Source organism: Musa acuminata, chromosome BXJ1-1 (genome assembly GCF_036884655.1).
Source record: "Musa acuminata AAA Group cultivar baxijiao chromosome BXJ1-1, Cavendish_Baxijiao_AAA, whole genome shotgun sequence".
Taxonomy (NCBI): Eukaryota; Viridiplantae; Streptophyta; class Magnoliopsida; order Zingiberales; family Musaceae; genus Musa; species Musa acuminata.
Genome location: NC_088327.1, coordinates 39184967 through 39329145, shown reverse-complemented (window position 1 = coordinate 39329145; position 144179 = coordinate 39184967). Strand labels below are relative to the sequence as shown.

The following is a 144179-nucleotide window of genomic DNA, read 5'->3' as shown; positions in this document are numbered from 1 at the left end:
TTAGATTTTTACATAAAGTATATGCATTATGTTAAAAGATGACATTATTTCTATAAAATATTTATTAATAAATATAACAAGCATAGTGTATAAAGTCATAATTCTTTATTTAATTTATATACATTTCCCTTGTACCATTTGATATGTTATTGCATGCAAAGAAAGTTACAATATACAATGAAGATTTCAGTTTCTAGACGACCATGGTCAGTTTCAAAAAACTAAAACCTCATGCATAACGTTTAATTAATCCTAATTTTTAAAGCAACTCACTCTTGCGATAAAACAATTCATCCATCAAGATATATTACTTCAGTATTGTAATTTCATTTACAAATATTCAATTGTTGGCCCATCATGTTTCTAAGACAACTTCTCATTAGCCTGATGGTCTTCCTCCTCTTAACGACAATGCAATTTTTCTCGGTAGCGTCTGATAAGCTTCCTCCAACATCATCTTCAGCATTAGAAGAGTTGGCAAAAATCTTAGGTCAGTAGTAATTATTATTTATTTACTTATAGTATTTGAAATAGCGTATGATCCAGCATTATTGTAGTTTTGATATTAAAACAATGATAAATAACACCAAGTTCTTCTCAATGCTGACCATATAGGAAATATGTTAAGTGAAGAGTTATCTTCAATTCTTTTGATGCAAATCTAAAAGCTTGTTTCTTTTACTAATTTTGTTATATTCGATAATAGTTTTTATTGCTTCGTATGCTTGTTAAAATTTAGAGTTTGTTTCAAAATATTTTACTAATTGAATTACTTTTGTTCTTTAGCCATTGCTATCAAAGAGGCTATAGCTGGAGATGACATCAAATCATTCGATATAAAACCTTTTATCATTCCTCCTCTACATAATCCTATAGTCCCCGCTGTACACGATTAGGTTCATTGTCTTAATATCATAAACAATAAATTGTAATGCATTATGCGTTGTCATTATTTTACTTCGAAATGATCTAAAAATTATTAAAATATATGTCTCTCAAATTTTATCGATAAAATTGAAATAGTTAAATGTGAGCTTGTAGAAAAGATAACCCAAACGAAATTTTAAATATTAACTTTCATCCGTGAAAAGCATTATTATAACTATCGATTCTATGTTTTCTTGAAAAGAAGGTTGGATATAACTATTACCACATAAAATATAGTTATGTCATTATATTACATAATTATTCCAATATAATATATTGTTTCTCAATATTATTTAATTATATAGTCTATTGCCATAAATTGATAATTCGTGAGAGCGAGTTAGAGTTCCAATTTCCACTACAAAAGTAGACCAACACACAATATCCTCACTCCATTATATTATAACAATATTCTAAGCTCTTATATTTTAATGATTAATAACTTACATGATAGTTAAATGAAAAAAATTTAATTTCAAGTCACTAGTTGGTAATGAGTTGAAACATTGCTATAAAAAGAAAGTATAAATGCCTTATTAGTTGCCCAAGATAAACTAGCATTGGACCATTAAAATACACTCATCCTGAACTTTAAGTGGTTATAATCTTAGAGTAGGCAAAACTAAAGTTTTTTTAAATTTTTATATAATTGTGACATTTTAGATTTTTAATATGTTTGACTTTTTGTTCACTCCTTTTAACAATACATTATTAAATTTTATCTTTTTTAGGATTTGAGTAAAAGAATTAACATAAAAGCAAAGATAAATAATTACAAATATTTTTAGGTTTATTATCGACAAATACAATATTGATAACAACATATCTCGATTTAAATTATCATGAGATAATAGATATTTATTATAAAATATTATACTTCTGATATAAAATAATTAACAAATGACTCGAACAAGTCAAGTTGACAATCAATACATCCGTATTTTAATATTTTTAACTTGTTGGAAGAGGATCATCAACTATATTCCTGAATAAGGTGAACAAGAAATTATTCAAATATAAAATTGTACTAGTGAGAATTTTCAATCCACATTTAGATTTTTTCATATTACAAGAATACTAAATTGACAACATAAAAAATTAAATTGGGCCTCATTTTAAATAAGAATTCTATGCGTCGAGAGTTTTACACCATGCTTTATATACTTCATCTCAAAAAGAGCATAACATACTAAACTACTGAGGTATTAATTAGTAATTCACAAAGTAAACTTTAAATCCTCTCTTAGTAGCTTTTATGCGCTTGAAAGATATGAAATAATTTTTTTAAATTTAAATCTTAATAGTGTTATATAAACTATAAGTATCTTGTCAAAATATGATAATATTCTTATAAAATATTTACCTTATGGATATAACAAGCATAGTTTATAAATTGTATGATGTCATGATTTTTTATTCAACTTTTATACATTTCAATTCTTCCATTTTATACATTATTAGATACTACGGAAGTTACTATATACAATAAAGATTTCAGTTACATTAAAAGTATTAAAATAATATAACATTATGCATAAAATTTAATTGACCCTAATCTTTATATTACCTCACTCTTGTGATTAATAATTCAACCATCTACACATTACTTCAATAATGCAAAATTTATTTTTTTTTACGTATAATGTAATGTTAGTCTATCACGTTCGAAGACAACTTCTTATTGGCCTAACGATCTTCCTTCTTTAAACGACAATGTAATTTTTTGCACTATCATATAAAGAGATTGCTCCTCCATCATCTTGAGAATTAGAATAGTTGGCTAAAATATTATTTTAGTAATAATATAGTTTCACTTGCTTAAGATATTCGGAATAATATACGATGACGCATTATGTATGTTTCGATGTTAAAACTTATGATTAATAACACCAAGTTCACCACAATATGGACCTTAAAAATAAGTAGTTTGTGAAAATTTGTGTAGTTTTTTTAAAGCCATCAAGATTGCTTTTTTTTTTTAACTAATTATGCTATATTATTCAACATTTTAGATAATATCATATAATTATTAAAATTTAGATCTTCTTTCAAAATATTTTAGTAACATGAATTACGTTTATTTTTTAGCCATTGCTATAAAAGAGGCGATAGTTGGGGATGAGATCAGATCAATTGATATTAATCCTATAATCATACCTCCCCTTTAAAATCTAGTACACCTTACATCTCCTTGAGCTAAGTTTTTCTAATATCATAAAAAATAAATTTTAATGCATTATGTATTATCATTATCATAATATGTGATGAATAAAAAATGATAAAAAAAAAGTCTTTAATATTATCGATAAAATTGATATGGTTAGATGTCAACTTGAGGAAAAAATGACCCAAACAATATTATAAATATCAATTTTAAATATTTATAGATTGCCAACAATCATGACAAGTATTATTATATCAAAGAATGCTCTCTTTCTATTTCTAGAAATAGAAACATCCAAGTTTATAAGAAAGAAATTTTGACATGACTATTACCACATGAAATCAAGTTATATCATTATTTTGTAGAAATTTTCCAGTAAGATGAATAATTTTTTTCGATATTATTTAATTATATAGTTTATTATTTTAAATGTGTAATTCTTGTAATAGGGGTGGATTTTCAATTTCCTCTACAAATGCAAATCAATGTCCATAAAACTAACTTTATTAAAGTATAATTATATTATTAGCTACTAGGTTTTGATAATGAATAACGTAGTCGATAGTTAAATGAACAAATTCTCAATTTAGGTCACTAGCATTTACTAAGTCAAAATATTTCTATAAAAAGAAACTCTCATTATAAGTTACCTATAATAAAATAATCTTAGAGCATTAGAATTTGCTCATCTTGAAAATTAAGTGATTGCAAAGTCAATGTTGGCAAAACAAATATTTAAGGCATTTTAACAAAATATCAAATTTGTCTTCATAAATTTTGATTATGTTTAACTTTTTAATTCACATATTTATACAATTGATTATTAAAATTCATCTTTGTTATTTAGCATGGGGGAAACAAATTAACATAAAATGCAAGACTTTTTTACAAATATTTCTAACTTTGCCATGCTCGTTTAAAATCATGATAACATCATATTATGACTCAAATTATCATGATAATCTTGATGTTTATTGAAATAGTTTGCTCTTTTGATATAAAATAATAAACAAACATCTTGAATATGTCAAATTGACAATAATTTCATCCACATTTTGAAAATTTTAAATTTTATGAAAAAGATCATCGACTAGGTTCATTAATAAAGGTGAACTAGATATTATTCAAATTATTATTTCTAAGAGTAAGAATTTTTGTTTTTTATATTTTCAAAAATTACAAGAAAATTGATCTAAAAAAATTTAAGTTAGTTCTATTTTTAAAAAAGATTTCTATGTGTGGAGTTTAGAACCATGCCTCATGTAATTGATCACAAAAAAGCATAAAGTATTGGATGACTAAAGGATTACTAGCCAATTTACAAAAGAGATGCTTATTCCTCTCTCAATTATATTTATGCACTTGAAGGATATGGAATATATTTTTTTCAACATACCATACAATAATCTTAGATTTTTACATAAAGTATATGCATTATGTTAAAAGATGACATTATTTCTATAAAATATTTATTAATAAATATAACAAGCATAGTGTATAAAGTCATAATTCTTTATTTAATTTATATACATTTCCCTTGTACCATTTGATATGTTATTGCATGCAAAGAAAGTTACAATATACAATGAAGATTTCAGTTTCTAGACGACCATGGTCAGTTTCAAAAAACTAAAACCTCATGCATAACGTTTAATTAATCCTAATTTTTAAAGCAACTCACTCTTGCGATAAAACAATTCATCCATCAAGATATATTACTTCAGTATTGTAATTTCATTTACAAATATTCAAGTGTTGGCCCATCATGTTTCTAAGACAACTTCTCATTAGCCTGATGGTCTTCCTCCTCTTAACGACAATGCAATTTTTCTCGGTAGCGTCTGATAAGCTTCCTCCAACATCATCTTCAGCATTAGAAGAGTTGGCAAAAATCTTAGGTCAGTAGTAATTATTATTTATTTACTTATAGTATTTGAAATAGCGTATGATCCAGCATTATTGTAGTTTTGATATTAAAACAATGATAAATAACACCAAGTTCTTCTCAATGCTGACCATATAGGAAATATGTTAAGTGAAGAGTTATCTTCAATTCTTTTGATGCAAATCTAAAAGCTTGTTTCTTTTACTAATTTTGTTATATTCGATAATAGTTTTTATTGCTTCGTATGCTTGTTAAAATTTAGAGTTTGTTTCAAAATATTTTACTAATTGAATTACTTTTGTTCTTTAGCCATTGCTATCAAAGAGGCTATAGCTGGAGATGACATCAAATCATTCGATATAAAACCTTTTATCATTCCTCCTCTACATAATCCTATAGTCCCCGCTGTACACGATTAGGTTCATTGTCTTAATATCATAAACAATAAATTGTAATGCATTATGCGTTGTCATTATTTTACTTCGAAATGATCTAAAAATTATTAAAATATATGTCTCTCAAATTTTATCGATAAAATTGAAATAGTTAAATGTGAGCTTGTAGAAAAGATAACCCAAACGAAATTTTAAATATTAACTTTCATCCGTGAAAAGCATTATTATAACTATCGATTCTATGTTTTCTTGAAAAGAAGGTTGGATATAACTATTACCACATAAAATATAGTTATGTCATTATATTACATAATTATTCCAATATAATATATTGTTTCTCAATATTATTTAATTATATAGTCTATTGCCATAAATTGATAATTCGTGAGAGCGAGTTAGAGTTCCAATTTCCACTACAAAAGTAGACCAACACACAATATCCTCACTCCATTATATTATAACAATATTCTAAGCTCTTATATTTTAATGATTAATAACTTACATGATAGTTAAATGAAAAAAATTTAATTTCAAGTCACTAGTTGGTAATGAGTTGAAACATTGCTATAAAAAGAAAGTATAAATGCCTTATTAGTTGCCCAAGATAAACTAGCATTGGACCATTAAAATACACTCATCCTGAACTTTAAGTGGTTATAATCTTAGAGTAGGCAAAACTAAAGTTTTTTTAAATTTTTATATAATTGTGACATTTTAGATTTTTAATATGTTTGACTTTTTGTTCACTCCTTTTAACAATACATTATTAAATTTTATCTTTTTTAGGATTTGAGTAAAAGAATTAACATAAAAGCAAAGATAAATAATTACAAATATTTTTAGGTTTATTATCGACAAATACAATATTGATAACAACATATCTCGATTTAAATTATCATGAGATAATAGATATTTATTATAAAATATTATACTTCTGATATAAAATAATTAACAAATGACTCGAACAAGTCAAGTTGACAATCAATACATCCGTATTTTAATATTTTTAACTTGTTGGAAGAGGATCATCAACTATATTCCTGAATAAGGTGAACAAGAAATTATTCAAATATAAAATTGTACTAGTGAGAATTTTCAATCCACATTTAGATTTTTTCATATTACAAGAATACTAAATTGACAACATAAAAAATTAAATTGGGCCTCATTTTAAATAAGAATTCTATGCGTCGAGAGTTTTACACCATGCTTTATATACTTCATCTCAAAAAGAGCATAACATACTAAACTACTGAGGTATTAATTAGTAATTCACAAAGTAAACTTTAAATCCTCTCTTAGTAGCTTTTATGCACTTGAAAGATATGAAATAATTTTTTTAAATTTAAATCTTAATAGTGTTATATAAACTATAAGTATCTTGTCAAAAGATGATAATATTCTTATAAAATATTTACCTTATGGATATAACAAGCATAGTTTATAAATTGTATGATGTCATGATTTTTTATTCAACTTTTATACATTTCAATTCTTCCATTTTATACATTATTAGATACTACGGAAGTTACTATATACAATAAAGATTTCAGTTACATTAAAAGTATTAAAATAATATAACATTATGCATAAAATTTAATTGACCCTAATCTTTATATTACCTCACTCTTGTGATTAATAATTCAACCATCTACACATTACTTCAATAATGCAAAATTTATTTTTTTTACGTATAATGTAATGTTAGTCTATCACGTTCGAAGACAACTTCTTATTGGCCTAACGATCTTCCTTCTTTAAACGACAATGTAATTTTTTGCACTATCATATAAAGAGATTGCTCCTCCATCATCTTGAGAATTAGAATAGTTGGCTAAAATATTATTTTAGTAATAATATAGTTTCACTTACTTAAGATATTCGGAATAATATACGATGACGCATTATGTATGTTTCGATGTTAAAACTTATGATTAATAACACCAAGTTCACCACAATATGGACCTTAAAAATAAGTAGTTTGTGAAAATTTGTGTAGTTTTTTTAATGCCATCAAGATTGCTTTTTTTTTTTTAACTAATTATGCTATATTATTCAACATTTTAGATAATATCATATAATTATTAAAATTTAGATCTTCTTTCAAAATATTTTAGTAACATGAATTACGTTTATTTTTTAGCCATTGCTATAAAAGAGGCGATAGTTGGGGATGAGATCAGATCAATTGATATTAATCCTATAATCATACCTCCCCTTTAAAATCTAGTACACCTTACATCTCCTTGAGCTAAGTTTTTCTAATATCATAAAAAATAAATTTTAATGCATTATGTATTATCATTATCATAATATGTGATGAATAAAAAATGATAAAAAAAAAGTCTTTAATATTATCGATAAAATTGATATGGTTAGATGTCAACTTGAGGAAAAAATGACCCAAACAATATTATAAATATCAATTTTAAATATTTATAGATTGCCAACAATCATGACAAGTATTATTATATCAAAGAATGCTCTCTTTCTATTTCTAGAAATAGAAACATCCAAGTTTATAAGAAAGAAATTTTGACATGACTATTACCACATGAAATCAAGTTATATCATTATTTTGTAGAAATTTTCCAGTAAGATGAATAATTTTTTTCGATATTATTTAATTATATAGTTTATTATTTTAAATGTGTAATTCTTGTAATAGGGGTAGATTTTCAATTTCCTCTACAAATGCAAATCAATGTCCATAAAACTAACTTTATTAAAGTATAATTATATTATTAGCTACTAGGTTTTGATAATGAATAACGTAGTCGATAGTTAAATGAACAAATTCTCAATTTAGGTCACTAGCATTTACTAAGTCAAAATATTTCTATAAAAAGAAACTCTCATTATAAGTTACCTATAATAAAATAATCTTAGAGCATTAGAATTTGCTCATCTTGAAAATTAAGTGATTGCAAAGTCAATGTTGGCAAAACAAATATTTAAGGCATTTTAACAAAATATCAAATTTGTCTTCATAAATTTTGATTATGTTTAACTTTTTAATTCACATATTTATACAATTGATTATTAAAATTCATCTTTGTTATTTAGCATGGGGGAAACAAATTAACATAAAATGCAAGACTTTTTTACAAATATTTCTAACTTTGCCATGCTCGTTTAAAATCATGATAACATCATATTATGACTCAAATTATCATGATAATCTTGATGTTTATTGAAATAGTTTGCTCTTTTGATATAAAATAATGAACAAACATCTTGAATATGTCAAATTGACAATAATTTCATCCACATTTTGAAAATTTTAAATTTTATGAAAAAGATCATCGACTAGGTTCATTAATAAAGGTGAACTAGATATTATTCAAATTATTATTTCTAAGAGTAAGAATTTTTGTTTTTTATATTTTCAAAAATTACAAGAAAATTGATCTAAAAAAATTTAAGTTAGTTCTATTTTTAAAAAAGATTTCTATGTGTGGAGTTTAGAACCATGCCTCATGTAATTGATCACAAAAAAGCATAAAGTATTGGATGACTAAAGGATTACTAGCCAATTTACAAAAGAGATGCTTATTCCTCTCTCAATTATATTTATGCACTTGAAGGATATGGAATATATTTTTTTCAACATACCATACAATAATCTTAGATTTTTACATAAAGTATATGCATTATGTTAAAAGATGACATTATTTCTATAAAATATTTATTAATAAATATAACAAGCATAGTGTATAAAGTCATAATTCTTTATTTAATTTATATACATTTCCCTTGTACCATTTGATATGTTATTGCATGCAAAGAAAGTTACAATATACAATGAAGATTTCAGTTTCTAGACGACCATGGTCAGTTTCAAAAAACTAAAACCTCATGCATAACGTTTAATTAATCCTAATTTTTAAAGCAACTCACTCTTGCGATAAAACAATTCATCCATCAAGATATATTACTTCAGTATTGTAATTTCATTTACAAATATTCAAGTGTTGGCCCATCATGTTTCTAAGACAACTTCTCATTAGCCTGATGGTCTTCCTCCTCTTAACGACAATGCAATTTTTCTCGGTAGCGTCTGATAAGCTTCCTCCAACATCATCTTCAGCATTAGAAGAGTTGGCAAAAATCTTAGGTCAGTAGTAATTATTATTTATTTACTTATAGTATTTGAAATAGCGTATGATCCAGCATTATTGTAGTTTTGATATTAAAACAATGATAAATAACACCAAGTTCTTCTCAATGCTGACCATATAGGAAATATGTTAAGTGAAGAGTTATCTTCAATTCTTTTGATGCAAATCTAAAAGCTTGTTTCTTTTACTAATTTTGTTATATTCGATAATAGTTTTTATTGCTTCGTATGCTTGTTAAAATTTAGAGTTTGTTTCAAAATATTTTACTAATTGAATTACTTTTGTTCTTTAGCCATTGCTATCAAAGAGGCTATAGCTGGAGATGACATCAAATCATTCGATATAAAACCTTTTATCATTCCTCCTCTACATAATCCTATAGTCCCCGCTGTACACGATTAGGTTCATTGTCTTAATATCATAAACAATAAATTGTAATGCATTATGCGTTGTCATTATTTTACTTCGAAATGATCTAAAAATTATTAAAATATATGTCTCTCAAATTTTATCGATAAAATTGAAATAGTTAAATGTGAGCTTGTAGAAAAGATAACCCAAACGAAATTTTAAATATTAACTTTCATCCGTGAAAAGCATTATTATAACTATCGATTCTATGTTTTCTTGAAAAGAAGGTTGGATATAACTATTACCACATAAAATATAGTTATGTCATTATATTACATAATTATTCCAATATAATATATTGTTTCTCAATATTATTTAATTATATAGTCTATTGCCATAAATTGATAATTCGTGAGAGCGAGTTAGAGTTCCAATTTCCACTACAAAAGTAGACCAACACACAATATCCTCACTCCATTATATTATAACAATATTCTAAGCTCTTATATTTTAATGATTAATAACTTACATGATAGTTAAATGAAAAAAATTTAATTTCAAGTCACTAGTTGGTAATGAGTTGAAACATTGCTATAAAAAGAAAGTATAAATGCCTTATTAGTTGCCCAAGATAAACTAGCATTGGACCATTAAAATACACTCATCCTGAACTTTAAGTGGTTATAATCTTAGAGTAGGCAAAACTAAAGTTTTTTTAAATTTTTATATAATTGTGACATTTTAGATTTTTAATATGTTTGACTTTTTGTTCACTCCTTTTAACAATACATTATTAAATTTTATCTTTTTTAGGATTTGAGTAAAAGAATTAACATAAAAGCAAAGATAAATAATTACAAATATTTTTAGGTTTATTATCGACAAATACAATATTGATAACAACATATCTCGATTTAAATTATCATGAGATAATAGATATTTATTATAAAATATTATACTTCTGATATAAAATAATTAACAAATGACTCGAACAAGTCAAGTTGACAATCAATACATCCGTATTTTAATATTTTTAACTTGTTGGAAGAGGATCATCAACTATATTCCTGAATAAGGTGAACAAGAAATTATTCAAATATAAAATTGTACTAGTGAGAATTTTCAATCCACATTTAGATTTTTTCATATTACAAGAATACTAAATTGACAACATAAAAAATTAAATTGGGCCTCATTTTAAATAAGAATTCTATGCGTCGAGAGTTTTACACCATGCTTTATATACTTCATCTCAAAAAGAGCATAACATACTAAACTACTGAGGTATTAATTAGTAATTCACAAAGTAAACTTTAAATCCTCTCTTAGTAGCTTTTATGCGCTTGAAAGATATGAAATAATTTTTTTAAATTTAAATCTTAATAGTGTTATATAAACTATAAGTATCTTGTCAAAATATGATAATATTCTTATAAAATATTTACCTTATGGATATAACAAGCATAGTTTATAAATTGTATGATGTCATGATTTTTTATTCAACTTTTATACATTTCAATTCTTCCATTTTATACATTATTAGATACTACGGAAGTTACTATATACAATAAAGATTTCAGTTACATTAAAAGTATTAAAATAATATAACATTATGCATAAAATTTAATTGACCCTAATCTTTATATTACCTCACTCTTGTGATTAATAATTCAACCATCTACACATTACTTCAATAATGCAAAATTTATTTTTTTTACGTATAATGTAATGTTAGTCTATCACGTTCGAAGACAACTTCTTATTGGCCTAACGATCTTCCTTCTTTAAACGACAATGTAATTTTTTGCACTATCATATATAGAGATTGCTCCTCCATCATCTTGAGAATTAGAATAGTTGGCTAAAATATTATTTTAGTAATAATATAGTTTCACTTGCTTAAGATATTCGGAATAATATACGATGACGCATTATGTATGTTTCGATGTTAAAACTTATGATTAATAACACCAAGTTCACCACAATATGGACCTTAAAAATAAGTAGTTTGTGAAAATTTGTGTAGTTTTTTTAATGCCATCAAGATTGCTTTTTTTTTTTAACTAATTATGCTATATTATTCAACATTTTAGATAATATCATATAATTATTAAAATTTAGATCTTCTTTCAAAATATTTTAGTAACATGAATTACGTTTATTTTTTAGCCATTGCTATAAAAGAGGCGATAGTTGGGGATGAGATCAGATCAATTGATATTAATCCTATAATCATACCTCCCCTTTAAAATCTAGTACACCTTACATCTCCTTGAGCTAAGTTTTTCTAATATCATAAAAAATAAATTTTAATGCATTATGTATTATCATTATCATAATATGTGATGAATAAAAAATGATAAAAAAAAAGTCTTTAATATTATCGATAAAATTGATATGGTTAGATGTCAACTTGAGGAAAAAATGACCCAAACAATATTATAAATATCAATTTTAAATATTTATAGATTGCCAACAATCATGACAAGTATTATTATATCAAAGAATGCTCTCTTTCTATTTCTAGAAATAGAAACATCCAAGTTTATAAGAAAGAAATTTTGACATGACTATTACCACATGAAATCAAGTTATATCATTATTTTGTAGAAATTTTCCAGTAAGATGAATAATTTTTTTCGATATTATTTAATTATATAGTTTATTATTTTAAATGTGTAATTCTTGTAATAGGGGTGGATTTTCAATTTCCTCTACAAATGCAAATCAATGTCCATAAAACTAACTTTATTAAAGTATAATTATATTATTAGCTACTAGGTTTTGATAATGAATAACGTAGTCGATAGTTAAATGAACAAATTCTCAATTTAGGTCACTAGCATTTACTAAGTCAAAATATTTCTATAAAAAGAAACTCTCATTATAAGTTACCTATAATAAAATAATCTTAGAGCATTAGAATTTGCTCATCTTGAAAATTAAGTGATTGCAAAGTCAATGTTGGCAAAACAAATATTTAAGGCATTTTAACAAAATATCAAATTTGTCTTCATAAATTTTGATTATGTTTAACTTTTTAATTCACATATTTATACAATTGATTATTAAAATTCATCTTTGTTATTTAGCATGGGGGAAACAAATTAACATAAAATGCAAGACTTTTTTACAAATATTTCTAACTTTGCCATGCTCGTTTAAAATCATGATAACATCATATTATGACTCAAATTATCATGATAATCTTGATGTTTATTGAAATAGTTTGCTCTTTTGATATAAAATAATGAACAAACATCTTGAATATGTCAAATTGACAATAATTTCATCCACATTTTGAAAATTTTAAATTTTATGAAAAAGATCATCGACTAGGTTCATTAATAAAGGTGAACTAGATATTATTCAAATTATTATTTCTAAGAGTAAGAATTTTTGTTTTTTATATTTTCAAAAATTACAAGAAAATTGATCTAAAAAAATTTAAGTTAGTTCTATTTTTAAAAAAGATTTCTATGTGTGGAGTTTAGAACCATGCCTCATGTAATTGATCACAAAAAAGCATAAAGTATTGGATGACTAAAGGATTACTAGCCAATTTACAAAAGAGATGCTTATTCCTCTCTCAATTATATTTATGCACTTGAAGGATATGGAATATATTTTTTTCAACATACCATACAATAATCTTAGATTTTTACATAAAGTATATGCATTATGTTAAAAGATGACATTATTTCTATAAAATATTTATTAATAAATATAACAAGCATAGTGTATAAAGTCATAATTCTTTATTTAATTTATATACATTTCCCTTGTACCATTTGATATGTTATTGCATGCAAAGAAAGTTACAATATACAATGAAGATTTCAGTTTCTAGACGACCATGGTCAGTTTCAAAAAACTAAAACCTCATGCATAACGTTTAATTAATCCTAATTTTTAAAGCAACTCACTCTTGCGATAAAACAATTCATCCATCAAGATATATTACTTCAGTATTGTAATTTCATTTACAAATATTCAAGTGTTGGCCCATCATGTTTCTAAGACAACTTCTCATTAGCCTGATGGTCTTCCTCCTCTTAACGACAATGCAATTTTTCTCGGTAGCGTCTGATAAGCTTCCTCCAACATCATCTTCAGCATTAGAAGAGTTGGCAAAAATCTTAGGTCAGTAGTAATTATTATTTATTTACTTATAGTATTTGAAATAGCGTATGATCCAGCATTATTGTAGTTTTGATATTAAAACAATGATAAATAACACCAAGTTCTTCTCAATGCTGACCATATAGGAAATATGTTAAGTGAAGAGTTATCTTCAATTCTTTTGATGCAAATCTAAAAGCTTGTTTCTTTTACTAATTTTGTTATATTCGATAATAGTTTTTATTGCTTCGTATGCTTGTTAAAATTTAGAGTTTGTTTCAAAATATTTTACTAATTGAATTACTTTTGTTCTTTAGCCATTGCTATCAAAGAGGCTATAGCTGGAGATGACATCAAATCATTCGATATAAAACCTTTTATCATTCCTCCTCTACATAATCCTATAGTCCCCGCTGTACACGATTAGGTTCATTGTCTTAATATCATAAACAATAAATTGTAATGCATTATGCGTTGTCATTATTTTACTTCGAAATGATCTAAAAATTATTAAAATATATGTCTCTCAAATTTTATCGATAAAATTGAAATAGTTAAATGTGAGCTTGTAGAAAAGATAACCCAAACGAAATTTTAAATATTAACTTTCATCCGTGAAAAGCATTATTATAACTATCGATTCTATGTTTTCTTGAAAAGAAGGTTGGATATAACTATTACCACATAAAATATAGTTATGTTATTATATTACATAATTATTCCAATATAATATATTGTTTCTCAATATTATTTAATTATATAGTCTATTGCCATAAATTGATAATTCGTGAGAGCGAGTTAGAGTTCCAATTTCCACTACAAAAGTAGACCAACACACAATATCCTCACTCCATTATATTATAACAATATTCTAAGCTCTTATATTTTAATGATTAATAACTTACATGATAGTTAAATGAAAAAAATTTAATTTCAAGTCACTAGTTGGTAATGAGTTGAAACATTGCTATAAAAAGAAAGTATAAATGCCTTATTAGTTGCCCAAGATAAACTAGCATTGGACCATTAAAATACACTCATCCTGAACTTTAAGTGGTTATAATCTTAGAGTAGGCAAAACTAAAGTTTTTTTAAATTTTTATATAATTGTGACATTTTAGATTTTTAATATGTTTGACTTTTTGTTCACTCCTTTTAACAATACATTATTAAATTTTATCTTTTTTAGGATTTGAGTAAAAGAATTAACATAAAAGCAAAGATAAATAATTACAAATATTTTTAGGTTTATTATCGACAAATACAATATTGATAACAACATATCTCGATTTAAATTATCATGAGATAATAGATATTTATTATAAAATATTATACTTCTGATATAAAATAATTAACAAATGACTCGAACAAGTCAAGTTGACAATCAATACATCCGTATTTTAATATTTTTAACTTGTTGGAAGAGGATCATCAACTATATTCCTGAATAAGGTGAACAAGAAATTATTCAAATATAAAATTGTACTAGTGAGAATTTTCAATCCACATTTAGATTTTTTCATATTACAAGAATACTAAATTGACAACATAAAAAATTAAATTGGGCCTCATTTTAAATAAGAATTCTATGCGTCGAGAGTTTTACACCATGCTTTATATACTTCATCTCAAAAAGAGCATAACATACTAAACTACTGAGGTATTAATTAGTAATTCACAAAGTAAACTTTAAATCCTCTCTTAGTAGCTTTTATGCACTTGAAAGATATGAAATAATTTTTTTAAATTTAAATCTTAATAGTGTTATATAAACTATAAGTATCTTGTCAAAAGATGATAATATTCTTATAAAATATTTACCTTATGGATATAACAAGCATAGTTTATAAATTGTATGATGTCATGATTTTTTATTCAACTTTTATACATTTCAATTCTTCCATTTTATACATTATTAGATACTACGGAAGTTACTATATACAATAAAGATTTCAGTTACATTAAAAGTATTAAAATAATATAACATTATGCATAAAATTTAATTGACCCTAATCTTTATATTACCTCACTCTTGTGATTAATAATTCAACCATCTACACATTACTTCAATAATGCAAAATTTATTTTTTTTACGTATAATGTAATGTTAGTCTATCACGTTCGAAGACAACTTCTTATTGGCCTAACGATCTTCCTTCTTTAAACGACAATGTAATTTTTTGCACTATCATATAAAGAGATTGCTCCTCCATCATCTTGAGAATTAGAATAGTTGGCTAAAATATTATTTTAGTAATAATATAGTTTCACTTACTTAAGATATTCGGAATAATATACGATGACGCATTATGTATGTTTCGATGTTAAAACTTATGATTAATAACACCAAGTTCACCACAATATGGACCTTAAAAATAAGTAGTTTGTGAAAATTTGTGTAGTTTTTTTAATGCCATCAAGATTGCTTTTTTTTTTTTAACTAATTATGCTATATTATTCAACATTTTAGATAATATCATATAATTATTAAAATTTAGATCTTCTTTCAAAATATTTTAGTAACATGAATTACGTTTATTTTTTAGCCATTGCTATAAAAGAGGCGATAGTTGGGGATGAGATCAGATCAATTGATATTAATCCTATAATCATACCTCCCCTTTAAAATCTAGTACACCTTACATCTCCTTGAGCTAAGTTTTTCTAATATCATAAAAAATAAATTTTAATGCATTATGTATTATCATTATCATAATATGTGATGAATAAAAAATGATAAAAAAAAAGTCTTTAATATTATCGATAAAATTGATATGGTTAGATGTCAACTTGAGGAAAAAATGACCCAAACAATATTATAAATATCAATTTTAAATATTTATAGATTGCCAACAATCATGACAAGTATTATTATATCAAAGAATGCTCTCTTTCTATTTCTAGAAATAGAAACATCCAAGTTTATAAGAAAGAAATTTTGACATGACTATTACCACATGAAATCAAGTTATATCATTATTTTGTAGAAATTTTCCAGTAAGATGAATAATTTTTTTCGATATTATTTAATTATATAGTTTATTATTTTAAATGTGTAATTCTTGTAATAGGGGTAGATTTTCAATTTCCTCTACAAATGCAAATCAATGTCCATAAAACTAACTTTATTAAAGTATAATTATATTATTAGCTACTAGGTTTTGATAATGAATAACGTAGTCGATAGTTAAATGAACAAATTCTCAATTTAGGTCACTAGCATTTACTAAGTCAAAATATTTCTATAAAAAGAAACTCTCATTATAAGTTACCTATAATAAAATAATCTTAGAGCATTAGAATTTGCTCATCTTGAAAATTAAGTGATTGCAAAGTCAATGTTGGCAAAACAAATATTTAAGGCATTTTAACAAAATATCAAATTTGTCTTCATAAATTTTGATTATGTTTAACTTTTTAATTCACATATTTATACAATTGATTATTAAAATTCATCTTTGTTATTTAGCATGGGGGAAACAAATTAACATAAAATGCAAGACTTTTTTACAAATATTTCTAACTTTGCCATGCTCGTTTAAAATCATGATAACATCATATTATGACTCAAATTATCATGATAATCTTGATGTTTATTGAAATAGTTTGCTCTTTTGATATAAAATAATGAACAAACATCTTGAATATGTCAAATTGACAATAATTTCATCCACATTTTGAAAATTTTAAATTTTATGAAAAAGATCATCGACTAGGTTCATTAATAAAGGTGAACTAGATATTATTCAAATTATTATTTCTAAGAGTAAGAATTTTTGTTTTTTATATTTTCAAAAATTACAAGAAAATTGATCTAAAAAAATTTAAGTTAGTTCTATTTTTAAAAAAGATTTCTATGTGTGGAGTTTAGAACCATGCCTCATGTAATTGATCACAAAAAAGCATAAAGTATTGGATGACTAAAGGATTACTAGCCAATTTACAAAAGAGATGCTTATTCCTCTCTCAATTATATTTATGCACTTGAAGGATATGGAATATATTTTTTTCAACATACCATACAATAATCTTAGATTTTTACATAAAGTATATGCATTATGTTAAAAGATGACATTATTTCTATAAAATATTTATTAATAAATATAACAAGCATAGTGTATAAAGTCATAATTCTTTATTTAATTTATATACATTTCCCTTGTACCATTTGATATGTTATTGCATGCAAAGAAAGTTACAATATACAATGAAGATTTCAGTTTCTAGACGACCATGGTCAGTTTCAAAAAACTAAAACCTCATGCATAACGTTTAATTAATCCTAATTTTTAAAGCAACTCACTCTTGCGATAAAACAATTCATCCATCAAGATATATTACTTCAGTATTGTAATTTCATTTACAAATATTCAAGTGTTGGCCCATCATGTTTCTAAGACAACTTCTCATTAGCCTGATGGTCTTCCTCCTCTTAACGACAATGCAATTTTTCTCGGTAGCGTCTGATAAGCTTCCTCCAACATCATCTTCAGCATTAGAAGAGTTGGCAAAAATCTTAGGTCAGTAGTAATTATTATTTATTTACTTATAGTATTTGAAATAGCGTATGATCCAGCATTATTGTAGTTTTGATATTAAAACAATGATAAATAACACCAAGTTCTTCTCAATGCTGACCATATAGGAAATATGTTAAGTGAAGAGTTATCTTCAATTCTTTTGATGCAAATCTAAAAGCTTGTTTCTTTTACTAATTTTGTTATATTCGATAATAGTTTTTATTGCTTCGTATGCTTGTTAAAATTTAGAGTTTGTTTCAAAATATTTTACTAATTGAATTACTTTTGTTCTTTAGCCATTGCTATCAAAGAGGCTATAGCTGGAGATGACATCAAATCATTCGATATAAAACCTTTTATCATTCCTCCTCTACATAATCCTATAGTCCCCGCTGTACACGATTAGGTTCATTGTCTTAATATCATAAACAATAAATTGTAATGCATTATGCGTTGTCATTATTTTACTTCGAAATGATCTAAAAATTATTAAAATATATGTCTCTCAAATTTTATCGATAAAATTGAAATAGTTAAATGTGAGCTTGTAGAAAAGATAACCCAAACGAAATTTTAAATATTAACTTTCATCCGTGAAAAGCATTATTATAACTATCGATTCTATGTTTTCTTGAAAAGAAGGTTGGATATAACTATTACCACATAAAATATAGTTATGTCATTATATTACATAATTATTCCAATATAATATATTGTTTCTCAATATTATTTAATTATATAGTCTATTGCCATAAATTGATAATTCGTGAGAGCGAGTTAGAGTTCCAATTTCCACTACAAAAGTAGACCAACACACAATATCCTCACTCCATTATATTATAACAATATTCTAAGCTCTTATATTTTAATGATTAATAACTTACATGATAGTTAAATGAAAAAAATTTAATTTCAAGTCACTAGTTGATAATGAGTTGAAACATTGCTATAAAAAGAAAGTATAAATGCCTTATTAGTTGCCCAAGATAAACTAGCATTGGACCATTAAAATACACTCATCCTGAACTTTAAGTGGTTATAATCTTAGAGTAGGCAAAACTAAAGTTTTTTTAAATTTTTATATAATTGTGACATTTTAGATTTTTAATATGTTTGACTTTTTGTTCACTCCTTTTAACAATACATTATTAAATTTTATCTTTTTTAGGATTTGAGTAAAAGAATTAACATAAAAGCAAAGATAAATAATTACAAATATTTTTAGGTTTATTATCGACAAATACAATATTGATAACAACATATCTCGATTTAAATTATCATGAGATAATAGATATTTATTATAAAATATTATACTTCTGATATAAAATAATTAACAAATGACTCGAACAAGTCAAGTTGACAATCAATACATCCGTATTTTAATATTTTTAACTTGTTGGAAGAGGATCATCAACTATATTCCTGAATAAGGTGAACAAGAAATTATTCAAATATAAAATTGTACTAGTGAGAATTTTCAATCCACATTTAGATTTTTTCATATTACAAGAATACTAAATTGACAACATAAAAAATTAAATTGGGCCTCATTTTAAATAAGAATTCTATGCGTCGAGAGTTTTACACCATGCTTTATATACTTCATCTCAAAAAGAGCATAACATACTAAACTACTGAGGTATTAATTAGTAATTCACAAAGTAAACTTTAAATCCTCTCTTAGTAGCTTTTATGCACTTGAAAGATATGAAATAATTTTTTTAAATTTAAATCTTAATAGTGTTATATAAACTATAAGTATCTTGTCAAAAGATGATAATATTCTTATAAAATATTTACCTTATGGATATAACAAGCATAGTTTATAAATTGTATGATGTCATGATTTTTTATTCAACTTTTATACATTTCAATTCTTCCATTTTATACATTATTAGATACTACGGAAGTTACTATATACAATAAAGATTTCAGTTACATTAAAAGTATTAAAATAATATAACATTATGCATAAAATTTAATTGACCCTAATCTTTATATTACCTCACTCTTGTGATTAATAATTCAACCATCTACACATTACTTCAATAATGCAAAATTTATTTTTTTTACGTATAATGTAATGTTAGTCTATCACGTTCGAAGACAACTTCTTATTGGCCTAACGATCTTCCTTCTTTAAACGACAATGTAATTTTTTGCACTATCATATAAAGAGATTGCTCCTCCATCATCTTGAGAATTAGAATAGTTGGCTAAAATATTATTTTAGTAATAATATAGTTTCACTTGCTTAAGATATTCGGAATAATATACGATGACGCATTATGTATGTTTCGATGTTAAAACTTATGATTAATAACACCAAGTTCACCACAATATGGACCTTAAAAATAAGTAGTTTGTGAAAATTTGTGTAGTTTTTTTAATGCCATCAAGATTGCTTTTTTTTTTTTAACTAATTATGCTATATTATTCAACATTTTAGATAATATCATATAATTATTAAAATTTAGATCTTCTTTCAAAATATTTTAGTAACATGAATTACGTTTATTTTTTAGCCATTGCTATAAAAGAGGCGATAGTTGGGGATGAGATCAGATCAATTGATATTAATCCTATAATCATACCTCCCCTTTAAAATCTAGTACACCTTACATCTCCTTGAGCTAAGTTTTTCTAATATCATAAAAAATAAATTTTAATGCATTATGTATTATCATTATCATAATATGTGATGAATAAAAAATGATAAAAAAAAAGTCTTTAATATTATCGATAAAATTGATATGGTTAGATGTCAACTTGAGGAAAAAATGACCCAAACAATATTATAAATATCAATTTTAAATATTTATAGATTGCCAACAATCATGACAAGTATTATTATATCAAAGAATGCTCTCTTTCTATTTCTAGAAATAGAAACATCCAAGTTTATAAGAAAGAAATTTTGACATGACTATTACCACATGAAATCAAGTTATATCATTATTTTGTAGAAATTTTCCAGTAAGATGAATAATTTTTTTCGATATTATTTAATTATATAGTTTATTATTTTAAATGTGTAATTCTTGTAATAGGGGTAGATTTTCAATTTCCTCTACAAATGCAAATCAATGTCCATAAAACTAACTTTATTAAAGTATAATTATATTATTAGCTACTAGGTTTTGATAATGAATAACGTAGTCGATAGTTAAATGAACAAATTCTCAATTTAGGTCACTAGCATTTACTAAGTCAAAATATTTCTATAAAAAGAAACTCTCATTATAAGTTACCTATAATAAAATAATCTTAGAGCATTAGAATTTGCTCATCTTGAAAATTAAGTGATTGCAAAGTCAATGTTGGCAAAACAAATATTTAAGGCATTTTAACAAAATATCAAATTTGTCTTCATAAATTTTGATTATGTTTAACTTTTTAATTCACATATTTATACAATTGATTATTAAAATTCATCTTTGTTATTTAGCATGGGGGAAACAAATTAACATAAAATGCAAGACTTTTTTACAAATATTTCTAACTTTGCCATGCTCGTTTAAAATCATGATAACATCATATTATGACTCAAATTATCATGATAATCTTGATGTTTATTGAAATAGTTTGCTCTTTTGATATAAAATAATGAACAAACATCTTGAATATGTCAAATTGACAATAATTTCATCCACATTTTGAAAATTTTAAATTTTATGAAAAAGATCATCGACTAGGTTCATTAATAAAGGTGAACTAGATATTATTCAAATTATTATTTCTAAGAGTAAGAATTTTTGTTTTTTATATTTTCAAAAATTACAAGAAAATTGATCTAAAAAAATTTAAGTTAGTTCTATTTTTAAAAAAGATTTCTATGTGTGGAGTTTAGAACCATGCCTCATGTAATTGATCACAAAAAAGCATAAAGTATTGGATGACTAAAGGATTACTAGCCAATTTACAAAAGAGATGCTTATTCCTCTCTCAATTATATTTATGCACTTGAAGGATATGGAATATATTTTTTTCAACATACCATACAATAATCTTAGATTTTTACATAAAGTATATGCATTATGTTAAAAGATGACATTATTTCTATAAAATATTTATTAATAAATATAACAAGCATAGTGTATAAAGTCATAATTCTTTATTTAATTTATATACATTTCCCTTGTACCATTTGATATGTTATTGCATGCAAAGAAAGTTACAATATACAATGAAGATTTCAGTTTCTAGACGACCATGGTCAGTTTCAAAAAACTAAAACCTCATGCATAACGTTTAATTAATCCTAATTTTTAAAGCAACTCACTCTTGCGATAAAACAATTCATCCATCAAGATATATTACTTCAGTATTGTAATTTCATTTACAAATATTCAAGTGTTGGCCCATCATGTTTCTAAGACAACTTCTCATTAGCCTGATGGTCTTCCTCCTCTTAACGACAATGCAATTTTTCTCGGTAGCGTCTGATAAGCTTCCTCCAACATCATCTTCAGCATTAGAAGAGTTGGCAAAAATCTTAGGTCAGTAGTAATTATTATTTATTTACTTATAGTATTTGAAATAGCGTATGATCCAGCATTATTGTAGTTTTGATATTAAAACAATGATAAATAACACCAAGTTCTTCTCAATGCTGACCATATAGGAAATATGTTAAGTGAAGAGTTATCTTCAATTCTTTTGATGCAAATCTAAAAGCTTGTTTCTTTTACTAATTTTGTTATATTCGATAATAGTTTTTATTGCTTCGTATGCTTGTTAAAATTTAGAGTTTGTTTCAAAATATTTTACTAATTGAATTACTTTTGTTCTTTAGCCATTGCTATCAAAGAGGCTATAGCTGGAGATGACATCAAATCATTCGATATAAAACCTTTTATCATTCCTCCTCTACATAATCCTATAGTCCCCGCTGTACACGATTAGGTTCATTGTCTTAATATCATAAACAAAAAATTGTAATGCATTATGCGTTGTCATTATTTTACTTCGAAATGATCTAAAAATTATTAAAATATATGTCTCTCAAATTTTATCGATAAAATTGAAATAGTTAAATGTGAGCTTGTAGAAAAGATAACCCAAACGAAATTTTAAATATTAACTTTCATCCGTGAAAAGCATTATTATAACTATCGATTCTATGTTTTCTTGAAAAGAAGGTTGGATATAACTATTACCACATAAAATATAGTTATGTCATTATATTACATAATTATTCCAATATAATATATTGTTTCTCAATATTATTTAATTATATAGTCTATTGCCATAAATTGATAATTCGTGAGAGCGAGTTAGAGTTCCAATTTCCACTACAAAAGTAGACCAACACACAATATCCTCACTCCATTATATTATAACAATATTCTAAGCTCTTATATTTTAATGATTAATAACTTACATGATAGTTAAATGAAAAAAATTTAATTTCAAGTCACTAGTTGGTAATGAGTTGAAACATTGCTATAAAAAGAAAGTATAAATGCCTTATTAGTTGCCCAAGATAAACTAGCATTGGACCATTAAAATACACTCATCCTGAACTTTAAGTGGTTATAATCTTAGAGTAGGCAAAACTAAAGTTTTTTTAAATTTTTATATAATTGTGACATTTTAGATTTTTAATATGTTTGACTTTTTGTTCACTCCTTTTAACAATACATTATTAAATTTTATCTTTTTTAGGATTTGAGTAAAAGAATTAACATAAAAGCAAAGATAAATAATTACAAATATTTTTAGGTTTATTATCGACAAATACAATATTGATAACAACATATCTCGATTTAAATTATCATGAGATAATAGATATTTATTATAAAATATTATACTTCTGATATAAAATAATTAACAAATGACTCGAACAAGTCAAGTTGACAATCAATACATCCGTATTTTAATATTTTTAACTTGTTGGAAGAGGATCATCAACTATATTCCTGAATAAGGTGAACAAGAAATTATTCAAATATAAAATTGTACTAGTGAGAATTTTCAATCCACATTTAGATTTTTTCATATTACAAGAATACTAAATTGACAACATAAAAAATTAAATTGGGCCTCATTTTAAATAAGAATTCTATGCGTCGAGAGTTTTACACCATGCTTTATATACTTCATCTCAAAAAGAGCATAACATACTAAACTACTGAGGTATTAATTAGTAATTCACAAAGTAAACTTTAAATCCTCTCTTAGTAGCTTTTATGCACTTAAAAGATATGAAATAATTTTTTTAAATTTAAATCTTAATAGTGTTATATAAACTATAAGTATCTTGTCAAAAGATGATAATATTCTTATAAAATATTTACCTTATGGATATAACAAGCATAGTTTATAAATTGTATGATGTCATGATTTTTTATTCAACTTTTATACATTTCAATTCTTCCATTTTATACATTATTAGATACTACGGAAGTTACTATATACAATAAAGATTTCAGTTACATTAAAAGTATTAAAATAATATAACATTATGCATAAAATTTAATTGACCCTAATCTTTATATTACCTCACTCTTGTGATTAATAATTCAACCATCTACACATTACTTCAATAATGCAAAATTTATTTTTTTTACGTATAATGTAATGTTAGTCTATCACGTTCGAAGACAACTTCTTATTGGCCTAACGATCTTCCTTCTTTAAACGACAATGTAATTTTTTGCACTATCATATATAGAGATTGCTCCTCCATCATCTTGAGAATTAGAATAGTTGGCTAAAATATTATTTTAGTAATAATATAGTTTCACTTGCTTAAGATATTCGGAATAATATACGATGACGCATTATGTATGTTTCGATGTTAAAACTTATGATTAATAACACCAAGTTCACCACAATATGGACCTTAAAAATAAGTAGTTTGTGAAAATTTGTGTAGTTTTTTTAATGCCATCAAGATTGCTTTTTTTTTTTAACTAATTATGCTATATTATTCAACATTTTAGATAATATCATATAATTATTAAAATTTAGATCTTCTTTCAAAATATTTTAGTAACATGAATTACGTTTATTTTTTAGCCATTGCTATAAAAGAGGCGATAGTTGGGGATGAGATCAGATCAATTGATATTAATCCTATAATCATACCTCCCCTTTAAAATCTAGTACACCTTACATCTCCTTGAGCTAAGTTTTTCTAATATCATAAAAAATAAATTTTAATGCATTATGTATTATCATTATCATAATATGTGATGAATAAAAAATGATAAAAAAAAAGTCTTTAATATTATCGATAAAATTGATATGGTTAGATGTCAACTTGAGGAAAAAATGACCCAAACAATATTATAAATATCAATTTTAAATATTTATAGATTGCCAACAATCATGACAAGTATTATTATATCAAAGAATGCTCTCTTTCTATTTCTAGAAATAGAAACATCCAAGTTTATAAGAAAGAAATTTTGACATGACTATTACCACATGAAATCAAGTTATATCATTATTTTGTAGAAATTTTCCAGTAAGATGAATAATTTTTTTCGATATTATTTAATTATATAGTTTATTATTTTAAATGTGTAATTCTTGTAATAGGGGTAGATTTTCAATTTCCTCTACAAATGCAAATCAATGTCCATAAAACTAACTTTATTAAAGTATAATTATATTATTAGCTACTAGGTTTTGATAATGAATAACGTAGTCGATAGTTAAATGAACAAATTCTCAATTTAGGTCACTAGCATTTACTAAGTCAAAATATTTCTATAAAAAGAAACTCTCATTATAAGTTACCTATAATAAAATAATCTTAGAGCATTAGAATTTGCTCATCTTGAAAATTAAGTGATTGCAAAGTCAATGTTGGCAAAACAAATATTTAAGGCATTTTAACAAAATATCAAATTTGTCTTCATAAATTTTGATTATGTTTAACTTTTTAATTCACATATTTATACAATTGATTATTAAAATTCATCTTTGTTATTTAGCATGGGGGAAACAAATTAACATAAAATGCAAGACTTTTTTACAAATATTTCTAACTTTGCCATGCTCGTTTAAAATCATGATAACATCATATTATGACTCAAATTATCATGATAATCTTGATGTTTATTGAAATAGTTTGCTCTTTTGATATAAAATAATGAACAAACATCTTGAATATGTCAAATTGACAATAATTTCATCCACATTTTGAAAATTTTAAATTTTATGAAAAAGATCATCGACTAGGTTCATTAATAAAGGTGAACTAGATATTATTCAAATTATTATTTCTAAGAGTAAGAATTTTTGTTTTTTATATTTTCAAAAATTACAAGAAAATTGATCTAAAAAAATTTAAGTTAGTTCTATTTTTAAAAAAGATTTCTATGTGTGGAGTTTAGAACCATGCCTCATGTAATTGATCACAAAAAAGCATAAAGTATTGGATGACTAAAGGATTACTAGCCAATTTACAAAAGAGATGCTTATTCCTCTCTCAATTATATTTATGCACTTGAAGGATATGGAATATATTTTTTTCAACATACCATACAATAATCTTAGATTTTTACATAAAGTATATGCATTATGTTAAAAGATGACATTATTTCTATAAAATATTTATTAATAAATATAACAAGCATAGTGTATAAAGTCATAATTCTTTATTTAATTTATATACATTTCCCTTGTACCATTTGATATGTTATTGCATGCAAAGAAAGTTACAATATACAATGAAGATTTCAGTTTCTAGACGACCATGGTCAGTTTCAAAAAACTAAAACCTCATGCATAACGTTTAATTAATCCTAATTTTTAAAGCAACTCACTCTTGCGATAAAACAATTCATCCATCAAGATATATTACTTCAGTATTGTAATTTCATTTACAAATATTCAAGTGTTGGCCCATCATGTTTCTAAGACAACTTCTCATTAGCCTGATGGTCTTCCTCCTCTTAACGACAATGCAATTTTTCTCGGTAGCGTCTGATAAGCTTCCTCCAACATCATCTTCAGCATTAGAAGAGTTGGCAAAAATCTTAGGTCAGTAGTAATTATTATTTATTTACTTATAGTATTTGAAATAGCGTATGATCCAGCATTATTGTAGTTTTGATATTAAAACAATGATAAATAACACCAAGTTCTTCTCAATGCTGACCATATAGGAAATATGTTAAGTGAAGAGTTATCTTCAATTCTTTTGATGCAAATCTAAAAGCTTGTTTCTTTTACTAATTTTGTTATATTCGATAATAGTTTTTATTGCTTCGTATGCTTGTTAAAATTTAGAGTTTGTTTCAAAATATTTTACTAATTGAATTACTTTTGTTCTTTAGCCATTGCTATCAAAGAGGCTATAGCTGGAGATGACATCAAATCATTCGATATAAAACCTTTTATCATTCCTCCTCTACATAATCCTATAGTCCCCGCTGTACACGATTAGGTTCATTGTCTTAATATCATAAACAAAAAATTGTAATGCATTATGCGTTGTCATTATTTTACTTCGAAATGATCTAAAAATTATTAAAATATATGTCTCTCAAATTTTATCGATAAAATTGAAATAGTTAAATGTGAGCTTGTAGAAAAGATAACCCAAACGAAATTTTAAATATTAACTTTCATCCGTGAAAAGCATTATTATAACTATCGATTCTATGTTTTCTTGAAAAGAAGGTTGGATATAACTATTACCACATAAAATATAGTTATGTCATTATATTACATAATTATTCCAATATAATATATTGTTTCTCAATATTATTTAATTATATAGTCTATTGCCATAAATTGATAATTCGTGAGAGCGAGTTAGAGTTCCAATTTCCACTACAAAAGTAGACCAACACACAATATCCTCACTCCATTATATTATAACAATATTCTAAGCTCTTATATTTTAATGATTAATAACTTACATGATAGTTAAATGAAAAAAATTTAATTTCAAGTCACTAGTTGGTAATGAGTTGAAACATTGCTATAAAAAGAAAGTATAAATGCCTTATTAGTTGCCCAAGATAAACTAGCATTGGACCATTAAAATACACTCATCCTGAACTTTAAGTGGTTATAATCTTAGAGTAGGCAAAACTAAAGTTTTTTTAAATTTTTATATAATTGTGACATTTTAGATTTTTAATATGTTTGACTTTTTGTTCACTCCTTTTAACAATACATTATTAAATTTTATCTTTTTTAGGATTTGAGTAAAAGAATTAACATAAAAGCAAAGATAAATAATTACAAATATTTTTAGGTTTATTATCGACAAATACAATATTGATAACAACATATCTCGATTTAAATTATCATGAGATAATAGATATTTATTATAAAATATTATACTTCTGATATAAAATAATTAACAAATGACTCGAACAAGTCAAGTTGACAATCAATACATCCGTATTTTAATATTTTTAACTTGTTGGAAGAGGATCATCAACTATATTCCTGAATAAGGTGAACAAGAAATTATTCAAATATAAAATTGTACTAGTGAGAATTTTCAATCCACATTTAGATTTTTTCATATTACAAGAATACTAAATTGACAACATAAAAAATTAAATTGGGCCTCATTTTAAATAAGAATTCTATGCGTCGAGAGTTTTACACCATGCTTTATATACTTCATCTCAAAAAGAGCATAACATACTAAACTACTGAGGTATTAATTAGTAATTCACAAAGTAAACTTTAAATCCTCTCTTAGTAGCTTTTATGCACTTAAAAGATATGAAATAATTTTTTTAAATTTAAATCTTAATAGTGTTATATAAACTATAAGTATCTTGTCAAAAGATGATAATATTCTTATAAAATATTTACCTTATGGATATAACAAGCATAGTTTATAAATTGTATGATGTCATGATTTTTTATTCAACTTTTATACATTTCAATTCTTCCATTTTATACATTATTAGATACTACGGAAGTTACTATATACAATAAAGATTTCAGTTACATTAAAAGTATTAAAATAATATAACATTATGCATAAAATTTAATTGACCCTAATCTTTATATTACCTCACTCTTGTGATTAATAATTCAACCATCTACACATTACTTCAATAATGCAAAATTTATTTTTTTTACGTATAATGTAATGTTAGTCTATCACGTTCGAAGACAACTTCTTATTGGCCTAACGATCTTCCTTCTTTAAACGACAATGTAATTTTTTGCACTATCATATATAGAGATTGCTCCTCCATCATCTTGAGAATTAGAATAGTTGGCTAAAATATTATTTTAGTAATAATATAGTTTCACTTGCTTAAGATATTCGGAATAATATACGATGACGCATTATGTATGTTTCGATGTTAAAACTTATGATTAATAACACCAAGTTCACCACAATATGGACCTTAAAAATAAGTAGTTTGTGAAAATTTGTGTAGTTTTTTTAATGCCATCAAGATTGCTTTTTTTTTTTAACTAATTATGCTATATTATTCAACATTTTAGATAATATCATATAATTATTAAAATTTAGATCTTCTTTCAAAATATTTTAGTAACATGAATTACGTTTATTTTTTAGCCATTGCTATAAAAGAGGCGATAGTTGGGGATGAGATCAGATCAATTGATATTAATCCTATAATCATACCTCCCCTTTAAAATCTAGTACACCTTACATCTCCTTGAGCTAAGTTTTTCTAATATCATAAAAAATAAATTTTAATGCATTATGTATTATCATTATCATAATATGTGATGAATAAAAAATGATAAAAAAAAAGTCTTTAATATTATCGATAAAATTGATATGGTTAGATGTCAACTTGAGGAAAAAATGACCCAAACAATATTATAAATATCAATTTTAAATATTTATAGATTGCCAACAATCATGACAAGTATTATTATATCAAAGAATGCTCTCTTTCTATTTCTAGAAATAGAAACATCCAAGTTTATAAGAAAGAAATTTTGACATGACTATTACCACATGAAATCAAGTTATATCATTATTTTGTAGAAATTTTCCAGTAAGATGAATATTTTTTTTCGATATTATTTAATTATATAGTTTATTATTTTAAATGTGTAATTCTTGTAATAGGGGTAGATTTTCAATTTCCTCTACAAATGCAAATCAATGTCCATAAAACTAACTTTATTAAAGTATAATTATATTATTAGCTACTAGGTTTTGATAATGAATAATGTAGTCGATAGTTAAATGAACAAATTCTCAATTTAGGTCACTAGCATTTACTAAGTCAAAATATTTCTATAAAAAGAAACTCTCATTATAAGTTACCTATAATAAAATAATCTTAGAGCATTAGAATTTGCTCATCTTGAAAATTAAGTGATTGCAAAGTCAATGTTGGCAAAACAAATATTTAAGGCATTTTAACAAAATATCAAATTTGTCTTCATAAATTTTGATTATGTTTAACTTTTTAATTCACATATTTATACAATTGATTATTAAAATTCATCTTTGTTATTTAGCATGGGGGAAACAAATTAACATAAAATGCAAGACTTTTTTACAAATATTTCTAACTTTGCCATGCTCGTTTAAAATCATGATAACATCATATTATGACTCAAATTATCATGATAATCTTGATGTTTATTGAAATAGTTTGCTCTTTTGATATAAAATAATGAACAAACATCTTGAATATGTCAAATTGACAATAATTTCATCCACATTTTGAAAATTTTAAATTTTATGAAAAAGATCATCGACTAGGTTCATTAATAAAGGTGAACTAGATATTATTCAAATTATTATTTCTAAGAGTAAGAATTTTTGTTTTTTATATTTTCAAAAATTACAAGAAAATTGATCTAAAAAAATTTAAGTTAGTTCTATTTTTAAAAAAGATTTCTATGTGTGGAGTTTAGAACCATGCCTCATGTAATTGATCACAAAAAAGCATAAAGTATTGGATGACTAAAGGATTACTAGCCAATTTACAAAAGAGATGCTTATTCCTCTCTCAATTATATTTATGCACTTGAAGGATATGGAATATATTTTTTTCAACATACCATACAATAATCTTAGATTTTTACATAAAGTATATGCATTATGTTTAAAGATGACATTATTTCTATAAAATATTTATTAATAAATATAACAAGCATTGTGTATAAAGTCATAATTCTTTATTTAATTTATATACATTTCCCTTGTACCATTTGATATGTTATTGCATGCAAAGAAAGTTACAATATACAATGAAGATTTCAGTTTCTAGACGACCATGGTCAGTTTCAAAAAACTAAAACCTCATGCATAACGTTTAATTAATCCTAATTTTTAAAGCAACTCACTCTTGCGATAAAACAATTCATCCATCAAGATATATTACTTCAGTATTGTAATTTCATTTACAAATATTCAAGTGTTGGCCCATCATGTTTCTAAGACAACTTCTCATTAGCCTGATGGTCTTCCTCCTCTTAACGACAATGCAATTTTTCTCGGTAGCGTCTGATAAGCTTCCTCCAACATCATCTTCAGCATTAGAAGAGTTGGCAAAAATCTTAGGTCAGTAGTAATTATTATTTATTTACTTATAGTATTTGAAATAGCGTATGATCCAGCATTATTGTAGTTTTGATATTAAAACAATGATAAATAACACCAAGTTCTTCTCAATGCTGACCATATAGGAAATATGTTAAGTGAAGAGTTATCTTCAATTCTTTTGATGCAAATCTAAAAGCTTGTTTCTTTTACTAATTTTGTTATATTCGATAATAGTTTTTATTGCTTCGTATGCTTGTTAAAATTTAGAGTTTGTTTCAAAATATTTTACTAATTGAATTACTTTTGTTCTTTAGCCATTGCTATCAAAGAGGCTATAGCTGGAGATGACATCAAATCATTCGATATAAAACCTTTTATCATTCCTCCTCTACATAATCCTATAGTCCCCGCTGTACACGATTAGGTTCATTGTCTTAATATCATAAACAATAAATTGTAATGCATTATGCGTTGTCATTATTTTACTTCGAAATGATCTAAAAATTATTAAAATATATGTCTCTCAAATTTTATCGATAAAATTGAAATAGTTAAATGTGAGCTTGTAGAAAAGATAACCCAAACGAAATTTTAAATATTAACTTTCATCCGTGAAAAGCATTATTATAACTATCGATTCTATGTTTTCTTGAAAAGAAGGTTGGATATAACTATTACCACATAAAATATAGTTATGTCATTATATTACATAATTATTCCAATATAATATATTGTTTCTCAATATTATTTAATTATATAGTCTATTGCCATAAATTGATAATTCGTGAGAGCGAGTTAGAGTTCCAATTTCCACTACAAAAGTAGACCAACACACAATATCCTCACTCCATTATATTATAACAATATTCTAAGCTCTTATATTTTAATGATTAATAACTTACATGATAGTTAAATGAAAAAAATTTAATTTCAAGTCACTAGTTGGTAATGAGTTGAAACATTGCTATAAAAAGAAAGTATAAATGCCTTATTAGTTGCCCAAGATAAACTAGCATTGGACCATTAAAATACACTCATCCTGAACTTTAAGTGGTTATAATCTTAGAGTAGGCAAAACTAAAGTTTTTTTAAATTTTTATATAATTGTGACATTTTAGATTTTTAATATGTTTGACTTTTTGTTCACTCCTTTTAACAATACATTATTAAATTTTATCTTTTTTAGGATTTGAGTAAAAGAATTAACATAAAAGCAAAGATAAATAATTACAAATATTTTTAGGTTTATTATCGACAAATACAATATTGATAACAACATATCTCGATTTAAATTATCATGAGATAATAGATATTTATTATAAAATATTATACTTCTGATATAAAATAATTAACAAATGACTCGAACAAGTCAAGTTGACAATCAATACATCCGTATTTTAATATTTTTAACTTGTTGGAAGAGGATCATCAACTATATTCCTGAATAAGGTGAACAAGAAATTATTCAAATATAAAATTGTACTAGTGAGAATTTTCAATCCACATTTAGATTTTTTCATATTACAAGAATACTAAATTGACAACATAAAAAATTAAATTGGGCCTCATTTTAAATAAGAATTCTATGCGTCGAGAGTTTTACACCATACTTTATATACTTCATCTCAAAAAGAGCATAACATACTAAACTACTGAGGTATTAATTAGTAATAAACAAAGTAAACTTTAAATCCTCTCTTAGTAGCTTTTATGCACTTGAAAGATATGAAATAATTTTTTTAAATTTAAATCTTAATAGTGTTATATAAACTATAAGTATCTTGTCAAAAGATGATAATATTCTTATAAAATATTTACCTTATGGATATAACAAGCATAGTTTATAAATTGTATGATGTCATGATTTTTTATTCAACTTTTATACATTTCAATTCTTCCATTTTATACATTATTAGATACTACGGAAGTTACTATATACAATAAAGATTTCAGTTACATTAAAAGTATTAAAATAATATAACATTATGCATAAAATTTAATTGACCCTAATCTTTATATTACCTCACTCTTGTGATTAATAATTCAACCATCTACACATTACTTCAATAATGCAAAATTTATTTTTTTTACGTATAATGTAATGTTAGTCTATCACGTTCGAAGACAACTTCTTATTGGCCTAACGATCTTCCTTCTTTAAACGACAATGTAATTTTTTGCACTATCATATAAAGAGATTGCTCCTCCATCATCTTGAGAATTAGAATAGTTGGCTAAAATATTATTTTAGTAATAATATAGTTTCACTTGCTTAAGATATTCGGAATAATATACGATGACGCATTATGTATGTTTCGATGTTAAAACTTATGATTAATAACACCAAGTTCACCACAATATGGACCTTAAAAATAAGTAGTTTGTGAAAATTTGTGTAGTTTTTTTAATGCCATCAAGATTGCTTTTTTTTTTTTAACTAATTATGCTATATTATTCAACATTTTAGATAATATCATATAATTATTAAAATTTAGATCTTCTTTCAAAATATTTTAGTAACATGAATTACGTTTATTTTTTAGCCATTGCTATAAAAGAGGCGATAGTTGGGGATGAGATCAGATCAATTGATATTAATCCTATAATCATACCTCCCCTTTAAAATCTAGTACACCTTACATCTCCTTGAGCTAAGTTTTTCTAATATCATAAAAAATAAATTTTAATGCATTATGTATTATCATTATCATAATATGTGATGAATAAAAAATGATAAAAAAAAAGTCTTTAATATTATCGATAAAATTGATATGGTTAGATGTCAACTTGAGGAAAAAATGACCCAAACAATATTATAAATATCAATTTTAAATATTTATAGATTGCCAACAATCATGACAAGTATTATTATATCAAAGAATGCTCTCTTTCTATTTCTAGAAATAGAAACATCCAAGTTTATAAGAAAGAAATTTTGACATGACTATTACCACATGAAATCAAGTTATATCATTATTTTGTAGAAATTTTCCAGTAAGATGAATAATTTTTTTCGATATTATTTAATTATATAGTTTATTATTTTAAATGTGTAATTCTTGTAATAGGGGTAGATTTTCAATTTCCTCTACAAATGCAAATCAATGTCCATAAAACTAACTTTATTAAAGTATAATTATATTATTAGCTACTAGGTTTTGATAATGAATAACGTAGTCGATAGTTAAATGAACAAATTCTCAATTTAGGTCACTAGCATTTACTAAGTCAAAATATTTCTATAAAAAGAAACTCTCATTATAAGTTACCTATAATAAAATAATCTTAGAGCATTAGAATTTGCTCATCTTGAAAATTAAGTGATTGCAAAGTCAATGTTGGCAAAACAAATATTTAAGGCATTTTAACAAAATATCAAATTTGTCTTCATAAATTTTGATTATGTTTAACTTTTTAATTCACATATTTATACAATTGATTATTAAAATTCATCTTTGTTATTTAGCATGGGGGAAACAAATTAACATAAAATGCAAGACTTTTTTACAAATATTTCTAACTTTGCCATGCTCGTTTAAAATCATGATAACATCATATTATGACTCAAATTATCATGATAATCTTGATGTTTATTGAAATAGTTTGCTCTTTTGATATAAAATAATGAACAAACATCTTGAATATGTCAAATTGACAATAATTTCATCCACATTTTGAAAATTTTAAATTTTATGAAAAAGATCATCGACTAGGTTCATTAATAAAGGTGAACTAGATATTATTCAAATTATTATTTCTAAGAGTAAGAATTTTTGTTTTTTATATTTTCAAAAATTACAAGAAAATTGATCTAAAAAAATTTAAGTTAGTTCTATTTTTAAAAAAGATTTCTATGTGTGGAGTTTAGAACCATGCCTCATGTAATTGATCACAAAAAAGCATAAAGTATTGGATGACTAAAGGATTACTAGCCAATTTACAAAAGAGATGCTTATTCCTCTCTCAATTATATTTATGCACTTGAAGGATATGGAATATATTTTTTTCAACATACCATACAATAATCTTAGATTTTTACATAAAGTATATGCATTATGTTAAAAGATGACATTATTTCTATAAAATATTTATTAATAAATATAACAAGCATTGTGTATAAAGTCATAATTCTTTATTTAATTTATATACATTTCCCTTGTACCATTTGATATGTTATTGCATGCAAAGAAAGTTACAATATACAATGAAGATTTCAGTTTCTAGACGACCATGGTCAGTTTCAAAAAACTAAAACCTCATGCATAACGTTTAATTAATCCTAATTTTTAAAGCAACTCACTCTTGCGATAAAACAATTCATCCATCAAGATATATTACTTCAGTATTGTAATTTCATTTACAAATATTCAAGTGTTGGCCCATCATGTTTCTAAGACAACTTCTCATTAGCCTGATGGTCTTCCTCCTCTTAACGACAATGCAATTTTTCTCGGTAGCGTCTGATAAGCTTCCTCCAACATCATCTTCAGCATTAGAAGAGTTGGCAAAAATCTTAGGTCAGTAGTAATTATTATTTATTTACTTATAGTATTTGAAATAGCGTATGATCCAGCATTATTGTAGTTTTGATATTAAAACAATGATAAATAACACCAAGTTCTTCTCAATGCTGACCATATAGGAAATATGTTAAGTGAAGAGTTATCTTCAATTCTTTTGATGCAAATCTAAAAGCTTGTTTCTTTTACTAATTTTGTTATATTCGATAATAGTTTTTATTGCTTCGTATGCTTGTTAAAATTTAGAGTTTGTTTCAAAATATTTTACTAATTGAATTACTTTTGTTCTTTAGCCATTGCTATCAAAGAGGCTATAGCTGGAGATGACATCAAATCATTCGATATAAAACCTTTTATCATTCCTCCTCTACATAATCCTATAGTCCCCGCTGTACACGATTAGGTTCATTGTCTTAATATCATAAACAATAAATTGTAATGCATTATGCGTTGTCATTATTTTACTTCGAAATGATCTAAAAATTATTAAAATATATGTCTCTCAAATTTTATCGATAAAATTGAAATAGTTAAATGTGAGCTTGTAGAAAAGATAACCCAAACGAAATTTTAAATATTAACTTTCATCCGTGAAAAGCATTATTATAACTATCGATTCTATGTTTTCTTGAAAAGAAGGTTGGATATAACTATTACCACATAAAATATAGTTATGTCATTATATTACATAATTATTCCAATATAATATATTGTTTCTCAATATTATTTAATTATATAGTCTATTGCCATAAATTGATAATTCGTGAGAGCGAGTTAGAGTTCCAATTTCCACTACAAAAGTAGACCAACACACAATATCCTCACTCCATTATATTATAACAATATTCTAAGCTCTTATATTTTAATGATTAATAACTTACATGATAGTTAAATGAAAAAAATTTAATTTCAAGTCACTAGTTGGTAATGAGTTGAAACATTGCTATAAAAAGAAAGTATAAATGCCTTATTAGTTGCCCAAGATAAACTAGCATTGGACCATTAAAATACACTCATCCTGAACTTTAAGTGGTTATAATCTTAGAGTAGGCAAAACTAAAGTTTTTTTAAATTTTTATATAATTGTGACATTTTAGATTTTTAATATGTTTGACTTTTTGTTCACTCCTTTTAACAATACATTATTAAATTTTATCTTTTTTAGGATTTGAGTAAAAGAATTAACATAAAAGCAAAGATAAATAATTACAAATATTTTTAGGTTTATTATCGACAAATACAATATTGATAACAACATATCTCGATTTAAATTATCATGAGATAATAGATATTTATTATAAAATATTATACTTCTGATATAAAATAATTAACAAATGACTCGAACAAGTCAAGTTGACAATCAATACATCCGTATTTTAATATTTTTAACTTGTTGGAAGAGGATCATCAACTATATTCCTGAATAAGGTGAACAAGAAATTATTCAAATATAAAATTGTACTAGTGAGAATTTTCAATCCACATTTAGATTTTTTCATATTACAAGAATACTAAATTGACAACATAAAAAATTAAATTGGGCCTCATTTTAAATAAGAATTCTATGCGTCGAGAGTTTTACACCATGCTTTATATACTTCATCTCAAAAAGAGCATAACATACTAAACTACTGAGGTATTAATTAGTAATTCACAAAGTAAACTTTAAATCCTCTCTTAGTAGCTTTTATGCACTTAAAAGATATGAAATAATTTTTTTAAATTTAAATCTTAATAGTGTTATATAAACTATAAGTATCTTGTCAAAAGATGATAATATTCTTATAAAATATTTACCTTATGGATATAACAAGCATAGTTTATAAATTGTATGATGTCATGATTTTTTATTCAACTTTTATACATTTCAATTCTTCCATTTTATACATTATTAGATACTACGGAAGTTACTATATACAATAAAGATTTCAGTTACATTAAAAGTATTAAAATAATATAACATTATGCATAAAATTTAATTGACCCTAATCTTTATATTACCTCACTCTTGTGATTAATAATTCAACCATCTACACATTACTTCAATAATGCAAAATTTATTTTTTTTACGTATAAAGTAATGTTAGTCTATCACGTTCGAAGACAACTTCTTATTGGCCTAACGATCTTCCTTCTTTAAACGACAATGTAATTTTTTGCACTATCATATAAAGAGATTGCTCCTCCATCATCTTGAGAATTAGAATAGTTGGCTAAAATATTATTTTAGTAATAATATAGTTTCACTTGCTTAAGATATTCGGAATAATATACGATGACGCATTATGTATGTTTCGATGTTAAAACTTATGATTAATAACACCAAGTTCACCACAATATGGACCTTAAAAATAAGTAGTTTGTGAAAATTTGTGTAGTTTTTTTAATGCCATCAAGATTGCTTTTTTTTTTTAACTAATTATGCTATATTATTCAACATTTTAGATAATATCATATAATTATTAAAATTTAGATCTTCTTTCAAAATATTTTAGTAACATGAATTACATTTATTTTTTAGTCATTGCTATAAAGAGACGATAGTTGGGGATGAGATTAGATCAATTAATATTAATCCTATAATCATACCTCCCCTTTAAAATCTAGTACACCTTACATCTCCTTGAGCTAAGTTTTTCTAATATCATAAAAAATAAATTTTAATGCATTATGTATTATCATTATCATAATATGTGATGAATAAAAAATGATAAAATAAAAGTCTTTAATATTATCGATAAAATTGATATGGTTAGATGTCAACTTGAGGAAAAAATGACCCAAACAATATTATAAATATCAATTTTAAATATTTATAGATTGCCAACAATCATGACAAGTATTATTATATCAAAGAATGCTCTCTTTCTATTTCTAGAAATAAAAACATCCAAGTTTATAAGAAAGAAATTTTGACATGACTATTACCACATGAAATCAAGTTATATCATTATTTTGTAGAAATTTTCCAGTAAGATGAATAATTTTTTTCGATATTATTTAATTATATAGTTTATTATTTTAAATGTGTAATTCTTGTAATAGGGGAAGATTTTCAATTTCCTCTACAAATGCAAATCAATGTCCATAAAACTAACTTTATTAAAGTATAATTATATTATTAGCTACTAGGTTTTGATAATGAATAACGTAGTCGATAGTTAAATGAACAAATTCTCAATTTATGTCACTAGCATTTACTAAGTCAAAATATTTCTATAAAAAGAAACTCTCATTATAAGTTACCTATAATAAAATAATCTTAGAGCATTAGAATTTGCTCATCTTGAAAATTAAGTGATTGCAAAGTCAATGTTGGCAAAACAAATATTTAAGGCATTTTAACAAAATATCAAATTTGTCTTCATAAATTTTGATTATGTTTAACTTTTTAGTTCACAAATTTATACAATTGATTATTAAAATTCTTCTTTGTCATTTAGCATGAAGGAAACAAATTAACACAAAATGAAAGACTTTTTTACAAATATTTCTAACTTTGCCATGCTCGTTTAAAATCATGATAACATCATATTATGACTCAAATTATCATGATAATCTTGATGTTTATTGAAATATATTGCTCTTTTGATATAAAATAACGAACAAACATCTTGAATATGTCAAATTGACAATAATTTCATCCACGTTTTGATATTTTTAAATTTTATGAAAAAGATCATCGACTAGGTTCATTAATAAAGGTGAGAATTTTTGCTTTTTATTCAAATCATTATTTCTAAGAGTGAGAATTTTTGCTTTTTATATTTTCAAAAATTACAAGAAAATTGATCTAAAAAAAATTAAGTTAGTTTTATTTTTTAAAAAGATTTCTATGTGTGGAGTTAAGGACCATGCCTCATGTAATTGATCACAAAAAGAGCATAAAGTATTGGATGACTAAAGGATTACTAGCCAATTTACAAAAGAGATGCTTATTCCTCTCTCAATAATATTTATGCACTTGAAGGATATGGAATATATTTTTTTCAACTTACCATACAATAATCTTAGATTTTTACATAAAGTATATGCATTATGTTAAAAGATGATATTATTTCTATAAAATATTTATTAATAAATATAACAAGCATAGTGTATAAAGTCACAATTCTTTATTTAATTTATATACATTTCCCTTGTACCATGAGATATGTTATTGCATGCAAAGAAAGTTACAATATACAATGAAGATTTCAGTTTCTAGACGACCATGGTCAGTTTCAAAAAACTAAAACCTCATGCATAATGTTTAATTAATCCTAATCTTTAAAGCAACTCACTCTTGCGATAAACAATTCATCAATCAAGATATATTACTTCAGTATTGTAATTTCATTTACAAATATTCAAGTGTTGGCCCATCATGTTTCTAAGACAACTTCTCATTAGCCTGATGGTCTTCCTCCTCTTAACGACATTGCAATTTTTCCCGGTAGCATCTGATAAGCTTGCTCCAACATCATCTTCAGCATTAGAAGAGTTGGCAAAAATCTTAGGTCAGTAGTAATTATTATTTATTTATTTATAGTATTTGAAATAGTGTATGATCCAGCATTATTGTAGTTTTGATATTAAAACAATGATAAATAACACCAAGTTCTTCTAAATGCGGACCATATAGGAAATATGTTAAGTGAAGAGTTATCTTCAATTCTTTTGATGCAAATCTTAAAGCTTGTTTCTTTTACTAATTTTGCTATATTCGATAATAGTTTTTATTGCTTCGTATGCTTGTTAAAATTTAGATCTTGTTTCAAAATATTTTACTAATTGAATTACTTTTGTTCTTTAGCCATTGCTATCAAAGAGGATATAGCTGGAGATGACATTAAATCATTCGATATAAAACCTTTTATCATTCCTCCTCTACATAATCCTATAGTCCCCACTGTACACGATTAGGTTCATTGTCTTAATATCATAAACAATAAATTGTAATGCATTATGCGTTGTCATTATTTTACTTCGAAATGATCTAAAAATTATTAAAATATATGTCTCTCAAATTTTATCGATAAAATTGAAATAGTTAAATGTGAGCTTGTAGAAAAGATAACCCAAACGAAATTTTAAATATTAACTTTCATCCGTGAAAAGCATTATTATAACTATCGATTCTATGTTTTCTTGAAAAGAAGGTTGGATATAACTATTACCACATAAAATATAGTTATGTCATTATATTACATAATTATTCCAATATAATATATTGTTTCTCAATATTATTTAATTATATAGTCTATTGCCATAAATTGATAATTCGTGAGAGCGAGTTAGAGTTCCAATTTCCACTACAAAAGTAGACCAACACACAATATCCTCACTCCATTATATTATAACAATATTCTAAGCTCTTATATTTTAATGATAAATAACTTACATGATAGTTAAATGAAAAAATTTTAATTTCAAGTCACTAGTTGGTAATGAGTTGAAACATTGCTATAAAAAGAAAGTATAAATGCCTTATTAGTTGCCCAAGATAAACCAGCATTGGACCATTAAAATACACTCATCCTGAACTTTAAGTGGTTATAATCTTAGAGTAAGCAAAACTAAAGTTTTCTAAAATTTTTATATCATTATGACATTTTAGATTTTTAATATGTTTGACTTTTTGTTCACTCGTTTTAACAATACATTATTAAAATTTATCTTTTTTAGGATTTGAGTAAAAGAATTAACATAAAAGTAAAGATAAATAATTACAAATATTTTTAGGTTTATTATCGACAAATACAATATTGATAACATCATATCTCGATTTAAATTATCATGAGATAATAGATATTTATTATAAAATATTATACTTCTGATATAAAATAATTAACAAATGACTCGAACAAGTCAAGTTGACAATCAATACATCCGTATTTTAATATTTTTAACTTGTACGAAGAGGATCATCAATTATATTCCTGAATAAGGTGAACAAGAAATTATTCAAATATAAAATTGTACTAGTGAGAATTTTCAATCCACATTTATATTTTTTCATATTACAAGAATACTAAATTGACAACATAAAAAATTAAATTGGGCCTCTTTTTAAATAAGAATTCTATGCGTGGAGAGTTTTACACCATGCTTTATATACTTCATCTCAAAAAGAGAATAACATACTAAACTACTGAGGTATTAATTAGTAATTCACAAAGTAAACTTTAAATCCTCTCTTAGTAGCTTTTATACACTTGAAAGATATGAAATAATTTTTTAAAAATTTAAATCTTAATAGTGTTATATAAACTATAAGTATCTTGTCAAAAGATGATAATATTCTTATAAAATATTTATCTTATGGATATAACAAGCATAGTTTATAAATTGTATGATGTCATGATTTTTTATTCAACTTTTATACATTTCAATTCTTCCATTTTATACATTATTAGATACTACGGAAGTTGCTATATACAATGAAGATTTCAGTTACATAAAAAGTATTAAAATAATATAACATTATGCATAAAATTGAAGTGACCCTAATCTTTATATTACCTCACTCTTGTGATTAATAATTCAACCATCTACACATTACTTCAATAATGCAAAATTTATTTTTTTTACGTATAATGTAATGTTAGTCTATCACGTTTCGAAGACAACTTCTTATTGGCCTAACGTTTCGAAGACAACTTCTTATTGGGTGAATTAGTCCAGCGGATTAAAACTTCGATTTCAACAAAATCTTTCGTACGATAAGAACGGAACTTGAAAAGTTTAACTTGAAAGCGTATTCTTAAAGTTGCGCAGCAAGGGTAATAAGGAACTAAAGCAGTAAGAAGATTTGCAGTAATGTAAATGACAATAATAAAATGCAAACCAGAGATTACGCCGATTTTTAGAGTGGTTCGGTCAAATGACCTACTCCACTTGTGATGCCCCTCTTCGATGAGGCTCCCACCTTCCACTAGCAAATCTCGTGAAATGGAAGGGTAAACACCCCTCTTACAACCTTTTACAAGCAGCTCAACCTCTTACAAATTTTCAATAAGAAAGGAGGAGGAGAACTCTCTAGCAAATTGAAAACAAGACTTGCTAAGACTTTCTAAGACTTTTCTCTCAATCAAAATGCTTCTCAAAAGTTGTTATCTCAGCTAAGATTTGAGGGGTATTTATAGGCCTCAAGAGGATTCAAATTTGGGCTCCAAAATTTGAATTCTCTTAGGGTTCCCGGTGCTGGAGGTGCCACCGCCCAGCCAGGCGGTGCCACCGCCCAGCCAAGGAGGTGTCACCGCCCAGCCAGGCGGTGCCACCGCCTGGCACTCCGATTTTACTGGTTTGGCTTAATTTAAGCCCAAACCATATCTGACTTTGGGCCCAGTTGGCCCCTAACCAGGATATAGGATTATCTCTTAATCCTAATCCTAATTACAAGTAAACTACATAACAAAAACACATCCTAAGCAAGCTTTCAACCGCGAACGTCGAGTCTTGTTTCGGCGAGCTTTCCGACGAGCTTCTTCCGACGGACTCCCATCAAGCTCTCGATCTTGTGATGACTTTAACAAGTAGCCGAGCCTTCTCGGTGATCTCCGTGAACCTCCGACGATCTCTTCGGCGAACTTCCGAAAATTCCAATAGGTTCCCGATTTCTTCTCGGTTGGTTCCGGTAGCATCTCCGACGATTCTTCGGACTCTTAAACGTCCATCGATCTTGACTCCGGTATTCTTGCTTTGTGTTTTCTGGTTATCGTAGTTAATCCTGCACACTTAACTCAATAATATGGATTAGATCAATTAACCAATCAATTGATTTCATCATCAAAATCCGAGATTCAATAGTTTCGATGTTTAAACTTATGATTAATAACACCAAGTTCACCACAATATGGACCGTAAAAATAAGTAGTTTGTGAAAATTTGTGTAGTTTTTTTAATGCCATCAAGATTGCTTTTTTTTTAAAACTAATTATGCTATATTATTCAACATTTTAGATAATATCATATAATTATTAAAATTTAGATCTTCTTTCAAAATATTTTACTAACATGAATTACTTTTATTTTTTAGTCATTGCTATAAAAGATGCGATAGATGGGGATGAGATCAGATCAATTGATATTAATCCTATAATCATACCTCCCCTTTAAAATCTAGTACACCTTACATCTCCTTGAGCTAATTTTTTCTAATATCATAAAAAATAAATTTTAATGCATTATGTATTATCATTATCATAATATGTGATGAATAAAAAATGATAAAATAAAAGTCTTTAATACTATCGATAAAATTGATATGGTTAGATGTCAACTTGAGGAAAAAATGACCCAAACGAAATTATAAATATCAATTTTGAACATTTATAGATTGCCAACAATCATGACAAGTATTATTATATCAAAGAATACTCTCTTTCTATTTCTAGAAATAGAAACATCCAAGTTTATAAGAAAAGAAGTTTTGACATGACTATTACCACATGAAATCAAGTTATATGATTATTTTGCAGAAATTTTCCAGTAAGATGAATAATTTTTTTCGATATTATTTAATTATATAGTTTATTATTTTAAATGTGCAATTCTTGTAATAGGGGTAGATTTTCAATTTCCTCTACAAATGCAAATCGATGTCCATAAAACTAACTTTATTAAAGTACAATTATATTATTAGTTACTAGGTTTTGATAATGAATAACGTAGTCGATAGTTAAATGAACAAATTCTCAATTCAGGTCACTAGCATTTATTAAGACAAAATATTTCTATAAAAAGAAACTCTCATTATAAGTTACATATAATAAAATAATCTTAGAGCATTAGAATTTGCTCATCTTGAAATTTAAGTGATTGCAAAGTCAATGTTGGCAAAACAAATATTTAAGGTATTTTAACAAAATATCAAATTTGTCTTCATAAATTTTGATTATGTTTAACTTTTTAGTTCACAAATTTATACAATTGATTATTAAAATTCTTCTTTGTTATTTAGCATGAGGGAAACAAATTAACACAAAATGAAAGACTTTTTTACAAATATTTCTAACTTTGCCATGCTCGTTTAAAATCATGATAACATCATATTATGACTCAAATTATCATGATAATCTTGATGTTTATTGAAATATTTTGCTCTTTTGATATAAAATAACGAACAAACATCTTGAATATGTCAAATTGACAATAATTTCATCCACGTTTTGATATTTTTAAATTTTATGAAAAAGATCATCGACTAGGTTCATTAATAAAGGTGAACTAGATATTATTCAAATCATTATTTCTAAGAGTGAGAATTTTTGCTTTTTATATTTTTAAAAATTATAATAAAATTGATCGTCAAAAAAATTAAGTTAGTTTTATTTTTAAAAAAGATTTCTATGTGTGGAGTTAAGGACCATGCCTCATGTAATTGATCACAAAAAGAGCATAAAATATTGGATGACTAAAGGATTACTAGCCAATTTACAAAAGAGATGCTTATTCCTCTCTCAATTATATTTATGCACTTGAAGGATATGGAATATATTTTTTTCAACTTACCATACAATAATCTTAGATTTTTACATAAAGTATATGCATTATGTTAAAAGATGACATTATTTCTATAAAATATTTATTAATAAATATAACAAGCATAGGGTATAAAGTCATAATTCTTTATTTAATTTATATACATTTCCCTTGTACCATGAGATATGTTATTGCATGCAAAGAAAGTTACAATATACAATGAAGATTTTAGTTTCTAGACGACCATGGTCAGTTTCAAAAAACTAAAACCTCATGCATAATGTTTAATTAATCCTAATCTTTAAAGCAACTCACTCTTGCGATAAACAATTCATCCATCAAGATATATTACTTCAGTATTGTAATTTCATTTACAAATATTCAAGTGTTGGCCCATCATGTTTCTAAGACAACTTCTCATTAGCTTGCTCCAACATCATCTTCGGCATTAGAAGAGTTGACAAAAATCTTAAGTCAATAGTAATTAGTATTTATTTATAGTATTTGTAATAGCGTATGATCCAGCATTATTGTAGTTTTGATATTAAAACAAGGATAAATAACACACCAAGTTCTTCTAAATGCGGACCATAAAGGAAATATGTTAAGTGAAGAGTTATCTTCAATTCTTTTGATGCAAATCTTAAAGCTTGTTTCTTTTACTAATTTTGCTATATTCGATAATAGTTTTTATTGCTTCGTATGCTTGTTAAAATTTAGATCTTGTTTCAAAATATTTTACTAATTGAATTACTTTTGTTCTTTAGCCATTGCTATCAAAGAGGCTATAGTTGGAGATGACATCAAATCATTCGATATAAAACCTTTTATCATTCCTCCTCTACATAATCCTATAGTCCCCGCTCCTCTACATAATCCTATAGTCCCCGCTGTACACGATTAGGTTCATTGTCTTAATATCATAAACAATAAACTGTAATGCATTATGCGTTGTCATTATTTTACTTCGAAATGAACTAAAAATTATTAAAATGCATGTCTCTCAAATTTTATCAATAAAATTGAAATAGTTAAATGTGAGCTTGTAGAAAAGATAACCCAAATGAAATTTTAAATATTAACTTTCATCCGTGAAAAGCATTATTATAACTATCGGTTCTATGTTTTCTTGAAAAGAATGTTGGATATAACTATTACCACATAAAATATAGTTATGTCATTATATTACATAATTGTTCCAATATAATATATTGTTTCTCAATATTATTTAATTATATAGTCTATTGCAATAAATTGATAATTCGTGAGAGCGAGTTAGAGTTCCAATTTCCACTACAAAAGTAGACCAACACACAATATCCTCACTCCATTATATTATAACAATATTCTAAGCTCTTATATTTTAATGATAAATAACTTACATGATAGTTAAATGAAAAAAATTTAATTTCAAGTCACTAGTTGGTAATGAGTTGAAACATTGCTATAAAAAGAAAGTATAAATGTCTTATTAGTTGCCCAAGATAAACTAGCATTGGACCATTAAAATACACTCATCCTGAACTTTAAGTGGTTATAATCTTAGAGTAGGCAAAACTAAAGTTTTCTAAAATTTTTATATAATTTTGACATTTTAGATTTTTAATATGTTTGACTTTTTGTTCGCTCCTTTTAACAATACATTATTAAAATTTATCATTTTTAGGATTTGAGTAAAAGAATTAACATAAAAGCAAAGATAAATAATTACAAATATTTTTAGGTTTATTATCGACAAATACAATATTGATAACATCATATCTCGATTTAAATTATCATGAGATAATAGATATTTATTATAAAATATTATACTTCTGATATAAAATAATTAACAAATGACTCGAATAAGTCAAGTTGACAATCAATACATCCGTATTTTAATATTTTTAACTTGTACGAAGAGGATTGGGGTAGAGAGCTCGCAAGAGGAAGTAAAGTCCAAGATCGACAAAGTTGAGGCCCTAGTCGATCGATTGTCAGATGACACCAAGGACTCCGTGCAACACCTGCAGGAAGTTGTGGCGGAACTCACTTCGAGGGTGACCATGCTGACAAGGGCACTAAATGCGGGAGGAAGCAACACCCGCGTTGCACCACCACAAAACTTGAGGGCACCTGAGCCTCACAGTTATGGAGGGGCCAGAGATGCCAAGGAGTTCGAGAACTTTCTGTTCGACATGGAACAATACTTTCGAGCTACAAGGCCCGATTCTGAGGAGACCAAAGTTTCGATAGCGACCATGTATCTTAATGGAGATGCAAAACTTTGGTGGCGAACCCGTTGGGAGGAGATCCAATAAGGTCGGTGTCGAGTCGACACATAGGAGGACTTGAAGCGGGAGTTGAGAACTTAGTTCCTACCGGAGAACACCGAGTTCGTCGCAAGAAGGAAGTTGAGACAACTCCGCCAAAATACTTCCATTCGAGACTATGTGAAGCAATTTTCTGCACTAATGCTGGACATCCAGGATATGTCCGAGAAGGATAAATTGTTCAGCTTCCTCGATGGTTTAAAGTCATGGGCGCAACAAAAACTACATCGAAGGAATATCGCCGATTTAGTCGAGGTAATTGCTGCTGCAGAAAGGCTCACCGACTTCGTTTCCTCTGAAGACCCAGGGAGAAGGAAATAGTCTTCAAACAATCGCCCTCCAAAATATTCTCGTGGGAAGGAGCTTGGTGGCGAACAAAAGAAGAAGAGTTCCTACAAAGGGCCAAGCCCGAAGGGCAAGGCCTCGAAACCTAGTGGATGCTTCTTGTGCGGAGGACCGCATATGGTGAGGGAGTGCCCACAAAAATAGGCACTCAATGCTTTAACAGCTTTCATCCACCCCCCCCCCCTCTCAATCAAACAAGGGCAAAGCTGTTGCTCTTAGTTCAAGCAGTTCTGAATCCAACAGCGACGACGAGGAGTCAAGTGGGGGAGAATTCGAAGACAAGGCTACATAAAGCAGGAAATGGTGAGCTAATGTACGTCGACATCAAGCTCAATGGCCAAACAACCCGTGCGATGGTAGACACGAGCGCTACCCACAATTTTATTGCCGATCTAGAAGCAAAGCAACTTGGACTGATCTTAAAGAAGAGCCCAAGTCGAATAAAGGCGGTGAACTCGAAGGCCAAGCGAATCTCTGGGTTGGCAAAGGGAGTCCCCATCAAGATCGGAACATGGAGCGGGAGCACGAACATGATGGCGGTGCCGTTGGACGACTTCCAAGTGATCCTTGGAATAGAATTTATGAACACGACGAAGTTGGTGCCGATGCCGTTCCTTAACACCTTATGCATGATGGGGGGTGACGACCTCTATGTGGTTCCCGTCTCTCGGAGAGGAACCAAGGACCCCCAACAGATATCGGTATTACAATTAAAGAATGGGGTACGAAAAGGCGAACTAACATTTGTGGCTGCTATGAAGCTAAAGCCACTCGACAAGGAGGCCAATCATGAACCTGCTGTGGTGGCGAACGTCCTGAAAGAGTTTACTGACGTTATGCCACCCGAATTGCCGAAGACTCTTCTCCCACGCAGGGGCGTGGATCATAAAATCGAGCTGGAGCCAGGAGTGAAGCCTCTAGCGAGACCACCCTACCACATGGCCTCGCCAGAGTTGGCAGAACTCAGAAAGCAGTTAGGTAAACTGCTAAGCGGTGGTCTCATCCGCAGTTCGAAAGCACCATTCGGAGCTCCAGTTCTCTTTCAAACGAAACAAGATGGGAGCCTCTGACTCTGTGTCGATTACCGAACCCTCAACAAAGTGACGGTGAAGAACAAGTATCCCATCCCGCTCATTGCGGACTTGTTCGACCAACTAGGCAAAGCCAAGTATTTCTCAAAACTCGACCTTCGGTCGGGGTATTGGCAGGTGCGCATCGCTGAAGGCGACGAAACGAAGACTACCTGTGTAACCATGGAGCGTTTGAGTTCTTGGTGATGCCTTTCGGCTTAACCAATGCCCCGACCACGTTCTACACTCTCATGAACTAGCTATTCAAGGAGTATTTGGATAAGTTCGTGGTCGTTTACTTGGACGATTTCGTCGTCGACAGCCAAACGCTTGAGGAGCACATCAAGCACCTTCGGAAGAATTTTCAAGGTTCTCAAGGAGAACACTTTGTTCGTAAAAAGGGAGAAATGCTACTTTGCCATTCGGATGGATAAGTCAAAGGTGCAAGCGGTTATGGAATGGCGAACTCCAAAGAAGGTGCCAGAGTTGAGATCCTTCCTTGGTTTTGTCAACTACTATCAACGCTTCATTGTGGGATATTCGAAGCGTGCAACTCCACTAACGGAGTTGCTGAAGAAGGAACAGCCTTGGAAGTGGTCTGACAAATGTGAAATAGCATTCCAAGATCTGAATGCTGCTGTTCTGGAAGAACCGGTGCTCAAATTGCCAAACTACGGAGAGCCTTTCGAAGTCCATATAGATGGTTTAGACTTCGCAATTGGGAGAGTGCTCATGCAGGAGGGTCATCCGGTAGCCTACGAGAGCCGCAAGCTCAACGAGACCGAGCGTCGATATCCAGTGCACGAGAAGGATATGACAGCGGTGATCCACTGTCTACGAGTTTGGAGACACTACCTTCTCGGATCGCGATTTGTGTTGAGGACGGACAACATCGCTCTGAGTTATTTCCATACAGAAGAAACTTTCCCCAAAGCAAGCACGATGGCAGGACTTCCTAGCTGAATTTGATATGGTAATGGAATACAAGCCTGGAAAGGCAAATGTCGTGGCCGATGCATTGAGTCGGAAAGTGGAGCGCGTGAATGCCGTACAATTGGAGGGCGGAGGCCAAGCAAGTCAGTTGCACTCCAAATTCCTTTCCAGGATCAGGGATGGACTGTATAGTGACCCCCAGGCAGTTATCCTGATGCAGCTCATCAAAGAAGGCAAGGCACGACGATTTTGGGTCTAGGAGGGACTCGTGTACACAAAAGGGAATAGGGTTTATGTTCCTCGAGTGGACAATTTGAGGCGTGAACTCCTAAAAGAGTGTCACGATTCCCTTTAGGCTGGACACCCAGGTATTCACTGAACGTTGGCTCTCGTGGAGAGGGCCTTAAGCCTTGGTTCTAAAGGTATAAATATGATTTTGTATATGGTAGATTGATACTAATGTTTCGGCTTATATTACCAATAATAAAGATTTATTTTAATATAAAAATTAAAATAATATAAAAAATATTCATCCATGAAATCATCTCAAAAGTAATGTAATAGTAGTCGGTAGTTATCACGAATACTTAGAGACGATGTTCCTATAATTCTAAAAATTTAAGCTATTTATCTATAATTGTCAAGTTCTTGGTAGAGGTAAACTCATAATTCAGTAAATGTTAACTTTTAAATTTTACGTGATAGTTTATATATCAAAGTCAATATTTGACTTATAACGAATCTGATGTATATTAATGCTGATCAATCTGATTTGGATTTCGCCGATGACAAACTTCAAGTCACATCCCACTGAAGCAGTCCCCATCGATGACAGAGTCAAATATTCTCATGTTTAACATAAATAAAATTACCCCACCAAATTATGTTGTAACATAAATATATATATATATATAATATTTTCAAAGATAAATCTGGGAGTGATAAAAATACAAAAGACAGGTGCTGCCAAACACCATCGATTGAGACATCCGGGTCTACATCGGGCCCCACTGTCACTTTCCAGATTGACTGAGGTCATAAATAAATAAATAAATAAATAATAGGTTGCTTGCCTTGCCATAGTTATTTGATGAAACGTGGAAGCAAAACCCACAAATGAGACCCAAAATAATGGCAAGGATTTCTTGACTTTACGTACTTCAATCTTTATTATTATTTTTTAAATAAAAATAACTATACGAATTAAATCTGCTAGGAAAAAAAATATTTAAAAGAGAGAGTAAGAAACTGAAGACATAAGCTCTCTCAAAAGTAATCTGTATCCTTGATACTTAGGGCGAATTATAAATTATTCTTATAATTAATTATATTTAATATTTTGATTTTAATATTTTAAATTTTAAATAAAGATTTTTATACTTTTAAAAGTAAAATATTGAGATCACTATATAGGATTAAAAAAATAATATTAAAATAATGAGATTAAATAGTTTACTCTCACAAATATAAATATCTTAATATAATATTTAAAAATATAGAAACTAAAATATTAAAGATAACTAATGAAAACGAATAACTTACGGAAATGAATACGAGATGGACATCATCGTTCAAAACACCATCTAACTTTGGAAAACTTACTACTGTCGGCTTCCCCAATGCGTATAAGAATTGTTAGCTTTTTCCTCGTGTAGACTCTGACTGCGGCTTAGTTTATAATTATGTCTAAGTAGGCTAAAAATAAGAAGTGAATTTATTATATATGATGATTTATAACTTGTGAAAGAGTTGAAAATCTAACGGTAGATTAAATCTATTACATGTTAAATTAATTTATTTAAATATAATGAAACGGTGTCGAAATTTTTAGTCCCCATCAAACCGAACATAATATGCAAAATGACTCTAATGTGCGTATGTAAGTTGTGTATGCTCCCGCAATCACGGGAAGGTGCACCAGCCAGAATTCCTTTCTTAAAGTGGGTAGATACACAACACATACTCAACGAATAGATCCGGAAACATGGCAATGTTTCCTATTCAATATTCTTTTGAAGAATTTGTTCCAAGCAGGTTGGGTTGGCGGCATTCATCCGGCAATGCAGGAGACCAGAAACTCATCTAGATACATCCAATCTGTCCAACATGTGGATATCTATAAAAATTGCATATGTATTCCATCAGTGATTTCTGTATTTTAGTGTATTAACAAAACTCATAAACTTGCAATTTTTTTCTTATATACTTAAACCCCATGTTTGACTATTAATAGAAACTTTCACTGGCTAATATATATATATATATATATATATATATATATATATATATATATATATATATATATATATATATATATGTGTATATAGTTGATACATTAAATTTACATATAGCTATTAATTTTCACTATTTGCAAATAAAAAAACTTACTATTTTGGCAAACAATTTAACAATCTGGTCAATTTTCACTGAGTAGAGTAGGTCTTTGGATATGAAAGATTAGGTATGAATGATGTAAGAGTCAAACTTCTCTAGCATCATACTCAAAGTTCCAGTTTTCAAGTAAAAGAAATGTGAAAGTAGATGTCCATATTCACTTTTTTCTTTTCAAAATTTCAGACTTTAAGGTCACTCAGAATCTATGGTCCTGATATACATGTTTTTATTTCCATCTATATCATGAAAATGATCAATTGACCAAGTCCTTGATCTGTAACTTGAACTTTGTCAAACCACCAAAAAAAAAAAACAAAAAGGATATCTTTGTGTTCACTGCATATGAAATCTCTCCTGGACCCCATGGACAGATTTCTTTTCTTTCCACTCTCTCTGTCTCTCTCACTTTTAATTTCAAGGGTAGAAAACCACATGAATGAACAAAATACAACACTTTTCTACATGACAAAGAACATGAAAATAGTTGGGAATTTGTCAAATACATAATGATAATAGATGCTTTATATAAAAGAAATACAATTAAGGAAAAGAAGAAATAGGACAACTGTAAATGCATCTGACACAAGAAAAGGTCTCTATGGTGAATTTGCTCAAGATAGTGATGATCTGGGCTCCACCAGAATATTCAGGATTAATTTGCTATTTGTATATATAGAGGCAGTTGGATCTCTGAATCTTTCAACCTACAGGAGGAGGGCATCACTTCCCAATTAGCCAACCATGCCAGAGTTGAGGATCTCCAAGAAGCACCACAAGCACATCAACAATCCCTTTCCTTCCACCCTAAAGTGCCTGCCTTTCATCCATGGAGGACTCTCCTTCAGTCCACACAAGATTTCACAAGACCAGAGTTATCAGATTGGGGAGGATTTCCAGCTTGCTTGGAGCTGCAGAAATGGTGGCTGCCTTTCGATCTCGCACCGATCTCAGCCTAACAGGAGCATATGGTCTACGATCCCAGGAGAGGCCTTCATATCTGCTGCAGCTGTCCAGACTCAGGTGGAGGAGAGCAGAGGCTCTTTCGCTATTAAGGATGGTGATGTTCTTTTCATCTGCAAGCACCAGTCTGTGGAAGAAATAAGGGTCCTTTATGAGACGGACATTGAAGAGAATGCTGAAGATGATAATCTCTTATCTGGGTTTTCAAACTCAAACAATAAAGGAACTCCTGAATCATTCAATAAGTCTTACTCCCCGATTCTGATGATCACAGGAAGGCTCTTCAGTAAGAAGACTAACATACTTCCTAAGAAAAGCTTGTACCTGGGGAAGAAAAAAATCAGATTTGGATGGGCTAGGAAACCTTCATTTGTTGCTAGATACTGGTTTTTGCTTGAACAGAGGAGCAGCAATCAAATTGGTTTTTCTGTAAAGTTTGGTGAATATGATAAGAAATTGAGCCCAAGTGTAACAAAAAGAAGAATTCTACAGGGCTCAAGCTGGAAACTAATCCGAATGCAGCGTCAATGCATTGCATACATCTCAAGGCAAAGAGGTTTTGTTGCACTCTCATCACAGGATGAGCAAGGAGAAGAGCAAGTGGTTACAGAATTCAATAAAGTTTTCATCACATATGCGAGTGACAAAGATGAAAAGTTCTATGGTTTTGGGGAGCAGTTCTCCCATATGGAGTTCAAAGGAAAGAGGGTGCCTATAATTGTCCAAGAGCAAGGTATTGGAAGAGGAGATCAACCCATCACCTTCGCAGCCAATCTGATTAGTTACAGGTAATCATTATTTATTAGGGTTCTTTTAGAATCAAAATTGTAAATTCTCCTGCTTCGCAATTGACAGATCAGGAGGTGATTGGAGTACGACATATGCCCCTTCACCATTCTACATGACCTCCAAAATGAGATCCCTTTATCTTGAAGGATACAATTATTCAGCTTTTGATCTCACAAAGCCTGATAGAGTACAGATTCAGGTACTTGAATCTGACAAAAGCTATGATTTATTTGATTTGTAGTTGAATTTTCGAAAGTGACATTTGAGTTCTACAATTTTTGCTAATGGGATTAGAGTGGACTCTTTGTGGAACACATTGCCTTTTCACTTCTTAACATGGAAGAGTATCAAAGATTTATGAGATCTTCCAACTCTGAATCTTACTTACCATGACAGAGTGAAATAGTTTTATCTTCATCAGAAAACAAAATAAAGTTGCGGGAAAATGAAATACTATACATTAGCTCACTTAAATGGCTATTTTCTGTATATCCATAATTGCATAGTTAGGAAAAAAGAGACAAACCTTATACTAAGACAATCGACAACCTCATGTCTTGTGACGCTGTTGTCTTCGACTGCACAGTTTTGAGTCGCTTCAACTCTTAATCTTTTCTTCTTCATGTTGTAACTTGTATTTCTGAAAGGGTACATATCAAACTTCTAGCCGCATGACAAACAACTAATGCAAATTCTTCTTACAGATATATGGAAATTATGCTCAAGGAAGAATACTGAACGGATATTCACCTGTTGAACTAATTGAAACCTATACAGAAACCATAGGGAGACCTCCAGTGCTTCCAAACTGGATTATTTCTGGTGCTGTTGTCGGGATGCAGGGAGGCACAGAAGCTGTCCACAGAGTGTGGGATCAATTACAGGATCATGATGTTCCTATTTCAGCATTTTGGTTGCAGGTGATTGAAACTGATGCTAATATCATGATATGAACAATATTTCAAAGAAGAAAAATTATGATAAATACAAGATAAGCTCGGTAAGTCACATCAAATAATTATATGAAATGAAGTTACCACTACCAACAAGTTCAATCATGTCATTTGCCACCAGTGTTTGTTCAAGTGTGCGTGGCCTTATAATAAATAGCAAATGGCTAACCACAGATCTAAGATCTTCAAAACTAGAAGGGAAGTCAGAAGAAATAGAAGCCACCACTTTGCAAAATTAGTGGTGTGAATTCATGACAACCTGTAACGACATCCTGCAACACATGCATGCATGTTTTCTGTAATCTTTATTAAAATCTAGGTGATAACCTTGCAGGACTGGGTTGGCAAGAGGGAAACAGTAATTGGGTCACAATTATGGTGGAACTGGGAAGTTGATACCTGCCATTATGCTGGATGGAGAGAGCTAGTCAACGATCTTCGTACTCATGATATTAGAGTCATGACCTACTGCAACCCCTGCCTTGTTCCAGTAAATAACTTTCCCTCATTGGAGCCCTTTTCAATTTAATTAGATGGGTCAATTTCATTCAGTCATCAGTTTAACTGAAAAAGAGATCATTGTCAATTGCAGACTGATGACAAGCCAAACAAATACAAGAATCTGTTTGAAGAAGCTAAGAGTTTAGGCATCTTAGTAAAAGATAAAACACAAGGAACATACATGATACCGAACACGGCTTTTGATGTGGGAATGTTGGATTTTACACATCCTGCAACAAGTAGTTGGTTCAAGAAAATTCTACGCGAAATGGTGGATACTGGAGTAAGAGGTTGGATGGCCGATTTTGGTGAAGGATTACCTTTAGATGCTCACCTCTATTCAGGTACTCAATAAAATTCTCTATTGTAATATTAGTATGATGTTTAAACACTAACATAGTATTTATATTTTCACATAGATGAAGACCCCTTTGAAGCTCATAACAGATACCCTGAACTTTGGGCTAAGGTCAACAGGGAATTTGTAGATGATTGGGCAGCAACCTGTCATGGAAAGGAGAAGGAAGATCCAGAAGAAAACTTAGTCTTTTTCATGAGGGCTGGCTTCAGAGGTAGCCCTAAGTGGTCTATGTTGTTTTGGGAGGGTGATCAAATGGTAAGTTGGCAGGCTAATGATGGAATAAAGAGTAGCGTAACAGGTTTGCTGAGCAGTGGCCTCTCAGGTTTTGCCTTCAACCATAGTGATATTGGAGGCTACTGTACAGTAGACATGCCTATCATCAGGTACCGTCGAAGCGAAGAACTTCTCATGCGCTGGATGGAATTAAATGCATTCAATGTAGTATTCCGGACACATGAAGTAAGCACCAAAAAAATTCAGCTAGTAGCAAAGTTTGATTTCCATACTTCCCTAAGTGGAAGCATCACTAACATTTGTAGCATCTACAGGGAAACAAGCCATCGTCCAATTGCCAGTTTTACTCTAACAGAAACACATTAGCTCATTTTGCACGCTGTGCCAAGATATACAAAGCTTGGAAATTCTACCGAATCCAACTTGTAAAGGTACATTCTCATAAATGTATGTCGATATTAGATTTTGTTTCAAAAAAATTAATATCTATATGCAAGAAATCCTCTTTTCATTTTTCTGATGTGCTTCTTTTGTTGATTTATTTTTCTCAGGAGGCAGCTCAGAGAGGCTTGCCTGTTGCTAGGCATCTATTCCTCCACTATCCAGATGACAAGCATGTACATAGCTTGACATACCAGCAGTTCTTAGTTGGGACAGATATACTGGTAGTTCCTGTCCTTGACAAAGCCAAAAAGGAAGTCAAGGCCTATTTCCCTATGGCAGGTGGGTGTTCCTGGCAACACATTTGGACAGGAAAGATCTTCACCAGGCCTTTCAATCACCCAGGGCATAATCAAGGGTTTGAAGCCTGGGTTGATGCTCCCATTGGCTACCCAGCTGTGTTTGTAAAGTGCGGTTCCCACATAGGAGAAGCATTTTTAAGAAACTTAAAAGCTCTTAACATACTATAGCTTGTGTTTATGATAAATGTTTCATTTATGTACTCAAAATATCATTTTTTAAACTTATTTTAATACTCACTAATTTTAGAATTCATGATTGATTTGTTTTGGCAAGTAGCATGTTTATGATAAATTCAAATGATAACCTTTATTCTCAGAGAAATTGTGAAAATTATAGATGCTATCACTTCATTGATTGAGCAAAATTATATCAAAGTCCAATAGTTTTAAATTTCAAACAGCTACACAAAATCATATGGATGTCAGATAACAATTGTGAAGTAATATACTATTTTCCCGTTTATATATGCTGTCACTTCATGGATTGTGCAAAAGATATTTTAATTTCAATGCTTCTGAATTCCAAACAATTTAGATAACAACTGGTATTGTAATTATTAATAGGCGAAGTTACACTTACAATGAATTAGAACCGTGTCGAGCGGAGGTAAATCTTCTGCTCACTTCACCAATGACCAATAACCTCTACTTTTACAGCTTTAACTATGCATGTCTTCCATCTTAACCAATGATCAACAGAAGAGCTTGCTTCACCATTGAAATTTATGAATAGATTTCAGCCTCCTGTTACTGTTGCTTTCTTTGTGAGTTCTCAATGACCTCGAATTTCTTTCATTGAATCTGAAGTGCTTCAAAGGACATCCTTCATCTTAACCAATGAAACTGGGCAAAACTTTCTCTTGAATACTCTCCTGGTGACAAATTCATTATTATAGATGTTATTCTGGCAAATGCTTTTGTTCTTCTTCTGGAGTTGAGCTCTGCGAAACAAATTTAACAGCTATGATCTTCAGATTCCAGTTTCAATGTATCCGTCAACTTTGTATCCTAAACTGAACAGAGTAGCGAAATTTAAATGAACACCTTTTGTTTGTCGTCATATGAAATATTTCAATCAAACACTCTAAAGGACAAAAAGAAAAAAATAACATGCAAAGGAAACACTTCTTACAGGCATTTCATCGAACAGATTCTGTGCATCCACCACATGAATTCATCAAGTTGGCTACCATTTCCAATGCAGATCAAGTGTGGGTTAAGAAGCCCAATGTCTAACTATTTAATCCTCAACAGTCCCAAAGAGCATAATGCTGGATGGGTCTCTGCAACTCAAACCCACGGGATCGAAATGTAGGCATATTGGAGTGTCTCTTGCCATTGAACACACACAAAACAAGCAGTTGGGACACCAGGTGGTTGCTTGTCAAGCAATTATGGAAGGTTGACTCTGTGTGATATACACAATCTGGAGAGAGAGAGAGAGAGAGAGAGAGAGAGAGCTTCAGAAGTTGAAGAAAAGAGATGATATCTTCAAAATTGATCTCGTTGTGGTGCATTTAAATTTACATAATGATATAACTTGTAATTTCATGCAAAATTAAGAAATATGATAACAGTATCAAAATATAAAAAAATTTGAGCAATTAATTGTCAGGTAAAAATGTTCCTATCTTCATAATGTCTTTGCTGGAAATATTCATGTGTAAGAGATTATATTTTCGTATCGACAATGATTGAAATAATCGGATTACATATAATAGCCTTGACCCATAATTTAAAAGATTAACCCTTTGACTCAAGTTTGTGTTTGACTTCTATGTTCTAATCAGAAGAATTGAGTTATATTGACTAGGTTTGACTTATAACTTAGAAGCTCAAGTGTTTTTTGATGGAATTGATATTAGTTAGATTCAAACACAATGATGATTGATTTATGTAGGCAAATTTTGCATGCACTAAAATTTTAAATTATCCAATTTCTCAATTGATCCCAGCGGTATTTATTTTTTTGACGAGGATGGAGGAGCAGCCGAGGAGGTGAAGTAGTAGAGTTGGTGAGACAAGCCATTCCTTGGGAAAACGGTGTCCTCGAGGCGTCTATCAAAGGAATCCATCAGAGGCTGGTTCGAGGAGAGGGCATATCATGGAGCTAGGCAGAACTGCACGTCCGTCACTGCGACTGGTTGTTCTCGTCGGAGCAATCCAACTTCTGGAAAAGCCTCGCCTCCCTCCATGATGAGCTGTCGCAGATTGCCCTGCATCCCTCGAAAGACTTCTTCTCTCAAAACTCCCCATGTTTAATATCGTTAATGGAATGCATTACTCAGCTCGTATCTCTCCAAAGTTCATCCATTAGTTGTTGTCCAAACATATCATCTTCGCCTTCAGATAAGGAATTCGAGAGATTCCATAAGCTAAAATCGACGCCGATGGTGGTTTATGGTGATATTTCACCAGCCTTGAAGCTTCGACAACCTCGGGATGCCCAAAACTAGAGAGACGGTGTAAGCGAGGAGGGAAATTGATATTAGCAGAGAGCTATAGAAGTAGAGCAAAAATGGTTGCCGTCTTTTGCTCGAGCTACCAAAACATCTCATTTTTGTGTGGGAAAAAGGAAGGTATGCTGATCCTGTGTAATGGAGAAGAGGGCAGGTTTCCCCTGGACTCACAGAACGAGAGGTTCTTTGCTTCTTGGTTGGGTGTACGTAATGATTTGCTTCATGTTCTTGCTTTGCCTTGTGCCGAAAAGATGAACTTGCCGAGGCTGGAACGGTGGATTATTGTCGAAAAAGCAGAAGATTGATGGTGCATTTTTCGCTTTAATTAGAGCATTTTATCAGATTCCTGATGCTGTCTGTCTCCATTGGATGTGAAGTAATATGTCTGCACTCCATTGACACCAAGTCAATATGCATAAGCAGTTTCTTCCGATGAATAGAAAGTTTATGAGACAGCAGGAGATAGCAACTCCTCTCGGGTTGCATAGTTAAAGAAAACCGCTATGTAAGAAGAAGAAAGGAATTGTATCGTATGCTGCGTGCGATCCAGGGAAGCAGAAACTTTTTCGTTAACCGCTTTGTAAGAAGAGGAAGAAGAAGAAAGGAATAGTATCGTATGCTGCGTGCAATCCACGGAAGCAGAAACTTTTTCGTTAGTAGCTTGCATCCGCAGCTAACAAATTCCATCCCATCCAAGCGAGAAAGAAAAATAAGGTCGGAGAGGTGCAAAAGACTCGTATGCAACCTGAGATACATCGTCCATTGAACCTCCAGCACCACCATATTCTGACAACAATAATCATGGTTGTCGAGGCACTTCTCTCGTCCTTCTTGGAAATTCTGATCGGCTCAACGAAGAATAGCGTAGTCCGGCAGATAGGTGGTGTCTGGGGTCTGGAGGAGGACCTGGAAAAGCTTGAGAGGACGTTGTTGCGGATTCAATCCATCGTTGGAGATGCAGAGGAGCAGCAGATTAAGGACACTGCCGTCAAAAATTGGTTGACGGCACTCAGGGATGCGGCCTACGCTGCAGAGGACGTTCTCGACGAATTTAATCTCGAAACCCTCAGGAAGAGTAACAGAGCAATCGAGAACAAGATGATGGGCAAGGTCAGTGACTTCTTTTCATCCCATAATCCACTTTATTTTCGATTCAAAATGGCAAGGAAATTGAACGAAGTAGTAAAGAGTATAGATGAGATTGCAGCAGAGAGTCGTAAGTTCAATTTTGCAGTTCGCACACAAGAGCAAACCCCCCCAACTGTACGACAAACACACTCTTATGTCGTGGAATCGGATGTTATTGGTAGAGGCGAGGAGAAGGATGAGATAGTAAAGCTGCTAATAGAACAGCAGGATGAGAATGAGAAGATTGCAGTCCTCCCTATAGTTGGCATGGGAGGATTAGGAAAGACTACCTTAGCTAAACTGATCTACCAAGACAAGCGGGTGGAGAGGCATTTCCAATTGCGTATTTGGGTTTGTGTGGGCTCTGTTTTTGATCTGGGAGAGATTCTTAAAGCGATCATCAGTTCCGCCACTGGGAGACAGAGCGACCTGAAATTTATGGACATGTTACAATGCAGTGTTCGAGATGTATTGGCCGGGAAAAGATATCTGCTTGTGTTAGACGACGTATGGAATGAAGACTCATCGAAGTGGGACGACTTAAAAGCGCTGTTAGCTTGCGGAGGAGACGGAAGCAGAGTTGTTGTGACCACGCGTAGTGATGGAGTGTCGTCCATGATGGGTACGCTCACCACTCACAAGCTGCCATTCCTATCTGAAGAAGATTCATGGGATTTGTTCAGGAGAAGAGCATTTCCAAGCGGACAAGATGATGATAAGCAGCAGCATCAAAATCTGGTGGAGATTGGAAAAGCCATTGTAACAAAGTGTGGGGGATTGCCTCTCGCAGTGAAGGCCCTGGGCAGCATGATGAGCTACCAGAATGATGAAAGGGAGTGGTCTGCTATAAAGGAAAGTAGCATCTGGGCTACCAAAGTCGGTAGTGATATCCTACCTGCACTGCTTCTGAGTTATAATGACTTGCCTTCGCACCTGAAGCGATGCTTCGCCTTCTGTGCCATATTCCCCAAAGATTACGAGATAGAAGTTGACATGTTGATTCGACTGTGGATGGCTCAGGGGTTTATTCCATCGGAAGGAACAGCAGAACCGGAGGTTAAAGGCCACCGAATTTTCATGGAGCTACACAAGAGATGCTTCTTTCAAGATGTACGCCGAGTTAAAGAACGTAGATACGTAGACTTCTTGGGTAATATCATGCATGATTATTTTCGTTGGAGAGATTATGAGTTAGAAGTCAAAGGATATTGCAGTTTGAGAACATGCAAGATGCACGACCTCATTCATGACCTTGCACAACATATATCGGGAGAAGAAGGTGTCGCGTTGCTAGCGCCATACACTGCCACAGAACCAAGGAAGGATGTGCATCACTTGTCCTTACCAGGAACCTACTCGTCTTCCAAAATCCACGAGACGCTGGGGAAATTTCCTGCCCTGCGGACGCTACTGGTACGAGATGCATATTTTGGAAAAGCTGTGGACAACATTTCAAGACCGGCCAAATTAAGAGTGTTAGGATTCCATAATTTAAATGCTACGATGTTGCTAATGTTAGAATATGTGGCCTTTTTATTGAATAAGATATATAATAGAATTGGGTTCCGTTGCGATATTTTAGCCAAGACTAAGTCCATTACGGAACGATTCCTCGGAGTGATCCTGTGAAAGGATAGGAAGAGAGGAGAAAGGGTCTACTCTTCGCACTCCCTGCAGATTCCGCAGCGCGATCGGATTAAAGACGGAGCCTGCAGCAATCTTGGATCACGGTGCTGAGCAGATCAAACAAGATCTCTGAACGGATGGCTTCAAAAGGTACGCATCGTATAATTTGATCTATGTATTGATTTCAAATTCTGGCATATAGGTTAATTCCGCATTATTGACTTAGCATAATTACAGATTTTTATGCTTACAATTGGTATCAGAGCCCGGTTTACCTTTGTTTTCCAAGAACTGCTAAGCAGTAATGGTCACCATCGACCTCGCTGCAAATCTGCGGTTACGCCGAGTAGCGTGACGACATTACAGAACTCCGTCCGTGCGACGGTATCACAGAACTCCGTCCGTGCGACGGCATCACAGAACCCCGGTCGCACACGGCCAGAATCCGTCCATGCGACGGTCGGCCGCACGCAGGCAGATAGCCCAGGCGGCGGCCATGCGTGAGTTGGCCGTGCACAGGCGGCGGCCGCGTGCTGGCAACAGCCACCCGCGGGCAGGAACCGCCGCAGCGGCAGCGGCCGCGCGTGAGCAGTAGCAGCCCCGCGGCGGTAGTGCCGTGGCGGTAGTGGCCGCGCACAGGCGGTCGCTGGCAGCCGCGCACAGGCGGCAGCCCGCAGCCGCGTACTGGCGGCCAAGCCCGCAGCCGCGTACTGGCGGCCAAGCCGCAGGCAGCAGCGGCAGCGGCGATGGCAGATTAGGGTTTTGGCATATTTACGTTTTTGTCCTCGAGGATAGGGTTTTTGAAAATTTACAGTTTTACCCTTTGCAAATATCATAATTACAGTTTATGTTCTGTCAACATATTTACGGTTTTGCCCTCGGGTCTAATTTCTGTCAAATTACAGTTCTGCCATTCGCATATTTTCGATTTATATATCCTATCAAATATTTTCGGTTTTTTATCATTATGAAATTGAGAAATTTAGGTTATATTCTCAATTATAAAATTGATAAATATCATTTATTATAATTATGATTAATTTTAATCATGATTATATTTTTTGATTATTTGATTGGATTTAATTTTGATTAAAAAAAAAACTATAAATTATGGTTTATTTTATGGTTTTCTCATATGAATTATTCATTATATATGTGTTAAATAAAATTAAAATCCAATTATTGTTTTTGGAATTTTTTTATTTTCACATGTATATGTTTGAAATTATCATATGAGTTTTATTAAAGTTCAATAATTATTATGGTTATTTTATTATTGAACTGCTTTACATAAATGTTCAATAATTATTATGGTTATTTATTATTGAACTTCTTAGCATTAAATTTCAATAATTATTATTGTTATTTATTATTGAATTACTTTTTATTAAAGTTCAATAATTATTATGGTTATTTTATTATTGAACTGCTTTACATAAATGTTCAATAATTATTATGGTTATTTATTATTGAACTTCTTAGCATTAAATTTCAATAATTATTATTGTTATTTATTATTGAATTGCTTTGTATTAAAGTTCAATAATTATTATGGTAATTGATTATTGAACTGCTTTATATAAATGTTCAATAATTATTGTTGTTATTTTATTATTGAATTGTTTTACATTATTGTTCAATAATTATTATGGTTATTTATTATTGAATTGTTTTGTATTAATATTCAATAATTATTATTGTTCTTTATTATTGAACTGTTTTGCATTAGTTTTCAATAATTATTATGGTCATTTTATTATTGAATTGCTTAGCAAAAATTAAATAAATTGATGAATATTATTTGTAATTCATTTCCCTAAGTTCTATCTGACTAGTAGTTGCCAAAGTGGCCTAGGATGATAGATTTTTGTGATATGAATTACAATAAAAGCTTTATCATTTATAGGACATTTTTATTTTATATCATGGCATTAGTCTTGAAGCCACCAAAGTGACCTGGACTAATGACTTATAAAATAATATTAAAGAATTAGTCCTAAATGATATTAAAGAAATAATATTCATAATGGCACATATAATTATGAGATTTAGATAATCCCAAAGGAGAATCTAATTCAAATAATTATGTGATGGGGTAGGATGATACTCTTTTAGATATCCTTGCAGTTTAGGGTTGTATACCCAAAGGTAACAATACCTATTCCTCAAGGATGGTATCAGTCCTCCAAAATATTCTTGAGTGAACACTAGATATGTCAATATTTCACCCAAAGGTGTAATATAGATGATATCAATAGTTCATCAATTTTTGACAAACTCAAAGCATTAATGTTGTTATATATCTTTTGCAGTGGTACTTCCGCATATATACTCATATGCTTCAAGTGTCCCTGTACTTTCTGGATCAAATTATTCAGAATGGTTAGAGCATGTGCAATTCACACTGGGTGTATTAGATCTTGATCTAGCATTACTTATTAAAAAGCATGCAGACTTGACTGATGAAAGTACTGTTGGGAAATCATAGGGGGGGCGACATCATATGCGCAGCGGAAGAACAAGAAAACAAAAATCCCCAATTCCCAAAAAGATGTTCATCGTCGTGCGAAGATTGGTGCGCAAAATCCGCAAAAACACAAAACTGCGTATAGAGATTGTGTTACCTAGGGAGATCGTATATCCCTGTTTCCTTGCAGATCCTTAGGAGAGGGTGAAGGAGGTCAAGCGTCCTCCTCTCTAGCGGTGATCCACACAGCAGGGTTGCGACGACGCTCCTCAAAACTCCAGGCCTACTCTGAGGGGGAGAGGGAGAGGAGAATAGGAAGGGCAAGCAAAGACTCTAGCCTATGAGGCTGTGAATCCCTCCTATTTATAGAGATCCCGTGTCAAAACCCTAATGGGTCCTTTCCCTAGTGGGTATTGGATCTACATCCAATAAGACAAGGGCTCCGTCGGATATCTCATATCCGAACCTCTACTCATCGCAATGCCTACCATATGTGTGTGACCCTCTAGGCCCAATATCGAGCTGGCCGTGAGTCATACCTGTCAGAACTCCTTCTAACTCAGTGAATTATTATCTCTGTAATAATTCACTCGACTCATCGACTACGGAAGTACTAGGCCACTACGCCGTAGTCCCCAAACGATACAGGGGAATCCAATCCATTGGACCTGTCTGTCCTCAGTTACCATGTACCTATAGTCCCTCATCCATCTAATATCCCAGAGACCGTATATCGAGCATGGTGCTGTCAGACCCATACGGTTTCTACTCGAGTCTCGCTCTAATCGGATTCTCCCGGAGAACTCTTTCTCTCTCAACCCGAATGACCCTGGCCAGGGATTTGTCTGAGCAAGAACACATGGGATATTCCTCTCATGATACCGAGAGTGGATGATCCTCTATCGACACTCAATAGCCCTCGTAAGGTCGACTACCACTCCCAATGACCAGCTGTACTAGATCTGGGAACAGCCAAACCTATAAGTCTGGTATCAAAGAGTGGAGCACTCATACAGGACATCCTTGGTGTCTCAAGTCTAAGAACCAGATACACCACTAGGACTACGGAATCGTTGTCTGACAATAAGGCATCATCAACCATCCAGCATTCCGTAAGCGGATCAATCAATGAACTCATTCTCCAATGAGCACCTGTACTGTATCCCTAGTGTCCCTACACGAGTAGCTATGAGACCAGCTGCATCCATCATATGGACGGGTATACAGCACACCAGTCTATCCGGTTATCACGATGTCCCTCTCGAGTAACCTATGACCGGGATTATTTAGGATATGTGTTTAAAGGTGAATCGATCTCATTATCGTGATCTCATCACGATCCGATTCCCATTGCACAAATCCAAGGACATCACAATATATATGCATTTATGCAATAGTTATAAAGTGATATACGCCAAAATATAATAAGCAAAAAGATTATATATCAAGTCACACGTGCCATCACTCACGTGATTGGCTTGCTGGGCACCTATGACTAGCAATCTCCCACTTGACCTAAAGCCAATCACCTATGTGTCTGATCCCCATCAGACCCCTGTGACGCTCAAAGACAATCTGAGACAATGGCTTTGTTAGTGGATCTGCAATGTTATCTTCGGATGGAACTCTTTCCACTGCTACATCTCCTCGGGTTACGATCTCTCTTATAAGCTGGAACCTCCTCAGAACACTTCTGATAAGACCCGGGTTCCCTTATTTGAGTAATCACCCCATAGTTGTCGCAATATAAGGAAGTCGACTTGTCGCTATCTGTATCGACTCCCAAATCTGTGATGAACTTCTTCACCCAGACTCCCTCCTTTGCTGCATCTGATGCAGCAATGTACTCCGCCTCTGTGGTCGAGTCAGCAGTGGTATCTTGCTTGGAACTCTTCCAGCACACTGCTCCTCTATTCAAGGTGTACACATACCCTGAATTCGACTTGCTATCATCGACATCAGACTAAAAACTTGAGTCAGTGTAGCCTTCAACCTTAAGGCTATTACCTCCATATACTAGTAAAAGATCCTTAGTCCTTCTCAAGTACTTAAGGATACACTTTACTGCTTTCCAGTGCTCCAAGCCTGGATCCGCCTGATACCTGCTCGTGACACTCAGAGCATGCGCTATATCAGGCCTAGTACATAGCATGGCATACATGATAGACCCTATTGCTGAGGCATAAGGTATCATATCCATGTTCGCCCTTTCTTCTGGAGTCTTTGGGGACATACTCGTAGAAAGCGATATCCCATGTCTCATCGGTATGAGACCTCTTTTGGAAATTTCCATGTCAAACCTTTTGACAATAGTTTCTATGTACCTGGACTGGGACAAGCCAAGCATCCTTTTGGATCTATCTCTATAGATTCTAATCCCCAAGATATAAGATGCTTCTCCTAAGTCCTTCATAGAGAAGTGTCTAGATAACCAAGCCTTTATTGTGGATAGCATTCCTATGTCATTCCCAATGATGAGGATGTCATCCACATATAACACCAAAAAGCTAATAGCGCTCCCACTTACCTTTCTGTATACACAAGGCTCATCTTCGTTCTTAACGAAGTCATAAGATCTGATTGCCTCATCAAATCTTATGTTCCAACTTCAGGAAGCTTGCTTTAGTCCATAAATGGATCTAAGCAACCTACACACCTTATCTGGGCAGTTCTTGGACACGAATCCCTCAGGTTGCATCATATACACCTCCTCCTCTAGGTTCCCGTTGAGGAATGCGGTTTTCACATCCATCTGCCAGATCTCATAATCATAGTGTGCTGCAATAGCCAATAGAATTCTGATGGATTTTAGTATTGCTACGGGTGAGAAAGTTTCGTCGTAGTCAACACCTTGCCTTTGACGATACCCCTTAGCCACTAGCCTTGCTTTATAGGTCTCTACCTTTCCATCTACTCCGATCTTTTTCTTAAAGATCCACTTGCAACCGATGGGTACAATACCTTCGGGTGCATCAACTAGGTTCCAAACCTTATTGGAGTACATAGAATCCATCTCAGAATTCATGGCTTCTTTCCACTTCCCGGAGTCTATACTCATAATAGCCTCCTCGTAGGTCTGAGGATCAATATCCTCTACATCCTCTGCTCTAATATGTCCCACATATCTCTCAGGAGGATGGGATACTCTATCAGACCTGCGTAAAGTTGAAACTTGTGTATTAGATACCTGAACAGACTCGGGCTGTAGAGTGGTGCTTGAGCTTGGTTCCCTAACTTCGCTCAACTCTATCATTCTCCCACTGTCTCCGCCAAGAATGTGTTCCTTCTCAAGGAACACTGCTCTCTTAGCTACAAAGACCTTTTGGTCCTCGAGATGATAGAAGTAATACCCACAAGTTTCCTTGGGGTATCCCACAAATTTACATCGCCCTGTCCTTGATTCTAACTTATCGAGGTTGTGTCTTTTAACATGGGCAGAGCAGCCCCAAATCTTAACTACTTTAAGATCAGGCTTCTTCCCTTTTCATATCTCATATGGTGTAGACACCACCGACTTAGTTGGAACTCTGTTCAGAAGGTAAGCTGCGGTTTCTAGGGCATATCCCCAGAATGAGATGGGTAGGTCAGCGAAACTCATCATGGACCGTACCATATCTAATAATGTACGATTTCTCCTTTCAGAGACACCATTGAGCTGAGGTGTATAAGGAGGTGTCCATTGGGATAATATCCCATGGTCCTTGAGGAAGTGAGTAAACTCTGTACTTAAGTACTCACCTCCTCGATCTGATCGAAGAGTTTTGATACTCTTTCCAGTTTGGTTCTCCACCTCATTCTTATACTCTCTGAATTTCTCAAAGGCCTCGGACTTGTACTTCATTAAGTACACATATCCATACCTTGAGAAATCATCAGTAAATGTAATGAAGTAGGAGTAACCTCCAATGGCATGAGTTGACATGGGTCCACATACATCACTATGTATGAGTTCCAACAACTCAGTGGCTCTCTCTCCAGTTCCACTAAATGGAGAGTTGGTCAGTTTTCCACGAATGCAAGGCTCACAAGTTGCATATGACACATGGTCGAATGGATCTAGATATCCATCATTTAGCAACTTTTGAATCCTTCTTTCATGGATGTGACCTAGCCTACTATGCCACAGGTATGCACTGTTCAACTCATCTCGTTTCCTTTTGGACACATTTATATTCATGATATGTGGAGTGGTGTCTAACATAAATAAACCATTATGCAATGTTCCTTTCGTGATGATCTTATCATCTAATAATATCGAACAACCATTGTTCTCAAAAACAAATTTATATCCACTAACTGTTAAACATGAAATGGAGATAATGTTTTTGATAATAGAAGGAACAAAATAACATGCATCTAATGCAATAAAAGCTCCACTAGGCAGATGTAGGGCGACCTCGCCAACAGCTAATACAACAACTTTTGCTCCATTACCCATCTTGAGGTCCATCTCGCCTCTCTCTAGTCTCCTAGGCCTTGCCAGAACCTGCAACGAATTGCATATATGATAAGCACTACCGGTATCTAATACCCATGTGTTATCATAAGAGTCTGACAAATGGAGACTGATCATGAATGTACCTGAAGCTTCATCAAGCTTTTGTTTCGCCCTTTCTGCAAGGTACTCTTTGCAGTTTCTCTTCCAGTGCCCATCTTTATCACAGTGGAAGCACTGGCCTTTGTCCTTTGTTGGGTCTTTCTTAGCAACCTTTGCTTTACCTTGTTTGCCCTTGCCCTTTCCCTTCTTAAGGGACCTTTCTGCTTTCCTTTTCTTTCTGGTCTCACCAGTGTAGAGAACTGGCTTCTCTTTCTTAATAGTACTCTCTGCCTCCCTCAACATATTGAGGAGCTCTGGGAGAGTCACCTCAAGCTTGTTCATATTAAAGTTCATTATGAACTGTGAAAAGGAATCTGGTAGGGACTGAAGCACAATGTCCACACACAAGTTATCCTCTAGGACCATTCCTAGACTTGTGAGTTTCTCTATCCACTCAATCATCTTTAGGACATGGTTCTGAACCGGTGTCCCTTCAGTCATCCTAGCGCGGAAAAGGCTCTTGGATATCTCATATCGTTGAGTCCTTCCCTGTTCCTCAAACAATTTACGGACATGTAGGAGAATGGATCTGGCATCCATCTTTTCATGTTGTCTCTGTAACTCTGGAGTCATAGAGCCCAACATATAGCACTGAGCAAGAGTGGAGTCATCAATGTACTTCACGTAGCGAGCGATCTCATCCTCGCTTGCCCCTTCTTCGGGCGTAGGCATCACTGTATCAAGGACGTACACGATTTTCTCCGCTGTGAGAACAATTCTCAAGTTACGGAGCCAATCCGTATAATTTGGACCAGTGAGGCGGTTGACATCAAGTATGCCACGTAAGGGATTTGAAAGCGACATTTTTGAAAATAAAGATGTAGCAAAAATGAATAACATGCAGATTTTGCAAGAAATAAACTATCAAGATATGGACTTCTATCTTAATATGCTCCCACTATTTTACTAACGAGTCACGCGATACCCTCAGCACGTGAAACGGAAGTCTCCGGCAGACTTCTAGTGGGGATCAGGATCCAATCAGCGTCTTAGTGTAACCTCGAGGGACTCGACCAATCACACTAAGCCTAAAAGGTAGACAACTCTTGCCGATCACAACTCCTTGTGATTCCCGTCCTGTTCGGCCTCCGAATCACCATGGCCTCGAGGGACTCGACCAACCATGATGCTCGGTTAAGTCAACACCTTCGTTACAAGATGAGTCTGATTTGATGATATACCCTCGAGGGACTCGACCAAGCATATCATGCCCTCAGGTCACCGGTGACATCTCTATGTCGTAAGCAAGATAGCGAATCGCGATATAGGTGAGTCTCGAGGGACTCGACCAACTCAACCTACACCGGGATTCGGTTCCTACTCATAACGATGGAAGGCCACGTGGGTCAATCTAATTGCCTCACGTTTACCGACTTAATTTTATCGAGAGATGTTTCTATGATTTGGTCTCCTAATATGACATGTCACACATATACATATTTAATATATATCTACATCGCATGCAAATATATATACATATCTAGTATGTGTATAAGCAATCACACCAGATGATCATGGACCACAACCTAATATGATTAGGCCCGAGCCAGTAGGCCTAATCACTCACATCAAGATCTATGTGTGCAACGGTGCATCTCCATGCCTTGTGATCGTCCATCTCGTCCTCGTCGGTTCCGTCGACATCTTGATGCATCTCCATGCATCACGATCGTCCGTCTCGTGGGTCCCGCTATGGCTTCCACGCTCCCGCTGCGCCTCCTCATGTGATTACAACTTAATCATAGGCACGCAGGCCCGACAATAAACGAGAAATATAATGGAGGTTCGCAGACCTCAATAATAATAATCACAAGTACACACATCACACGGTCCATGATCATCCGTCCACTCATCATACATCACATGTATAAATAATTATCATCATGTAGGACTACTAGATAATAATAAAAATAATAATCAACTAAACCTTTTAATTAATTAATATTTTCTGAAATCAGGGATATATAGGGAATTTCTCAATTCCTAAGGGTATTTTCATAATTTGGACAAAAGACAGAAACTGGAATTTCTCAAATTCCGAGGGGGCAAAACTGTCTTTTTGCCCAGAAAACCCTAATGCCCTTCTCCCCCTTGCTGCTGCGCCGCCGCCGCCGCCACCCTGCTGGCGGCGGCCTGTGCGGCGAGGGCGAGGGCACTGCCGTCGCCTGCAGGTGGCACGCCCGCTGGGGTCGCTGCCGCTGCAGGTGGGCGCCCCCGCGGGCGTCGCCGCCTTCGCGGGCGGTTCTGCCCGCGAGTCAGCGCCCGCAGGTGGTGCTGTCTCGCTGGCGGCAGCCCCTGCAGGGTTTTTGCCCGTGGGAGCAGCGGCCACAGGCGCCGCTGCCCTGCGGTGCCTCAGCCCGCGCTGCTGCCCCGCGGCGCCTCTGCCCGCGGGCTCAGTGGCCGCAGGCGCTTCTACCGAGCGGGCTGCCAGCCCCGCCGGCCGCAAGCCTGCTGCAAGCAGACCGCCGGCCGGCTGCTGCAGGCACAGCGCTTGCGCATGCGCCGGCGCTGTGCTGCCTGGTTGCGGCTGGCTGCAGGCATGCAGATCGAGGGCAGCAACTGTTGCTGCCCTTCCTTGCTTTTGCGTCAACGATTTTGACGTCAATATTCTTCCTAAACACAACACACGCAGTTCAAAAACCAATCATTCGCACGAACAACCTGGCTCTGATACCACTGTTGGGAAATCATAGGGGGGGCGACATCATATGCGCAGCGGAAGAACAAGAAAACAAAAATCCCCGATTCCCAAAAAGATGTTCATCGTCGTGCGAAGATTGGTGCGCAAAATCCGCAAAAACACAAAACTGCGTATAGAGATTGTGTTACCTAGGGAGATCGTATATCTCTGTTTCCTTGCAGATCCTTAGGAGAGGGTGAAGGAGGTCAAGCGTCCTCCTCTCTAGCGGTGATCCACACAGCAGGGTTGCGACGACGCTCCTCAAAACTCCAGGCCTACTCTGAGGGGGAGAGGGAGAGGAGAATAGGAAGGGCAAGCAAAGACTCTAGCCTATGAGGCTGTGAATCCCTCCTATTTATAGAGATCCCGTGTCAAAACCCTAATGGGTCCTTTCCCTAGTGGGTATTGGATCTGCATCCAATAAGACAAGGGCTCCGTCGGATATCTCATATCCGAACCTCTACTCATCGCAATGCCTACCATATGTGTGTGACCCTCTAGGCCCAATATCGAGCTGGCCGTGAGTCATACCTGTCAGAACTCCTTCTAACTCAGTGAATTATTATCTCTGTAATAATTCACTCGACTCATCGACTACGGAAGTACTAGGCCACTACGCCGTAGTCCCCAGACGATACAGGGGAATCCAATCCATTGGACCTGTCTGTCCTCAGTTACCATGTACCTATAGTCCCTCATCCATCTAATATCCCAGAGACCGTATATCGAGCATGGTGCTGTCAGACCCATACGGTTTCTACTCGAGTCTCGCTCTAATCGGATTCTCCCGGAGAACTCTTTCTCTCTCAACCCGAATGACCCTGGCCAGGGATTTGTCTGAGCAAGAACACATGGGATATTCCTCTTATGATACCGAGAGTGGATGATCCTCTATCGACACTCAATAGCCCTCGTAAGGTCGACTACCACTCCCAATGACCAGCTGTACTAGATCTGGGAACAACCAAACCTATAAGTCTGGTATCAAAGAGTGGAGCACTCATACAGGACATCCTTGGTGTCTCAAGTCTAAGAACCAGATACACCACTAGGACTACGGAATCGTTGTCTGACAATAAGGCATCATCAACCATCCAGCATTCCGTAAGCGGATCAATCAGTGAACTCATTCTCCAATGAGCACCTGTACTGTATCCCTAGTGTCCCTACACGAGCAGCTATGAGACCAGCTGCATCCATCATATGGACGGGTATACAGCACACCAGTCTATCCGGTTATCACGATGTCCCTCTCGAGTAACCTATGACCGGGATTATTTAGGATATGTGTTTAAAGGTGAATCGATCTCATTATCGTGATCTCATCATGATCCGATTCCCATTGCACAAATCCAAGGACATCACAATATATATGCATTTATGCAATAGTTATAAAGTGATATACGCCAAAATATAATAAGCAAAAAGATTATATATCAAGTCACACGTGCCATCACTCACGTGATTGGCTTGCTGGGCACCTATGACTAGCAAGTACTGCAGAACAAGTTAAATGAAATGAAGGCTTGGGAAAGATCTGATAGGCTTAGTTTAATGTTCATAAGAATGACAATTGCAAATAACATAAAGACTTCATTACCGATTGCAACTAGCGCAAAGGAATATTTAAAAGTTATTGAAGACAGATTTAAATCTGCTGATAAGTCATTGGCTGGCACATTGATGAAAGAACTGACTACGGCTCAGTATGATGGTACTCGAGGAATTCAGGATCATATCCTCAATATGGCCGACAAAGCTGCAAAACTTAAAACATTAGGCATGAATGTTGATGAATCTTTCCTCGTGCAATTTATTCTTAATTCTCTTCCTTCTCAGTTTGGCCCATTCAAGATTCACTATAATACAAATAAGGATAAGTGGAACTTGAATGAGTTGACTAGCATGTGTGTTCAGAAAGAATTGAGATTAAGGCAGGAAAATTCATATAATGTTATGACGACTACTTAAGGAGGAGGTAATAAGAAAAGAAAGTTGAAGCATCATCCATCAAAGAGATTTGCTAAGTCTGGAAATGTTAAACAGACTAATGAAAAGAAAGCCTTTACTGTAAAGTGCTTCTTTTGTGGCAAGAAAGGACATGTGAAGAAGGATTGCATTAAACGCAAGACTTGGTTCAAAAAGAAAGGTATTAACTCGACCTTTGTATGTTTCGAATCAAACATTACAGAAGTTCCTTCTAACACTTGGTGGATAGATTCCGGTGCTTCAACTCATGTTACAAATAACATGCAGGGATTCCTTTCAATTCGGAAACCAAAAGAACATGAAAGATTCATTATTATGGGAAATCGTCTTAAAGCGAAAGTGATATCAATGGGAACTTATCGTCTACGCTTAGAGACGGGTCACTTGATGGATCTTGTTGACACATGTTATGTCCCTACAATTTCTAGAAATTTGATTTCTCTTTCTAGAATTGATGAGTTGGGATATTGTATTTCTTTTGGTAGTGGCAAACTCAGCATATTTTACGATTCAATAAAAGTTGGTTCTGGAATTCTGTGTGATGGTTTGTACAGAATTAATTTGGATCTTGAGTTTGCAAAGACACTAATGACCCTGCAATCAAATGTTGGATTAAACATAGTTTCAATAATGAAAGATCTTCCATATTGTAGCATAGACGATTGGGGCATATCTCCAAGGAAAGAATTGAAAGATTAGTGAAGGATAATATTTTGGAACATTTAGACTTCACTGGTTTTGATATTTGTATATATTGCATTAAGGGAAAGCAAACTAAACAAATAAAGAAAAATGCCACAAGAAGTAAAGAACTCCTTGAGATTATTCATACTGATATCTGCGGACCACTCCATATTCCTTGTTTTAGTGGAGAAAAATATTTCATCACATTTATAGATGATCTGTCCAGATATGGCAAAGTTTATCTAATACATGAAAAGTCTCAAGCCGTTGATACTCTTGAAGTATACATAAATGAGGTTGAGAGACAATTAGATAGAAAAGTTAAAATTGTCAGATCTGATAGAGGTGGTGAATTTTATGGCAGATATGATGGATCTAGTCAGAATATTGGTCCTTTTGCTAGATTCCTAGAACAACGGGGTATTTGTGCTCAATATGCATTACCAGGTGTGCCACAGCAGAACGGTGTTGCTGAAAGGCGAAATCGTACTCTGATGGATATGGTTAGGAGCATGATGAGTTACTCCTCTGTACCTGAGTCGATGTGGGGTGAAGCTCTTAGGACAGCTATGTACATCTTGAACAGGGTTCCTAGCAAGTCAGTTTCATCGACTCCTTTTGAGTTATGGACTGGTAGGAAACCCAGTCTGAGACATCTACATATATGGGGGTGTCCTGCAGAGATAAGAGTATTCAATCCACATGAAAAGAAATTGGAGCCAAGAACTATTTCAGGATATTTTATTGGTTATCCAGAAAAATCCAAGGGATACAGATTTTATTGCCCTAATCATAGTATGAGAATAGTAGAATCTGGTAATGCAAAATTCCTAGAAAATGGCGAAATTAATGGGAGTGAAAAATCTCGAAGGATTAATTTTGATATTGAGGAGATTCAGGTTAATTCTCCCATATCATCTCCTGTCCGAGAGATTGTTGTTCCTCAAATCAATGAGAGTATTGATGAGGGTGAACAACAAAATAACATCCAAGAACTCTCACATGATGTTGATGTCGCCGCTGATGATCTTGTAGAACAATCACAATTGGCAGATTTGAGAAGATCTCAAAGGAAAAGGAAACATGCCATTTCTGATGATTATGTTGTATATCTACAAGAATCAGATTATGATATAGGAATAAAAAGAGACCCCTTATCGTTTTCACAAGCCATAGAAAGTAACGATTCTGAAAAATGGTATGATGCAATGAAAGAAGAGTTAAAATCAATGGTACAGAATGATGTCTGGGATCTCGTTGAATTGCCCAATGATTGTAAAAGAGTCGGTTGTAAATGGGTCTTTAAGACAAAACGCGACTCAACGGGCAATATCGAACGATATAAAGCCAGACTTGTGGCCAAAGGTTTTTCTCAGAAGGAATGCATCGACTATAATGAGACTTTTTCTCCTGTTTCTAAAAAGGACTCATTAAGAATCGTTATGGCATTAGTAGCTCATTATGATCTTGAGTTGCATCAGATGGATGTGAAAACGGTATTTCTGAACGGGGATCTGGATGAGGAAATCTATATGGAACAACCTGAAGGATTCATAGAAAAGGGAAAAGAAAGTTGGGCTTGTAAACTTAAGAAATCCATTTATGGCCTTAAACAAGTTTCCAGACAATGGTATATAAAGTTTCATAATACCATTACTTCCTTCGGATTTAAGGAAAACACTGTTGATCAGTGTATATACCTGAAGGTAAGTGGGAGCAAGTTTATTATATTGGTCTTATATGTGGATGATATTTTACTTGCCAGTAGTGATCTTGGTTTATTGCACGAAACCAAGATATTTCTCAACAAGAACTTTAAGATGGTTGATATGAATGAGGCATCCTATGTCATTGGCATTGAGATATTCAGGGATAGATCTCAAGGATTATTAGGATTGTCTCAAAAAGGATATATTGATCGTATCTTGGAGAGATTTAATATGCAGCTTTGCTCAACCAATGATGTGCCTATTACTAAAGGTGAAAAATTCAGTCAAAACCAGTGCCCTAGAAATGACTTAGAAAAGAATCAAATGAAGAATATTCCTTATGGATGCGTAGTTGGAAGTCTACTATATGCTCAAACTTGTACAAGACCAGATATCAGTTTTGCAGTTGCAATGCTGGGTAGATATCAAAGCAACCCAGGAATGGAACATTGGAAAGCTGCAAAGAAAGTAATGAGATATCTACAAGGGACAAAAGATTATATGCTCACATACAGGAGATCTGATCAGCTTGAAGTAACTGGATATTCAGATGCTGATTTTGCAAATTGCCTCGACAGCAGGAAGTTCACTTCAGGATTTGTATTTATGTTAGCTGGTGGGGCAATCTCTTGGAAAAGTGCAAAGCAATCGCTTATTGCATCATCAACAATGGAAGCTGAATTTGTGGCATGCTTTGAGGCCACAAATCAAGCTTTATGGCTGCGAAATTTTATCTCAGGACTTGGTGTGGTCGACTCAATTACCAAGCCGCTGAAGATATTTTGTGATAACACCGTAGCAGTTTTCTTCTCTAAGAATGACAAGTACTCTAGTGGTTCCAAGCACATTGAGTTAAAGTACTTGGTGGTTAGAGAAAGAGTCCAGAAACAGCAAGTGTCAATTGAGAACTTGAGCACCACTATGATGATTGCTGATCCATTGACAAAAGCCTTATAGTGCAAAATATTCAAAGAACATGTTCTTAGAATGGGGCTTGTGAGCAAGTCATAAAGGATATGGTGATGCATGTTTATGTGGATGCTATTATTGACATTTTAACTTAATTAAAGTTATCTGTTTCTGCTATCCTGTTTACATTTATGTTTATGCATATTATGGTTGAATGTAATAACAAGATTGTCTTGACAAGACAAATTACAGGGGTCATTATGGACTATGTTAGGAAAGACTAACAATGTTGTGGTACATAGAAGGGAGTATGACATTGATGAAATACAACCGTTATGACTCGCATTGATAGTTGGACTTAATATAGTATTATTGTGATTATTGGACTTATTGGCTTATTTTTAAAACATGGCCATGTATAAAATGCTTTTCAAAATTTTTTGGAATCCAATTAGATAAAATTGTTTTCAAACAAATTTTGTTTTGTTTGTTTTGATTTTGTATCTCTTTTATATCTTATCAATTAATGGGCCAAGTGGGAGAATGTTAGAATATGTGGCGTTTTTATTGAATAAGATATATAATAGAATTGGGTTCCGTTGCGATATTTTAGCCAAGTCCATTACGGAACGATTCCTCGGAGATATCCTTGATGGGAGGAAATCTTCTGAGAAAGGGTGTTAGAGCGTTATAACGTCGCATCTCTCCGTTGAGGAATTTAGTTATTCTCCTCGACTCTCTCCCCAAAACTCTCTCCCCAAATCCATCAATTTGAGTGATCGGATAGGAAGAGAGGAGAAAGGGTCTACTCTTCGCACTCCCTGCAGATTCCGCAGCGCAATCGGATTAAAGACGGAGCCTGCAGCAATCTTGATCACGGTGCTGAGCAGATCAAAGGATGGCTTCAAAAGGTACGCATCGTATAATTTGATCTATGTATTGATTTCAAATCCTGGCATATAGGTTAATTCCGCATTATTGACTTAGCATAATTACAGATTTTTATGCTTACAGCTAAATCTAGCACAACATCTCAAGCATGTCAGATTCCTGGACATTTCTTACTCTAAAATAGCGGAGTTACCTGAAGCTATCACCACGCTGCTCAACTTGCAGACGTTGAAGCTTTCTGGATGTCGACAGCTACGTAAGTTACCAAGTAAGATGAAGAAAATGAGTAATCTCAGGCATCTCTTTCTCGATGAATGTACGGAGCTGAGGGACATGCCCGAAGGCCATCTCAGGGGAGATTAAGCTGCTTGCACACATTGTCAAAATACATCGTGGGTGTTGGTGCTGGGAGAGGAATAGGACAGCTAAAGGAGTTAAACCTTTCAGGCAAACTAGAGATATATGGCCTGGGAAAAGTGAGAGATGCTGCAAATGCAAGAGAAGCTAATCTCCATTCTAAACGAGACCTACACTCTTTGGCACTATGTTGGGGAGTTGTCGAATGGACCGAGGAAGAATCACTTTCCGAGAATGTTGAGACGAGAGCTGAGAATAGCGAGGCGTTATTGGAAGCACTGGCACCACCCGACGGCATAAAGGTCTTATCGATCTGGGGCTACGGAGGAGTCAGGTTTCCGACGTGGTCATCAGATGAGCAATTGTTGAGTCGGTACCAGCTGCTGGTGGAGATTCATCTCGGTGGATGCAGAAATTGCCATCATCTCCCTTCGTTTTGGCTGCTGCCCTCGCTCGAGGTGCTATGTTTAAAACATATGGATTCCCTGAAGCATATCATCCGTGGTGAAGGTGGAGGTGATTGCAGAGAACAAACATTCCCGGCATTGAAAAGGCTGGTTCTGGAGGGGATGCCAAGCTTGGAGCAATGGTGGGAGGTGGAGGGTGGCGGAGCAGTGGAGGAGGGGAAGTGCTTCCCGCACCTTGTTGAGCTAAGAATCTCAGAGTGCTCGAAGTTGGGATCAATGCCACGGTTGCCTTCCCTCAAATTTCTGGGTATGCCGAGCGGCAACAGGATGTTGTTGGGATCGATTGAGAACCTGAGCACATTAGCCGTCCTCTTGATTTACGCTGATAGTGCAACTGTAGATGGCGAGACACGTTTTACCTTTCCTCGTGATCTACAGTTCCTTGAAGAATTACGTATCGTTGGACGCAACGAGATCGAGATACAGGGAGAGGACACGAAGGCATCATGGAGTATAGGGCTTCGACGATTGAATGCTGTTAACTGCGATTGGTTGTTCTCATGAAGGCGGTCCATGTTTTGGAAAAGCCTCGTCTCCATTCACACTCTGACAATCGATTCTTGTGAAGATCTGAGGACGTTCCCTGAGGAGTTTCAAGGCTTGAAGTCCTTGAAATCATTAGTTGCAATGGATTGTGGCAACCTGATTGATTTCTCGCCTGCACTTCCATCATCATCAACAACAATACCAATTGGACTCCCACCGGAGCTAGAAGATCTTTGCATCATTGAATGTGGGAGATTGAGAAAAATGCCTAGGTGCCCCACGTCCCTCAAAAGACTCAATATTCTTGATTGCATAGGTCTAACTTCATTAACAGAAGACATTGGTCAGCTCACCTCTCTCGAGAGTTTATTAATTGATGATTGTCCAAACCTACTGTCCTTGCCGCTTGAACTACAACAACTCACGATGCTTCATCGGGTGCATATCGAGGTTTGCCCGAAGCTTAAATCATTACCCCAAGATTTGTGGCAGTATCTCTCCGGCCTCCGATCCTTAATGATTCTGAAATGTCCAATCTTGGAGAAACAATTCACAAAAAAAAAAAAGAGGAGGGAAGGCATCTAAGTGTCACGCATTCCAGAATCAACAATTATGGAAGGTAGCAAAGCTTTCTCTTTTAATTAGCATTTAAATTTTAGTGCATGCAAAAGTTGCCTATGAGATTAATCACAATATTGTTATCATAATAACTCTTAAAATATATCAATGCAAATTAAAGTTTCAACTAATAGTTAGTCTGGAGGAGGGGACAAGTTGGTTCAATAAAATCCCAAGTAAACTAGTGAACACTTGGGTAAGAGGCAGAAAGACAGATTTTGAGGATTTGATTTTAATACTTTGCAGTGATTTGACAATATATTTACCAATCAAACTAGCTAGCACATTCATAGATGGTAAAGTTGGATTAAGAAAATAGTTTATCTTCTTTTTTTTTTTATGATAAGCATACATTAATTCTTAGTTTAAATACTGATTATTTACCCGAAAACAGGTTTTAACAATTGTAAAGTAAAAAATCTTTTTAAGGGATTGTAGATGCTATCACTTCATTGGTTGTATGAAATTATTTCAAAATTCAATACTTTTAATTTTTAAATTGGTACATTGTATTCGGTCACATGAATGTCTAGGGACAATCATGAAGTGCCATTCTGTTTTCATGTTCATAGATGATATCACTTTATTGATTGTACAAATTTTTTTGAAGTTTTAATACTTCTATTTTAAAAAATATATATATATTTTTTCAAATTCTAAAAATAACATCAGTATGTTGAGCATGGAGTAGGGTGACATTGCACATACAAATGGTAATAAATCTTCTGAATGTTTGATGCTTCATGTGTCTTTTTGGGTTACGGCTGCTTAATTGTTTCTAGATATCTTTTACTGTGAAACTGTTGATATATTGCAGGAACTACATTCCAGCATTATGCACTGAAGCATGGAAATAGACTCGAAGACTCTGTACAACAGGGTTGAAGAAATCTCATATGCTATGCAGTTAGGAAAATCTCATTCGTTATGCTTATCGGTTTCTACGTAATAGTCTTTGGAATATATATATGTATAGCATGAAGATAATAGGGTGACAATAGTCGCCCTGGTTGTTCGAGAAGAGGTTGACCTTCTCATCTTGATCTTTTGATTCACGTCCATGTTGTCTTGTTGGTGAGTGTTTTAAACAATTGTATCAATAATCATGACAAACCCTAAACATTGGTAGGGACACCGAAGTTCTGATCCTTTTACATGCGCATAATTTTTATATTTGTGATTCAAATAGGTTTCATAACGAGTAGAAATTGGAGTCGTAAATCTTGTAGTGACTACAGCATACAACATCGAACTAACATGTAAAAAGGGTTTATCTTTTTATCTATTTTGACAAAAGCCTCACCACTCTTCTTTTTCTCTCCACAATCGAATAGTTCGGAGGAAGAAGAGCTTTCATCTTCAAAAAGAGGACGTCAATTGCATGAATACAGCGTGATGAGCTAGCAAAACTTTCCATGGACAAGAAAACAAGGCATCGTGGAACACAGAAGCAAGCAGTGATGTCAAGAAAAGATTACATATCTCGGAGGTGTCATTTCGACTTGTCTGCCCTCACTGTCATCTAGCTTTTAGTTTATGCAGTGCAGATACAAACCAAAACTAGGATCCATGCACAAAGCTCCTATATTATGATCAGCACCTGCACCAGATGCAAAATATCATATAGTTCTTCAGTTTTTAGGCTGCTGTTGGAAGTTGCTTCGACTTACCTGAATTCGTGTAACCTAAAGATCTCGCTATGCTGCTTACATCCATAAAGTCAAACTCTCGAGTCTTGACGTAGAAAAGTCTGATCTTGGAAAAGTTGTATGCAAAGTCAGTTGACTATTCAGAGATACAATAGAAATTCAACTCCGTGATGTCCGCAACTAGAAAACCTTGAGACTATTGAGGTAGACGAGCAAAACCGCTGGTGATCGATTGGACTGTCGACAAGAAGCTCTTGAAATTTCTACGGATGATGACACAGCTCCTCTTTATTACGTAACGATGACATAGCATGCAGTCCAAGCCACATCGATTTTTCTAATCCACAGGGAACGTAATGCAATCTCTCTCTACATCACATTGTATATAGAGTGTAAGAAAAGAAAGAACATGTTATGTCAAGTATTACTGATTCTTTTATATATTCATTTACGTTAGATGAACTGTGGGGAACCTTTTGGTGTAAGAATATTGTAGATGTTACAGATGATTACATTTTAATTCCCTATTACATTTTAGAGTTTTCTCAAATATAACAACTGAAACAGTTACTTGATTCTTCTTCCTGCTTCTCTAATATTATCTCCAATCTTGTTTTGATTGCATATTTGGTGCAAATTAACCTCCATTATGTATGGTACAATTTCATATTTACAGCATATTTAGCTCCGCTAAGTATTGATTTGCATCACAACAATAACATCATCATTATAGAGAAGATGACGCATCATACCATGAATATTTCACATTTGATTCTCAAATTATGAGACATGACTCCTCATTCTAGAAGAGTATATTAGAAGAAAACTAAGTGTATATAATGAGCGGAAAGAAAAATAAAAAACAACTGAATCTCTAAAAGTAGAAGAGTATACAAATCATTAAAATTTCTTTTATAAGAATTTCTAATAAAAGTTTAACTTATTTACATTTAGTTTTCCAAGATCAATTAGAATAAATGCATCTACTAGAGTTTTTCAATGTCAATCAATCAATTTCTAAGAGAGCAATGTCCTTTATCCTTTCTAAATCAAGTACAAGTTGTCATGACATCATTGTCGTCCTTTAAGGCAAATATTATTACATTAAAATGCATCTTTAGATTTTAGTTAACTCGCTTCACTAAAAGTAGAATAATTCCATTAAGCGCTTACAGATACTATTCATACATATATTAGAAGAGGTCAGGGAAGACTCTTAATGGTGATAAATCACTTAGCGGTCATTGGGCTTGCGTTGAATTATCCATTTTGGACATATGAGTGTTTCCATACGATTTTACTTTTTAGAGCACATTAACTCTAAAAAGAAATTTTAAGGATAAAGAAGATTCAACGGACTTATGAGCCCCTACTCCTTAATTAATATAAGACTAAATGATCTTATTATATAGCTATAACAAGACTTACTCTTCGCTTTAACTATATTATAATAGCTCGCTCGAGGGCCATCACTTTTGGTTTTGATCAAATTAATAAAGGCCACTGTGAAGTCAGATAGCATGATAGAGCGTTTTGATTCTTTCAATTGGATTCCTGCATATTTGTTTCTCATCTTGGATTATTAGTTCATGGAGCTTTAACCTTATAGCAGCACAAATAATCTCAACAAGAACAATGTAAATACATAAACATCATCAAACGTAAAAATAGTCAAAGAAGTGGTGCTATATATGCGATTGAACTTTTTGGGAATTATCCATTTTGGACATATGAGTGTACCCATACGATTTTACTTTTTAGAGCACATTAACTCTAAAAAGAATTTTTAAGGGTAAAGAAGATTCAATGGATTTATGAGTCCCTACTCCTTAATTAATATAAGACTAAATAATCTTATTATATAGCTATAACAAGACTTACTCTTCGCTAACTATATTATAAGTTAGATAGCATGATAGAGCATTTTGATTCTTTCAATTGGATTAAATTTGTTTCTCATCTTGGATTATTAGTTCATGGAGCCTTAACCTTATAACATCACAGATAATCTCAACAAGAACAGTGTGAATACATAAACATCATCAAACGTAGAAATAGTCAAAGAAGTGGTGCTATACATGCGATTGGACTTTTGGGGAATTATCCATTTTGGACATATGAGTGTACCATACGATTTTACTTTTTAGAGTACATTAACTCTAAAAAGAATTTTTAAGGGTAAAGAAGATTCAATGGATTTATGAGTCCCTACTCCTTAATTAATATAAGACTAAATGATCTTATTATATAGCTATAACAAGACTTACTCTTCGCTAACTATATTATAATAGCTCGCTCGAGGGCTATCACTTTTGGTTTTGATCAAATTATTGAAGGTCACTGTAAAGTCAGATAGTATGATAGAACATTTTGATTCTTACAATTGAATTATATTTGTTTCTCATCTTGGATTATTAGTTCATGGAGCCTTAACCTTATAGCAGCACAAATAATCTCAACAAGAACAGTGTGAATACATAAACATCATCAAACGTAAAAATAGTCAAAGAAGTGGTGCTATACATGCGATTGAACTTTTCGGGACTTCTTTTCGTGGACCTTAACATCCCTATCTGTTTCAACAAATCCCACAGCAATTATGGACCTCAAGAAGTAACACCCGTTTGTTTGATTTGGGTAGTTCATGATTTTTCTGAAGCCTCCTGTATTGGGTGTCGATCAATTCAAACTTGGAAGTTTCATTAAAAAAAAGTGTAGCTTTCAGAGGCAACATAAGAGAGTAGATGAACTGTAGCTTTCAGATGCCACATCTGTTTCATTCCTTATGCCAGCCTGATGTCAGTCAAAGCATTGTTTAGGAGAAGGCTGTGTGGGGAAGTGTTGAGTTGATTCACTCGGGTGTTACAGATCTGGTTGAAACATGGAATCAGCAAGATAACATGGAACAGATGCTAAATGCCAACAAGTCACAGCAATCTGCTCCCGTTCCCACCAAATCTGCCATGTTTGTTGCTGTTCTTCGTCTCTCTTCTGCTTTCCTACAGTTAAATCACAACTGTTGTGCATTCTTAGGGGGTGCCATTCACTAGGTTTGCAAAATGGATTCATTTGATTGTCCAGCAAAAGTTTCAACTTCCTTTATCTACTGCATCTCGTCTTATCCTCCTCCATGTTTTCATCCCATTGAGAGAGAGAGAGAGAGAGAGAGAGAGAGAGAGAGTTTCCATCACAAATTCAGCACAATCATTTTCACCTTTTTCCATTTACTTCCACCATGTTATGTGAAATAAAAAAAAAAAGAGAATGAAAACGACCAAACCTTTTTCTTTTAGACCATTTCTTATGGATGAAGCAAAATTTGTCTTTCATGTTGAACTGAATCATAGAAATAACAATTGATTTTAACTTACATGCTTTTTGATACATTAACACTGGCAATCTGGATCGAGGATTGATTTAGAGAACAGACTGGCACCTCTTCATCCTTTTTATGATTGTTTCGTCCTGCGGTTAACATAAACCTACCAACGAAAACGTGATCGTATTTTGAACAAAGTTTTATAGCTTTCGTTTCATTTCTGTACATTTTATTTCTTGTATAGTTTAATGTTAAAGATTGCTATGAGCGCAGAAAAGTAAAAAATTGATGTTCACATTTTTTTACTCTCTTAGCGGCTATTTGTAGCACTTCCGGGCTTCATCACGAGGAGAAGACTCTCATAGATTGCACCATCGGCAGCGGTATGGCGATCGATCCCTACCTCGTGGCCGCCACCGCGCTCTGCCTCCTCGTCCACCTCCTCCTCCACCGCTTCCTCCGCAAGTCGCCTTCCCGCTTCCCCTACCCGCCGGGCCCCCGGGGGCTCCCCATCCTCGGCTCGCTTCTCCTCGTCGGGGCCAGCGCGCACTCCAGCCTCGCCCGCCTCGCCGAGCGCTACGGCCCCATCATGTTCCTCCGGCTGGGCTCTCATGGCTGCGTCGTGGCCTCCAACGCCGACGCTGCACGCGCCTTCCTCAAGACCGTCGACGCCCAGTTCGCCAACCGCCCCGACCCCATCAGCGCCCGCGACGTCAGCTACCAGCGCCAGAACCTGGTGATGGCCGACTACACCCCGACGTGGAAGCTCCTCCGCAAGATGTGCAGCCTGCACCTCCTCGGCGGCAAGGCCTTCGCCGACTGGGCCCCCGTCCGCCGGGATGAGTTCCGGCGCATGGCCCGCTCCCTGCACGGCCTGGCCGAGGCCGGCGAGCCGGTGGAGCTGATGGACGTGCTGGTGTGCACGCTGGCCAACGTCGTCGGGTTGATCTTGGTGAGCAGGCGGGTGTTCGACGCCCACGGGGAGGAGTCCAACAAGTTCAAGGACATATTGGTGGACATGCTGACCGGCGGCGCGCAGTTCAACATCGGCGACTTCTTCCCGTCGATCGCGTGGATGGACCTGCAGGGGATACAGAAGAAGATGTTGAGCGTGCACTTGAGGTTCGACGCCATGGTGACGAAGCTGTTCGAGGAGCACGAGGCGGCCAAGGGGGAGCGGCAGGGGAGGATGGACTTCATCGACAAGGTCATGGCGAACAAGGTGACGGAGGACGGGGAGACCATCTCGGAAGTCAACGTTAAAGCACTCATCTTCGTAAGTTTTCCGATGGGAATCATATCTTCAAATTACTGCTTTGTTACCTTCAATAACAGTTTCCCAGGGTCAACGGTATTATCCATTGTTTGTCGAGTTCATAACAACATGATCACCACTAGATTCCGGCCTCCTCCTATATCAGCCCACAGCTCACACCCCCTCTTAACCTAACCCTAATTAAGATTAGGGGGGTGTGGTGACTGAGTTTTAGAGGCAGATTAAGGCTATAAAAAGGCAGCAACAAGACAGATCTTTGGAGCCACGAGACAACGCAGAGAGACTGTTCACAATCATCTAGCAGTGTTCTCATCTCAGGTTAGATCAAATCTACAGTAGACTCTTGCTGTGATTACTTGGGGAGGTTTTAGATATTGTGGGCAGTGACGTGATCCTTGTATCCCAGTTATTCTCTTGTGGTTGTTGCTTGGGTTTTGGGCAAGAGATTGAGATTTGTATATTCATTATTCTCATAGTGGATTATCTCTAGTTTGCCCCGTGGTTTTTACCCTTCACATTGAAGGGGTTTTCCACGTATATCTTGGTGTTCTGTTTGATTGTGTTTCCATTTTATTCCGCTGCGTATTTTGGTCTTCTAGTATTTGTTCCTATACAAAGATTATTCCTCTTTTTATCCCCATCAACTAGTATCAGAGCGGGGTTTTGGTGATTTAATTTTTGTATTTGAACATGGAGGCCAGTAATATTTCTCGCATGATTAGTTTGAATGGAAATAATTGGATGATATGGAAACCAAGAATGGAAGATCTCTTGTATTGCAAAGATTTGTATGAACCTTTGCAAGGGGATAGTGCAAAACCTACAACTATGATAGATGATGAGTGGAAGAGGTTAGATCGAAAAACAATTGGGTTTATTAGACAGTGGCTTGATGATAGTGTCTTTCACCATGTTTCTACTGAAATTTCTGCATATTCTCTTTGGAAAAAATTGGAAAGTCTCTATGAGAGAAAAACAGCTGGCAACAAAGCTTTTTTGATCAGAAAACTTGTGAACCTAAAATATAGAGAGGGTGCTTCTATTGCTGAGCATTTGAATGAAATGCAGAGTATTATTAACCAGTTATCCTCTATGAAAATGTCTCTTGATGATGAGTTGCAGGCATTGTTACTTCTCAGTTCATTACCAGAAAGTTGGGAGACACTGGTGGTTTCCCTCAGTAATTCTGCGCCAGATGGTATTGTCACTATGAGTCAAGTAACAAGTAGTTTGTTGAATGAGGAGTTGAGAAGAAAGAGTTCAGCAACATCTCAGAATGATTTACAGTCACTTATCTCAGAGAACAGAGGAAGGTCAAAGTCCAGAAGCAGTTCACGTATGGGTAGGAGCAAGTCAAGATCAAGAAAAGATATTGTTTGCTATAACTGTGGTGAGAAAGGACATTACAAGAATCAATGTAAGCAACCTAAGAAGAACAAGAAAAAGGGAAAAGAAGTGGAGTCTACAGAGTCAAAGGATAATACTACAGCTACAGTGCAGGGTGGTGATTATTTGATTTTGTCTCCTTCTGATGATATTTTTTCTTGTGTGTGTCAGGATCTTGAGTGGGTGATTGACACAGGTGCTTCTTATCATGCTACACCACGGAGGGAGTTTTTTGCTACATACAGGTCTGGAAACTTTGGTGTTGTCAAGATGGGCAACTATGGCACAGCAGACATCATTGGCATGGGTGATATCCATTTAAAGACCAACCTTGGCTGCAAGTTGGTACTTAAGGATGTGAGACATGTGGTTGACTTGAGGCTGAATTTAATTTCAGTTGGAAGACTAGATGATGAAGACTATGAAAGCAGATTTCACAGAGGGCAATGGAAACTCAGTAAGGGTTCTCTTGTTATAGCTAATGGAAAGAAATGTCATACTTTGTACAGGTTGCAGGCTAAAGCTTATGGTGAGCAGTTAAATGCTACAGAGAAAGACTTCAGTATGGAGTTGGGGCATAGGCGATTAGGACACATGAGCGAGAAGGGGCTGCAAACTCTTTCCAAGAGAGAGGTATTACCAGATCTCAGAGGTATACATCTGAACCCTTGTATTGATTGTTTAGCTGGTAAACAACATAGAGTTTCATTTGCTAGTGCTGCTTTGTCTAGAAAAATGCATGCCTTAGACCGTGTTTATACAGATGTATGTGGTCCTTTGAGGACAAAAACTCCTGGTGGATCTGTTGATGTTCTTGGTATAAGTGGTGCACTTTATTTTGTCACTTTTATAGATGATTTTTCTAGGAAAGTTTGGGCCTATGCTTTGAAGACCAAAGATCAGGTTATTAATGTCTTTAAAGAGTTTCATGCCAGGGTTGAAAGGGAGACAGAAAGAAAATTGAAATGCATAAGATCAGATAATGGTGGTGAGTATACAGGATTGTTTAATGACTATTGCAGGTCACATGGAATCCAACATGAGATGACAGTTCCTGGTACACCTCAGCATAATGCAATTGCAGAGAGGATGAACCGCACCATCATGGAAAAGATCAGATGTATGCTTTCACAGGCCAAGCTACCCAAAAGGTTTTGGGATGAGGCTTTGAGGACTGTAGTTGATGTGATCAACTTATCACCATGTACAACCCTAGATGGTGATGTTGCAGAGCATGTATGGTCAGGGAAAGATGTTTCCTACAGGCATTTGAAAGTGTTTGGTTGTCGTGCATTTGCACATGTTCCAGATAATGAGAGGTCCAAGCTGGATGGTAAGTCTAAAGAATGTATTTTTCTTGGTTACTCACATGATTAGTTTGGTTACAGGCTTTGGGATCCAGAAAAGCAGAAGGTGTTCAGGAGTAGAGATGTGATCTTCTTTGAGGATCAAACCTTTGAGGATTTGAAGAAGAAGGCACCAGCCAAGACTTCTGCAGAAGGATTAGCAGATTGTGACCCAGTTACTCCTCCAGTATATCAGGGTGATGGGGGAGATATGCAGGAAGATGGTGTAGAACCTGATATTGATCTACCTGTAGGACATGTTGAGCAAGAAGAAGTAGGAGAGCAAGTTCCCGCAGAACCTCAGTTGAGAAGATCTTCTAGACAACGTCAACCTTCCAGAAGATACTCTATAGATGAGTATGTGATGCTTACTGATGCAGGTGAACCAGAGAGTTACCAGGAAGCAGTTGAGAGTGAGCAGAAAGAGAAGTGGTTAGCTGCTATGCAGGAAGAGATGGATGCTCTTCAGAAGAACCACACTTATGATTTGGTGCTGCTACCAAATGGAATGAAGGCCTTGAAGAACAAGTGGGTTTTTAGGTTGAAGACTCAAGAATATTGTTCTCAACCAAAGTACAAAGCTAGATTGGTTGTGAAAGGCTTTGGTCAAAAGAAAGGTATTGACTTTGAAGAGATTTTTTCTCCTGTTGTTAAAATGTCTTCTATTCGTGTTGCTTTAGGTATTGCTGCTAGCCAGGACTTGGAGGTTGAGCAGTTAGATGTGAAGACAGCTTTCCTTCATGGTGATTTGGAGGAGGAAATTTATATGGAGCAACCAGAAGGCTTCAAAGTCAAAGGTAAAGATAATTTTGTCTGCAAGTTGAAGAAGAGCTTGTATGGGCTAAAACAAGCTCCAAGACAGTGGTACAGAAAGTTTGATTCATTTATGACAGAAAATGGATACAAAAGAATGGCTTCAGATCATTGTGTGTACATCAAATGGTTTGGTGAGGATTTTATTATTCTCTTACTTTATGTTGATGACATGCTTATTCTTGGGAAAGATATGTCTAAAATTGACAGGTTGAAGAAGGAACTGAGTGAGTCTTTTGCAATGAAGGACATGGGGCCAGCAAAGCAAATACTGGGCATGCAGATTTCTCGTGACAGGAAAAACAAGAAGATTTGGTTGTCACAGGAGAAATACATCGAGAAGGTATTGGAAAGATTCAGTATGAGCAATGCTAAGCCAGTTGGTTCTCCTCTTGCAGGTCACTTCAAGTTGTGCTCAGAACAGAGTCCGTCAAGTGATGAGGAGAAGGAGAAAATGCAAAAGGTTCCTTATGCTTCAGCAGTTGGAAGTTTAATGTATGCAATGGTATGTACGAGGCCGGACATCACATATGTAGTGGGTGTTACTAGCAGATTTCTTGCAAATCCAGGCAAAGAGCACTGGGCAGCGGTGAAGTGGATTTTTAGATATCTCAGAGGGAGCTCTAAGGTTTGTTTAAGCTTTGGAGGTGGACCACCTGTGTTGACAGGTTACACAGATGCAGATATGGCCAGAGATATAGATACGAGGAAGTCTACTTCAGGTTATGTACTTACTTTTGCAGGGGGAGCTGTGTCATGGCAATCCAGGTTACAAAGGTGTATTGCTCTCTCCACCACAGAAGCAGAATATATTGCTGCTATAGAGGTATGCAAAGAAATGTTATGGATGAAAGAATTCTTACAAGAATTGGGGCTGAAACAAGAAAATTATGTGGTGCATTGTGACAGCCAAAGTGCCATCCATTTGTGTAAGAACCCAATGTTTCATTCCAAGTCAAAGCATATAGATGTCAGATACCACTGGATTCGAAATGTATTTGAAGAGAAGCAGTTGCAGCTTCAGAAAATTCATACAGATGACAACGGAGCAGACATGTTAACGAAGACCTTACCAAAAGAAAGACAGGAGATATGCCGACAGTTGGTCGGCATGGCTTCACATTGAGGAGTCATGGGATAGCCTCTCTTATGGGCTGAAGGGGGAGGTTGTTGGGCTGATGGCCCATATTCAGCCCATGTGGGCTTTATAAGCCCACAGCCCACACCCTCTCTTAACCTAACCCTAATTAAGATTAGGGGGTGTGGTGGCTGCGTTTTAGAGGCAGATTAAGGCTATAAAAAGGCAGCAACAAGGCAGATCTTTGAGGCCACGGGATTCCAAAGAGAAGAAGGAGATCAAGGCAGAAAAGGAAGAGAAAGAAAGGGAAGAAGACAAGGACAACGCAGAGAGACTGTTCACAATCATCTAGCAGTGTTCTCATCTCAGGTTAGATCAAATCTACAGTAGACTCTTGCTGTGATTACTTGGGGAGGTTTTAGATATTGTGGGCAGTGACGTGATTCTTGTATCCCAGTTATTCTCTTGTGGTTGTTGCTAGGGTTTTGGGCAAGAGATTGAGATTTGTATATTCATTATTCTCATAGTGGATTATCTCTAGTTTGCCCCGTGGTTTTTACCCTTCACATTGAAGGGGTTTTCCACGTATATCTTGGTGTTCTGTTTGATTGTGTTTCCATTTTATTCCGCTGCGTATTTTGGTCTTCTAGTATTTGTTCCTATACAAAAGTTATTCCTCTTTTTATCCTCGTCACCACGCTCGTTCTTTGGGCTTTCTGGGACACTTATCGGCTGTGTCTCGTCGTATACACATCAAGAATGAAGATGGTAGTGGCTTGTCAACGCCGTAATGAAGTGTTTGATACGACTTTTGTCTTGTTCAATACTTAGCCTATTAATGAAGTCAGGCTCTTCTGCGTACACTTGTCCCGGCAAGATTGAGCAAAACGAGCAGAAAGTAAGGGAGTGATTTAGCCAATGACTTAGTTTTCAATACGATGTTGGCGGCAGGGTAGATAGATATGATAAGATTGACAGCTTGGATCATATGGGTGTCTGTTTTGAGGCTCTCTTGATTCCATTCCATGTAATGCATTTCTCTGAGTTGATCTGACTCGAACAGTGTGCATAACAAGCTGTGTTGATGCAGGACCTGTTCACGGCCGGCACCGATACCTCCGCCATCATCGTCGAGTGGGCCATGGCGGAAATGCTCAAGAACCCGGCGATCCTCAGCCGCGCGCAGGCGGAGTTGGACGATGTGGTCGGCCGCGACCGCCTGCTGGAGGAAACCGACCTGCCGAAGCTCGCATACCTGCAGGCGGTATGCAAGGAGGCGATGCGGCTGCACCCGTCCACCCCTCTCAGCCTCCCCCACTTCTCCCACGAGGACTGCGAGGTGAACGGCTACTACATCCCCAAGAACACCCGGCTCCTCGTCAACATCTGGGCCATCGGGCGGGACCCGGAGGTGTGGGAGGAGCCGCTGGTGTTCGACCCCGACCGCTTCATCACAGGCAAGGGCGCGAGGTACGATCCGCAGGGGAACGACTTCGAGTTCATCCCCTTCGGGGCCGGGAGAAGGGTGTGCGCGGGGAAGCTGGTGGGCATGGTGTTCGTCCAGTACCTGTTGGGCATGCTAGTGCACGCTTTCGACTGGAGCCTTCCCGACGGCGAGGAGCTCAACATGGACGAGAAGTTTGGCCTGGCTCTTCCCAAGGCTGTGCCTCTCAAAGTTTTTCTGCGCCCGCGCCTGTCGCCGGCGGCCTACGCCTGATCTCCCTCCCTCTCTATCTATCTATCTATCTATCTCTCGCTCTCTCAGCTCAGAAATTGAAAGGTAGCTAGCTGTACAAGAACGTAGCTTCTCTACCTGTGATACGATTGCCGGCAAAACTATTGTCGATATGTGTAGCTACATCAAAAGACTGAGACTGGGATGGCTTGAAGAACCATAGAATATGAATGAATACACCTGCATCGTTACACGACAGAAGTTGGCAGCTAGACATGCTTTGATGACAATCATCTTGTTGTTGTTGTTATAGATCAAGATGGACTGAGGCCTGAACAGGATTGGCCAGTTTCAGTCCCAGAATTGACCACTGGCTGCATTGGCTTTTGGCATATGCTTGAGAACATTAGGATTACTGGCGACTTGATCATCGTTCTTAAAAAATTAATTGAAAATATCACTTGTGTTACAATATATTAATAAAGATCTCAAAATAGATATTCTAATGTCATCTTAAACATCATAAATCCAACATATGCTTCAGCAATCATTCTTCAAGAAAGAGGGAGAACTTCTTAAACCCAAAAAGGGGGAGGGAGAGAGAGAGAGAGAGTTAGTTGAGTGAATTGGTTTTGATGAACACTAAGTAGGTAGAAATAAAACTAAAATTAAGACCATAATCAATTATTTCGATTCCAATTCAAACTGATAAATTTAAAAATAAATAAATAAATAAATAGTCAACATTAAAATCGATCGATCCTTTGGTCCCAACGTTGATCATCGGATCGAGGGTAACAAATAACCAATTTTCCCGATCAAACATCAATCAAGAGTATTTTGATTATTTTGTAATTTAAATTATGAAGAAAAGATAAATTTATCCTTTCCAATAGCTAAATATCAACTAGTTTAAGGGTATTTAAAAAAATCTCAAAATATCTATAAATCATAATACTCTGAGCTCTCTGATTCATTAATCAATCATAATACTCTGATAAGCTCTCTAATTACAAGAGCATTCTCTCCCTCTCCTAATTAATATCTCACAAGACACAAACGTTGGTAGCTAAACAAGCTTTGGTGATTGTTGCTGTAGATTAAGATGGGCTGAGGCCTGAACACTGCATTCGAGTTGTGACAGTCTCGCCCCAGAGTTGGCCACCGGCTGAATCTTAAATCTGATGCTTTAGGATCACTGGACTTGTTCATCATTTTTAAAGATTGAATTGGGGATCACAAATCCTACAAGTTTAAGGAGTTAGGAAATGACTTAATAAGCAAATCCGTTTAGGCTTGATATGATCGATATAAGATTTGAGAACTCATGACATATTTTAATATTATCTTAAAGATCATAAATGCTTTAACAATCCATAGATAACTTTTTCAACCCCAAAAAAGTTGGGTTTGATGAACACTATGCAAACTGAACACAAGACATGGGATATTAAGATGCAGCATATTACCGCTTGAACAAGGATGCATGCATATAGGAATGACTGGTTCAGTGCTTGAAAGTATAAAAGCAACAGCACTTCAAAATAAAAAGGATCAGAGACTGTCTGTCTCTGATAGAAGTGGATGGTTCCAACAATTAATTGCCTCTCTTTAAACGACAGAAGCAAAACAGTCTCTTCTTCCCCTGCGATTTGATCCAAAAACTAAATACTCTTTTGTTACATATCACAGAAGAAGAAGATGGTGTGAGAGTCAGCTGTGACTTATGCCCTTATTGCAGCGATAGAGGTCAGATGTGACCAAGCCACAATCTGGAGGATTAGCTCGGAGAACAAAGCAGCAAAAAAGAAAGAAAGACGCCATGGTCCACATCCCGTGAGGATAAGATGACGAGTGGGAATTGTAAGGATCAGTGAGGGAATACAATTGGCTCTTTCATCTGCTCGTCATGTATTCCTTTCAGAAATATATTATTGTAGCATTTTCTCGTACACAAGCCTCACCATGAACTGTTGTGGTCGCCATTTGTTTGCTTCTGTTTTTCTTGATTGCTTCGCTGCAAGGGCAAGTCTCCTGTCAGCATATGAACTCTGCTCTCTCAATTCCGTCCTTACTCTCGCTTCGTGCCAAAGCCGTCATCTCTGAGTTCACATCCTTGTTTGGCCTCGAAAGCACTCATGGGACGTCGAGAACACGACAATATCATGCAAGATAGCAACAGTCACCCAAGTTTCTCGATTATTTCTCCCAGGTTGGTGATGGATCATCTTCCTGCATCAACCTGCAACTAAATTGCAAACAAATCGTTGTCTTATTTTTTTTTTTATATATATATATATATATATATATATATATATGTGAAACTCAAATAATAATTTATTACTCTTCTAGATATTTGTTACTGTTAAAATGGACATCAATCCACATCTTGAAATCGATTGATTTGATCACTAATTTGAAACATATTAAGTTAACAAATCAAATGATCTTTCAGAAGTATTTGAGCTGACGACTTCTTCAGAGCTTAGTTTTTTTTTATCACGTATTTTCTTATAAGGATTTGATGGGTGCATTAATTTTAATTTTAATTTAAATATTTTGACTGATGATTTATACCAAATAAAATTATCTCATTAGATCAAATCGTAATATTAGATCTCGACTAAAGCTTAATACATTCATCAAATATAAATATTCTGTTTTAGATATCATGCTTATATAGTATCATATCATCATATGAAATGAAGCCACATAATCATTTGGTTAAGTGGACTATCAATGGCCAATTGGATACCATGTATAAACATAATTGGTTGCTTAGAGTCTTAATTATTAGCCACATGTCGAGTTTTATTAAAAATTACAATCCTTTTTTAATCTTGTTTATATTCATAGAAAAACCACTTTTAATCGAAATTTAGGTCAAAATGTTCGATACAAATGAAAATAATAGAGAGAAAATGTGTAAAACATAAATGAGGATCAAGATTTTACTACATTGTAAGGTTTAAAAGAAAATTCCCCTTTATTTTGTGTTTTTCGACAATCATTTGCAGAAAAAAAATCCCTACTCAATACATCAGAAATGCTTTATGGTCTCCCAACCGCAGGCACAAAGCGCCCACAAGAAAAGCTCAAGTCCATACCAATGAATGAAGTGGGACATGCAATGCATGTAATCTCATTTCATCTATATGACACTGCACAACGAAAAGCTCCCCTATCTTTCATTTAGGTATGCACATGTGATATCTCAATGTAGTTGAAGCCCAACTTTGATTCTTGAATTCACTGCAACTACATGCTTGTCATTGTCGTGCATTGTAGCTCTGTTGATTTTTCTTGCACAACTTCGAGGATAAGGGGAAGAGAATAGTAGATAAAATTAGGAGTTTTTCCAATCCAATCCATAGTATTTTTGGATTGATTCAATAGTATCTATTTATATTGTCTAAAAGATAGGTAAATTATAATATTTTTAAAGCAATTAAAAAATCTACCATATCCCAAATAAATCTTTTTATCCTAATCTATTCATTTAAATCAAAATCTTTATTTTTTTTCTTTATCTAATCTATATTGTTTGAATTAATCTTAATACACTTCCTTAATTCAAATAGTTGTAATTTGAAGTTGTCTATAAAATATTTTTTTTTTACCAAAACTTTTGTAAAGATATCGGCAAACTGGTCTTTAGTGTTGCATATATCATTTTTGCATCTTTAATATTTTTTAAAATATTTAATGGTTGCTTATTTTTATTTTCCTTAGAAGATTTGTTAAAACCATTGTTGGCTTTTGATACTTGAGATTTCTATTGCCATTTTGAATATTCATCATGGAAACTTTCTTCAAAGTTATCATCCTTATCTTCATCAGTATTGGTACTCTCCTTTTTTATAGTCTTTATAATATGTTTACTAGTGGTAGATGAAATACAATCTAAAATTTTTGCTTCTTGTATTGTGGCTCCCCATCGCTCTCATCAAAACTTTCATCAACTTTAGTCTTATTTTGATAAATTTATCATATGAGATAATTTATATAGACCAACAAAAATTCAGATAATCATAGCCTTTGTACCAGCATGTAAAGAGAAATCCGAAAACAATAAAGGAAACATTTTATTTTTTGTCATTCTCACAGTTGCTATTAATTTTTTAATTTTTTTTATCATAAATCAAGTATTTTGTATCATTAGAAATAGTATAATATCCTTTTCTCATAAGTTATCCTATATTGATAAGATTTTATTTTAAATTAAGAATAAATATCACATCATCAATATTTTTTTTTTTATCAAATTTAGTGTTCACAATAATTATTTCTTTTTCTTCTACTTTATTGTCATTTCCGATCTTATTGTCATTTCCGATCTAATTAAGAATAAATATCACATCATCAACCTTATTGTCATTTCCGATCTTGTACTATAGATTTGATTGAATCACCTAGCATTTGGAATAAATTTTTATCCCCTATGATACGATTACTACATCCACTATTTAAAAACCAAATAGATCTAGAATATTCTTTATTAGATACTATAAAAAAAAAATTTTTTATCTCATTTTTCATCATTATTTTTCTTATGATATTTGTTTAATTTTAATTCTAACAATCTTTTTCAAGATGATCATAGTAAGAGCTGAGAGAAACATTTGGATTTTTATTTTTGTACCAACAATTTTTTTTAAAATGTCTAATATTTTTGTAACAAAAATATTGATGAGTTTCTTTATTACCTTCATTTTCGATCATGACCTCTACTATTTTGATCTCTCCCATTCGATTTCTGAATTTTTCTTTTAATCCTTCATCTTACCTATTTTGATTATGTTATGAAGTTTCTTTTGAAGATCTATTTACCTTTTGTTTATGAACTAAAAGGGAGCCCATTAATTTATCAATAGATAATATATTTGTATCTTTAGCTTCTTCGGTAGAAATCATATCAAATTTTGGAGATAAACTCCGTAAAACCTTTTTTACTATAGTTTGATTTGTTAGATTTTCATCGTAAGATCTTATCGGTTCACAAGAAAAGATACTTTGGAAAAGAAATCAATAATAGATTCATAATCTTTCACCATAAGAGCTTCGAATTCAAACTAAAAAATTTGAAGTTTTAAAATTTTTTACTTTATCTGTGCCTCTAAACATATTTTTTAATATTTTTTTAAGCTTCTATTAATATTGATGCCATCATGATTCAAAAAAATACAGAATCATCTATTGCTTGTTGTAGCATATAGAGGGCTCTTATATCTTTTTGTATATTCTCATTCATCTGATTTCTTTGATCTTTAGTAATATTGGGATCTTGTAAATTATACTTAACATTATCATTTTCTATCAAATTTCATAATTCTTATGAAATAAATAGGGTTTTCATCTTAATAATTCAAAATTGATAATTACCTTTAAAGATAGGAAGAAGTAAATTAAGAACAAACTCTGATGCTTGCCATATTCTTTTTTTTTAGATCTATTAGCCTTTCCTTTTCTTTTTAATCGATATACTCCTATTGATCTTCTTTGGCTCTAATATCATACTATTGATCTTATTTGAACCAAGCTCTGATACCATATTGTTAGCTCTGATACTACACTTTTGGCTTTTCTATAAAATTTCAAGGAGAAGAGGAAGAGAATAATAGAGAAAACAAAGAGTACTTCCAATCTATGGTGTTTTTTAATTGATCCAAGGTACCTATTTATATTGACTAAAAGATAAAACATAAGTTTTTTAAAATAATAAAAAAATCTATCATATCTCAAATAAATCTTTTCATCATAATCTATTTATTTAAATCTAAATCTTGATTTTTTAATTTTATTTAATTTTAATTATTTGAATTAATCTTAACATCATATGGGAGGAGGTTTGCCTTCATGTACTGGCATTAAAAAACTGGTGAAATAGTACTATCAAGGAATCGAATCATTGGAGAGACTAACAAATGTGGGATGCAGAGAGAGAAATTGATGGTGACCTCATTGAAGCAGCTTAAACGTAGCACAGTGGATCACATCCAAATGCCATCGGTGTTTGGCTGCAATTCTTGGTCTTGTACCTACTAATTTTTATTCCCTATAATTTCTTGAGTAGGGTTTGGAATGGGGTGGGTTGGTCTGAGTCCAAAACCCTAAAAATTGGGAACTAGAATGGGGTTTATTTTAAGTCTTCATTTAATTGGATTGAGCATGGACCAAGAAAACAACAGATCGGTCCAATCATATTAATCTGATCATTACTCAATATGACCCATGTCCAATTTATGATTGCAACCCATTACAGTTGAACTGATGAGCTTCTCATATGGGAAGACTGATCCATTCAATTGAGTTAATGAAAAATTATTTCATTTTTTTAGCTGAAATCTTAAGCAGTTCTACAAAAAAAGGAATTATCCCTAATCAACTTAACAAGTGGTGGACTGACCCAAGTCAAAGGTTTATTATTATTATTATTATTATTATTATTATTTATTATTATTATTATTTATATATAAATATTATCTAATTATGAACATAAAATATTTATAATAAAATTATATATATATAATTTGTTAACCACTAGTTCTAAGTATCTCCTCAGCAACAATCTAAACCGCGACTAGTATGGATTGACAGTCAAATCGAATAGCACCATAAGTATATATGTTCTATCTATTCCGACTGAATCGAGTTTATAAATAATGATCATAACCCAATTATACTTCCAAATACAAGAATAACTTAAAACAATATGAATAAACTATATCTTCTTCACCTAATGTTGATTATGATAGTTTTAACTTCGTTATCAAATGCAAATATCAAACTCTCAATTTTAAAAAGGTGAAGTTTATCATGTTTACATTTTTTTTAAAAATAAGATAAGTGACGAAAGCAACTCATGACCCTAAAAGAAAAACTATCAAATTTTTTACCAACTAAACTATCTAACACATTGAAAAAATTATTATGTTTAAACTTATTGAATGTTATGATAACATGATTGAATGCAATACAAAATAACAATGGATCAGTGTAGCCCCACCTTTCAGGTTTCATAATCATCAGATTTATTATGATTTAGTCATGGTAGTTGGTGAAAACATAATTTGTACTACTTTAATCATATATCCATGTATAAAGTTCAACTTAGTAGGTCAAATGAAGTGCAAATAGAAGATGATCATGTGATAAATTATGTTCATGTATATATATATATATATATATATATATATATATAACGTGTGTGTTTCTGATACGGATTATTTTGACGCATATATTGAATTCGGATTCACAAAGTATGATTTGTGGTTCCCTTTCTTTCTATTGCCAACTACGCTGCAATCCATGTGAACCACCCGACATAAAATCCAACAATAACTTCCCTTCAGGATCTAATCGTCGTCATCTTCAACCCCAACTACTACGTCATTATGTCCTACCAATATCTTTCTCGAAAGCCGAATACCAGACCATTATTGCCCCATTGATTGCTCCTCTACATCTTGTTGGGCTGATGGCCCATATTCAGCCCATGTGGGCTTTATCAGCCCACAGCCCACACCCTCTCTTAACCTAACCCTAATTAAGATTAGGGGGGTGTGGTGGCTGCGTTTTAGAGGCAGATTAAGGCTATAAAAAGGCAGCAACGAGACAGATCTTGGAGGCCACGGGATTCCAAAGAGAAGAAGGAGATCAAGGCAGAAAAGGAAGAGAAAGAAAGGGAAGAAGACAAGGACAACGCAGAGAGACTGTTCACAATCATCTAGCAGTGTTCTCATCTCAGGTTAGATCAAATCTACAGTAAACTCTTGCTGTGATTACTTGGGGAGGTTTTAGATATTGTGAGCAGTGACGTGATCCTTGTATCCCAGTTATTCTCTTGTGGTTGTTGCTAGGGTTTTGAGCAAGAGATTGAGATTTGTATATTCATTATTCTCATAGTGGATTATCTCTAGTTTGCCCCGTGGTTTTTACCCTTCACATTGAAGGGGTTTTCCACGTATATCTTGGTGTTCTGTTTGATTGTGTTTCCATTTTATTCCGCTGCGTATTTTGGTCTTATAGTATTTGTTCCTATACAAAGGTTATTCCTCTTTTTATCCCCATCAACTGGTATCAGAGCGGGGTTTTGGTGATTTAATTTTTGTATTTGAACATGGAGGCCAGTAATATTTCTCGCATGATTAGTTTAAATTGAAATAATTGGATGATATGGAAACCAAGAATAGAAGATCTCTTGTATTGCAAAGATTTGTATGGACCTTTGCAAGGGGATAGTGCAAAACCTACAACTATGACAGATGATGAGTGGAAGAGGTTAGATCGAAAAACAATTGGGTTTATTAGACAGTGGCTTGATGATAGTGTCTTTCACCATGTTTCTACTGAAATTTCTGCATATTCTCTTTGGAAAAAATTGGAAAGTCTCTATGAGAGAAAAACAGCTGGCAACAAAGCTTTTTTGATCAGAAAACTTGTGAACCTAAAATATAGAGAGGGTGCTTCTATTGCTGAGCATTTGAATGAAATGCAGAGTATTATTAACCAGTTATCCTCTATGAAAATGTCTCTTGATGATGAGTTGCAGGCATTGTTACTTCTCAGTTCATTACCAGAAAGTTGGGAGACACTGGTGGTTTCCCTCAGTAATTCTGCGCCAGATGGTATTGTCACTATGAGTCAAGTAATAAGCAGTTTGTTGAATGAGGAGTTGAGAAGAAAGAGTTCAGCAACATCTCAGAATGATTCACAGTCACTTATCTCAGAGAACAGAGGAAGGTCAAAGTCCAGAAGCAGTTCACGTATGGGTAGGAGCAAGTCAAGATCAAGAAAAGATATTGTTTGCTATAACTGTGGTGAGAAAGGACATTACAAGAACCAATGTAAGCAACCTAAGAAGAACAAGAAAAAGGGAAAAGAAGTGGAGTCTACAGAATCAAAGGATAATACTACAGCTATAGTGCAGGGTGGTGATTATTTGATTTTGTCTCCTTCTGATGATATTTTTTCTTGTGTGTGTCAGGATCTTGAGTGGGTGATTGACACAGGTGCTTCTTATCATGCTACACCTCGGAGGGAGTTTTTTGCTACATACAGGTCTGGAAACTTTGGTGTTGTCAAGATGGGCAACTATGGCACAGCAGACATCATTGGCATGGGTGATATCCATTTAAAGACCAACCTTGGCTGCAAGTTGGTACTTAAGGATGTGAGACATGTGGTTGACTTGAGGCTGAATTTAATTTCAGTTGGAAGACTAGATGATGAAGACTATGAAAGCAGATTTCACAGAGGGCAATGGAAACTCAGTAAGGGTTCTCTTGTTATAGCTAATGGAAAGAAATGTCATACTTTGTACAGGTTGCAGGCTAAAGCTTATGGTGAGCAGTTAAATGCTACAGAGAAAGACTTCAGTATGGAGTTGTGGCATAGGCGATTGGGACACATGAGCGAGAAGGGGCTGCAAACTCTTTCCAAGAGAGAGGTATTACCAGATCTCAGAGGTATACATCTGAACCCTTGTATTGATTGTTTAGCTGGTAAACAACATAGAGTTTCATTTGCTAGTGCTGCTTTGTCTAGAAAAATGCATGCCTTAGACCGTGTTTATACAGATGTATGTGGTCCTTTGAGGATAAAAACTCCTGGTGGATCCGTTGATGTTCTTGGTATAAGTGGTGCACTTTATTTTGTCACTTTTATAGATGATTTTTCTAGGAAAGTTTGGGCCTATGCTTTGAAGACCAAAGATCAGGTTATTAATGTCTTTAAAGAGTTTCATGCCAGGGTTGAAAGGGAGACAGAAAGGAAATTGAAATGCATAAGATCAGATAATGGTGGTGAGTATACAGGATTGTTTAATGACTATTGCAGGTCACATGGAATCCAACATGAGATGACAGTTCCTGGTACACCTCAGCATAATGCAATTGCAGAGAGGATGAACCGCACCATTATGGAAAATATCAGATGTATGCTTTCACAGGCCAAGCTACCCAAAAGGTTTTGGGATGAGGCTTTGAGGACTGCAGTTGATGTGATCAACTTATCACCATGTACAGCCCTAGATGGTGATGTTGCAGAGCATGTATGGTCAGGGAAAGATGTTTCCTACAAGCATTTGAAAGTGTTTGGTTGTCGTGCATTTGCACATGTTCCAGATAATGAGAGGTCCAAGCTGGATGGTAAGTCTAAAGAATGTATTTTTCTTGGTTACTCACATGATCAGTTTGGTTACAGGCTTTGGGATCCAGAAAAGCAGAAGGTGTTCAGGAGCAGAGATGTGATCTTCTTTGAGGATCAAACCTTTGAGGATTTGAAGAAGAAGGCATCAGCCAAGACTTCTGCAGAAGGATTAGCAGATTGTGACCCAATTACTCCTCCAGTATATCAGGGTGATGGGGGAGATATGCAGGAAGATGGTGTAGAACCTGATATTGATCTACCTGTAGGACATGTTGAGCAAGAAGAAGTAGGAGAGCAAGTTCCCGCAGAACCTCAGTTGAGAAGATCTTTTAGACAACGTCAACCTTCCAGAAGATACTCTACAGATGAGTATGTGATGCTTACTGATGCAGGTGAACCAGAGAGTTACCAGGAAGCAATTGAGAGTGAGCAGAAAGAGAAGTGGTTAGCTGCTATGCAGGAAGAGATGGATGCTCTTCAGAAGAACCACACTTATGATTTGGTGCTACTACCAAATGGAATGAAGGCCTTGAAGAACAAGTGGGTTTTTAGGTTGAAGACTCAAGAATATTGTTCTCAACCAAAGTACAAAGCTAGATTGGTTGTGAAAGGCTTTGGTCAAAAGAAATGTATTGACTTTGAAGAGATATTTTCTCCTGTTGTTAAAATGTCTTCTATTCGTGTTGCTCTTGGTATTGCTGCTAGCCAGGACTTGGAGGTTGAGCAGTTAGATGTGAAAACAGCTTTCCTTCATGGTGATTTGGAGGAGGAAATTTATATGGAGCAACCAGAAGGCTTCAAAGTTAAAGGTAAAAATAATTTTGTCTGCAAGTTGAAGAAGAGCTTGTATGGGCTAAAGCAAGCTCCAAGACAGTGGTACAGAAAGTTTGATTCATTTATGACAGAAAATGGATACAAAAGAATGGCTTCAGATCATTGTGTGTACATCAAATGGTTTGGTGAGGATTTTATTATTCTCTTACTTTATGTTGATGACATGCTTATTCTTGGGAAAGATATGTCTAAAATTGACAGGTTGAAGAAGGAACTGAGTGAGTCTTTTGCAATGAAGGACATGGGGCCAGCAAAGCAAATACTAGGCATGCAGATTTCTCGTGACAGGAAAAATAAGAAGATTTGGTTGTCACAGGAGAAATACATCGAGAAGGTATTGGAAAGATTCAGTATGAGCAATGCTAAGCCAGTTGGTTCTCCTCTTGCAGGTCACTTCAAGTTGTGCTCAGAACAGAGTCCGTCAAGTGATGAGGAGAAGGAGAAAATGCAAAAGGTTCCTTATGCTTCAGCAGTTGGAAGTTTAATGTATGCAATGGTATGTACGAGGCCAGACATCGCATATGCAGTGGGTGTTACTAGCAGATTTCTTGCAAATCCAGGCAAAGAACACTGGGCAGCGGTGAAGTGGATTTTTAGATATCTCAGAGGGAGCTCTAAGGTTTGTTTAAGCTTTGGAGGTGGACCACCTGTGTTGACAGGTTACACAGATGCAGATATGGCCAGAGATATAGATACGAGGAAGTCTACTTCAGGTTATGTACTTACTTTTGCAGGGGGAGCTGTGTCATGGCAATCCAGGTTACAAAGGTGTATTGCTCTCTCCACCACAGAAGCAGAATATATTGCTGCTACAGAGGTATGCAAAGAAATATTATGGATGAAAGAATTCTTACAAGAATTGGGGCTGAAACAAAAAAATTATGTGGTGCATTGTGACAGCCAGAGTGCCATCCATTTGTGTAAGAACCCAATGTTTCATTCCAAGTCAAAGCATATAGATGTCAGATACCACTGGATTCGAAATGTATTTGAAGAGAAGCAGTTGCAGCTTCAGAAAATTCATACAGATGACAACGGAGCAGACATGTTAACGAAGACCTTACCAAAAGAAAGACAGGAGATATGCCGACAGTTGGTCGGCATGGCTTCACATTGAGGAGTCATGGGACAGCCTCCCTTATGGGCTGAAGGGGGAGGTTGTTGGGCTGATGGCCCATATTCAGCCCATGTGGGCTTTATCAGCCCACAGCCCACACTCTCTCTTAACCTAACCCTAATTAAGATTAGGGGGGTGTGGTGGCTGCGTTTTAGAGGCAGATTAAGGCTATAAAAAGGCAGCAACGAGGCAGATCTTGGAGGCCACGGGATTCCAAAGAGAAGAAGGAGATCAAGGCAGAAAAGGAAGAGAAAGAAAGGGAAGAAGACAAGGACAACGCAGAGAGACTGTTCACAATCATCTAGCAGTGTTCTCATCTCAGGTTAGATCAAATCTACAGTAGACTCTTGCTGTGATTACTTGGGGAGGTTTTAGATATTGTGAGCAGTGACGTGATCCTTGTATCCCAGTTATTCTCTTGTGGTTGTTGCTAGGGTTTTGAGCAAGAGATTGAGATTTGTATATTCATTATTCTCATAGTGGATTATCTCTAGTTTGCCCCGTGGTTTTTACCCTTCACATTGAAGGGGTTTTCCACGTATATCTTGGTGTTCTGTTTGATTGTGTTTCCATTTTATTCCGCTGCGTATTTTGGTCTTCTAGTATTTGTTCCTATACAAAGGTTATTCCTCTTTTTATCCCCATCACACCTCTCCCTCTCTCTCTCTCTCTCTTTCTTTCTCTCTCTCTGTATATATAGGTGTGTGCACGAATCTTTATTGGATGCACAGTAGCCACGCCATGCTCTGATAACATTTCTTTTTCCTCCCTCCATCATCTCTTCCCAGAAACCGCATACCCTCCTCTCCAAAAACCACGGCTCTGCACCATAAAAATCTCCTCCCCTTCATCCTTAGGAGTTCCTGGCGATGAAGAGACTGGGCGTCCACCCCAAGTGCCTCAAGCGGTCCAAGGCGGCCAAGAAGACCCCGATCAAGGTGGTGTACATCTCGGACCCCATGAGGGTGACCGCCACCGCCGCCACCTTCCGCTCCCTCGTTCAGAGGCTCACCGGCCGGGACTCGGTGCTCGAAACGACGGATGACTCCTCGACAGCGTCTGCATCTCCCTCGGCGGCGAGCTCGACCCCGTCGAATCATGGCGTCAGCTGCAACGTGGAGCAGGAGAACAGCTTGGTGGCTCCGATCGAAGCGTTTGATGAGGCGTTTGTTGCACGAATGCTGGAGAGCTTTTCTGGATTCATGTAGCCGACGCTGTACTAGCTCCAATCCTCAAGTAAGAGGACGTTGGGAGTTTAACAAGTGTGACTCCATCATGGTGGTGTTCTCCCAAGGATTCTGTATATATTCCTCCTTTGGTAGTATTACTGTACTTTCCATTGCACTTGCAAGTAAACTCTTATTTGAGTGTGATCTTCTTATGAAAAGATCAAACATGCTTGGCCATGGGTTATTGGAAGGCATTGGGATGATACAAATATAGGAGATGTATATAAGATTTTATGTGTAGTGGTGAATGAAGTGGAGTAGCATCTCATGGAATTCCTTCATAAACAATTCTTTTACCCATATATTATGCCTCCTGGCCACAAAAATTATATATCTTCCAAATAAAAGTTGGGATTTATGAAAAGGAAGTGATTTTTCTTACAAAAATGAACAACATTTTTGCACAAGACCTCTACTTAATTACCTTCTCACTAGAAAAGGGAAGCAAGAAATGTGTATGATTACATCCCTAGTAACTAAAAATTCCTTTTATACAATAAAATTCTTGTAGGTAACAAAACATATAACACTGGTATTCTCTATCAGTATTTGGGACACCATCTATTAATATATGTTAAGTCTTCTCAATATTGATATTCTCCTTATTTAAGAAAAAATAAAACATCTTTTTTTTTTTTTTTCTAATTTCTTATGTTTCCATTAATCTTCTCCTGATCTATACATGTTTAATTAAAACCAGTGTTATAAGGTTGAGTTAATGCTCATTGATGTTCCGTTCTTTTGCTTTGCTGTCCACTATTCATAAAACACTTATGGTAGTTCACTTGCTTTCATATTTGATAGGTTAGATAGATAAGATGGTGCTATCAACCACGTAGCCAAGTGAGCTATCATAGTTAAGGCAATTGTGTTCTTTTATCAACCAGGTAGCCAAGTCAGCTATCATGAACTTTCTTATGGGTGTCCATACAATTAGTATAGTTTTAGCTAGTTAATTATGTTAATTTAACTGTATTCATATTATTGTTATTATACAGAATAATTTTAATATCAAATCTAAAATCAAATAATCATATATCCAATGTGCGTATTTTTCAATGAGAATATTTTTATTTGATTCATAGAATGCACTTTATAGTTTAATCTATAGAATGCAGCAATACCAATCTCCTCTCTTATTATCTCTCAAAGAACCACCATGAGTGATGAAATAGAAATTAGGGAGAGTTGAGAATAGATATATAATCTCTTGTTGTATTATGTTATAAGGTGTATTAAGTCTTTAGGATATCCTATATATTATAGGTGAGAGAGGTCATCTCCTAAGAAATCTATCGACTTTCTTTTTATTGTATAATAACCATAATCAAAATATAATCATATTTTTAATTATCTTATCTAATATTTTTTCACTTACTCATTAATTTATAAGATAAAAAAATTAAAATTAAAATAAATAAAATAAAAGTTTATTAAAAATAATTTTATCAATTCAATTTTAGAAAAATTAAATAATATTTTATGCATGGTCATAAATTTTAAAATAAGTCAACAAGTCAAATAAATACAATAATACTTTATTAAATCTGATTATCAATACAAGTCACAATGGTTCTATGTCATCAATATCATGCTCCCTTCTATTAGGATCGTTTCGACATTAAGAGAGGGGGTGAATTAGTGCTTTCATAAAAATTACATTAATTCAAAAATATCGTTCAATCAAACCAGTATCGAAAAGATGTTTAACTTGCAATGTGCATAAAAGTAGTGAGCAAGTAAATCAGTAAGCAATATGAATAAAAAGCATAAATAGAAATGCAAGCTAATTTTATAGTGGTTCGGTTGTCCCGACCTACGTCCACTCTTGATTCTTCTTCCGTCGAGGCCATTGACGTTCACTATCGATCTTCTTTCGACGGATGAAGATCAACTACCCTCTTACAACTCTTTCTCTTTTTCATATGCTCAGGAAAGAACCTTTATACTTCTCTTTTACACTTAGACGTCATTCCTCCCTTAGAAATACCTCTAACTCTAGGAGGAAGATACTCTAAATTTTAAAAGAGATTACAACACATTTTCACTCAAGTATTATTTCTCTTTCTATTTAATTTCTTGCTACCTCAATTAGGAAAGAGTGGGGTATTTATAGACCCCAAATGACTTCAAAAGTAGAGTCAAAAAAATATCACATCCTCGGTTTCAACGGTACTGGCGGTCCCACCGTCAGTATTGGGTGGTACTACCACCTGCACCCTTGACAACTGGTGGTACTACTATCCAATCTGGGCGATACTACTGCCTACCAGACTGACATTGGGCGGTACCACCACTTGATACAATTTGGGAGACTGTATCTTGGTGGTACCACCACCTGTTCTACCAGTGCCACCGCTTGACCCATATATGGGTCATTGAATCAGCCTCCTAATGGGCCTAACTCAACCTTGAATCAGGTCCAATGAGCCCATAATTGAGTTAGCCTAGTTAAACCTGAAACTAACTCAATTAGACCTAGACTACTTTGATCTAGACACACATGATTACAAGCGTGAATCCTATGTTGCTTGATATATCATTGATTCATATGATCCTTCAACGCATAGTCATCTCGTTTGGTGTATTGCCCAATCGGCATATTGACCTTCTGTAACATCCGATCTCCTTTAGTACAATATCCAATCTTTTGGCCCAATGCCTGAACTTATGGCACGAAGTCCTTCCGGCATGTCGACCATGTTGAATCTTGGATTTTGATAATGAAACCAATTGATGTGTTTATGATCTAATCTACATTTTGAGTGATGTAGGACTAACTTCGATTAGGAAAGATAATTAAAGCAAGAAGAATTATGTTGGGCCGGAGTGGAACATGTTAGAAGATTGGACGTCGAGCCGAAGGATCGGTCGATGTATCAACAAAAGGCCTTGGGCCATGGGATCGCGCATCGGGCCAAGAAGAGCAAAAATTACACCAAGAAAATCAGAGTTGCGGAGGTCAACTGACCGATTGGACAATAGGCTACAAAAGAGGATAATGCGCTGAAGAATTGGACGAGGCGTCGATGAATCAATGACATGCCGAATAATATTTGATTAGCTTTGTAATAATTTTCTAGATCGAAGTAGATTTTAGGCGTAATTGGGTTGGAATTGGGCCAACTCAATTAGGGGCCAATTGGGCCTAAGTTTGGGCTGTGTTGGGCCAAGTGAAAAGGTCCAAATAGTGACCCAACATGTGAAACCGTCATGGCACAATCTCCGAGACTGTGTCAGGTGGTGGTATCACTGATTTGGGCAATGGTACCGCCCAGACACAATCTTTGAGAGACTGTCAAGCGATTGTACCGCTAGTCTGGGCAGTGGTATCGCCCAGACACAATCTTCTAGGCGGTGGTACCGCCCAGTGCAGGTGGTGGTATCGCCCGTACCCCGAAATCTTAGGGATTTGAATCTTAGCTCCAAGTTTTGAAGTCATTTGGAGTCTATAAAAACCCCAGCTATTCCTACAAGGAGTAGTAAGAAAGTTAAGCAAAACTCTATAATTCTAAAGTTGTAAACCCTATTAGAAAGTTGAGTTCCCTTCTCCTAAAGCTTAGAGAGAATTCTAAGGGAGGTGTATGAGGGATACCTTGTAAAAGAGGATCGTAAAAGGTTGTCTCATAAACTTGTGAAAAGGAGAAAAGGGGTATAAAAGGGTAGTTAATCTTTGCCCGTTGAAAGAATAATTTGGAGAAGAAGACTTTCTCTTTGAATGCCAAAGCTATGAATGCTTTGTTTTACGTCTTAGACAAAAATGAATTTAATCATGTTTCTATTTGCGAAACTACTTATGAGATTTGGCATACACTTGAAATCACACACGAAAGGACGAGTAGAGTTAAAGACTCTAAAATTAATCTTTTGATGCATGATTTCGAGTTATTTCATATAAAACCAAGCGAAACTATTATTGACATATACACCCATTTTATGGATGTCATCAATAGTTTAAAAACACTTGGTAAAAGTTTTTTCAAATTTTGAACTTGTTAACAAGATATTAAGATCCCTTCCAAAGAGTTGGGATCCTAAAGTAACGGCTATTCAAGAATCTAAGAACTTGAACCATTTTCCAATTGAAGAATTTATCGGATTTGACACTTAGAACAAATAAAGACCACTCAAGCGAAAGCTCAAGTGATGATAACTTTGAACTCTTAACAATAAAGCTTAAAAAAATTTTAAAACAAGAATCGAAGAATAAAAATAAACTTAAAAAGAAGAGGTTGCCAAAGAAGAAGACACTCAAGGTGACTACGGACAAAACGAGCTCATCCGAAGATGAGGAGCAAACCAACAAGGGCAATGTGGCGAACTACGCTTTGACGGCTTTCGTCAATAAGGTAAGCGACTAAATCGAATATCTTTTTCCTTACCATAAAATTACTTAGTATTTTTCATGATTAGTTTTAAATATATATATTTTTTATCATGAGAATTGCTAATAATACTTGCACATTAAATAAGATTAATTCCTTGTATGTTATAAGAAACAATTATGTGTATCTTGATGATTTTGTATTGTTTTTCGATTTTAAAAATGATAGATGGTTTTCATATGAAAAAAACTTGAGCATACTTACATGAAATCAATCACAAAATTTGGAACTAAAAGAACTTGAGCTATTTTTTTATAGGAATCTATCTACGCTGCCTTTATTGAATTTTTCGAAAAGTGATATTGATGATGATTTTGGATCTATTTTCATATGACTCATTTTACTAATGAGATGATATATTCAACTAAATCATTTATCGCATTTATGACTTGTGATATATTCAACATGAAACATCTTTCTTGATGCACGTATGATTCACTCTTTTAAGAGAATATTTATCAAATCATGATAAGTTGAGATTTTCTTTATATGAATCAAGGCTTTTCATTATTCTCTTATGATTCTACTTGCTATATATATTTAAGAGGAGCTTTTCGATATAAATTATGAGATTTCTTATGCATGAATCAAGATGATTGATTATTTTTTCTCCTACAATTCTTTTGTTGTTTACTAAAGAGAATATCTTTTTTAAAATTAATGACTAACAATTTCTATTAAAGATCTTATACTATTTGATCTCCTAAGATTTTCTTTTTATTATTTAAAAAGGAGATTTGTTAAGATGAATCATTTACGAATTGATCTTTCTTGATCTTTCATTTTTCATGTCATGATTTTCATTTGATTACATTTGTATTTATGTGATGCTTAGAGCATTGATATCAAGAGATTTGATAAATCAATTTATGTCATTTTGAATCTCTTGAAAATGATTTTGATGATTTCATGATTTGAATCTAAATGAGATTTTTTTTCCAATCGAATCATGAACCTTCTCTTAATTTCTTAACTTGAGATTTTCTTTTATGAATCAAAATCTCTTGCTCTTTATTCTTGTATTATTCTTGCATTTTGATTAAGAGAAAATTTTCTATTAGAATAATGTCTTTTGGTATTCAAATAATATTTGATATTATATCTTTCATGCCATGATTTATTTATGATACTCCCTTATATTCATAAATTGTATACCTCATCATATTTGATTTAAATTTATCTTTGTTATGATGTGAAAATTAATGTAAAAGGAAAAGAATTACAAAACTGTATTCTTCTCTTCTTTTTGACAATAACAAAGGGGGAGAAAGAACTCACTAGCTTACATGTTCTAAAAAGATGTAAAATTTTACTAACTTGTATATCTAAAACTTGCTAGCTTGCTCATTTCAAAAGAGAAGCAAGAATTACTAGCTTGCACATCTCAAAGTAGAAGCAAAATTACTAGCTTGCACTTCTCAAGAGAGAAGAAAGAACTTGCTATCTTGAACATCATCAAGAATTGCTATTTTGCAATCTCAAGAGAAGCAAAAGTACTATCTTACACATCTCAAGAGAGGCAATACTCATGATGCATGAACATCTCAAAATTTGCTAGCTTATATATTGGAAAATGATATAAAACTTTCCAAAGATGCTAACTTGCATGTTGTAAAATGAAGTAAAATTTTGCTATCTTGCGCTTTGCAAAGGAAGCAACAAATACACTTCTTAAAAGAGAAGAAAGAAAATTACTAGCTTGCATGATGATAAAACTTGAAATTATGTTTTGATTTGAAATTACATCTCAAAAAATTGGCTAGATGCACTTCTCCTTTTTGTTGATGACAAAGGGGAGAAGATACGATGATATGAGAATTATGTATGGGATAGGATGTAATATACTTTGATATTTTGATACCATGATGATTTAAAATATTTATGATAATGCATGCAAAACTTAAGATAATGATGCATGCAAAGCAATGATATGCATATAATGTGTTGCAAATATTTATGATTAAATTTGCTTTGACTTGAATTCAATTTGAATTCAAGGTTCTATCGATGTGGTATATTGATAGGGGGAGTTAAGGTTAACTCCGTCATCAATTGGTTGTCATCATAAAAAAGGGGGAGATTGTTGAATCTTGATTTTTGATGATGAAACCAATTGATGTGTTTATGATCTAATCTGCGTTTTGAGTGACGCAGGACTACCTTCGATCAGGAAAGACAATTAAAGCAGAAATAATCATGTTGGGCCGGAGTAGAACATGTCAAAAGATTGGACGTCGAGCTAGAGGATTAGTTGACATATTGATAGAAGGCCTCGGGCCATGGGATCGAGCATCGGGCTAAGAAGAGCGGAAATTACACCAAGGAAATCGAAGTTGCGGAGGTCAACTGGCCGATTGGGCAATGGGCCGCAAGAAAGGATGATGCGCCGAAGAATCGGTCTAGGCATCGATGAACCAATAACATGCTCGACAACATTTGATTTGCTTTGTAATAATTATCTAGATCAAAGTAGATTTTAGGCATAATTGGGTTAGAATTGAGCCAGCTCAATTAGGAGCCAATTGGGCCCAAGTTTGAGCTGTGTTCGGCCAATTCAAAACCGTCGTGGCACAGTCTCTAAGACCATGTCAAATGGTGGTACTGTCTAGACAAAATCTACGAGATTGTCAGGTGGTAGTACGACCAGTCTAGGCAGTGGTACCGCTCAGACATAGTCTTCTAGGTGGTGGTACCGCAAGACTGGGTGGTGGTACCGCCCAGTGTCAGGCTGAAGGCAGTGGTACTGCCCGTACCCCGAAATCTCAGGGATTTGAATTTTGGCTCCAAGTTTTGAAGCCATTTGGGGTCTATAAATACCCCAACTATTCCTGCAAGGAGTAACAAGAAAGTTGAGCAAAACTCTAAGATTCTAAAGTTGTAAGCCTTATTAGAAAGTTGAGTTCCCTCTTCCAAAAGCTTAGAGAGAGTTCTAAATGAGATGTATGAGGGATACCTTATAAAAGAGGGTTGTAAAATATTGTCTCCTAAACCTATAAGAAGGAGAAGAGGGGTGTAAAATGGTAGTTGATCTTTGCCCATTGAAAGAAGATCGTTGGTGGATGCCGGTGGCCTTGACGAAAGGGGAATCTACGGAGTGTATGTAGGTCACGACGACCAAACCACTATAAAAATCTGGTTTGTAATTCTTTTATACAATTTACCTTTACTGCAAACTACTTTACTTTCACTATGCTTCCATACACTTTCAAGTTGAACATATTACCTATACGAGCTTTGTCAGATATCATATTTAATCGAAACGAAATTTTAAAATTGATGTTTTTACCGTTGCACTAATTCACCCTCCCTCTTAGTGCCGACTCGATCCTAACAGACCAGTCTTTCGGCCCAATGTCCAATCTTCTAACATGTTTCACTCTAGTCTAACGCTTGATTCTTCCTGCTTTAATCAATTTACCTTTCCATGATCGAAGTTAGTCTTGCATCACTCAAATGCATATTAGATCATAACTTCATCAATTGGTTTCATCATCAAAATATGAGATTCAATAATCTTCCCCTATTTGATGATGATAACCAATTGATGATGAAGTTTAAACTAAACTCCCCCTATTAATATGTCATATTGAATTAAAATAAACTTTTCTTCAAAAAGAACGATAACCTTTGAAACCATGACTTTTATATCATTGCATGCACATAAAATCATGAGTATTGTATGCATAATTTCAACTCATCATAATTTCAAAACATTAAAATATACCATGCATGATCATCATCATAACTTTGTCTACTAGACTGACACTGGGCAGTACCATCGCCTGACATAGTTTGGGAAACTATGTCTGGGCGATACCACCGCCTAGTCTGGCGGTGCCACCACTTGACCCATTTATGAGTCACTGAATGAGCCTCCCAATGGGCCCAACTCAGCCCAAAATCAGGCCCAATAGGCCCCTAATTGAGTTAGCCTAGTTACACCCGAAATTAACTCAATTAGTCCTAGACTATTTTGATCTAGACACACATGATTACAAGGATGAATCATATATTATCCATTATGTCATTGGTTTATATGGTGCTTTATCTGATCATTAGGTGCATCGTCCTCTCCTTTAACATATTATCTAATCAGCATATTGACCTTCCGTAACATCCGATCTCCTTTGGCGCAATGTTCAATCCTACAACCCGATGCTTAAACTCATGGCACGAAGTCCTTCCAACACGTCGACCAGTCCTCCTGCCAAATGTCCAATCTTCTGACATGTTCCACTCCGGCCCAACGTTTGATTCTTCGTTCTTTAATCAATTTGCCTTTCCATAATCGAATTTAGTCCTATATCACTCAAACACATATTAGATCTTAACTTCATCAATTGATTTCATCATCAAAATCTGAGATTCAATAATCTCCCCCTATTTGATGATGATATCCAATTGATGATAGAGTTTAAACTAAACTCCTCTTATCAATGTGTCATATTGAATTAAAATAAACTTTCAATCAAAAAGAATGATAACTTTTTAAACAATGACTTTCACATCGCTGCATGCACACATGCATAATTTCAACTCATCATAATTTCAAACCATTAAAGTATACCATGCATGATCATCATCATAACTTCTCCCCCTTTGTCATCAACAAAAAGGAGAAAAGTGCAACTAGTAAATTTTTTGAAACATGCAATTTAGTAAGTTAGCAAGTTTTACTTCACTTTTGAACATGCAAGCTAGTAAGTTTTTGAGATATAAAAGTTAGCAATTTTACTTTTCTTAAGATGTGAAAGCTAGCACTTTTGCTTTTCTTAAAATGTGTAGCTAGCAAACTTTGCTTCTCTTTTGAGATGTGCAAGCTAACAATCTTTGCCTTTCTTTGAAATATGTAAGCTAGCAATTTTGTCTCCCCTTTTGTCATTATCATAAAGAAGAGAATAATACAATAGTATAATTCTTTTCTCTTTACATAAATTTTTAAATCATGAAAAAAAGATATCAATTTGGTGATGAGGTATATAATTCATGAATACAAGGGAGTCATATGGGATAAATAAATTATGACATGAAAGATATTAATATCAAATCATGAGCACCAAAAGATATGATTTATTTTGATAAATCTCCTCTTGAATAACAAAAAGAAATCTTAGGAGATCAAATAGTAAAAGATCTTCAAAAAAAATTTTAAGTCATGAATCAAGAGAAAAAACATGATTCATTTGAATAATTCTCTTCAATAAAATAAGAGAATTATAGTGAACGATCTTGATTTATATAAAAATCTCAAGTTATAATTATCAAGATCATGGTTTGTTTGCATAATTCACCTCTTTAGTAAATGGTAAAACGAAGAAATCATAGAAGATAAAAAAGATTTTGATTCCTATAAAAGATACCTCAAGTCAAGAATTCAAGAGAGTTCATGATTCGGTTGAAAAAAACTCTTTCAATTTTAAATAATCAAAATCACTTTTATAGTTCAAGAGATTCAAAAATATCATAATTAGGTTCATCAATCTCTTATTGAAAAATTCGATAAGCTTAAGGGATAGAGAAATTTTCAAGAAAAATATATTATTCTTTTTTGGCTATTTCAATTCATGTGATTGATTTCATATAAGCATGCTCTTGTCTTTTATGCTAAATCCATACATCATCGATTAAAACCGAAAAATAAGTTTTGTCATAATAATGATCAATAGTATAACATAAAAAAAACATCTTTAATCAAATAATTTCAATGTCAATGCTATTGTTATTTCATCTAGTGAGCTTTATGAAGTGTGTTGGATCTCCGGTCATATGCCTTGAGTATCCATTATCAAGATATCATTTTGCTCATAGCTTTCGATTATAGTCATTTCTATAAGAAAGGTGGGTTTGTTTTAGGTACCAATTTGACTTTGGGTCCCTCAAGATTAGATCTACCTATCTTGTCTATTGGCATAAAGTCATTTATGGTTCCTTTAGAAACCCAAACTAATTTATACGAGTCATACTTTTTAAATATATATTTATAAGCAAAATGACCATGTCTACTACAAAAATTATACTTAACCTTAGGAAAAATATGTAATGTTAGTCCTTTAACAAATGTAGTTAGATTTTGTTGAGTGTTACTCATAAAGCTGATTTCTTCCTTTCCATGAACATGACCCTTATTGGTAAGAATCATATTTAATGATTTGCTACCAATTTTAAAATTTTCTAATGCTTGTTCTAATAACATAAATTTCTTTTTATATAAATCTATCTCTTCATATTTTAGTGCAAGGAGTTAACAAGTATTTATCATACTCATTTTTAAAATTTTTAAACTCATTAGAAAGAGAAGGGTGATCCTTTTTTAATAATTTATATTTTTTACCAACTAATTTACATTCATCAAACAAATCATGAAAAACATTAAGTAATTCATTGTAAAGTAAAGAAGCTTCAGTTGAGTCGCATACCTCGTCGTCAAAGGCCATCAAGGTGTAGTTGGCCACATCGACTTTGTTGGTTTGCTCCTCATCTTTAGATGTACTGGAATAGTCCAAGTTACCTTGAGTGCTTTCTTCTTTTTTGGCAATTTTTTTTTTAGTTTTGTACACTCAACTTTGGAGTGCCCTGACTTTTTGTGTTCATAGCAAGTGATTGTATCCTTTTTGAGTTCATTTTTAGATTCTAATATTTTTTATTATAGTCCATAATGATCTTTGTAATTTATCTTGTTAAGATAATCCTATAATCACATTCAACTAGAATTTATATATACATAAATGTCAATAGGATAACAGAAATAAATAATTTTAATTAAGTAATAAAAAATTAATAAAAATATTCACTTATACACATCAGCCTATCTTTCTTGAGTTGATCACAAGTCTCATTCTAAGAATATATTCTTTAAACATTTTAGGTTATAAAACTTTAGTAAATAGATCAACAATCATCAAAGTGGTGCTTATGTTCTTAATTGACACATTGTTTTTGGATTCTTTCTCTAACCACTAAGTACATTATTTCAATATGCTTAAAACCACTAGAATACTAATCATTTTTAGAGAAAAAAATTATTACGATATTATCACAAAATATCTTCAATGGTCTAGTAATTGAGTCAACCACACTAAGTCCTGATGATTCAATAAGCGATTACCTTATTTATGGTCTTAAAGCATGTCAGAAATTTAATTTCTAATATTGATGATGTAATAAACGATTGCCTTACACTTTTAAAAGAAATTGACACTTCAGCTAACATGAATATGAATCATGAAATGAACTTCTTACTTTCGAGTCAATTTACAAAATCAACATATGAAAATATCTCGTTATTGCTAGTCATAGTGCCTTGCAAGCCAATCACATGAGTGTATGACATGACACATAATTTTTTTGCTTATTATTATTATGATATTTTCTCACTTTATATTGCTTGATACATAAATATATTATGATATCTATAGATTTGTGTAATGGGAATCGGATCGTGATGAGATCACGATAATGAGACTAATTCACCTTTTAACATAGACCCAAAATAATCATGGTCATAGGTTACTCGAGAGGGACATCGAGATAACTTAATAAACTAGCTATATACCTATCTATATGATGGAGGCGACTAGTCTCATAGCTATTTATATGGGGATACTAGGGCTACAATGTAAGTGCTCATTAGAGAATGAGTTCACTGATTGATCCGCTCACGGAATGTTGGATGATTGATGATACCTCATTGTTAGACAACGATTCCGTCGTCCCAGTGGTGTACTTGGCCCTTAGACTTGAGACATCAAGGATGTCCTGTATGAGTACTCCATTTTTTTTATAATGAACTTATAGGTTTAGAAGTTTCAAATATAGTATAATTGGTCATTGGGAGTGGCAACCAATCTTACGAGGGCTATTGAGTGTCAATAGAGGATCATCTGCTCTCACTATTATGAGAGAAATATCTCATGTGTTCTTGCTCAAACAAATCCTTAGCCAAGGTCATTCAAATTGAGAGAGAAAGAGTTCTTTGGGAGAATCCGATTAAAGCGAGATTCGAGAAGAAACCATATGGGCTTGACAGCACCATGCCCAATGTATAGTCTCCAGGATATTAGATGGATGAGAGATTATAGGTATACGATAACTGAGGATAGATAGATCCAAAGGATTAGATTCCCTTATATCGTTTGAGACTACGGTGTAGTGGCCTAGTACGTTCGTAATCGATGAGTCGAGTGAATTATTATGAAGATAATAATTCACTGAGCCAAAAGTATTAAATCTCGTATTTTGATGATGAAACAAATTGATAGGTGTTTATGATTTAATCTATGTTTTGAGTGACGAAGGATGCTTTGATCAAGATGAGATAATTAAAGTAAGAAAAATCATGTTGTGTTGCAGGAAAATATGTCAGAAGATTGGATGTCGAGCTAGAGAATCAATCGACGTATCGATAGAAGGCTTCGGGCCATGGATTCCGGCATCGGGCCAAGAAGAGTGAATATTGCGCCAAGGATATTGGAGTTGCAGAGTTAACTAGCCAATTGGGTAATATGCCGCAAGAGAGGACGATGCGCCAAAGAATCGGACGAAGCGTCAAGGGACCAATGACATGTCGGACAACATGATTAATGCTTAGTATTAATTGTCTAGATCGAAGTGTGTTTTACATGTGCAGGATTAACTACGATAGCAAGGCTTGAAGCAAAATGAAGTCCCGGAGTTAAGGATGCGATTTCGTTGGGAGTTCGAGAGTTCGTCGGAAGTTCGTACATTCATCGGAAGTTTTGTCGAGAAGTCCCGGAGCTTGCCAAAGAAGCTCGTTGGAACTCGCCAAGAAGATCGTCGTGAAGTCCAGGAGCTTGTCGGGAGTCCGCTGGAACATTGCCGAGAGATCGTCGGAAGTTCGTCGGAAGATCACCGGAAGCTCGCCGGAAGAAACTAGACTTACAGACTTGTTTAGCATAGAATATGTCTTAGGAATCATAGTTAGCACATAATTGACTTTAGATTTGGGCCAACCCAATTAGGGGCCAGTTGGGCCCATGTAAGAACTATGTTGGGCCCAATGAAAAGGCCCAAACAGTGCCCCAAGAGGTGACACCGTCATGGCACAGTCTTCAAGACTATGTCAAGCGGTGGTACAGCTAGTCTAGGCGATTGTACCGCCCTTGACAGGGTGCCAAGTGATGGTACCGCCCAATATCAGACTGACACTAGCGGTGGTACCGCCCAGCGCAGGAGGTGGTACCGCCCGTGCTCGGGAAACTCAGGATGAGATATTTTTAGGCTCCAAGTTTGAATCAACTTGAAGCCTATAAATACCCCTCTCATCCCTAGTTAAAAAACACAAGAATAGAGAGATTATGCTAGTCATAGGTGCCCAGCAAGCCAATCACGTGAGTGATGGCACGTGTGACTTGATACAGAATCTTTTTGCTTATTATATTTTGGCATATATCACTTTATAACTATTGCATAAATGCATATATATATTGTGATGTCCTTGGATTTGTGCAATGGGAATCGGATCGTGATGAGATCACGATAATGAGATCGATTCACCTTTAAACACATATCCTAAGTAATCCCGGTCATAGGTTACTCGAGAGGGACATCGTGATAACCGGATAGACTGGTGTGCTGTATACCCGTCCATATGATGGATGCAGCTGGTCTCATAGCTGCTCGTGTAGGGACACTAGGGATACAGTACAGGTGCTCATTGGAGAATGAGTTCACTGATTGATCCGCTTACGGAATGCTGGATGGTTGATGATGCCTTATTGTCAGACAGCGATTCCGTAGTCCTAGTGGTGTATCTGGTCCTTAGACTTGAGACACCAAGGATGTCCTGTATGAGTGCTCCATTCTTTGATACCAGACTTATAGGTTTGGCTGTCCCCAGATCTAGTACAGCTGGTCATTGGGAGTGGTAGTCGACCTTACGAGGGCTATTGAGTGTCAATAGAGGATCATCCACTCTCGGCGTCATGAGAGGAATATCCTATGTGTTCTTGCTCAGACAAATCCCTGGCTAGGGTCATTCGGGTTGAGAGAGAAAGAGTTCTCCGGGAGAATCCGATTAGAGCGAGACTCGAGTAGAAACCGTATGGGTCTGACAGCACCATGCTCGATATACGGTCTCTGGGATATTAGATGGATGAGGGACTATAGGTACACGGTAACTGAGGACAGACAGGTCCAATGGATTGGATTCCCCTGTATCGTCTTGTTAGGATCGAGAGCACTAAGAGGGGGGGGGTGAATTAGTGCAGCGGAAATCTTACAATAATTTAAAAACCAAAAGCTGCGTTCGTTCAAAAACTATTATGATGCAAAAGCAAATTCTCAGTTTGTATCTAAGTGCAGTTTGCGTCTAAGCGCAGATTGCGTTTAAGCGCAGTTTTGCGTCTAAGCGCAGTTTTGCGTCTAAGCGCAGTTTTGCGTCTAAACTCAGATTTACGTCTAAACGCAGATTTACGTCTAAACGCAGATTTACGTCTAAACGCAGATTTACGTCTAAACGCAGATTTACGTCTAAACGCAGATTTACGTCTAAACGCAGTTTTACGTCTAAACGCAGTTTTACGTCTAAACGCAGATTTACGTCTAAACGCAGTTTTACGTCTAGACGCAGATTTACGTCTAAACTTTGAAACTCGTTTGTATACTCGCAGAAGGCAGTATGCAGTTGAAATCAAGACGTAAACGTGAACTGAAATCTGATGATTGAGCGAGGAAAGCCGATTTACGTCTGAATGCAGTTTTACGTCTAAATGTTGAAACTCGTTCGTAAAATCGTAGAGGACAGATTGCAGTTATTAATAGGATTAAAATGTAAGCGTAAACTGCAAAGACGCTCATTCGTAAAAGCACGGAAAACAGTTCTGCAGAATCAAACGTAAACGTAAACTGTAATGTATGAAAATACGAATTTACGTCTGAATGCAGATTTGGAAGAACAGCACTTAGAACTTGTTCGTGAAAGCGCAGAGAGCAGTAGTGATGAGGGAGGTTTGCAGTAATGATAAAGTGCTCGAAAATAAACGCAAACCAGAGATTTAGAGTGGTTCGGTCAGCCTTGACCTACTCCACTTTTGGCTTCCTCCGCCGATGAGGTTGCCGACGTCAACTAGGTGCCTTCCTTCAATGGGCGAAGGCCAAACTGCCCTTTTACAATTTCTCTCCTTTTGACAGGCTTAGGAGACAACCTTTACAGATGTTTTCTCTCCTCTCTTTACAACTCAAACTTGAAGAACAGAAGGAGGAGGAAAACTAGCAGTTTTGAGCTCTAAGAACCACTGAAAAGATCAAGATTTCGGGTCAGTTCTTGGTCAATTCAGTGCTGAATGGGTGGGGTATTTATAGGCCCCAACCCAATTCAAAATTCGAGCTCAAAACGATCAAATCGATCAAATCCCAGAATTCTGGGATCAGGCGGTTGCACCTCTCGACTAGAGAGGTGGCACCGCCTGGCAGAGCTCGAAGACTGAGCTCTGCCGATTGCTTCTCTCTGCCAGAGCTCGAAGACTGAGCTCGATGGTTGCATCACCTGGCAGAGCTCGAAGACTGAGCTTGGTGATTGCATCACCTGGCAGAGCTCGAAACTGAGCTCGGTGGTTGCATCACCTGGCAGAGCTCCAAGCTGAGCTCAGGCTGATCCACCTCTCTGCCAGAGCTCGAAGACTGAGCTTGGTGAATGCATCACCTGGCAGAGCTCGAGACTGAGCTCAGGCTGATGCACCTCTCTGCCAGAGCTCGAAGACTGAGCTCGGTGGTTGCATCGCCTGGCAGAGCTCGGAACTTGAGCTCTGGCGGTGCAACCTCTTGGCTGGGGCGGTTGCACCTCCCAGCCTCGCAGCCCAGGCGGTTGCACCTCCTGGCTGGGGCGGTTGCACCTCTCAACCCCACAGCCCAGGCGGTTGCACCTCCTGGCTGGGGCGGTTGCACCTCTCAACCCCACAGCCCAGGCGGTTGCACCTCCTGGCTGGGGCGGTTGCACCTCTCAACCCCACAGCCCAGGCGGTTGCACCTCCTGGCTGGGGCGGTTGCACCTCCTGGTGCAATCAGGGTCCGAATGGTTCACTCCATTCGGCCCACTTTGAATCTTTTCAGGGGCCCAATTGCCCCAAGATTAAGCTAATGGGATCACCTCCCATTTTCATGCTTAATCATCATGCTAACTACGATTAACTCTAAGACAACTTCTGCAGCTTTGCTCCGATGCGTCAATCGCTTCTTCCGGCGAGTTTCCTGCCAACTTCCGTCGATCAACCGATAACCCTCGGTGATCCTTCTGCGGACATCCGGCATACTCCTGGACTTTGCGACGATCCACTTGGCGAGTTCCGACGAGCTTCGCTTGGCAAGCTTCTGGACTTCTCGGATCTGTTCTCTCTGAACCTCCGACGACCGTCCGAACTTCCGTCGAACTCTCGAACTCCCAACGTGATCATGATCTTGACTCCGGCGCAACTCCTGCTGCTTGTCTTACTCTCATCGTAGTTAATCCTGCACACTTAAAACAAAACTTCGATCGAGACAATTAATCCTAAGCAATTAACCAAGTTGTCCGACATGTCATTGGTCCCTCGACGCTTCGTCCGATTCTTCGGCGCATCGTCCTCTCCTGCAGCCTATTGCCCAATCGGTCAGTTGACTCCGCAACTCCGATATCCTTGGCACAATACCCGCTCTTCTTGGCCCGATGCCCGAGTTCACGGCCCGAAGCCTTCTGTCGATACGTCGACCGATCCACCGGCCCGACGTCCAATCTTCTGACATGTTCCTTCGGCACAACATGATTTTCCTGCTTTAATTGTCTCATCCTGATCGAAGCATCCTGCGTCACTCAAAACGCAGATTAAATCATAAACATATATCAAGTAGTTTCATCATCAAAATACGAGATTCAACAATCTCCCCCTTTTTGATGATGACAACCACTTGATGACGAAGTTAACCTTAACTCCCGGAGTTTAAACAAACTCCCCCTATCAATATGCCATATTGATAGAACCTTGAATTCAAACTGAATTCAAGTCATTGCAATATTCATCATGAATACTTGCAATACGTCAACATGAACTTATGCATAAACTTATGCATCACATGTCATGTCATCAACATACTTCTCCCCCTTTGTCATCAACAAAAAGGAGAAGTACTACAATCAATAACAACGTAACAGGCCATATTAATTGCCTCTACCCAAAAGTCCTTTGTCAACCCTGCATTTGAGATCATACACCTTGCTCTCTCCGAGAGTGTTCTGTTCATACATTTGACCACACCATTTTGCTGAGGCGTCATCCTAACAGTGCGATGCCGAACAATTCCTTCATTTTTGCAGAATTCATCAAAGTCACCTTCACAAAATTCCATGTCATTATCTGTTCGAAGTCGCTTAATCTGTTTACCTGTTTGCTTCTCAATTAAAGCCTTCCATTGTTTAAATGTTAAAAAAACATCATTTTTATGCTTCAGAAAATAAACTCAAACTTTTCTGGAATAATCATCAATGAAATTCAACATATACCTGGCACCACCCTTAGACTGAACACGAGCTGGACCCCAAAGGTCTGAATGAATATAGTCAAGAGTACCTTTCATTTTGTGAACTGCCGGATAATTGAAGCTGACTCTTTTCTGCTTTCCAAAAATACAGTGTTTACAGAAATCCAGTGCCCTAGTACTTTGTCCGTAACGTAGACCCCTTTTGCTCAATATGCTCAAACATTTTTCGCTCATATGACCCAAACACATATGCCATAATTTGGTGATGTCAGAATCAGAGAATGATGATGACGAGACTACAACCGAGCCTGTGACAGTAGTTCCCTGCAAAATATATAAGCTACCAGACCTACAAGCTTTCATAACAACAAGGGCACTTCTAAAAACTTTCATAACTCCATCTTCAGCTGTGTATTTACACACAAGAGCCTCTAGGGTGCCTAAAGAGATGAGATTCTTTTTTAAATCAGAAACATGTCTAACATTAGTGAGCATCCACACAATACCATCATGCATTTTAATTCGGATTGTGCCTCTACCAACAACATCACACGTGACATCATTGCCCATCAAAACAATTCCACCATTACAAGATTCATATGTGGAAAACAAATCTCTATTGGGACACATATGATAAGAACAATCCGAATCTAAAATCCATTCATTTTTAGACTTTGTCCTGTCATCAGTAGCAAAGAAAATATTTCCAAAATTCTCATCAGCTGCTACACTAGCTTCAACGGACTCAGTAGTTTTCTCAACAAGTTTTCCCTTTTCCTTTAATTTATTTTTCAATTTAAAGCAATCAACCTTAATGTGCCCCATTTTATGACAATATTTGCACTCCAAATTTCTATGTCTGGATTTAGATCTAGATTTAGATCTACTACTGTCAAAAATTTTTTTATCTATTCTACCCCTGACAACCAGACCCTCAGCCTAATTCCCTCTACTTTCCCTAGTGATATCCCTGTCTATCTGCTCCTTAGATTTTAGTGCAGATTTAATTTCCTGATACGAAATTGTTTCTTTTCCATAAATCATAGTATCACGGAAATGATTAAATGATTGGGGAAGAGAACACAAAAGTAATAGGGCCTTATCCTTATCATCAATTTTTACATCTATATTCTCCAAATCCATAACCAAGGGATCAAATTTATCAAGATGTGAGAGTATAGATGTACCTTCAGTCATCCGAAGTATATACAAACTTTGCTTCAAGTAGAGACGATTCTCCAATGTCCTCTTCATATACAAGGCTTTAAACTTGTCCTACATGCTCTTAGCCGTAGTCTCCGTAGCTACCTCCTGTAAAACCTCGTCAGAGAGAATTAGAATAATGCTTGATCGGGCCTTCTTATCTATACCCATAAGATCTTCCTTTGTCGTACCATTTGGAATATTCTCAGCTCCCTGTAGTGCTAAATCAACTCCGTCTTGAACCAGAATGGCCTCTATCTTGAGCTGCCACATGCCGAAGTTGACATTTCTATCGAATTTCTCGACAATGATCTTTGTTATTGTCATCGTTGCCAAAAGATCCCGAAACCAAGATTTGATACCAGTTTGTTAGAGCTGGCCCCAAGAATTTATCACAGGGTAATTTGGCAACCCAATAAAGACAATAAAGCAAAAATATAAAAAGAGACAAGAACACCAAATTTACGTGGTTTGGTCAATTGACCTACATCCACGGACGAAGGAGGAGCAAATTACTACTATAAAAGAGGGACAATTACAAATGCCTTAGGAAGATGTTCCTAGGCCATAAAACACCCGAAAATACTAAACAAGAAAAACCCAAACTATAAGCCCAAACTATTTAACTGAGTGTGGACTTAAACCCAAAGCAAACACTTAGGTTTTTCTTGTGATGCCTCTGACTTCAAAGCCCAGGCCCTTATTTATAGTTTAAACAAGAGATACTAAACTTGATTTTCCTAATATGGGACTATGTGGGACTTGCCAAACTAACAGAGATTTTTTTCCACATATGAATCTTGTAATGGTGGAATTGTTTTAATGGGCAATAATGTCGCGTATGATGTTGTTTGTAGAGGCACAATCCGAATTAAAATGCATGATGGTATTGTGAGGATGCTCACTAATGTTAGACATATTCCTAATTTAAAAAAGAATCTCAACTATTTAGGTACCCTAGAGGCTCTTGGGTGTAAATACGCAACTGAAGGTGGAGTTATGAAAGTTTCTAGAAGTGCCCTTGTTGTTATGAAAGCTTGTAGGTCTAGTAGCTTGTATATTTTTTAGGGAACTACTATCACAGGCTCGGTTGCAGTCTCATCATCATCATTGTCTAATTCTGACATCACCAAATTATGGCATATACGTTTGGGTCATATGAGCGAAAAAGGTTTGAGCATATTGAGCAAAAGGGGTCTTCTTTGCGGACAGAGTACTGGACCACTGGATTTCTATGAACACTGCATTTTTGGAAAGCAGAAAAGAGTCAGCTTCAATTTTTCGACAGTTCACAAAATGAAAGGTACTCTTGACTATATTCATTCAGACCTTTGGGGTCTAACTCGTGTTCAGTCTAAGGGTGGTGCCAAGTATATGTTAACTTTCATTGACGATTCTTCCAAGAAAATTTGGGTTTATTTTCTGAAACATAAAAATGATGTTTTTCTAACTTTAAACAATGAAAGGCTTTGATTGAGAAGCAAACAAGTAAATAGATTAAGCGGCTTCGAACAGATAATGACATGAAATTTTGTGAAGGTGACTTTGATGAATTATGTAAAAATGAAGGAATTGTTCGGCATCGCACTGTTAGGATGACGCCTCAGCAAAATGGTGTGGCCGAATGTATGAACAGAACACTCTCGGAGAGAGCAAGGTGTATGATCTCAAATGCAGGGTTGACAAAGGACTTTTGGGCAAAGGCGATTAATATGGCCTGTTACGTTGTTAACCGCGCTCCTTCTGTAGCACTTGACTTTAAAACTCCGGAGGAAGTTTGGTCATGTACTCCTACTAATTACTCTGATTTAAAGTTTTTTGGGTGTCCAGCATATATGCATGTAAATGAAAGAAAATTAGAGCCTCGAGCTAAAAGTGCATTTTCCTTGGGTATGCTTCTAGGGTGAAAGGATACAGATTATGGTGTTCTGATCCCAAATCCCTAAAATTTATAATCAGTAGAGATGTTACTTTTAATGAATTATCTATGTTATCTTCCAAAGAGGAATCTACTAGTTGTACAAATGATAGTGCGCAGAAGCAGGTGGAGCTTGAGATTGGTAGTTCTGATTCTTTTCAATCGAACGCTTCTACTCAAAGAATGCCATTAGATGATCCCAAGTCTACTAACGAAGATGATCTAGAGGAAGAGCAATATTCCATAGCCAAGAATAGACCATGGAGAGATATTTGACCACCACAAAGATATGCAAATTTAATTGCATATGCTTTGTTTGTTGTAGAAGAAACAAGTGAAGTTGGCGAACCTACTACCTACTCAGATGCAGTTTCTTATGATAATTCCGCTAAGTGGTTGATTGCGATGAATGAAGAAATTGAATCTCTCCATCAGAATAGAACTTGGGATCTTATGAAGCTGCATTCAGGTAAGAAAATTATTGGATGCAAATGAGTCTTCAAAAGGAAGGAAGGTATTCCAGGGGTTGAAGATGCAAGGTACAAAGCACGTTTGGTTACAAATGGCTATAGTCAGGTACATGGTGTTGATTTTCATGACGTATTTTCGCCTGTTGTTAAACATAGCTCTATTCGTGTTTTGCTTGCTTTAGTTGCCATGTATGATTTGGAATTGGAGTAACTTGATGTCAAGATAGCTTTCTTATATTGTGAACTTGAAGAACAAATTTACATGGAACAACCTCATGGATTTAAAGTTGATGGTAAGGATGACCATGTTTGCTTGTTAAAGAAATTCTTGTACGGATTGAAGTAGTCTCTAAGACAGTGGTATAAGAGGTTTGATTCTTTTATGTTGAGTCATGGTTACTGATAGAACCCTTGTATATTCTAAACTTGGGGCTGATCTCTTTAGGGGATCGGCCTCCTTGGAACTCTATAGGGGTTCCTCCCTCCAAGTTGCTGCTCAAAGGCTGCAGAAAAGATTCATCTATTGCCTATCAAAAGAGAAGGAATACATGGCTATTTATAGGGCTTCTAAACCCTAACTCCTAATATGACTCCTAATTAAAACTCTTACTTATAACCAACTCCTAATAGGACTCCTACTCAAGACCCCTATTCCCTTACAACTCCTAATTCTTCTCTAAGAAAAAACCTCCTACATGAATGTCCCTCTCAATTAGGACTCTCCTAGCTAGAGTCCTAACAGAATGTCCCTCTCAATTAGGACTCTCCTAGCTAGAGTCCTAATAGAATGTTTCTCTCAATTAGGACTCTCCTAGCTAGAGTCCTAACAGACCCGCCCTCTTCAAATCAGCCTTGTCCTCAAGGTTGAGATTCCACGAACTCAGGGAATCGGGTTTTCAGCTCATCATATGGTTCCCATGTGGCATCTTCAAGTGGTAGATTATTCCAATGCACTAGTACTTCAGTAGAGGGATGTCGGCGACGCATCACGATCCTGCGATCGAGGATGGCTTGTGGTTGGGCTTTAATAACTCCATCCTCAGTTGTGTTGGGCAGTTGGATCTGGGGTGACTCGTGTTCTCCCAACTTGGGCTTTAGGCATGATACGTGGAAGACAGGGTGAATTTTGGCATCCTTAGGTAATTTAAGTCTGTACGCCACGGCTCCAATACGCTCTATGATCTGATAGGGCCCATAAAAATGTGGGGATAGCTTCATGGAGGCTCGAGTGTTGATAGAGAGTTGCTTGTATGGTTGTAGGCGAAGATAGACCCAATCTCCCACTGAAAATTCTCTTTCACTTCGTCGTGTGTTGGCTTGCTGCTTCATTCTGGCTTGAGCGGTAGAGAGATTATCTTTTAACAGTTGTAAAAGTTTGTCCCTATCAATCAATTCTTGGTCAACCTGATCTACCTTGGCCGAGCCAATTACATACTTTCGAATCACAGTGGCTGGTCAACCATACAATGCTTCATAAGGGGCACATTTTGTAGATGAATGATATGTAGTATTATACCACCATTCGGCCCAGGGAAGCCATTTCGCCCACTCTTTTGGTCGGTCGCTAGCGAAACACCAGAGATACATCTATAAGCACCTATTCACTACCTCTGTTTGACCGTCAGTTTGTGGATGATACGCTGTGCTCATCTTGAGTTTGGTGCCTTGTAACTGAAATAACTCGGTCCAAAATTTACTAGTGAAGATCCTATCACGATCACTTACGATGGACCTTGGCATCCCATGCAGTTTAACAATATTTTCTATGAAAATCTGGGCAATACTAGCAGCAGTGTAGGGATTTCTCACAGCACAAAAATGAGCATATTTCGTAAGTCGATTAACCACCACGAGAATCGTTCTTTTACCTTTGGAAGATGGCAGCCCTTCAATGAAGTCCATGGAAATGTCAGTCCACACTGAGTCTGGTATGGGTAGTGGTTGTAGCTTCCCTGGATTTGCCACAGTTTCACCCTTGTGCTGTTGACATACATCACATTGTGCCACATATTCAGTAATAATTTTTTTTATCCCTCTCCAATAAAAATTTTGCTTCACTCTTTTGTAGGTTCTTAGGAATCTAGAGTGCCCTATTGAAGGTATGGAGTGTCTTTCACGCAAGATGATTACGATGCAAGGGGAGTCAGGTATAAGCACAATGTGACCTTTGTAGCATAGATCCCTCGAATCCCAAGTGTAGTGGGCTATTACACTTGGATCCTCCTCCAATTTTTTTATGATGTTGCTAATCTCTGGATCCTTCTTCCATTCTTCCCTAATGTCCTCGAGGAGACCGGTGGTAGGAAGGGAGATGGTTGAAACCTTAGCTTGTTCAGGTAGCCGTGAGAGTGCATCTGCAACAACGTTTTCTTTCCCCTTTTTGTAAATAATTTCATAATCAAATCCAAGAAGTTTGATTACCCATTTTTGCTGCTCAGGGGATGTTATCTTTTGCTCCAAAAAGTACTTGAGGCTTTTATGGTCAGTTTTAATTTGAAATCGCCGGCCGATCAAGTAGGGTCTCCACCTCGTTACTGCGTGTACAATTGCAAGCATCTCCTTATCATATACTGACATGTTTTGATGGGAGGGAGATAATGCCTTGCTAGTGTATGCGAGTGGTTGACCATTTTGCATGAGAACGGCTCCAATTCTGACTCCAGATGCGTCGGCCTCAATGATGAAGGGTCTATTGAAATCTGGTAGCGCAAGCACCGGCGTCGTTGTCATGGCCGCTTTAAGTTTGTCGAAGGCAGTAGAGGCTTTGTCCGACCATTGAAAAGCATCTTTTTTCAGTAAAGAAGTGAGTGGTGCACTGATCTTCCCATAGTCCTTAACAAATTTTCGGTAGTAGCCCGTTAGTCCAAGGAACCCCCGTAGTAATTTCACGTTTGTAGGTTTCGGCCAGCCTTGCATTGCCTCAATTTTTGTTGGGTCTACCGCCACTCCTTCTTCTGATATTATATGCTCAAGGTACTCTACTTTTTGCTAGAGAAAGCTGCACTTTGGTTGCTTAACAAAAAGAGTATTCTCCCGAAGGATTGTCAAAACAATCCGTAAATGCTGAAAGTGAGTCTCAAGAGAAGGGTTGTAAACGAGAATATCATCGAAAAATACCAGCACAAATTTACGAAGAAAGCTCCGAAATATATCATTCATGAGACTTTGAAAGGTTGAAGGAGTATTAGTGAGTCCAAAAGGCATTACCAAGAATTCATAATGGCCATCATGTGTGCGAAATGCAGTTTTTGGAATGTCATCGTCACATACCCGAATTTGGTGGTAACCGGATCGGAGGTCCAACTTCGTGAAGACTCGAGCTCCTTTTAATTCATCAAGAAGTTCATCCACCACTAGTTTTGGGTATTTATCTTTGACGATGATGCCATTTAAAGCTCGGTAGTCGATGCACATCCGCCAAGTTTCGTCCTTCTTGTGTACAAGTAGCACCGGTGAGGAATAGGGGCTGCAACTTGGCCGAATCACCCTTGTTTCAAGCATCTCCTTTACGATCTTTTCAATTTCATATTTTTGGAGGTGAGGATATCGGTATGGTCGAGTGTTCGCTGGTAGCTTGCCCGGAAGGATTAGAATTCGATGGTCATGTTGCCGAGAAGGAGGAAGACCGCGCGGTTCAGCAAATATGTCAGCAAATTCAGTAAGTAATTGGGCAAGATTTTGATCTTCAATTTCTATTTTCTTCTCTTCTGGTTGTGGCTGGAGATGCATCAAAAAGCCACCATTTACCTTGTGCAAAACTTTCTCCATTCGTTGGGTCGAAATAGTGGTAACGTTGCTTCCGCGCTTCCCACGTAGGATGATCTGTTTGCCCTTACAGTAGAATTTCATAATTAATTTAGAAAAGTTCCAAGAGACATCACCTAGTGTAGTCAGCCATTCTATACCAAGCTGTTGGGTTATCATAGGGGGGCGACATCATATGCGCAGCGGAAGAACAAGAAAACAAAAATCCCCGATTCCCAAAAAGATGTTCATCGTCGTGCGAAGATTGGTGCGCAAAATCCGCAAAAAACACAAAACTGCGTATAGAGATTGTGTTACCTAGGGAGATCGTATATCCCTGTTTCCTTGCAGATCCTTAGGAGAGGGTGAAGGAGGTCAAGCGTCCTCCTCTCTAGCGGTGATCCACACAGCAGGGTTGCGACGACGCTCCTCAAAACTCCAGGCCTACTCTGAGGGGAGAGGGAGAGGAGAATAGGAAGGGCAAGCAAAGACTCTAGCCTATGAGGCTGTGAATCCCTCCTATTTATAGAGATCCCGTGTCAAAACCCTAATGGGTCCTTTCCCTAGTGGGTATTGGATCTGCATCCAATAAGACAAGGGCTCCGTCGGATATCTCATATCCGAACCTCTACTCATCGCAATGCCTACCATATGTGTGTGACCCTCTAGGCCCAATATCGAGCTGGCCGTGAGTCATACCTGTCAGAACTCCTTCTAACTCAGTGAATTATTATCTCTGTAATAATTCACTCGACTCATCGACTACGGAAGTACTAGGCCACTACGCCGTAGTCCCCAGACGATACAGGGGAATCCAATCCATTGGACCTGTCTGTCCTCAGTTACCATGTACCTATAGTCCCTCATCCATCTAATATCCCAGAGACCGTATATCGAGCATGGTGCTGTCAGACCCATACGGTTTCTACTCGAGTCTCGCTCTAATCGGATTCTCCCGGAGAACTCTTTCTCTCTCAACCCGAATGACCCTGGCCAGGGATTTGTCTGAGCAAGAACACATGGGATATTCCTCTCATGATACCGAGAGTGGATGATCCTCTATCGACACTCAATAGCCCTCGTAAGGTCGACTACCACTCCCAATGACCAGCTGTACTAGATCTGGGAACAGCCAAACCTATAAGTCTGGTATCAAAGAGTGGAGCACTCATACAGGACATCCTTGGTGTCTCAAGTCTAAGAACCAGATACACCACTAGGACTACGGAATCGTTGTCTGACAATAAGGCATCATCAACCATCCAGCATTCCGTAAGCGGATCAATCAGTGAACTCATTCTCCAATGAGCACCTGTACTGTATCCCTAGTGTCCCTACACGAGCAGCTATGAGACCAGCTGCATCCATCATATGGACGGGTATACAGCACACCAGTCTATCCGGTTATCATGATGTCCCTCTCGAGTAACCTATGACCGGGATTATTTAGGATATGTGTTTAAAGGTGAATCGGTCTCATTATCGTGATCTCATCACGATCCGATTCCCATTGCACAAATCCAAGGACATCACAATATATATGCATTTATGCAATAGTTATAAAGTGATATACGCCAAAATATAATAAGCAAAAAGATTCTGTATCAAGTCACACGTGCCATCACTCACGTGATTGGCTTGCTGGGCACTTATGACTAGCAATCTCCCACTTGACCTAAAGCCAATCACCTATGTGTCTGATCCCCATCAGACCCCTGTGATGCTCAAAGACAAAATGAGACAACGGCTTTGTCAGTGGATCTGCAATGTTATCTTCGGATGGAACTCTTTCCACTGCTACATCTCCTCGGGTTACGATCTCTCTTATAAGCTGGAACCTCCTCAGAACACTTCTGATAAGACCCGGGTTCCCTTATTTGAGTAATCACCCCATAGTTGTCGCAATATAAGGAAGTCGACTTGTCGCTATCTGTATCGACTCCCAAATCTGTGATGAACTTCTTCACCCAGACTCCCTCCTTTGCTGCATCTAATGCAGCAATGTACTCCGCCTCTATGGTTGAGTCAGCAGTAGTATCTTGCTTGGAACTCTTCCAGCACACTGCTCCTCCATTCAAGGTGTACACATACCCTGAATTCGACTTGCTATCATCGACATCAGACTGAAAACTTGAGTCAGTGTAGCCTTCAACCTTAAGGCTATTACCTCCATATACTAGTAAAAGATCCTTAGTCCTTCTCAAGTACTTAAGGATACACTTTACTGCTTTCCAGTGCTCCAAGCCTGGATCCGCCTGATACCTGCTCGTGACACTCAGAGCATGCGCTATATCAGGCCTAGTACATAGCATGGCATACATGATAGACCCTATTGCTGAGGCATAAGGTATCATATCCATGTTCGCCCTTTCTTCTGGAGTCTTTGGGGACATACTCGTAGAAAGCGATATCCCATGTCTCATCGGTATGAGACCTCTCTTGGAATTTTCCATGCCAAACCTTTTGACAATGGTTTCTATGTACCTGGACTGGGACAAGCCAAGCATCCTCTTGGATCTATCTCTATAGATTCTAATCCCCAAGATATAAGATGCTTCTCCTAAGTCCTTCATGGAGAAGTGTCTAGATAACCAAGCCTTTATTGTGGATAGCATTCCTATGTCATTCCCAATGATGAGGATGTCATCCACATATAACACCAAAAAGCTAATAGCGCTCCCACTTACCTTTCTGTATACACAAGGCTCATCTTCGTTCTTAACGAAGTCATAAGATCTGATTGCCTCATCAAATCTTATGTTCCAACTTCGGGAAGCTTGCTTTAGTCCATAAATGGATCTAAGCAACCTACACACCTTATCTGGGCAGTTCTTGGACACGAATCTCTTAGGTTGCATCATATACACCTCCTCCTCGAGGTTCCCGTTGAGGAATGCGGTTTTCACATCCATCTGCCAGATCTCATAATCATAGTATGCTGCAATAGCCAAAAGAATTCTGATGGATTTTAGCATTGCTACGGGTGAGAAAGTTTCGTCGTAGTCAACACCTTGCCTTTGACGATACCCCTTAGCCACTAGCCTTGCTTTATAGGTCTCTACCTTTCCATCTACTCCGATCTTTTTCTTAAAGATCCACTTGCAACCGATGGGTACAATACCTTCGGGTGCATCAACTAGGTTCCAAACCTTATTGGAGTACATAGAATCCATCTCAGAATTCATGGCTTCTTTCCACTTCCCGGAGTCTATACTCATAATAGCCTCCTCGTAGGTCTGAGGATCAATATCCTCTACATCCTCTGCTCTAATATGTCCCACATATCTCTCAGGAGGATGGGATACTCTATCAGACCTGCGTAAAGTTGAAACTTGTGTATTAGATACCTGAACAGACTCGGGCTGTAGAGTGGTGCTTGAGCTTGGTTCTCCAACCTCGCTCAATTCTATCATTCTCCCACTGTCTCCGTCAAGAATGTGTTCCTTCTCAAGGAACACTGCTCTCTTAGCTACAAAGACCTTTTGGTCCTCGAGATGATAGAAGTAATACCCACAAGTTTCCTTGGGGTATCCCACAAATTTACATCGCCCTGTCCTTGATTCTAACTTATCGGGGTTGTGTCTTTTAACATGGGCAGAGCAGCCCCAAATCTTAACTACTTTAAGATCAGGCTTCTTCCCTTTCCATATCTCATATGGTGTAGACACCACCGACTTAGTTGGAACTCTGTTCAGAAGGTAAGCTGCGGTTTCTAGGGCATATCCCCAGAATGAGATGGGTAGGTCAGCGAAACTCATCATGGACCGTACCATATCTAATAAAGTACGATTTCTCCTTTCAGAGACACCATTGAGCTGAGGTGTATAAGGAGGTGTCCATTGGGATAATATCCCATGGTCCTTGAGGAAGTGAGTAAACTCTGTACTTAAGTACTCACCTCCTCGATCTGATCGAAGAGTTTTGATACTCTTTCCAGTCTGGTTCTCCACCTCATTCTTATACTCTCTGAATTTCTCAAAAGGCCTCGGTCTTGTACTTCATTAAGTACACATATCCATACCTTGAGAAATCATCAGTAAATGTAATGAAGTAGGAGTAACCTCCAATGGCATGAGTTGACATGGGTCCACATACATCACTATGTATGAGTTCCAACAACTCAGTGGCTCTCTCTCCAATTCCACTAAATGGAGAGTTGATCAGTTTTCCACGAATACAAGGCTCACAAGTTACATATGACACATAGTCGAATGGATCTAGATATCCATTATTTAGTAACTTTTGAATCATTCTTTCATGGATGTGACCTAGCCTACAATGCCATAGGTATGCATTGTTCACCTCATCTCGTTTCCTCTTAGACACTTATATTCATGATATGTGGAGTAGTGTCTTGCATAAACAAACCTTTATGCAATATTCCTCTCGTCAATCTCCCCTCGGCTTTGCTAGAATTTATAATAAATTGTAGATGTAATAAGCAATACTGGTATCCAATACCAATGCACTATCACAAAAATCTGCCAATTGGAGATTGATCATGAATGTACCTGAAGCTTCACCAAGCTTCTGTTTCGCCCTTTCTGCAAGGTACTCTTTGCAGTTTCTCTTCCAATGCCCATCTTTACCACAGTGGAAGCACTGGCCTTTGTCCTTTGCTGAGTCTTTCTTAGCAACCTTTGCTTTACCTTGTTTGCCCTTGCCCTTTCCCTTCTTAAGGGACCTTTCTGCTTTCCTTTTCTTTCTGGTCTCACCAGTGTAGAGAACTGGCTTCTCTTTCTTAATAGTACTCTCTGCCTCCCTCAACATATTGAGGAGCTCTGGGAGAGTCACCTCAAGCTTGTTCATATTAAAATTCATTATGAACTGTGAAAAGGAATCTGGTAGGGACTGAAGCACAATGTCCACACACAAGTTATCCTCTAGGACCATTCCTAGACCTGTGAGTTTCTCTATCCACTCAATCATCTTTAGGACATGGTTCTGAACCGGTGTCCCCTCAGTCATCCTAGCGCGGAAAAGGCTCTTGGATATCTCATATCGTTGAGTCCTTCCCTGTTCCTCAAACAATTTACGGACATGTAGGAGAATGGATCTAGCATCCATCTTTTCATGTTGTCTCTGTAACTCTGGAGTCATAGAGCCCAACATATAGCACTGAGCAAGAGTGGAGTCATCAATGTACTTCACGTAGCGAGCGATCTCATCCTCGCTTGCCCCTTCTTCGGGCGTAGGCATCACTGTATCAAGGACGTACACGATTTTCTCCGCTGTGAGAACAATTCTCAAGTTACGGAGCCAATCCGTATAATTTGGACCAGTGAGGCGGTTGACATCAAGTATGCCACGTAAGGGATTTGAAAGCGACATTTTCTGAAAATAAAGATGTAGCAAAAATGAATAACATGCAGATTTTGCAAGAAATAAACTATCAAGATATGAACTTCTATCTTAATATGCTCCCACTATTTTACTAACGAGTCACGCGACACCCTCAGCACGTGAAACGGAAGTCTCCGGCAGACTTCTAGTGGGGATCAGGATCCAATCAGCGTCTTAGTGTAACCTCGAGGGACTCGACCAATCACACTAAGCCTAAAAGGTAGACAACTCTTGCCGATCACAACTCCTTGTGATTCCCGTCCTGTTCGGCCTCCGAATCACCATGGCCTCGAGGGACTCGACCAACCATGATGCTCGGTTAAGTCAACACCTTCGTTACAAGATGAGTCTGATTTGATGATATACCCTCGAGGGACTCGACCAAGCATATCATGCCCTCAGGTCACCGGTGACATCTCTATGTCGTAAGCAAGATAGCGAATCGCGATATAGGTGAGTCTCGAGGGACTCGACCAACTCAACCTACACCGGGATTCGGTTCCTACTCATAACGATGGAAGGCCACGTGGGTCAATCTAATTGCCTCACGTTTACCGACTTAATTTTATCGAGAGATGTTTCTATGATTTGGTCTCCTAATATGACATGTCACACATATACATATTTAATATATATCTACATCGCATGCAAATATATATACATATCTAGTATGTGTATAAGCAATCACACCAGATGATCATGGACCATAACCTAATATGATTAGGCCCGAGCCAGTAGGCCTAATCACTCACATCAAGATCTATGTGTGCAACGGTGCATCTCCATGCCCTGTGATCGTCCATCTCGTCCTCGTCGGTTTCGTCGACATCTTGATGCATCTCCATGCAACACGATCGTCCGTCTCGTGGGTCCCGCTGTCGCATCCACGCTCCCGCTGCGCCTCCTCATGTGATTACAACTTAATCATAGGCACGCAGGCCCGACAATAAACGAGAAATATAATGGAGGTTCGCAGACCTCAATAATAATAATCACAAGTACACACATCACACGGTCCATGATCATCCGTCCACACATCATACATCACATGTATAAATAATCATCATCATGTAGGACTACTAGATAATAATAAAAATAATAATCAACTAAACCTTTTAATTAATTAATATTTTCTGAAATCAGGGATATATAGGGAATTTCTCAATTCCTAAGGGTATTTTCGTAATTTGGACAAAAGACAGAAACTGGAATTTCTCAAATTCCGAGGGGTAAAACTGTCTTTTGCCCAGAAAACCCTAATACCCTTTGCCCTTTTTGCTGCTGCCGCCGCCGCCACCCTACCGGCGGCGGCCTGTGCGGCGGGGCGAGGGCACTGCCCTCGCCTGCAGGCGGCACGCCCGCTGGCGGCGATGCCGCTGCGGGTGGGCGCCCCCTTCGGGCGCCACTGCCTCCGCAGACGGTGCTGTACCGCCGGGCGGCCGCCCCTGTGGGGGGGTTTCGCCCGCGGGAGCAGCGGCGGCAGGCGCCGCTTCCTTTCGGCGGCAGGCGCCGCTTCCTATCGGCGGCAGGCGCCGCTTCCCTGCGGCGCCTCTGCCCGTGGGTTGCCAACCCCGCCAGCAGCAAGCCTGCTGCAAGCAGACCGCCGGCCGGCTGCTGCAGGCACAGCGCTTGCGCATGCGCCGGCGCTGTGCTGCCTGGCTGCGGCTGCAGCTGCGGCTGCCGCTGCAGGTGGCTGCAGGTATGCAGATCGAGGGCAGCAACTGTTGCTGCCCTTTATCGCTTTTGCGTCAACGATTTTGACGTCAATATTCTTCCTAAACACAACACACGCAGTTCAAAACCAATCATTCGCACGAACAACCTGGCTCTGATACCACTGTTGGGTTATCATAGGGGGGCGACATCATATGCGCAGCGGAAGAACAAGAAAACAAAAATCCCCGATTCCCAAAAAGATGTTCATCGTCGTGCGAAGATTGGTGCGCAAAATCCGCAAAAAACACAAAACTGCGTATAGAGATTGTGTTACCTAGGGAGATCGTATATCCCTGTTTCCTTGCAGATCCTTAGGAGAGGGTGAAGGAGGTCAAGCGTCCTCCTCTCTAGCGGTGATCCACACAGCAGGGTTGCGACGACGCTCCTCAAAACTCCAGGCCTACTCTGAGGGGAGAGGGAGAGGAGAATAGGAAGGGCAAGCAAAGACTCTAGCCTATGAGGCTGTGAATCCCTCCTATTTATAGAGATCCCGTGTCAAAACCCTAATGGGTCCTTTCCCTAGTGGGTATTGGATCTGCATCCAATAAGACAAGGGCTCCGTCGGATATCTCATATCCGAACCTCTACTCATCGCAATGCCTACCATATGTGTGTGACCCTCTAGGCCCAATATCGAGCTGGCCGTGAGTCATACCTGTCAGAACTCCTTCTAACTCAGTGAATTATTATCTCTGTAATAATTCACTCGACTCATCGACTACGGAAGTACTAGGCCACTACGCCGTAGTCCCCAGACGATACAGGGGAATCCAATCCATTGGACCTGTCTGTCCTCAGTTACCATGTACCTATAGTCCCTCATCCATCTAATATCCCAGAGACCGTATATCGAGCATGGTGCTGTCAGACCCATACGGTTTCTACTCGAGTCTCGCTCTAATCGGATTCTCCCGGAGAACTCTTTCTCTCTCAACCCGAATGACCCTGGCCAGGGATTTGTCTGAGCAAGAACACATGGGATATTCCTCTCATGATATCGAGAGTGGATGATCCTCTATCGACACTCAATAGCCCTCGTAAGGTCGACTACCACTCCCAATGACCAGCTGTACTAGATCTGGGAACAGCCAAACCTATAAGTTTGGTATCAAAGAGTGGAGCACTCATACAGGACATCCTTGGTGTCTCAAGTCTAAGAACCAGATACACCACTAGGACTACGGAATCGTTGTCTGACAATAAGGCATCATCAACCATCCAGCATTCCGTAAGCGGATCAATCAGTGAACTCATTCTCCAATGAGCACCTGTACTGTATCCCTAGTGTCCCTACACGAGCAGCTATGAGACCAGCTGCATCCATCATATGGACGGGTATACAGCACACCAGTCTATCCGGTTATCACGATGTCCCTCTCGAGTAACCTATGACCGGGATTATTTAGGATATGTGTTTAAAGGTGAATCGGTCTCATTATCGTGATCTCATCACGATCCGATTCCCATTGCACAAATCCAAGGACATCACAATATATATGCATTTATGCAATAGTTATAAAGTGATATACGCCAAAATATAATAAGCAAAAAGATTCTGTATCAAGTCACACGTGCCATCACTCACGTGATTGGCTTGCTGGGCACTTATTTCGTTGGGTCGAAATAGTGGTAACGTTGCTTCCGCGCTTCCCACGTAGGATGATCTGTTTGCCCTTACAGTAGAATTTCATAATTAATTTAGAAAAGTTCCAAGAGACATCACCTAGTGTAGTCAGCCATTCTATACCAAGCACTACCTCATAGTCATCGATTGGTAGGAGGAAGAAATCTGTGATAATTTCTTGGTCTTGCAGTAATAGTTTCACCTGCGAGCATCTTTGGTCGCACTTTAGGATTCTACCGTCGGCAACCTTTACGTCGAACTTGCTGCAACCTTCAATATGCAGTGCCATCCGAGCAGCAACCTCACTATTCAGGAAGTTATTAGTGCTACCCGTGTCGATGAGAACAGTGATTGGCTGTTGTTTGAGAAGGCCTCCAACTTTCATCGTTTGCGGATTTGAGCAGCCGGCTAGTGCGTGTACCATAATGTCGGTCGGCTGTGGCTCTTCTTCCATATCTTCTTCTTCATGTTCAAGGCTCACTTCTAGATGTTCAATGACCACTTCTTCTACTGGTTCAATCATAAGAAGTCTACCTTTTTTACAATGATGCTCGCGGCTCCACGGCTCATCACAATGCCAACATAACCCCTTCGCAGATCGCTCCCGAAGTTCTTCTCTTGTCAACCTTTTTGGTGCAGGGACTCGGTTGATAATAGGGGGGGTGAGGGCTTTAATATTATAGGTCGAGGAGTGATCCTAGTCCTCCAGGCTTCATGGTTCAATCGGTCATCTTGAAGTCGTGCGAAAGAGATGGCTGCCATAAGCGTGTATGGTTGTCGTGCTTTAACTTCTCCTTGGATCTCCGGCTTCAAGCCCTCAATGAAGGTCCCCAATAGCTTTTTTTTAGACCAATCATGAGTTTGATTAGATAACCTTTCAAACCTGGTTTGGTACTCCTGAATGGTGGAGGTTTGTCGGATCTTTGCTAGTTGTCCGTCAATGTTCTCGTAATCGGTTGGTCCGAAGCGGATCAGCAGTCCTTCTTTGAATTGTCGCCATGAAAGGACTCCATAAGTGTGTTCAAACCAGTCAAACCACTGTATAGCATCCCCTTCAAGATGTATAGCTGTAATTTTCACCATGGATGCGTCCGCAGTTTTATGGTACCGAAAATACCGCTCCGCGCGCGAGATCCAACCAATTGGGTCTCCTTCTTCCCATCTAGGGAAGTCCACTCTCATGCGTGAATAGTTAGGGTCCGTTGAATCTCGTATTTTGATGATGAAACCAATTGATAATTATATTTATATTTAACTGCATTTTGAGTGATGCAGGTCTACTCGATCAGGATTAGACAATTAAGGCAGGAGGAATTGATGTTGCGCCGGAGGAGATCACGTTAGGATATTGGATGGCAGAAGGCTTCGGACGTCGGGCATCGGGCCAAGAATGGAATTGCGCCAAGGATATCGGCGTTGCGGAGGTCAATCGCCGATTGGGCAACAAGCCGCAAGAGAGGACGATGCGCCGAAGAATCGAACGAAGTGCCAACCAATGACGTGCCGGGAAATAGAATGTCAATTCGCTTTATAATAATTGTCTAGATCGGAGTAAAGTTTTTGCTTGTGTGTGCAGGATTAACTATGATAACGACGAAGACATAAAGCAAAACAAAGTGTTGGAGTCAAGCACGAAGGATTCATTGCGAGTTCGAGATTCGACGGAAGTCCGAAGGTTCGTCGGGAATGCTGCTGGAACTAGCCAAGAATGAGTAGGGAGCTTGCCGAAGGGTTTTTCGGAAGCTCGCCGAGAAAGATCGGAGCTTGTCGAAGAAGCTCATCGGAACTCGCCAAGATCAAATCATGAAGTCTAGGAGCTTGCCGGGAGTCTACAGAATGGTTTCCGAGAGTTTATCGGAAGACCGCCGGAAGCTCGCCGGAAGAAGTCTTGACATACGGACTTTGTAATAGCTTAGAAAATATCTTTAAATTTGTAGTTAGTACATTAATTAGGGTTAGGATTAAGTGTTAATCTTATAACCCAAGTAGGGGCCAATTGGGCCCGAGTTCGGACTGGTTTGGGCCAAATTTGGAGCCTAACTAGTGAGCTGAATTGGCCTAGGCGGTGGCACCGCCTAAGCTGGGCGGTGGCACCGCTCAGCACTCGAGAGCTGGGTGGTGACACCTCCTGGGCTGGGCGGTTGCACCTCCCAGCACCCGAGCGCTGGGCGGTGGCACCGTTAGCATCGGGAACATAAGAGAATTCAAATTTTTGGAGCCCAAATTTGAATCCTCTTGAGGCCTATAAATACCCCTCAAGTCTCAGCTGAGAAAATAACTTTTTGAGCAGCAATTGTTTGAGAGAAAAGTCTTAGAAAAGTCTTTGCTAGTCTTATTTTCAATTTGCTAGTGTTCACCTCCTTCTTTCTTGCTGAAAATCTGTAAGAGAGTGAACCGCTTGTAAAAAGTTGTAAGAGGGGTATTTGTCCTTCCATTTCAAGAGATTTGCTAGTGGAAGGTGGGAGCCTCATCGAAGAGGGGCCTCGCAAGTGGATGTAGGTCATTTGACCGAACCACTGTAAAATCGGCGTGATCTCTAGTTTGCATTTACTTATTGTTATTTACATTACTGCAAACCATTTGCACTTTAATGCTCTACTTCTTTGTCTCCGTCTTACTTATCTCTTCAAGTTAAAACGCAATCGAAACGGTTTCAAACGAAAACGTTACTTTTATCATACGAAGTTTTCAAAAGTGTTTAAATCGTCAAAAGTTTATCACACTTTACCGCTGCACTAATTCACCCCCCCCCCCCTCTTAGTGCCGCTCTGATCCTAACAATTGGTATCAGAGCCACGGTTTTCCACTTTGGTTTAATACCCAATTAGAAATGGTTTTTTTCGGCTTTCAAGAGGGCTTTTCGGTTGTTCGTCCACCGTTGTTTAACGGATTGGACTACACTTATTGGAAAACTCGAATGAGAGTTTTCTTGATTTCTATGAATTTGAATTTATGGAATATCGTTGAAAACATTTTTTAACTTCCCTCTAAACCGATGAACGAATGGTCGGATTTGGAGAAGAAGTATTTTTCTTTAAACGCAAAGGCTATGAATGCCTTATTTTTCGCTTTGGACAAAACTGAGTTCAATCGGATTTCAACGTGCGAAACAACTTTTGATATTTGGCGAACACTTGAAATCACGCACGAGGGAACTAGTAGAGTCAAAGACTCGAAAGTTAACATTTTATTGCATGATTTTGAGCTTTTTCGAATGCAACCAAGCGAGACTATAGGCGACATGTACACCCGTTTCATGGATGTCGTCAATAATCTAAGTGTTTTGGTAAATCTTTTTCGAATTTTGATCTCGTAAGCAAGATCTTAAGATCCCTTCCAAAAAGGTGGGATCCTAAAATAACTGCAATACAAGAAACAAAAGATTTAAATATTTTTTCACTTGAAGAACTAATTGGTTCATTGATGACATATGAAATGGTTCACAATACACATGATGAACATGATGAACAAAATCACCTTCCAAAGAACAGGAAGGATTTGGAACTCCGGACAAATGAATACCACTTGAACGATGACTCAAGTGATGAGGACAATATTGAACTTGAACTTCGAATACTAAATCTTAATAAGTTTATTAAACAAAATCTAAAATAAACAATGAACTTGAACGGAGGAAGAGGCCAAAGAAGAGGAAGGCAACCAAGAATGAATCAAAAACTTCCAAAGGCGAAACGACGAATTGGGCTTTGACGGGCTTCGACTACAAGGTAAGTAACTCAACTCTCTTGAATTATTTTGAAATTACTTGATGTTTTCCATGATGCATTTTCTCTTTTCTTTTGAATAATTATTTTTCTTGAAAATTGTA

The 144179-nt window shown here is 35.1% G+C and overlaps 4 protein-coding genes and 1 long non-coding RNA gene across 8 annotated transcripts; 4 read left to right on the top strand and 1 right to left on the bottom strand.

Moving 5' to 3' along the window:
- Nucleotides 1-53438: 53438 nt before the first annotated feature.
- Nucleotides 53439-59984, bottom strand: LOC135678737 (uncharacterized). Of its 2 annotated transcripts, none has more exons than XR_010515060.1 (5): nucleotides 58675-59984; nucleotides 58123-58555; nucleotides 55501-55605; nucleotides 55277-55390; nucleotides 53439-54088 (listed from the first exon to the last, which is right to left on the bottom strand). It is a non-coding gene; the product is annotated as an uncharacterized LOC135678737 (long non-coding RNA). The 2 variants fall into 2 exon arrangements; XR_010515059.1 differs by having other exon boundaries at nucleotides 58123-58483.
- LOC135678724 (uncharacterized) lies at nucleotides 53743-57795 on the top strand. The gene is made up of 8 exons (XM_065191835.1): nucleotides 53743-54749; nucleotides 54817-54949; nucleotides 55455-55670; nucleotides 56038-56193; nucleotides 56296-56548; nucleotides 56624-57024; nucleotides 57114-57230; nucleotides 57351-57795. Exons 1-8 carry the CDS (start codon nucleotides 53743-53745, stop codon nucleotides 57708-57710), a joined length of 2643 nt encoding a protein of 880 aa, XP_065047907.1. The 3' UTR covers nucleotides 57711-57795.
- A 423-nt stretch (nucleotides 59985-60407) lies between the features above and the next one.
- LOC135678731 (putative disease resistance protein RGA3) lies at nucleotides 60408-81782 on the top strand. Of its 2 annotated transcripts, none has more exons than XM_065191847.1 (2): nucleotides 60408-62905; nucleotides 78805-81782. In XM_065191847.1, exon 1 carries the CDS (start codon nucleotides 60740-60742, stop codon nucleotides 62756-62758), a length of 2019 nt encoding a protein of 672 aa, XP_065047919.1. In that variant the 5' UTR covers nucleotides 60408-60739; the 3' UTR covers nucleotides 62759-62905; nucleotides 78805-81782. The 2 variants fall into 2 exon arrangements, with proteins under 2 accessions (XP_065047919.1, XP_065047926.1); XM_065191854.1 differs by lacking the exon at nucleotides 78805-81782 and adding an exon at nucleotides 65068-65659.
- A 3957-nt stretch (nucleotides 81783-85739) lies between these two features.
- Nucleotides 85740-93412, top strand: LOC135678710 (flavonoid 3',5'-hydroxylase 1-like). Of its 2 annotated transcripts, XM_065191812.1 has the most exons (3): nucleotides 85740-86853; nucleotides 88411-88891; nucleotides 92567-93412. In XM_065191812.1, the coding sequence occupies exons 1-3, from the start codon at nucleotides 85963-85965 to the stop codon at nucleotides 93262-93264; spliced, it is 2070 nt and encodes a 689-aa protein (XP_065047884.1). In that variant the 5' UTR covers nucleotides 85740-85962; the 3' UTR covers nucleotides 93265-93412. The 2 variants fall into 2 exon arrangements, with proteins under 2 accessions (XP_065047884.1, XP_065047888.1); XM_065191816.1 differs by lacking the exon at nucleotides 88411-88891 and having other exon boundaries at nucleotides 85766-86853.
- Nucleotides 93413-106120: 12708 nt separating this feature from the next.
- Nucleotides 106121-106459, top strand: LOC135679649 (sigma factor binding protein 1, chloroplastic-like). Its single transcript, XM_065193638.1, has one exon. It carries the CDS (start codon nucleotides 106121-106123, stop codon nucleotides 106457-106459), a length of 339 nt encoding a protein of 112 aa, XP_065049710.1.
- Nucleotides 106460-144179: the final 37720 nt, after the last annotated feature.

Bases quoted from the DNA above. Each gene is read 5' to 3' on its own strand.
- LOC135678724 (XM_065191835.1), top strand. From the start codon at position 53,743: ATGCCAGAGTTGAGGATCTCCAAGAAGCACCACAAGCACATCAACAAT. The intron at 56,194-56,295 runs GTAAATAACTTT...TGTCAATTGCAG, and splicing joins GCAACCCCTGCCTTGTTCCA to ACTGATGACAAGCCAAACAA. The intron at 57,025-57,113 runs GTAAGCACCAAA...TAGCATCTACAG, and splicing joins TAGTATTCCGGACACATGAA to GGAAACAAGCCATCGTCCAA.
- LOC135678731 (XM_065191847.1), top strand. From the start codon at position 60,740: ATGCAACCTGAGATACATCGTCCATTGAACCTCCAGCACCACCATATT.
- LOC135678710 (XM_065191812.1), top strand. From the start codon at position 85,963: ATGGCGATCGATCCCTACCTCGTGGCCGCCACCGCGCTCTGCCTCCTC. The intron at 86,854-88,410 runs GTAAGTTTTCCG...TGTGTGTGTCAG, and splicing joins ACGTTAAAGCACTCATCTTC to GATCTTGAGTGGGTGATTGA. The intron at 88,892-92,566 runs GTATACATCTGA...GTGTTGATGCAG, and splicing joins GGTATTACCAGATCTCAGAG to GACCTGTTCACGGCCGGCAC.
- LOC135679649 (XM_065193638.1), top strand. From the start codon at position 106,121: ATGAAGAGACTGGGCGTCCACCCCAAGTGCCTCAAGCGGTCCAAGGCG.